Genomic DNA, 135,278 nt, shown 5'->3' with positions numbered 1-135,278 from the left:
ATATTTCAACTTGGTAAATATTTTTTACTTCTCAGCGTGTACTGCATCTCCTGCAGCTGTCTGTAATGTGACAGCCAAACAGTTTATTTTGTTTCCTTGGTACAGATACATTGTTACACTGAACTTCCAAGAAAAAATAAAAATGGATTTTGTGTTGACCATTCACAATCTCCAGTATATGTAAGCACCTTAAAAACAAAAAATATTCTCTCCAAGTGAAATGTCATTGTGAAGGTGTAAGGTCATGAGGCAAAACAAGGTTCATGTGAGGGCAAGAGGCAAATTTGGTTGACCGTTAACACTAATGGCACAACAGGAAGTAAAATTAACGTTCCCAACACAAGGAAGCAAGGACAATTAAAGCTGACAAAGGACTCTGTAACAACATGGGCAGACACTCATCCAACAACTCTCACCAACACCGAGGTTTCTTTGTATTTAAATTTAAAAAAAAAAGCTGTAGCATGCAAGTACATTTCTGGTAATTCTGGTAAAGCCAAACCCATGCAGGTTAGATGAGGGCGGCAGCAGTGCATGCTGTAGTTTTTAGCCATACAGTGGGTTTGGTTACATATCAGCCCCCTCTGGTTTACTACAGGAATCTGGTGCAGGGGTTTACTGTATCTACTAATGATTGAAAGCTCTGCAAGCCTCTGAAAGCAAGAAAATCAATTAATTGTACCAGAACCAAAACAATCTGAACAATACCAGAACAATAACCCTCAACTAATTCAATTGTTTTTGGTAATAAAAGCCCAAGTTGTGGTTTCTTACAAAGGAAAGTCATACAGAAGGGTGAAAAGGTGGAGCAATCATGTGGGAATAAAGCAGAAAACATGGTTGTAAAGCTGGATAGATTTGAGGCAAACTCTCTAAAACCAACTCGAGAGAAACCGTTTGTCCGCTCTGCTCAGTGATACATGGCTTTGCGATATACATGTTAATTTTATTTTATTCATCCTTTATTTAGCCAGAAATGTTCCATTGAGATACAGAATCTCCTGGTCAACATGACAGCAAGCAGATTCACTGAATACAGAAATAAATTACACATTGATAATAGTAAAACATTTTTAAAGCTCTGACCAGAGGAGACGGGTAAAAGAAAGCGATCAGAGTGCCAAAAAACCCCCCTCAGTGATCAGCAGTAAGCAGAGTGTAATGTGTATCTTTGTACTGTAGTGTTTATGTGTGAGTGATTGTGTTTCGTGTGACACTCAGCTCTGGTCTCAGCTGTAAACAGTATAGACTGACGCAGGTTACAACCCTCGTACCCTCTTCATTTTTCCTCAGTTAAAACCTGCGCTACACTTCATCTGCCAGACAAACATGACAAAGCGCAACTCTAAGATAAGCCATACATGAGCTAACAAATGATCACCGGTGCTGACACGCGTTAAACTACACTACATTTACCTGATATTGACATAAACAGCCTACAATGGGACTAAAACTAAACCCTTTCTTTACAAAACCGTTCGTCTTGGGAACGATGATCCCATCCTTCACACCAGTCTCATTTTCTGCAAAGAGAAAGCTTCTAATCTTAAAACGGGATGGTGGGGACGGAGGTAAATGCAATAAATAAAATACATGAAATATATTATTCATATAAATATATGTATATATAAATAATATAGTACAGACAGTGAGTTCTGTCTTGGCTGTGTTCGGAGAGTAAAATGACAACCTCAACATGGGGTGGAGAGAGCTCACTTCAGCGTGATATCATTCAACTGGCTTCGTATTGGGATTCAGATTTGACCTTGCCTATTAAGTAGAGAGCCAACAGATCAAGCTGGACTAAAACTTGCCAAGTTATTCCTTGTCATATGGTCTGAAACTTTCTTTTGGGTCTGATCTCAGATATTGTTAGGTACATACTTGAGAATAGACGATGACAAGAAGAGCTACTTTAACAACTAGTTGACACAGAGGAGAGATCAGGGGGACGGCGTAGGGTAATTGGGGTCATGACCACTTGGACAGACTCAGTGGGGGACATAGAGCGGGTACTGGAGGCATTGATCTGGTCCTGTGGCTTCTTTAAGAGGCAGGCGTTTATACAAGCAGTGGATGGATGGTGGCGTTTTAGAGCCAGATTTAAACCAGTAGCAGTGACTGTGGGCGCTTTGTATATCTATGCGATTTTTAAGAAAAAAAGTGCCTGACGTAGTGTAGGCGTGGATGTGCAGGTTGATGGGATGTATTTATTGTACAGATGCATGTTTAAAGTTCAGGATACGGTGGCATATGTGTGTTAAATTTTGTATGTTATGTGTGTGTGTTGAATTTACACGAGGGACACTTTAAGAGAATTGAATGCTGTGTTTCCAGATGGCACCCCATTCATTCTAATGAAAGTTGATAGGGCTTTTATATTTTTTTGGATAAATTGTGATGATAAAAACAGTAATCTGGGAGTGTTGGTGACGATCAGAATTTTATTAATTTCTGTTATAATTGTGTACTGCGAAAAGTCTATTTAGGGTGAGCGGGTGTCATGACTTGCAATTCTGACTGTGGCGGGGGGGGGGGGGGGGGGGGGGGGGGGGGCTTAGTTTAAACACGGGTTAGGAATGCCAGGTTGAGTGATGTTGGGATCTGGATGGTTTCCAAGGCGAGGGAGGAAGGGTTGAATGGGAAGGTGACTGGGTAAATCATCTTCGTGTCCATTAACAGTTGTGGAGTTTCACAACGGTCACGCAAGCGAGTCTGAAGGAAAAGAGAGGAGAGAAAAAAGATGGAAATAGTAAGTGTATATATATCACAATTTCATTTACAGGTAAATGAATAAGCCAATTTCCTTTTTAAAACAACTTCAATATCTGAAAAAATGTATGATTTTTTTCAGAGCATGCTGCAGTGTTTAAGGTCTTTAAGTATTTACACCTGCCAGGCAGTTGTTTGCTTTGTACATTTCTATACAATTTTCAAAACATCTTTCAAAGTTTTCAGATGACATGACTTTGTAAAAAAAAGTACAATCTCAGGATGGGTGTAGCAGAGTTAATTGCAGTCCACTATGTTGTTGTTCTTTAAGTGTCCACCAGATGGCACAAAATGAGATTTTCAAATCCTGCACAGAGTGGCTTTAAGGCATGAAAGTCTGTTCTAGTTCAACACACCGGGTGTTCACCAGGTGTGTGGCAGCAGCCCTCTCACCCCTGCAGTTGCAGGGCATGAAGATCCTGCCGTATCTGGACGACTGGCTTGTTTGTGCGCCATCCCGGCAAAGTGGCACCGGCACAGGAAACTCAAGGTGTCACGGTGTTGCCTCCTTGCTCTGGCTCCATGGAGGGAGAGATCATTTCTCCTTCAGGGCATGCCCATGGGCTCCATTGCATCCCACCGGGAGGCTGTTACAACCGATGCCTCCCCTTTCAGGGTGCTGGAGCTACGGGCCGTGCACATGGCACTGCAGTTTTTTCTCCCGTTCCTGAGAGGGAGGCATGTGCTGGTACGGTCGGACAATGTCTCAACGCTTGAATGGCGGACGGGCCCCTGCTACTCTGAGGGTATACGTGGCAGCCATTTCCTCTCGACATGCTCGAGTTGATAACAACACGGTGGGGTGCCACAGACTTGTGTCCCTTTTTCTGAAGGGAGCCTTGAGGTTACGACCCCCACAGGAACTGAGCTCCAGCATGGGATCTGCCCCTGGTGCTGGATGCTTTGTGTCTGCCTCCCTTTGAGACCCTGGCACAGGCTGAGTTGAAGTGGGTGTCTGCTAAGACTGCTTTTCTCCTCGCCATCACTTTGGCGAAGCGTGTTGGGGAGCTACATGCTCTCTCTGTGAGTGACTCATGCCTGAGATGGAACTCAGATGGCTCAGGGGTCACTCTGTGGCCGAATACGGCTTTTCTCCCTAAGGTTCTGTCATCATTGAACCTTAACCGACCTATCCACCTAGCACAGTTTACTCCCCCTGCAGCAAGAGACAGTCAGAACAGCTGTTCCTCTGCTATGGTGGTCCTAAGAAAGGCTGTGCTCTCTCCAAACAGCGACTGTCGCATTGGATTGTGGATGTCATCACCCAGGCATATGAACACAGTGGTCGCCCCCTCCCATCTGGGGTGAGGTGCCACTCTACTAGGGCTGTCTCTACATCATGGGCGGCTCTGCGTGGCGTGCCCCTGGGGGACATCTGTGATGCGGCATAATGGGCATCACCGAGTACCTTCTCCAGATTCTATCGGGTGAATGTGGCCACTCCCCATCCACTGGGTGTGGCCCTGTTGCCCACCTCTACTGCTTCTTCTCAATGAGGTATGTATTGGTAATCCTCGTGACTTTGTTGTCATGGGTCATCCAGTGCTAAAGCACCGCCTCTGGCAGTCAGTAGGGATGAAAGTTACGTATGTAACCACGGTTCTATGAATCCTGGATGACAGCCAGAGCGTTGTGTCACTCAGAATCCTTGTGGTTTCGCGAGAAGATTCTGCAGGAACAGATCCTCTGATGTCACCAGAAGATATAGGTTAGCCGGGGTCATAGGTGACTTTGTCGGTATAAACACTCGACCTGCGCATGCGCGAGATGGAGACATTCATTGCTAAAGCACAGCCTCTGGCGGTCATCCAGGATTCGTAGAACCGTAGTTACATACGTAACTTACGTTTTCATTGACTCAGAACTTGAGTCCAGCTTGTAGTGTTAAAACAAGTTTTGTGATTATTGCGTGATGATACAGTTGTAACCATTTGAAACATGCACTACTTTACCACTCAGCAATAATATAAATTTGACAAAATGATAGCAGACATCTCAATCAAGCTTCAAGTTCCTTATAGTGAAATAGATGAAAATGTGTTTTGTGGGTATAAGCATCAGATGGTGGATGTCTCATTTAATCAACTCATCTTATTAACATCAATCATAACACTTTAGGCTACTCTCACATTTGAATTTCATCATCAGGAGGTTTAACAGAAGCACTTTTATGTTTTATATATTAATTCCATGAAAAAAAAAGTATAGAAACAAGTGTTGCGTTGATATTTTCAGAGTATATTACCTGTATGGTTCGTATGAATGCGACTGACACTCTCTCCTCAAACTCGTTGACTGGAGTGTAGAGGTTCAAGACTTTGACGATCTGGGAGAAGTCACAGAGAAAGTTTATTTCAACAACACAACCCAAAGCATTTTAAGTGTCTAAATTTACTCAAAACAAGACTGGAGACAATTCCAAGCATAATTTCAGGGAGTTTAGAGTTTAGTTGGCATTGAGTACTCCTCTGAGTGAAGGCTGTAACTGAATTCTTTAGTTCTGGTCTGGTTTATGTGAATGTGGTGGAATGAATAACAGGACATTTACCTGAGCAGTGGTGAGGGCCAGGCACATGGAGCAGATGGCTTCGGCGTCCTCGTCGGTCTTTTTCTTCACCTGCAGCAGCTGAGCGGCCTGGATCAGAGGCTCCAGAGTCTCCTTGGCTCCACATGTCATCAGACCTTTGTCTCTGAGCCACTCCTCCAGCTGGCTCACATTGTACCTGCGAACAAACACACATCATCCATAAGGTGGACATGGCAAAAAAACTAAACACAGAAAAAAAAAAAAGTACATCAAGCAGTCCTACCTGATCTGCATGCCTTTGCTCCAGGAGCACATGTCCTTGCGCAGCAGCAGGTTGTTAAGGGTGACGGCTCCAATGATGTAGAACTGCTGCTTTACCACCTGCTTGATGAGCTCGGGGTCGGTGCCGTGCTGGCACATAGTGGAGTGGAAGGCGCTGAGCTGCCGCAGGATGGAGTCAAGGGTATCGGTGCCCTCGTCTGCGATGCTAGACGTTCGCTTACGGAGACCTGTGGGCTTCACCCCCGACACGCCCTGGATGGTCTCGTGCTCCAGCATGCCAGAGACTGCAAGGATCACACTTGTATAGTGAGTAACAGTATCATGCATGACCAAAATCAACAGTTTTTGTTATCAATAGGCTAGCTTGTATGAGCATGTATACATTGCAACATGCACGCACCTATCATGGGATGCAGGATGTTCTCCATGCATTTAATCAGCTGCTGGTAGATCTGGATGGCCAGGTCGCTGATCACCTGTCTGTACTCTGCCAGGTCGAAGTTGGACAGAGAGTGTTCGTTCTGCTTTGAACTGTTGTGCTTCATGAAGGCCTGACACACACACACACACACACACACACACACACACACACACACACACACACACACACACACACACACACACACACACACACACACACACACACACACACACACACACACACACACACACACACACACACACACACACACACACACACACACACGTTAAAACCTTTTGATGTTTATTCCCCAACAGTTCAATTAAAACAACATCCCAAACACATCTATGACTTTTCTCATATAAAGAAATGAACTATGACTGTGTAGATATTGTTTTCCAGCAAGCGTGTCAGTCTCACCGGATCACCGCTGTATTGTTTCAGACAGTGCAAGAAGCGGCAGGTGTTGGACAGCCAGAAGGAGACAGTCTCAAAATCATCTCCTCTTTTCTGACAGGAAGAAAAACACACAATGATCAGGGAACCAACTCCATAATACACATTTTGGAGATCTATCAGACTACAATCTTAAACTCATAACTAAACACAGTCCTCCCTTTAGAATTTCAACAGTGGTCACCTTTCTTTTTCTGTAAGCAACACACACAGACACATACACACGTATACAAACCTTCAGGATCTTCTTAATACTGTTGATGCTGGAGGTGAGCAGAGTGCGGACTTTCTGGTCATCGTTGAGGTAGTCTGCATGTCTCAGACACATGAAAAGGATGTAGGCTGGCAGACCTGGGATCAGATTCACTGCAACGCCACGAGGCTTCAGCTCTGCAGAGATGGAGGAGACATGAATTCAGTGATGGACTGACAGCAACAGTAGACATATTTCAGATTTCCAATGAACCCTTCATTTTGAACAAAGCCCTGGATTATGATCGGTGTTAAATATGAAACTCAGTATATTTTTTCCCCTCCTCAAATCTGCTGTTCACATGTTGCTTGATTTTTTTTTACTAATTCTTACCAAGGATGAGGTTCTTGACTAGTTTGAGCTCATCCTCCTTCTTGTACTCCAGCATTCCTTGGAAGTCTTTCTCTCTACGAGGAATGTTGACTGGGTGGATTGGCTCGTCCACCATCTGTCCCGGAGATGTCTGGCCCTCTGTTTGACCCGCTGTGAGACACACAACACATGACAGTCAGGTGATATCAAGAAACACAGTCCTGGTAAACACAACAAACCCATGAAGCTTTTGATGACTGATATCTTACATACCTCCCATCTCTCCAATCCTCTTAGAGTAAACCTTCAGCTGCTTCTTGAGCTTGCGGATGGTTCGGTCCTGCTTCTCCAGCTGCTCCATGAGATCCTGAAGCAGGACGAGGGATGGAGTGATGTAGAGACAAAAAGAGAAGACAAGAGAGAGAGGGAATGGTGAAGACAAATGGTAAAAGACCAAAGATAAAGTGAAAAGAGTGAAAGATAAAAAGTGAAACATGTTATAAGTTCATTCAGTTCTGGCTTGGAAACAAACAAACAAAGAGGAGGGCAGGGTGGTTTCAAATCAACATGAGAGCTGCTGAGCCGATTGTTTTTTCAGAAGAAGAGGAGTTGCAGGGCTCGCTGTTAAAAAGAGAGAAGAAGGTGCAGAGCTGCTCCACTGAGTTAGAGGACACCGCTGTGAACAGTTAGAGCGACACTCATACCACTCAGAAAACACAACCTGTGTTAGATCTGACGTACATGCAAGACACACATGCACACACGCTGTCTTTACATACAACCATCCGTCGTAAAATGATGACTCGAGCCTCTCGGGATGCTGTGGGGTCGTCAGCCAAGAGTTCCTGTCAGGTGATACCAGCCACACATATGAATGTGTGTGACACAGCGATACTGTATACGGTGGCTGTTTTCTGAAATCAATCTTATTTTTATTCTTACCATATCTGCACAGTTACTGCCCTGACTGACATTTAAAGGTTAATTAAGTAATATAATTGCATTCAAGTCATGTTGGTGGCAACATGCACCGCTATCTTTGCATCTGTGCTGTAATTAGAAATAATTAATATTTGTTAAATTAAAGATTGACCAATTTCACCTTTAAATGAGCTTTCATTGTTGGCAGATCTAATATTTATTTATTTGTATTATTTATTTTACTGTCTGACTATAAAATTCACTTTTAATTGGGGAATAAATGTTACTACTCTCCTTAGCCTGCATGTATCTGTGTGCATGTCACAGCGTACCAGGTTCTCGTTGGTGAGCCGGGTGATTTCGTGTTGCAGACTGGCTTCGATTCGGGCCTCTGGAGGCAGCTGGAGGTTCTGTGCCAGGAGCTGCTGCTGACGGTTGTTCTCCTCCTTGACATTCTGCAACTCACCGCGCAAGGCCTCCACCTCACTGTCGTTAGTTCTCCGCTGAGTCTGCAGCTGATGTTCCAGTAACCTGGTGTGGAGGAGGGTGAGAGGGGAGAAAGAGAGGAGCAGGGAAGTGTGAAGATGTGAAGGAAGACAGAGAGAAGAGGGAAGTAAGTAGAAAGAGGAGGAATTTGAGGAAGAGGAGCATTGTGTTTATGCACAGTGTGGGGATGAAATAAGAAGGAATAAGAGACAGAGGACATAGATGGGAGAAAGGAAAGAAAAAAAATTAGCATCAAAGTGTGATGAAGAGGAACAAAGACAGTAGAAGACTCTCACTGAGGGGTAAATGAGAGAAGTTGAGGTTTCCACCACAGTGTGGAGACGTAGGACAGCAGCATGCTCTGCAGACTACCAGCAGCCCAGAGCTCCGCCTCTCTGAAAGATTTTCTGCTGAGTCAAAAAGCTCCACTCTGCTCTGCATTTTAAAGTGACAAACTAAGTGGATGGTACTTGGTTGAACCTAAAGTTGAACCTTAGCCAACACAGTGTCTTCAAAGGTCAGGGTCAGCAAAAAAGAGGCAGATCTATAATTTAACACTAGTTTGGTCCATTCAGGTCGTATCAATCGATTTTGCAAAGAGTAAACCAACAGTAGCAGCAAGAAAATGTTGCAAAGGAAAGTGTGAACAAATATAATTGTTTAAAGTGAAGCAATGGTATCTGCTGCATCTACAAGCTGTTAGTGAAGAAACACAACGAATGAACTGATAAATCCATCTGGTATCACTTCAAAGGCCAATATTATGACACTTTGTGTCGTCATTTATGTTTTCATATTTAAGCATTAAAAAGTCATGATTAGTCAATATTAAATCACATGCAGTCCTACATGTCATAAACTGTCTTGCTGAAAAAATTTAGATTAAATAGAGATATAAATAGATATAAGAATCAATGTAAATAAAGTAAGAAAGCAGCACACATCCTTTCCTGTAAAAAGGCAATTGATCATGCTGGAAAGTCACACTTCTGTTTCAAACACATTTACACCTGATGGTCTCCTTTAAGCCCTGATTAACCAGCCACAGCTCTCCGTCCTCGTTCAGCTTATGGAAGTCTGGGGCAGCGGATCTGACCAACACACAACACAAAAGGAACATGAAAAGCACAATGGACAAAATAAGAAAAAGAAAATGTGGGATGGTTGGGTGGGAGGAGAGGTGTGCTGGACAATGTGAAAGACTTCAATGTGAAATGTTGGCGTGTGTGTATTGTGAGACTATCCTTTATGGCTGTAAATTTGGAGCTATGTTATCTGGTGCTTGGGATGTACTCATCATCACTGTGGAGGAAAGAGGAATATTAGCAAGTAGAAATTCTCTATGCCATTAAAAGGGAAATCTGCCTGTAATATTAACTACTTCCAAAACTGATTAAATGTGTTTCAGTCCAGCTGGGAACAGCGTTTTTCTGTTTCATTTCACTGTTAGTTGCAACAGTAGAATCTTCTGCTGTGTATGTGTAGACAGCTGTATACTGTATATTTTCTACTGTACACTTGGATTAGGATTTCATACTAATATCACTTAATGACTGATTTTGATTCTGCTTTTAATGAGATCTACTGACTGATCTATAATGTCAGTGTGTGAACAAAGAAAGTGACGAGCAACATGGGAGAAACAGAGGGACAGCAGTGATGCACATTAGAATTTTTTTAGGAAGCTCTGATGACTAACAGTTTCCTTAAACATTGTTGCTTTAATAATTCTGTAAAAATATTTTTGCCAAAAAAGCAAAATAGATGATTTTGCTTGTGCATATTGCCCGCTGTTGCATGTCTGCAGCATTTTGCTACTGAGCAAAGTAGATTTAACATACAGTGGACAACATGGTGGTTACTCTGAGAAAACTGTTTACATGTATCAACATACAATTTCCTCAGAGTGTGCTGTGCATCTCTGCTTTAACAAACAATGCAACAAATGGGCTTTCATGCAGGATTCATGCCGAACTCATTCCATAAAGCTGAGACAGGAGGCCTCCAACAGCATCAAACCAGCTGCATCACTGCTGCAAAGTCAATTTTAATATCTACATGTTAAAAAAGACTGAACAACAGATGAACATTAGATCTATTTCATAGCTCAGATGTCTCCATGCTTTTCATGCCGCACTTTCTATAAATACTGCACTGTACATATGGAGCTCTTCAGCATCTCCAAACACAGACCAGAACTGTTGAAGGCACTCAGAGCATCCTGGTATCTTTTTTTTCTGGAAAGTCAGACATCTATTTTCACTCTTGGACTTCAGCTTAAGAGTCTCTGTTCTTGTTCATGCTGAACTATTTAAATACATGCAAATCTATAACTCACAAAACTCCACTTGAAAGCCAATCTCCTTGACATCAGTGAATACTGCTGAACCTACATCTTCTGTTAGAGCATAAGAAGAAGAAAACTAACTAGAGCTTCAACATGCTGTTAGATCAGAAAACGCCACGCAAAGCTACTTAAGTCTTCATCAGCATTATAACCTAGAATCAGCTTTTTCAGCTACAGTAATATCAGTCATTTTAACCCTTTCAACCCAGTTGAGCGACATTGTGGCCATGCATGCTCTGATCCATGATGCATAGGCCATGTCTCATCAGTTACCTGAGCCTACTCAGGAGATCACCGACCTCCAGCGGCTTACACATGAACCTAGGAGATCTGCACAGGACAAGGCAGCGTTCACAAACATACAATTCTTGCACATAGATCATGGAAATATAAATAATGGAACTAGCACTCTGTATATGAAATTTGGACAAAAGAAAATGGATGGTGATAGATTAGGAAGAAAGTGAATTCAACATTGACAGAAAGGAAGCCCCCGGCTGTGATAAAGTACCTGTTGGTGTCTTTGAGGCCGATGTAAGCTTGCTTGATTTCATCAGCGTCCTTCAGTTTGGACACATCCACAAAGGAAGGCGTGTCGGTCATGGTCTCCTACGAAAGACAAGAGAGAAAGAGGGAGGGAGAATATTGGCATCAATCATAATGAGAAAAATGGAGGAGGAGTAACCTGTTGGCTACAAACGCTTGTAATGCTATAGAGTTTAGATGTTTGAATAAAGAGGATCAAGTTAATAGTCTCACTAATGTGAGTTCACACTGCTGCGGGCAGTCAGTGTGTGTTGTTGACTCCCTGCCAGCGTGTGTTGCTGCTGGTTACGACTGTCCGTTTACTCTGACAGTCATCAGGCAGTAGGTGCTTCGGGCAGAAACAGTGACAAACCGTCAAATGATGCCTGAGTGACAGAAGTCCATCTACTGGGAACATGACTTCACAGCAGTGGCCTCTTCTTCTAGCTTTCAAGAGACAACAGGTGTTGTAGGGCCTGACAGTGCTGAGAGCTGAGCATCAGCTCATAATTAGATGGGTAAATGTGATCAAAATGTTTGAGCAGGGGTACATGTGACGTCTGTGTGACCGCTCCATATGTGTCAGTATATCTATTTACCTTGTGAGGCAGCTGGATTTGCAAGTTCACGCAATCACATGAGAATCCATCTTGTCAGGCTTCAAGTTATGTGCTTGAATCAAGCATCCTATGAGGATTCTTGCGTGATCTTGTGAATCCAGCTGCCTCTCAAGGTGGGACAGTGATAGATGGTTCATCCAGTCACCTGCTGAGTATCTTTTTGGAAAGCTCTCACCTTTTTTGACCTGACAGTCGTCCACAAACTATCTGGTTTGTGAGGTTTTATATCTATACTATATAGTACGAAAGTTGCCCAGCAGTGTGAAGTCAGTCCCTTTTCTGTCTTTTCTGTTTTTAAGAATTTGAGTGCAACTAACTTTAAGTGCTTCTTTGAAATGAATTCGGAAAACAGTTTAAATCTGTTTTAAAATGACAGAAATTCATTATCCACAACGCACAATTTTAAATTCAACTGAAAGCTTTCAGCTTGTGCAACATCCATCACTGAGCACTGAAAATATCACAGACTGTGTTCTAAATGGCTGCCGTAAAACAGCCACTAAGCATTCCTAACATTTACTGAAAACAAATATAAAAGGAATTCACTCAGACAATGAACGAGACAGATGAAATGATCAAACTACAGACTGTAGAGGACAGAGTCTGGATGTGAAACCTCTGAGTGTCAGATCTAGTGGCTGATCTCTGGCATTTTGAGATAATCAATTGGCCAAATGCTTGCGTTCATGAGGCCAATAAACAAGACCGCCAGGGGTCTTTTAATATGAAATGGAAACAGGAGGTGGCGGCATTTGGTTGACCAATAGTGTAACGTCATCCCTCAGTCAGTTTGGTGCTTATAAAGACTGGCTCTGCTATTGTGGTCCAGCCAAAAACAGCCTGCAGACACATGGACAGGCAGCCTCGTTGTGGCTGCTGTGTGAAGATATTAGTGCCCCCTGGTGTCAATTCCAGCACTATGTGTTCTTTTGTTTTTTTATAAAGTTCTGTTTTTTGATTTGATTGATTTTGCTACTTGAAAAAAAAAAAAAAGTGATCATTTAAGTTTAGCAATTTTGTGTCTCATTTGTTATTATTAATTGTTATATTTTAGCAGATGCAAAAAACAAAACCCCTTAATATGATATTGTCATCATATATCTGCTCTCTAAATATCAGCAACAGCCATTGATAAACCCATATTAGTTGACCAGTAGTCAGATCAACAGTTTTCTCTGTGATTTTATGTCATAGCCATGCTGAAGAATGTTTGTTACACTTCATGCCATAATTTAGTCTCCTGTAGTGGTTCAAGTGCAAGTTCATAATAATTAGAATTTTACACTTGAATAATAGCTCTAGTCTTATTTGTGTTTCGAGGGATAAACACAAAAAAGGTAACTGAAGAAAATACTCATACTTTATGGGAAAACCTGCTTTTGGATGCGGTTACATTCTCATTAATTTAATGTTCAAAGTTTCAGTTTTTTTGTTTTGTTTTTAAGGGCTCTTAAAAATCAAAACGTCAAGGGCCAATTTTATGTGGGTCTCTCAGTGTATCTGAGGCTGTAAACCAAATGTATTTCTTATCTAAGGAGGTTTTACTGCATATACAAGACACACCATGAAAAAGTGTCAAATATTCATGCATGATGCAGTTTTTAACTGTACCTTCTCATCCTGTGGGAGAGCGTGGATGGAGGAGAGAAGGTGGAGACAGTAGAGTTAGACTCAGTGAAAACATTACTTACATACGGTGTGAACAATGAGGTGAGTTCATTATGACTTGGACTCAAAAATCAATCAAATGTCAAAAGGTAAAAAGAAAGTGTCTGATTTTAAGGTTGTCTTTGATTACAAAACCTCAAATCCCTTTGTTTCGCCTTGGGATATTTTGCTAACAAACAGACAAACAGAGAAGCTGACAGGTGAAAAAAAAAACACACAAATGTTAAAAGGTGGATGCAAGCAAGTGTGATACTATCCACCAACATCTACCTTCATATTTCTCTAGTTATGATGAACACAATGTGACCACCTTGCCCAAATGTTACTTTAAATGTGGATAAGTACAAGTCGTTTTTTGGTTCCTATATTTCATAATGAAGTCAGGTTGAACAGAGGTGATGAGCATGTTGATGTATTCTCCCTCTCTGAACGCTGATAACACAGAGGAAGTTAAATGTTATCTCTACCTTGTGCTGCATGGCTTCCTTCTGGCTAACCAGCTGGGAGCGCAGGATCAGCACCTCCTCCTTGCGGACGTCCAGCTCCTCACAGGATGAGTTGAGCTGATCCAAGAGCACCTTGTAGGCTGGGGAGCCTGGAGCCCCGGCGCCTGCAGCCGCATTACCGAGCAGGCTTTGCCTCATCTCTGCCAGGTTATGTTTCAGCTTCTTGTTCTCAGACTCCAGCTCCTGACGCTGAGAGGTGAAAGACATGAGCGTTACAGTCAGGACAGCAAATGGCAAATGAGGCTTACTGAAGCTGTGGCAGTAGTCAATAAAACATCTGGTTTAGTTATAAAAAGTTATACGTGTTATCAAGTTAGTGTTTCAAGATTTCTCCTCTGACAGCTTACCTTGAGGGACTCGTACTCCAGCTCTGCCCCCCGAGCCTTTTTAAACTCTACATCATCCTAAAACAAGAAGCAAATCATGTTGATGAAGTGACCTTTCATGATGCACATAATGTAATAATGAAAAGTGTAAGAAAAAGTAATTGTCTTATAATGTGGGCTGCTACACCACTTACATTGTGTTGTGTATACTATGGTATTAAAAAGCTTATTAGGCACTAACCTTGTATGACTGTGTTTACAACCTTTACCATAGGCTTACAACCTGTATAATTTATTAATAAAAATAAAAAAAAATGTATATTTGTGAGTGTCAGTACCCTGGCTCTAGCCCGCTGGAATTGTTCCTCTTTGTTTTCCAGTTCGTTGCGCAGCGACTGCTTTTCTTGCTCTAGTTCTGTGAGACGCTTCTGCAGCTTGAGGGTCAGCGGTGTGTCCATTCCTCGTGTCACATCCTGCATGACACGTAAATATGAGGATAAAGCTATTTTCCTCCGCCACGGAAAGTATTTAAATGGCAGCGTTTGTATGAAAAGCCACAAATGCAGATGCTTTTACTTGCAGCACTACAGGGCTGATCCACAACTTTAACTGCAATTAAAACGATGCTTTACTTTAACTGTCACAGTATGTTTTTATTAAATGACCATGTATTTAATGCAGACTTCCTTACTTCTGCGGCACGGGAACCTTCTTCCAATTCGGCGTACTCGGAATTGTAGGTGTACTCTGATTCGTTGCTGCTGTGGGTGGAATCTGTTCTCCTGTGGCCAGGCTTGGAGACGTTCTACAAATGGAAGGAAAAAATTAGAGATTAGCGTAAAGTTTCTGCTGCTGCGCCTGCAAACTGAGTTTTGACAAGCTGAGTAAAACTGAAATGTTAGTAAATAAAATGTGTCTGATTGTGCATGTGGGTGCGAAAGCCTCTCATGACTAATGAAGAGGTGTTTGTGCATGTGCTCCTTACCGAGGACATCGCCTCTTTCAGGTCGTCGTGTTTCTCCTCGAGGCGAAGGTGTTCGCTCAGGAGATTCTGGTAGCGAGATCGCTCCTCGTTCAGGTCCGTCTCCAGCTGCTGAGTCTCCTCTGCTATCATACGAGCCATTTTCTCTGGAAGAATAAAACATGAAGAAAGGATTTTTTTTCAGCGTGACTAGATGGATGTGTTACAGGACGACTATGATTCTTGTGGTGATGTTTATGTACCTGTCATCTGCTGACTCTGTTCCTGAATCATTCTGTTCAAGTCCTCTTTGTCTTTCTTCAACGAGCCATTCTGATCCTTCAGTTCTGATACCATCTAAACACACACACACAGAAACACAGTCAGAAAAACATGAATTATGTCTTGTGTAAAGCTGGTACTGTCAGTATGTTCAATGTGAAAGCTTACACCTATTGCTTATTTAACACATCACTGTAACTGTTGAGTCTTAAAAGAGACACAAAAGAAGATAAACAGAGCAAAGAAAACATTTCAGTTATTGATTTAAAGCATTATTACCTCACAGAGTTCAATAAGTTATTCAAAATATAAGCCAACCACACAGCTGACATTTTGGAAATTCATCTAATGAACTGGGAAATCACATCAGGAGGTTTCTAATAAGGACTTTAGAAGGCCTTTCTGATCAGGATCAAGAGCAAAGTGTGAAAATAATCTCTCCTTTCAGTTTGGTTGTTCTCTGGTTTTCAAACTCTGAAGAACAGACCATGTAGTCAGACAATGAATAGGAATGCTAACAGAAACAGAAAAGAGAAAGAAAAGCACAGAGCACACACTCACACACAATGGCTAAATCACAGCCACACTACTCTATCTCCTGTGCTCACCTGCCCCAGGGCAACTCTGCCCTCTGAGCCCACCACATGCCCATTTCCCCATCGTTCTCTGTCGCTCCTAAATTGGGGAGAAACCGTTTGCCTCTGTTGCCAATAGCCATATGTGTGCAAAAAATGTTTTATGTAAATTTCAGATATTCTGTGGGGGAGTCTATTCATAAGGAGCAATTTCTATTGACTATAAGCTAATTTAATAGGTCTTTGTAAATAGGTTTGACAGCTACAGTCGAAAGGAAGGGAACTAACTGGAAGAAACACGACAGATGAGGTTTGAGGAGAAAAGATTTCTAATATACAATCGACATCTCAGGTGTGATTTAAGTTCAGTAAACTAAGAGTGAACGTCTCTGATCTCAAACTAAGACAAAAGGAGAGAAAAAGCAGCTGTGAACGTGGATCCTGTCTAACCTTCTCCATTTCGTCCCTGTAGGTTTGCGCCCAGTCCTCGATGGTCTTCTTCTCCTGCTGCGTGACACGGAGCTCCTTTCTCAACTTCTCCAGCTCCTCCAGCAGGGAGTTCACCTGGTTGCCTTTGTTCTTGGCATCCTCCTCCACTCCACGCAGTCGGTTCAGCTCGCCACGCATCCGCTCGCTCTCGGCCGTGTAGGAAGTCTCCAGACCAGCTAGCCTTTCGCTGACCACCTTGTTGTCCTTGACCTGGAGGTGTCGGACAGATGGTCAAACAGAAAAGTCAGACATCCCAAATGACAAAAATAAATCAATAACTGAAGACAATTAAAAAACAAACGAGGGAAAACAGAAAGAGTGAGTCTCACCTGCTCGTCGATCTTCCTCTGCAGCTGCATGATCTTGTTCTCCATGCCTTTGTTGAGCTTCTTGAAATGCTCCACTGAGCGAGCCTCGATCTTCAGCTTCTTCAACGCCCGCCTTGCCTTCATCCTGCGGAAGCAGCACTGCAGGTAGACGAGGGAGACGAGGCAGCGCTTGTACCAGCATCGAGCCAACCAGCCCCGAATGTGCTTCTGTATGATGACGGCCTTGTGCTCCCGCAGCAGCTGCACACAGACACAGAAATAGTTACGGTGAGACAGAGATTACAGCTTTAACAGACTCAAATTATTTTGGATTTAACTATAAACTCCATAATCCATTCTGTGATATTTCCAATTAATCTAAAAGCAGAAAGAGGTATTTTGCTGAAGTGAGCATCAGTAAGATGAAACAAGATGGAAAATGACTGCAACAATATCAAAAACAAATGTTCCTCAAGCTGTTCATTTTTTATTGTAAATGAATGATGCTTTCTGATGGTTTATTGATGTTTTAGGAAAGAGTGGATTTCAGGACTTAAAAATACAGTTAAGATGAGTATTTTTTGCATTTGTGTGTGTGTCTTACCGCCTGGTACTTCTGTCGGGCCATGTAACCTCTGAGGATCGTCTGCATGGCCAGTGCGGCAGCCTGCTTCTGCCTGAAGCGTTTCCTCTCCACGTACATCCTCTGGTACTTTTGGATGATGGTGGCTGCCTGACTGCGACGCAGAAACTTGGCCAAGCTGAGGAGAGACAACTGAGTGTAAGTTTTCATTCATTGATTTCAACATCAAGAATTTTACCATGGAAGCTTCAACATCCTTAACTACAGAAGTACTCAAAATATATTGATAAATAATAAAATTGTAAAAAACGTCAAACGTCTCTTGTGTCAGAGATGAGGATCAGGTGTGCAGCTCACTCACCAGCGAGCCTGGTATCCTCTGGTGAACCTCTGGATGGTGATGGCAGCATTGCGCTTACGCAGATACTTCTTGCGTGCCAGCCAACAGCGAATGGTCTTCTGGATTCGAATGCAGGCAACTCGCAACTTGTCTGCCCTCAACTTCTCCAGGTAAGCAACCTGGCCAGCCCTGAAGAATATCTTGGTTTTACCAAACTGGTATTTATCCTGATCCTGATAGAAGACAAGAGCAAAGAGTGAGACAACAACCAAAAGAACAGAGACAGACTTACCTATTTAAATTCAGATAAAATGCACAAACTTACAATCTACTCATGAATTAAATGCTGTTTAAGTTTAAAGCGGTATTTTTAAGAGGAAAATTAAAAAGCTTGATAGTCCAACCTGCACAAGTTTCTCCAGAACGTTCCTGCAGGTTAACTTCTTGTCATGCAGCACGTCTTTCTGCTTCATCAGCACTCTGTAACGGCTGAAGAACTCCTGGTATGTCCACCTGAGATACACAAATAAAAACAGATGTAAGACTTCAGTTACTCTTTGGTTTGTTCCATCAAATACATTTTTACCCAAGTAAAATTGTTGAGATCCACAGTTTACTCCAGCACATAATTTTATAAATGTTTATATTAGTTAAAGGCAGTCTGATGTATTCCAGTAATCTTGACTAAAGGAGACAACTAACCTAATTCTTGTCCTTTTATCTGTTTATAAAGGAGTTCTCACATTTTCAAATAGGAACCATGATGTGTTTGTGCTGAGAAAATGTATTTTAGTATATAAAGTCTCCACTAAAAATGTGTTTGGCTGATTGTTATTTTATTTCATTTCACTTGAGCTTCTCTGTGCAGAAAGATATTTGTCTGGAGGGGAACTTTAATAATACATTCTGTTCATTATTGGGTTTCCAGCACTGAAATAAAACTCGATGGTAGATAGAATACTGCATGAGCTATCAATGCAAGATAAATTAGCATTTTCCTTCCTGTATGCAACTTTCAAAATTCTTCAATACTAAATGCTTTCTTTAACAACACATAAAACAACATACAAGGTTCTTTGTGAACCAGTAGCAGAGTCACTGGAATGCATGAGTACCTGGATGGGAAACCTGCAGCAGAGATGCGGATCGTTTCCAGGACACCGCAGGCTCTGAGCTGCTGCACGGCGCGTTTAGGATCAAACCTGCCAACAACAAAGAATCACACTCAATATGGCCACCATGAATCGCACCTGAGCTAAGATGATGTAGAGTATGAAAAAAAAAAGAGACAACGTAACAAGTCATGCTGTTGCAGAACAACATTTAATTATATAATGTAGTTTTTCATAAACAGAGAGGGGGCAAACTCACGAGAACGCCAACTTGAAGTCATTGGGTTTGATGCAGCGGACATAGTGTGGAGTGGTGGCGTTCAAAGTGTCCATTAGCATTTGAAGAGAGTTACGGAACTACAAGAAAGGAACATCATCAATAACATCAACATCATCATCAACACAGAACATATGCTTTGGATCATCATTTTTATAATCATATGCAGCCTTTTTAATCAATACTAAAACAAATAGTTAGGATGGAGATCATTCTTATCTGTAGAATACTCTGAAGCCTTCCTGTATTCTCAAAAAAAGTGAGTTGTCCAAATGTGTTTTATGTGACTGATAATACACTCAATCTGTGCAGCAAACTCACTTCTGCCAAAATCTGCAGCATGACCCTAAAAATAAACATTAACTGGAGAAAAATATCAACCTGGCAGCCGACTGTCTTCTTGTGCTCCTTTCTGCTCGTGTCACGGCTCTTGTCTGGTTTGATGCTGAGGCGGGTCCGGCCTCCAGTCCCGGGGACCTGGCCAGCGGGACTGGTAGCTTTCTCCTCATCCTGGAACAGCTCCACCAGCAGGTCAAACTGGGAACAGCAGCCCAATAAGAATCACAAACAGCTGATGGCAGCAAGAGACACTGCAGGCAGTATCGATTTACTGAAGAATTAGGTCAAGACGAAGCATTTCTCATTGGAAAAACTAAAATTAAGCTTATACTGTATAATTAAGCTACTTGTAAGTAAAAATTTAATATAAACACCTATCTTAAACTGCATGCGTTTTCTTGGATTTCTTACTGCATAGTGCACATAGGCTCACAAAGCAGGATGACAGCTACATTTCAAGCATTTGACACGAGTTTGATTTTCTCTAGAAAAAAACATTGCCTTTTATGAATGTATAAATCTTAATATAAATGTCTGTTAAGTGTAGTGACAGTTTGACGTGAGTTAATTAATCTCAACATTTTGACATCAAAGTAAGCTGGAAAAAGAGTAGGTGTTGATTTGTTGATTAGCATTTGTTAAACTCATTCAAAGTCAGAGAGTTATTACAAAAAGGTTATATCTGAGCATATATGAAATTCTGCTGTTGCCATATATGACTTGTTGACATAAATCATGTACAATGTATGCCCTTTAGTAAAGCACAGACATATCAGATATGTTCCATATAACCATGAGGTTATATGAGGAGGATGCTGTTACGTGCGCAGCTTCAGGTCCTCCTGCTGCGCTCAGAGCGGAGCCATGCTGCTTCTTTTGCCAGCGTCATTAAGCAGGACAGCCACAGCCACAAAGGCTTTACGTGCTGCTCTCTCTCAGCATCATTCTGAAGAAATAAAAATACCCTCCTTCCTTTGTCCCTTGTTTTTCATGTCCAATCCCCTTTTCTCCTCCCAGAGTGCCTTTAGTGCTCCCCATGCAGCAAACAAAGGCACACGCACACACAACTTCAATCTCCTCAGTGCTGTTAGAGTGATAATAACTCAGTGCCAGAGAGAGACAAGGAAGGAGGAAAGATAAAGGGGGAAAAAAAGGAGCTAAAGAAAGAGCTACAGGCGGACCAGCGTTGTAAGAACGCCTCAGTTTACCTTCTGCTGGCAGGGAAGGGTTGTCATGATGAGGACAGAACCAAACATACATGGACAACATGGAGACACAGTGACAAACACAGAAACACAATGACATTAAAAAGAAAAGTTAAAGAACTCCCAAACTTAAAAAAAACCCCAATGCTCAAGGTCAAAATCATTTTGGTCCCCATCCGTCATCCATGATACACATCTACAATTCAAACTGAAAAGGAAATAAAACCAGGCAGACTGATGATGAAGATGTAATGAAAATGATGATGATTTTTACTCAGAGCTGTCTCGCAGCACTTTGAGATACATTTCCAATGCATTCATATCAGATATGCAGTATTCCTGTGATTGGAAAATGCTGGCTGGTATTTTATCTGCTATCATGAACACAATCCTGGATCACAGTGCATCATGGGAAATCACTGCATCAGGCAATTCTTGAATGCACTGTATTGATCAAGCAGACCTTGGCACGAATGTGAGACTCCTGTGTGTCTATGTAGGTCCCACAGTGCAGTTTCGAGCAGCGCCTGCATTAGGAATATTTAATTGTTGGAAGCCAGTCAGACGACCAGAGCACAGAGTGTACTAAGGCTTTAGACAGATAGTGCACGTTCTCTGCACTCTGTCCTGCAGTCCCCAGAGACGTGCCTCTACACTGCCAAGACGCTGCCAGTGTGGGTTGGCCTAAAGACATTCTTCATTTTTATATTCTGTTAAATTAGTCACAAAAAAGAAGATAACTGCCTCCATGCCTTATACTGAGTAAATGTACAATTATGCATGTTCTCACTTTAAGTACAGCAGCTATTCTGTCTCCTCATTTTGTGTTGATGTGTTATATATGAGAACGCAATGAAAATAGTTAGCTGGTAAATATTTATAAAACAATTTTGTCAGTTTGTGTTTTCTGTTGTGGCAAGTATTTATATTTGATACACAATATAAAGTGAGTGTGTGCCAGATCAAGAAAAAAGCATGAAAAACAATGCGCTCCCTACCTAGAACACACACACACACACAAAAGTATAATGGGATAAGCTTGACAGGGAACTGAAACAAAACCTAATTAGATGAAATCTCGTTATAAGATCATTACCATTTAATTCCAATTGTTTAAGTCTCACTGATTTCCGTAGCAACAGTCAGACTATAAGTCCATGAGTTTGTGTGTGTGAGTTAAGTAGTTGTATTAGAGGTTAGAGCAAATGATATTTTAACCCTTACCCAGCTCTGCTCTTGTTGAGGTCTATAAAAGAATAGTCGAAGGTCACCGTGAGCATTTTAGACAAACACACTGCATCATTGTGTGTGTGTGTGTGTGTGTGTGTGTGTGTGTGTGTGTGTGTGTGTGTGTGTGTGTGTGTGTGTGTGTGTGTATATATGTGTGGAGCCAAAACAGCAGCGAGGATTTAAAGGCTTAGGCCCCTTTTGACCTATGAGGGTTTTACACACTGATCCTGAACCAAGCTCAACACATGCACGCACACACGCACACAGAAGATGTTAATTTGTGCGTAGTATGTGTGTGTGCTTGCGTGCATATACGTTTTCTAGTTAAACAGCATTTTGCTGTTTGAAACAAATGACATTAATGCTAAACAATCATTGACCTCATAAAATAAAATTGAGGTATCTTTTACTTGTTCCTGTTTGCAAAATGTATTTAAAATCACTGTGAAAGATTTTGTTGTGTGCAACTTGTCACTGTGCATGCACTTGTTTTACTACATTATAAAAACAACAGTGCTTTTATTTAGGCCTGTTTGTGCTTTTTTGCTAATTATTTCCTGTTAAGTGGAAAAAGTGCAAATCACACTCACATCTGCCCTCTCTGTGTCTTGTTTATCTAATGTGCGTTGAGCTTTGTTTTGAGTAAATAAACCTCTCTGAAAATGAATCTCTTATGTGGAGAATTCGTCTTCACTGCTGGAGTTGACATTATCTTCACATGACCAATGGGGGGCGCTGCTTACTTGAGCCTTCAGGTGCAACTTCTGTTCACTGAGCAATATTTTCCCACACAAACCAGGTGACAGCTCTCCATGAGATTACGCTTCACATCACTTTGACTTTATACACTAATGTGTTCAAATGGCTCTCTGCACAAACATCTACAGTATAATGCCTCAGTAGGGTTGATTTTTGACTGATTTATGTAATGTAACATAGGCGCGTGTGTGTTTTTATACACCTCACCTTGCTGGCCTTCAGCACACTGATCTGATCTTCATTCACCGTGTCCTTGTTCTTCTCCAAGAAACCTCCACACTGGTATTCTACCTGCTCGACAACAAGAGAGCACAGTTTGTGTTAAAAAAAACTGTGAGGACATTGCAGTTTCCGGTCATCTAATTAGAGACAACAGTTTACCTGCGTTTATGTTCCAAGTCTTACATTCTTAAATTATTTTAAATCTAAATCAGCAAACGTGATTATTTCCACTTGATTGTTAGTATATTATTATAAGTTAACACACTAACTATGATGTTTCAGTTGTTGGATGGTTGAGGTGTCCAGTGACAGCTCTAACACAAACAATGAAGTCTACAGGTCTGTGTATGTACAGTCCAAACTCCTATTGCAAGATCCTTTTAAAATGCAAACATTAATCACGGCAAGTGTTTGATCAGATATGTTTCCAAGGGATTCGATTTTGATATCAGGGGACTTTATGGGAAAACCTGTTTTAGTCCTTGACCCAATTAACAGTAACCTTATACTGAGGATTGAAAAACAAAACATGTTATGAAAAATAACATGGAGTCAAACAGCACCTCATTAGAGGACATTAATCCTATTCCAATAAAGTGATATTCAGCAGCACACACCTACACTCTTAAACACTTCACTGCAAAAGCGCCTTTTCTGTGTGGAAACAGTGATAACAATAAAAAGTCATCCTTCCTCCAGCTATCCTAAAAATATCTCACACTGCAGCAGCCTCTGCAGCCAATCTGTTCTTAAATGTTATCTACTGAGCTAAAAAGGCACACTGTAACATGAAATACTAATCCTTCAAACCAAAGCCTACCATGATAGCACTTTTTCTATCTGAAAATGGAATAAAATTCAGAGTTGGAGCCACAGAGAAGTGACACGAAACTATACCTTGTCAGCAAAATGTTGGATGATGAAGGCGCGGTTGGACATGCGTGGTTTCTCGAAGAGGGAACATGTCTTTAGGTGAGTGTTGTATAGTTTCTGAGCCCACGAATCGTCCGAACCTTTAGGCATCTGGTATGGAGAGGGATAAAACGTGATGGAGACGATCAGGAAATGACATGTAGAACATCTCCTGCTTGTAAACACACCTGCACATTGTAATAATTTATCTGAATAAAACATGATTTTTTAATAAGACAGTATCTATCTATTCTTTTTTTCTAGTAATGTACAGTAACTCTGCAATAATGTCAGCTATGCAGACCACCTCAAATGTCTCTTAACTGTGTCAACTGATGAGAAAGACGTTTTGTGCAATAATTCAAACTGTGGTCTTTGTTTATTGCTGGGCTTCCTTCCTGCAGGTGAACTTTGATATGAACAGTTGGGTGTGGGTGTTGAAGAATTGGGTCTAATGTGTGGTTGGAGGCTCTGACAGGTCAACCGACAATAATGTGAAACAGGATGTGGGTGTGAACGGACAGAGGATTCTTACTGAGATGTTCCTCCACCACCCACAAGCCTCTGCTAATTTACATATATGAGAACGTTTTTATTCCATTACCAACATTCATAACTCATCAACAATTATGTAATTGTATATTTTAGCTTTAACGACACTGCAGACTCTTATTAAAATATATAAGAGTAAAGAAGTCTTGATATGACTATTTGAAATTCCTTTTTTGTCTTGCCAACAAAGACAGGAAGAAATGTGTGTTTTTTTGTTTTAAAGAACGACACAAAACTTTTAAAAAAGTACCCTGCACTCCTCGTCCAACAGGTCCAGGATGCCCATCTTGGCCTCTATGAGGTTGATGCAGGGCTGATTGTCGTAGAAATCGATCAGAGTCCAGGGGATCTGCTCCTTCATGTACTCCTCCTGCTCCAGCTTGAATACATGCTGTGTACACAAACACAAACAGAGTTGGAAATTTAGCTGCATACTTCTATCAAACAATTTAAAAATACAATGTCACATCTGTGAATGCAATCCAGGACAGGCTGCTCACCATGTTGAATTGTTGCTGGAGTTTCTCGTTGGCATAGTTGATACAGAACTGCTCAAAGCTGTTGATTTCAAATGTCTCAAACCTAACGAGGAAGAACAGAGGAATCAATGAGCTGGAAAACATCTTTTATAAGGGTAACCTGCTCAAGTAAAGGAACGTTAATTATGTTAATACTTTGGAAAATGATTTGTGATGTTATTTTACATTTCCTAACATTATTCTTCATGGGGGACTACAGTAAATTCCTAGGATAGTCTGTGCATTACTTCACTACTGTATTTAGTCATGGCGTGCACTGTAATGTCTGTTAACAAATTCAGACAAGTGTATCTTATCTAAAAACTGAGACAGGTAAGTTGCTTTCACATTAATCCCACACTCCCACAGACCAGCAAATCCATAGACATACCCGTAGATGTCGAGGACCCCGATGAAGGAGTGCTGTTTGATATTGGTCATCAGAGCCTTGTTGACGTGCTCCACAATCCAGTTGAAGAGCTTGGCATAGATATGTTTGGACAACGCGTCACGGGCATTTGTGGCCTGCAGACGGGGGAGGGTCTTGATATATGTCTCCGTGGCGGTCTTCAGCTTCCTATGGCAGAGCCACTGCGCCATGTCCTGGTAGCTCACACCGACCAGCTCGCAAAACGCTGTCAGGTGGCGATTGTTGGGCTGCAGGGAAAAGAGCAGATGAGAATCACGCAAACCCAGCTAGATGTCAGATAAGGTGAATTTCCTTATTGATAAAATTTCTTAAAGTACTTTTTGGATGCATGTGTCCACTGACCCAGTGACCCCCGTTTCTTTTAAGCATTAAAGACATAAACATTATAGACTGGAATTATAAACTCTTTACTAAATATTCCTTTCATTTTATAACATTCACAGTAAATTTAATAGACGATACTCTATTCTGTAATTGCCTTCAGAGAGTCTATAACATTTTAAAGGTCATTAATGCTGACTGGTAATTTTGGTGTTTAACCACAGCGGAGTATGATAACTGTTCAGTGTCAAGCTTTTGAAAACCTTTGCACCTTAAACCATTTTAGTTTGTGACAAAAGACAAAAGGAAAAGCTCAATCTGAAGTGAAGTGAAGTGATCTGTGTGTAGATATTATTTGAAAGAGATATCTCTTGACATAACAAGCCTCTCATAACACAACTCTGGGCCCACAAATGAAGAGAAATGTGATAATAAATAGATGAATACTATGAATAGGAGAAAAATAAAAGATTGTTAATCTGTTTAATGTGTGTCGCACTGACACATCAGCACTATAGTACACATCTTATCCTCACAGGGATGATGCTGCTGTCTGAATCTCTGTCTTTTATCTCCACGTTTCCCAGATGAAGAATAGCAGCCAAAACCTGGAACAATCCCTTCTGATAGGACTCGTTAATACCTGCAGAGCACATACACATAAACCGACAGTCACATGCGTCTTGACAGTTCTTAAAAAACAAGTCAGTATACAGGGATTTAATTTGTGAATATTTGTATGTTAGTAATTTTGGGTTACCGAGCAGTGAGAAGGCATTTCGGGTGCTGCAGAGCTCCTTGGTGTCATCCACACCACAGATAACAGGGCTGCGGCCCTGTCTAGTATACAGGAAGTCATTTGCACTGCCTGAGTAGAGAAATATAGGGTGAATAAATTCTAAAAGAAAACAAAAAAGCAGGATGAGCAGTTTTACTTTAAGCAACTTAAGTGGAAGTATGCCATTAAAAGAATTCTCATTTATTATGCAGACCTATATAAGAAAACATGTGCCTGAAATAATGTAATGATGCAATCACAACTTTTACTTCATGTACTGTTTCATGATACTCCATGACTACAGGGAAAATACTTGGCAACAACGGTTTAATTATCATTCTCAGTCAGTGCTCATGGTAGCCATAGCAACAGCCGTAGCAACAACACTCACAAGAAGAAGTCAGATAGCAGAAACTCAGCTGTATTAAAGTTGCAATAAACAACATTCAGCCACTAGATGTCACACTATAGCACCAACATCTCAGACCAAAAAGTGTGCTTTTTTCCACTGTCAAACTAGGCTGTGTGTTTCTGTTACTGCATTAACGCAGCCGAACCAGCTAAGAAAGATAAGGAAGCTCGGATAGCAACACACACAGAGAGGGAGCGTGACTTCATTCACTGCTCAGGTCGCCATAACTCCACTATATCCTCCATAGAAAGTAGTTATTTGCTGACATCCTGAATGTCATTTATTGCACCTTTGAAATCAAATCCTTAATCTCTGACGTGAATTTTCAAAGCAGCCTATTTTCCCTGTCAACATGACACCACATCAAGGTTTAGCAGATGACTCGATTTTCATAGAAAAACATTAAAATAAACACTTCTGTCTAAAAAAAAATATGTAAACTCAACTTTAATCACAATCAATTCCTTCATACACATTTTACACTGAATTAAGGCATGGCTTGTGGAAACCAGAGGCCCTGACATGACTGTGACAACCGCTCCATTTACTGAGCCAGGAAGTCAGCAGGAGAGGGAAACACAGCAGCTGTGTGTGTGTGTGTGTGTGTGTGTGTGTGTGTGTGTGTGTGTGTGTGTGTGTGAGAGAGAGAGAGCAAGAGAGCCAACTGAGTGGCTGTAAGTGACAGTGCCAGCAGAGTGTGAGTGAGTGTGAGTGTGAGTGTGAGTGTGAGTGTGTGTGTGTGTGTGTGTGTGTGTGTGTGTGTGTGTGTGTGTGTGTGTGTGTGTGTGTGTGTGTGTGTGTGTGTCCCATGACTAGGATGAGCAGGTGCAGGTCCACAGTGGGTGTGCTCTGTTTAAAAGCCTGTTCAACCACAGAGTTCATGAGGCCTGCCTACAGGGACATCATCTGATACGTCTACACTGATATCAAATCTGTCGTGCGGCAGAGCTCTTAAGACATCACTGTGGTTCCTGAAAAGTTTTTAGAAGTGTGTTGGGGGGAAGTAGGGGGTACCGGGGGTATTTTTAAATCAGGACTCCATCTTGAGTCTACTGCAGTATCAGTTCCTGCAGATACTGCAGTTTAAATAAGACTAACTAGGAGACATCAAAAAGGAAATAATGAAACTTTAATTGTTCTGTTGTTTGGAGGGCAAATGAGTCACTGAGATGATGCGTTTTCAGTATTCTGGCAGTTTTCCGGCTGCAGAGCCATTGCAGCTAAGCACAGTGCTTACTTATTCTGTATTCACTGCTGATTGTCTGTAATGCTCTGGTGAAATACTCAAGGTGAGACACTAATAATGTGTGTTTGGGTACTGCAGCCCACTTTATCACTCAGAAAAACATAATAATGATGAGCAGTTCTCTCTGGTGCACGAAAATGAACAAATGTTTTTGTAGGTGATAAAGCATAACTCTGTCACTCTGTGTTTGTAAGCGCATGCGCACACAATCAGTGTGTGGCTACATGCATACGAGCATAATACTTACTCAGTTTCAGATTCTTGAATTCCGGCAGATGAGATGATGCACAGAGCTGATAGAAGATATGATAATTCCTCTCCTCATCCGCCTAGAGGAAAACATGAAGATCACACACTGTGATGTAAATACTAACAACACACAATTATCACTTATTTATACACATAAATATTTAGTCCTATTCATAGAAGTTGTCCTGTCTTATTCCAACATATACTCATGCAGGGAAAACAAACTGCATCTGCTAGTTTCTTTATGATGATACCAGCTTCATAACTGCACAGTGTAACATCTGGAAGCCCCACAGAAGCAGTTGGCAATTTATTGCCTTGCTCAAGGGCATGTGGCCAGATGTTTTTGAGTCAGATGATAATGTTACACTTATTTCCACTCTCATATCTTCAGACATACAGAGAATCAAACACGAGATTGCAACCTGTATTCCACTCATGATGTGGGACCTGATCAGATTATACCGTAAAACTGCCTGGTACAGTTCAAATTATGCAGTCACCTGTATCCTACGTTTGTGCAACTACACCCAAACACAGAATGCAAACACACACACACACCTAGAAACGGGTGTTACTAGAGCCAAGTATGTGAAAAATGTGACGGAGAAAGTAATAACAAATTTTCTGCCAGCATCCTCATTCCGCAACAGCACTGTCTAGCACAACAGTGTGTGTGTGAGTGAAATATACTTGTTCTTTATCTCAACGCTGCCCTGCAGGTCCCAACAATGAGCAAACACACCCACTGAATATACAATAAAACGGTATGTTAGGAAAAGTATGCAAACTTTAAAGAAACTTTAAAACAATTCAAAATGGCTTTACAGAGGAGACGAGAAAGAAAAAAAAAAGGAGAAATAAGGACACAAAGTGGGCCAAACACAAAATATAAAGCTAAAGGTTAAGAAAAAGACAAAAAAAAGCACTGATTTAGCGACTCTTCTCTGACTTTGTGTGAGACTGTTCAAAGAGAGAGAAGAGAATCTAAAGTAAGGCACAAATTAAATCATAGGGAAGAAAATGTTTGAAGAATGTGTTTGTGAATGTGTTTGAAAATACCAGACAGAGAGAGATAGAGAGAGCTGGTGTGACGGTTGGATTGTTAAAGGATGGGTTTACTTTGTTTCCTCCTACTTGTCTTTGTGAAGAAGGAAGTTATTGCCGCATTCTTCTTCTGCTCTTAAGGACACCAGGGATAGACTGACGGTTAATGTGTGCTGGTTCAGCTTATTTTACTGTCCTTCTGGTTACTGCTTAGGTGTGTGTGTCTGGTTGACTGCACTACTTCATTCCTTTGAGGACATCAAGCATAGTGCAAAGTGAGAACATTTTGGAAGTCAGTTTTTTTCTACTGAGCGTCCACTGCTGGGTTAAAATTGTTGGGTAAATACACAAAAAACTGCATATAGAGGCTTGATGTGTAACAAGCACCTTTTGATAGAAAACAACTGCCTTTCAGTAAATCAAAATGTAAAAATAATAAAACTGTACTTGTATTTAAAGTCTAGGGATAACAGAAAATCAAAAATACAATACAAAAGTTAAGTCATTTCATGTTAAACAAAGCTTAACTATATGTGTCAGCTCTCAAATGAGGGAGGGTTCTGATAATCAAGGAAACTAAAAGTTAATTCAATAAGCTTCTCATATAAAAACTGATTATCAAAAGTTTCTGACTGAATGAACACAGATTGTGTTTTTAGATTCAGCAGAAAGACACACCGTTGAATCCACAAAACACCCACACACATAAAACAAATTGAGTTCTGCTGTAATTTAAAGGTATTTTTGTTTAATAAGATGAATAAGATCTCAGTGTTTTGTTGTAATGGTTCAAAATCTGGCAGGAATCTCTCATTTAAAGGTTTTGGCTACAACCATTTTCATGCCAGCCAACAAAGCCCTGAATGTGTTACATTATGGGTGTAGTACACAGTGTTAATACATAACTTCTGACAAGCTTTAGGACTTGTACGCCACCAATAACATCTCCAATGTCAGAGAGCGAATCACATTAGACGGTCGTGACAAACGCAGTAACACATCAAAGATCGACAGACCCTTCAGCTAATTCTGTTTCGCCTGAGACCCTGCAAGAAGCCAGAGTGTAAGGTCAGCTAAAGAACAGCCTGTATTCACGAAGGACATGTTCAGCAACATGCCCAAGGACACTGTAGCTGGAAGGAAATTAGCTATCAGAAAGCCAGGTAATCTGCTTGAAGGATGCAACAATGCCACTGTGATTTTAGACTGTGCTCTGAAAAGGCTGACGAATTCCACAACCTGACAATTGTTTATCTTTTGAACAAAACGACAAGGGACTGCAGATGTAATCAAATTCCAACATTTATGTTTAATACTGTACATGGTCCCTTTACAAATAAATTAAAATAAAATAATAATTTAAAAAAAGCTTAATGTGTTGTTTGTCATTTCCATCCAAGAGTTGAAGTCAAAATAAAATGCATAATTGTTGAGAGGTTAACTCTGTGCATTTATCTGTGAGGCAGACAGGGAAAAGAAAAAAATATTAATATAAGTATCCACAAGTACAACAAACTTGAATGTGGGTTTATTGCGCTCACCTGAAACACCACTCGAGATTTTTCCAGCAAATATGTTCTCATGTTGGCACCGATGATACGAAAGCGGGTGTCAAAGCCGATCTCGATGTATTTCCCAAAGCGACTGCTGTTGTCATTTCGGGTGGTCTTTGCATTTCCAATGGCCTGAGTGACAGGAGAAAACCACAAAGGCAGTGTTAGATTGACCATGAGCGGCTGAATGATGCAGCAAAAGAGCAGTCAAAAGGCGATGGTACGGTGCACCAAATCATGGGTGTTTGTTCACCAAAACCAAAATAACAAATACATACAGTGGTACAGGCATGGCAGCATTAACCGATGAGAGACGTGACCAGCAACAAGGATGGATGGAAACTGGCGCCTTTTATACCCCATCACTGGTCTACTTAATTGGATGCTTCCACTCACAGGTTTCTTTTGACAAAATATATTATCTCACGGCTAATTACTACAGAAAATATCACCAGCCTACCCTTACATAATATTTATCCCTACTGCTGTACTGCTATTTACTCCTCCCCAGAATAAACACAAACCCACTACAATAAATATACATATATACACACCAACTACCAAACCCCCCCTCTTCCCATCCTATCACTTGGTGTCTCCCGGAACCTTTAAATTTGTGTTTGTACGCCCAGGGGCTCTTTTGGCCGAACACTCTAAAGGAGACACCAAAAGGACAGGTAAGACTCCACACAAACAACTCAAACACAGGCAGCAACTCTAACACACTAATAAACACTTTCACATTGCAATATTAAAGCACATTTATGTTTCTGATGAAACAAAGCTCAACATTTTCACTGTTGTCTATCAATTATAAACACTGGAGGTGCACACACAGTATTGTCTAATCTAACTCCCTCTCTCCCTCAGGTGAAGCCGATTATCTACAACCGCACCTGGCAGAAGACAACACACATCAATCACAACTCATTTCCCCAATGGTTTAAACTGTTCACCCACACGCTTCACACATATAATAAAGATCAATGTGCAAATATGCAATGTGCAAACCGCTAATAAAGTGCAACTATCACCATGAAAGTGCCATGTGCCATTATTAAAGTGCCTAATTAAATTGTTTGGTTAAAAGTGACATTAATACACAGACCCAGTTGTGCCATATTTACAAAGCCAAAGCCATCAGTCACTAGTAACGAAGCGCTCTTCATTACAGGCAGAAACAGTTATGTTGTGAAAATTGTGTTAAACTTTTGACAGGACAAGTGGTGAGTTATTATTTACTAACCATTTGCAAACTGGAAAAAAGGAATGAATTCTGTATTTCTGCACAGTTTCTTAATATAATAGTTTTATTGTGGTTATGGGCACTATGGTAAAGCATTAGCAGCATTAACAAAAACAAATTATTACAGTGAAAATGGCCCTTAAGCAACACTTCCCTAGAACAGCAGATACACCAGAATATTTCATACTCTAGTTTACAACCTGAAACAGGCAGCAGATCATTTGTGGTTGGTCCACACTTGACAACAACACTTGTAGGCTTTTTTTTTTGTGTGGCATTTTTTATTTTATTTGATGGATGACCGTAGAGAGGCAGACATGAAACCAGGGGAGCGAGAGGGATTTTCCCGGAATCAAACCGAGGATTTTTCCAGGTGTGTGGTATGCACCTTAACCATTAAACTACAGGGGGCATCAAAAGCACCAGTATGTTTTAAGGGACTTCTGTTCTTCCACACACATGAGCTGGATCGATATGTGTTGATGGACATTTCCTGCTGAGCTATAGTATGTCTGTAAACCAATCATCTGTGGTCAGCAGCCTTAGTTCAATATACAGGATTGATCAATGACCCTGCTGAACTGTAGTAGATGGGTGGGGCTGCATGCATACACGCACACACACACAAACACTTCCCAGATATCCAACCAGCCAGCTTGAGAAGAGTTAAATAGTGTGTGAGCTTGCTGAGTTAAGGCCAAACACAGTCTTTCACTGCAAACAAGGCGTCTTTCAGCAGAGCAGGTATTCCAATCTCTGCCTGCATCAGCCAAATGCATATAAACACCACGCACAAACACTCCCTCTCTCTCTCACACATGCACACGTTCACACACATACAGGTTTTGTAATATGGAAAAGGCTGATGCAACCATCTCTTAGAGGCTAAAGTGACATCACTGCAATGAAATAAAGCTCTCTATTCATTCTGTCAGCCTGACTCTGATTGGCCTGTGGGGTGAAAGTGGCGGCAGGAAGGAGAATGATGTTAGCAGAGCGGTTGGAAAAGGCAGGGCGGGGGATGGCATAGGGTGTGGGTGTGGGGAGTAGTGGCATATGGGCAGAAGAGAGCTCTCCAATCCCTCCTCCTGTCCCTATGATTCTACAGGAAGAAATACACACTTAAGACCTGTGTTATCACAGCAGAGAGCAGCCGGAGGCCAGAAAGGCACAGTGTGGTGGAGAAACTGAAGGGAAGGGAGTAAGTAAATGCCAGAGAGGAGAGGAGAAGAACAATATGACATTCAGCACAGTCTTTCTGGATCTACTAAGTTGTGAAAAAAACAGTCTAAAAATAAATGATGATGAAGCAAACACTGAATAACAGTATGAAATTCAATGCAATCCACAGTCTTTGTCAGCAGACAGCTTCCAGTCCTCACCTCCATGATGGGGTTGGAAGCCAAGACCTTATCCTCTATGTTGGCCTCGCTGGCGGAGCCACTGACCGTAGCGAAGTATCTCATAGCGTATTTGGCTGATACAGTCTTTCCTGCTCCAGACTCCCCGCTCACAATGATCGACTGGTTCCTCTCGTCCCTGTTACATTGAAAAAATAAGTAATAAGACTGTGTACATCAGACAGAAAAGGGTTGAGGCCTTAAGAAAAATAGTCATCAATCAAGTGGAGCTAACTGTTGGCTCTGCACAATGTTTTCTTCATCTTGCTTTAGTCAATAATCTGTTATATAAAGCAAGGGTTACAGGTGACCTCTATGTGTACTATTCCCATACAGTTTAATGGGTGGAGTGTGACTTAAACAATGCCAGGGTAATGCCTTGGGCAGATAGAAAATTATGTTATTATCAACAATCTTTCTCAATGGCTACAGGCAGAGCAGGTGTAAAACACCTTATAACCCTCTTGTTCCTCTGTGCGCTATAATATCTCAGGAGGGCGCTCTCCTCATTAGCTAAAGGACTGAGACAAATTCCTCAGGCACCGTGGCCTTCTCATACTGTGCCACCTTTCCTTCAGAGCTGGGGGTAGGCAGGCGGGTGCTGATGCAGTTTTTTTCAATTAAAATTGGCATTTTTCCACTTAAATCTCAGATTACATCTCCTACCGTCTCAGAAGGCAGGATATTTCCTTCAATGATCCTTTTCATCATGGCTTTTCCTCTTTGCCCTCAGGTTTTTAGGGGATGTTTTCCTTGTCTCTGTACAGAGCATGGTTTGGATCCATGACTTGGATAACTGACTCTAAGTGGTTTATCACAATAGTTTGAGCTGACCTTATATTAGTCGCGTTTATCCAGCATCTATCATCAGTCCGATTGTGATCAATCTCACTTAACATATGTTAAATTGATTCATTTTATAACAAAAAAACAACTAATGCATACATTACATCTTATTTTCTAATATTATGTCTTTGATGTAGAAACTAACTGCTTCATCTTTTTAAGAGACAAATGTCAAAATTCTCTGGTACCACTCTCTCAAATGAATTTTATGATACTATACTATCTCTACTACATAGTTTCTTTTTCTGTTAGCCCCTTTGACACAACCGAATATCTTTGGATTGTTGACTGTTGGCTGGGACAGAAGAAGACATTTGAGGATGTCACCTAGCTTGATGACTCCTCACAGACAGAGTATAACTTTAAGCTAACAGTGCTACATTATCCCAGACATACAGCAGATCACTGCTGCCAGCTTCAAATGCTCTGTGACTAAAGCAGAAATGATATGAGTGCTGATTAAAGTTGGCACACAGGAGTTGGTATAAATGTACTGTATGTTAGTGTGCGGGTGACATAAACTCCCAGGGGGAATCTACAGTTTGGCTCCTGCGGAGAAACTCGGGGTGTGTGTGAGTGATTAATAGAACGAGCGAGTGAGACCACCACATGGATATTTCTGTCTCAGCGTTGACCTACAAACCCAGAAGAGAGAGAGGGAGGGCTGAGCAACATGGAGACTAGAACCAAGACTACTCAGGTAACACAAACCTGGCCATCTGTTTGTAAGCCTCCTCTGCCACAGCAAAGATATGAGGGTCCATGTCTCCCATGTTCTGACCGCTGTAGGCATTGATGATGTCTGTACCGTAAATCGGCAGCGTCTCATATGGGTTGATAGCCACCAAAACGATTCCTACAACACAACGCACAGAAGATATGAGCTCACCTATAGTCCAGATTGGCCACAACCAAGTATCATAAAGAACTGAGACTGAATGAACTGTAATAAAGTATATGACACATACTCATCATTATCACTTTTTTGACATTTTAACATGCTTATTAAAACAAAAAACTTTATTAAAGAGTTTCATTAGGAGGAATGCTTTCTTTATCAGGAACATCCTGATCACACAGCTGAAAACAGTCACACCTGGAAGCTGCCAAGTACGACTACAGTCCAATATATTGGACACTGAGCAGTTGGAGGTTGAGGGTCTTGCTCAAAAAGCACCACAGTAATGTTAATGAGGGAGGAGCAAGTGCTGCTCTTTCACTTTACCCTCATACATGTATCCTGAAGGTTTCGGAGATCAAACCTGTGACATTCCTGTCATGAGTAAAACTTGGCAGGGATTTTCTGTGACACTGTAAGCTGAATTTAATATATTGGAACAGACTGCCTGATGTTTCCCTAATTTTATATTTAGAGCAAATACAAAACCTTTAAATAGAGCAGCAAGTGGTGCTGAGGGGCCTCCAAGCACAATGCAACAATTTGGACTACGGAAAAAGCAGTAACACATTTTGACCGAAGATCAACTGCAAACAATAACATAGTATACAATGGACATGAGTTTATATCAGCTTATAAAGGGTAATTTTTATCAATGAAGGCAGGTGATAAGATAGGCAAACTGCATTTAAACAGTTGAATGAGACGACAAACAATTATTGACTTACAGTATGAATACAATAAAAGTTATTCAATGTCACAGATATCAATGGTTAAACTAATAAACTATAACACATTGTATAACTTATGAACATCGTAACTGATTAGTTAAGGTAAAAAAGGATATATAAAGATGAATGGGGTTTCTATTGTTTTCAGTGACTAGGTTATAAATACTGTGGGACCCTAGAAAAATCCCAACTGATTAATTTAGTGGTTCAATTGAATATTCACCAAAATGTAATCAAATGTTCACTACTGTCACTACCTTCTTAACTTACTGCACATTGGTCAGTTGGAGGTATAAATTGAGCCAAAAAGCACCAACAACATACAGTGAATGTTGTGTTGAGAGTGTCTTCCTACCACAGTAAGTGTAGATGAGCTTCGAGTCGATGAAGCGGACTTTGAGGTTGTGCAGCACGGCCGGCTCGTGGAGGTAGCTGAGCGCTGTGAGGTCATTCTCGCCTACCAGGATGTCAGGGTTTCGCAGGTAAGGCAGGTTATTCGTCTTGGGGTCCAGCTTGTGCTCGAGGTTCTGAGGATGAGCAGTGCAACAGAGCAGCACAGGAGGGAAATAAGAGCCATGGCAACATACGAGTGAACGATAAGATGTCTGAATCAATTTTACCAATTAAGATGTAACCATTCGGATCACAAGTGGACAGCGCTAAATGAAAGTATAAACAACCAACAAGATACATTATGATTGGATCACTCACTGGTTTGAGAGTCGTTACTGTTGGCTAAACAAATAACCTTGTCTCCTTTAAGAAATCCTGGATCTTCAACTGGTGTAAAACAATGCTCTTACGTGGCTCATGGTGTAAATGTCCACACAATTAAACTAAAAATGATTCTCAAGTGTTTGAGACATCAGACATATGATCACATAAATATTTAATTATTAGGACCATTATGGCTGGCAGCACGCATTCATTAACATGAGTGCTTGTTAATAATAGTTGAGAGTAAGAGCTGTGTGCTGGAGGCTGTTTGTAGTCTAAGCTGAGGATTTAGATTTACTGCTATACATTTAAATTGCTCCTTGTGGCATATTTGAAAGCTGGGCTCATTTGTGGAGAGTGCTAATGGTTAAAGCAATATCCACTAATGAAACGCAGCACTTTGAAGTGTCTGTGAATGAGGCAGGGGGGGGAGAGAGAGTAATACAAAGAGCTAGAGGGAGAAAAATATAAAGAAGAAGAAGATGCAAAGACTGAAACTCAAGAAACGTGCTTTCCTACGCATCTAAAAATCCATCCCATTTCATCCTGCTCACCGTTCCATCCTCCAGCAAGAGCTGCAGAGAGGCGTCGCCATTTTTGTAGTCCTTGGTCAGCTCAGCAGACTTCCACACCTCCTCAACATCAGGGATCCACACCCGAGCACACTGTGGGAAGAAGAAAAAGGAAAGTGAGATAAATAGCATTCAAGGAATACTAGTCAATCCCACGAAACAGGGTTGATGACATTTTACATTTCCATCCAAAATTCATCCTTTAAGACTTAAATGCCTTTTGGAGACTTTAAAGTGTGGTTCAGTATATGCTGAGAGCACCAAGGTCAATATGATAAACCATATCTTTCTCAAACACCAAATTGGATTGGCTGAATTCTTGCCTGAAGAGTCCTGGTTCTTCAAGCTGAAGTAAACATTTTTATTATTTGTAAAATGTGATTCTGACTGATTTGAGGCTTGAGCCACTTCAGTTTCAATAAAAACCCTTTAAAAAGAATGATGACGGGACAGTAACTTATTTTCTGGTAACAGTTAAAACCAAATGACCTCAGGGAAAACACAGGGATCTGTGTGTTCAAAGTCATGAGCACATGGAGCATAACGATCAGTAATTTCAAAGTTGTGGGAACAAACGGTCGAACAAATAGCAGCTCAGAACGACTGAAGAATGCGGCTGGATATTGGGTGGTCGTAAATTTGAAATTTGCACACACACAGTTCACTATAAAACAGTTTGAGACCTCATGGACTTGTGACTGGAGGCAATCAGCTGATCATAGACATGTGGAAAAACAGTGATGAACACTGCCGGTCACATGGCTGAGGAATCCAGCTCACATACGTAGATGCATACACATGCACGCACACGCACACACACACACAGACAAAAGGCCTTACTTCTGATGGTACAGGAGCTTAATCTTTGACTTTGCAGTGACTGACAGAACCACTCTGGGACTTTAAAAACCCAGCAGAATGAGGCCTGCAGAGTGTGTGCAGCCTGCTTGAAAGGTGTCAACTCAGCGGTCCGACAACTATCGAGTTGTTTTTCTTACATTGTACATTACATAAGGGAAAAGAAAAACAGAAATAAAGGTTCAAAAGATGTCTTTGTATGCAAGAATTTAGTTTATCGCTTAATCTGACTTTTGTGTGTGTTTGTTTGGTGCATGATTGTTCATTTCATTCTCTTAAACCTACTTTTGGAAAACATACAATAAAAAGAGCAAACATGAAATATTGACTTTGTATGACATTCCCTCGTGTTTCTGTCAGTATTAAAGCATCATTCGGGACATACATACATACTACATCACACACACACACACACACAGGATTTAACCTCAATAAAACCTTTAACAGAAGTAAAGGTATTTTCCTTTTGCCAAGCTTCATTTATTTCAAATACTATAGAATAAAGAAAAATCTAGCAGAAAACTGACATAGAAATATTAAAATGAGACCTTCTTGATGAGGACATGGACAACTGAAGCGCATTATGATAAGCAGTGTCTTTCTGGAAGCCTGACAGCGATTTCATGGCTTCTTTTGGCTGCGTTGCATAAACTGCTGATGATAATTTCACAGAGTCTAGAGAGAAAGAGCTCACTTTAGACGGACACAACGAGAAGAGAAAATCTTTTCATTTGGTCTGCTGCTTCATTGCCGATCATCTGAATCATGACATCATGTTCACACAAACCCTCGCCTCCGCCTCGCTGTCTATCTTATTAAGCAGAGAAGTGGTGTGAAATGGCAGCTCGAACCTCAGAGAGCAGAGTAGAGAATATAGTGTTAAGTCTTTTTTTCACGCAGATACCCAATTGGCTGCTACCAACAATATATATATATTGTAATTACGCATCATTTGTGATTATTGAGTCTTACAGGATGTGTTCAAATATGTTTTTTTTAAAGCTCCAACAAGTCCCCAGCTTGTCCTGATTTTTTCCCCTGCCTCCAATCCTTTTCTCTCCCCACCCCTGCAGGAACGGCAGACAGTGTGATCAGTGTGGTTTGGCAATGTGCTGAGTGGTTTAAGGTTTGCCGCTGAGTGACAATTAAGAAAAAAATAAATACAATTTGCGCATGTCAGAGGACAGAATGAACACCCAAAATCTGACAAATAAAGAAATAAGTGAAATAATAAAGTACTTATAGGAATATAGGAATAAGTAAAGGACATAAAATAATATATAAAGTGGGAAAGGATTTTTTTTTTCAAGCCAACACCAATATCATTATATGAAGTTTTTAAAATCTGATACTTCTATATTGACAGGGAAAGAATTGTGACCAACATATGCACTAAGCAGGACATGTACAAACCATGTAGACTGACATATTGATTCAAAAATATTTTAGATTGGGGCTGCAATAAACAATTATTATCATGATTGATTAATTGTTTCATTGATAAAATGTCAGAAATAATAAAACAGATCTCCAAGAGTCAAAGGAGATATCTTCATATGTCTTTTTTTTTTTTTAATGTCATGACATGAAAAAAGAGATCTAAAACTATTATTTGAGTATCAAAATAGTTGCCAAATAATCAATGTAGCTATACTCTTGATTACCTCAAACATATATTTGGCATTTTTGTGTGTGTGTGTGTGTGTGTGTGTGTGTGTTGAGTTACTGCTAAAAAGGGCAAACAACCAGCATGGTCACAACCTTGCATCTGTTCTACTCAAACCCTCACAGCTGAGACACCTGTAAGGTCAAACAGCTCGTCTCTCTCCCCAGCAGACGTGTTGTTTTTCTAACCATGAGGGTTGACTGAAAAACAAACACATCAAAATTTCTAAGCCGATATAATTTCTGTAATAAGCACTTTCCGTTGCCAGTAAACAACCAGTCGTGCAACAACACAGCAACAGTAACACCAACTCTCTTGTTAACACTGACATGTTATTGGCGCAGTTAGCTTGTTGAATAGTTGCATTACCTGCTGTGATAAACTTCTGTCAAGTTCTCTGTAACACATCTGCCTGCAAACACTGATGGGTACTGTATACTGTAGCTGTTGTCACTATGTTTCAGAGAAGCCAATTACGCAATACGCATACAGTATTCACTTTCTTATGAATGTTTTTTTTGGTACATTCAGAATCCCATCTTGTTGTTTTGAAGGAGTGAGAAAGGTTTTCCTCGATGTAATCATTCCTCCTGTTCATACAGATTAAAAGATTTCATTCAGATGTACTTTCAATGTAAGTGATGGTCATTTTGAACAAAAATGCATTTGAAAGTTTATATGAAGCTTATATGAGGCTTCAGCAGTCTGAGTTAGTCATATCAAGTGGATATCTGCCACATTTACAGTGTTTTTAGTAGTCTCTTTGTGTTTCCTTGTTGAGCTGTGGTGGAAGTATAGTAACAAAAGGAGAGACTCTGGCACTAAAAAGACTAATGTTGAAAGAAATCTACTTGATTTGACTCATTTGAAGATTCATATTAGCTAAAGATAAACTTTTAAATACATTTTTGCACATAAGGAGGACTGTGGATTTTGCCCCCAATCACTTACATTGTACGTGCATTATGAAGGGATCTTCTAATGGTCAGTATGAAAAGAAGGAATGATTATGGAAAAAAAGCAAACAAAACAAAATCCAAAAGACTATCTACATTGTTTTGGCACCTGACTATTCTTTTAAGAAAGACTAGAAAAGCTGTCCAATAATCTTTTTTTCCAGCATTTAGCAGTGAATAGCTACTCAAGTGCGGAATAAATGTTCAAAGGAAACACAAGGTGAAAATCAAATGTTAAGAGGTTAAATTGACAGTTATAGGCAGTCTATATGCCTTTCTCTATGTCTTCCTACTTCACCATTCTGTTAGTCGTTTCACCTTTTTTGGTCCCCAGAGGAGACCATCCCAGCAGCCAGCCTCCTAGCAACAGAGAGAGGGAGGAGAGGAGGAGGACTGATGCTAAAAATAGCAACAGCAGGTTTTGAGCAGCATCACACCTCACAGAGGCCTCGCTGCACTTCCAGGCACACTTCCTGATTCTCATTCTCTCTCTCTCTCACTCACTCACTCACTCACTCACTCACACACTCACACACACACACACACACACGTTTCACACTTTAGTAGGTGTCAACCACATTATCTTGAATTAGTTAACGCTGAAATATGCTACCAATCAGCACATTACTCACACACCTTGAGTACAAGACAAACAGCAACACATGCCGCTGCAGAGGAAATTAATTATATTTTTATACCAGTAGATTCCCCTGGGTCTGTAAATAGAGGAGATATGAAGGTTGAAACTCAACCACACACACTGGTGTGCTGATAGATTTTTACATGTTTCAAGGACATAAAAATCCACAATGAAAGACAAGCTGGAGAAGCAAAGAGACTGTGATGAGTCAGAGCACACTCTGTCTGCCTTGCAAAGAAATGGATTGGTCAGGCTGGTGTATTTTGGCTGGCAGATAAAGAAGAGGAGGGTGAGGAAAGAACAGCAGAGACGTCAGAGGGATGACATCTGTGATGTCAGAAATCACATGATTAAAGTGACTGCACTGAGCTCACCCTACATATGCTGAATGCAGGATTGAACACACACAGTCTCACAAATAGAAGATGTACCCTTTTCGTACTATGATCCAAGGGGCTACATTTTATTTGTAAGTCTGTAATTTCCTGTTTCTCCCCGTTTACCTCAGGGCGCTGGGTTTGGTCACACACACAAACAATGCAACACTATCTTCAACTTCAAATCATCTTCCATTTGGTAATGAAAGTTCCTATTTGAAAAGAACGGCAACATATTCAATGTATTCAGAGAGATCCCACCCCAAGCATGTGTGTAACTGCTTTCCTGTCATTCCAAGAAAAGGCAGCAAAGGACCAGTCGAGTGACTTCTAACACAAGATTAATTCAGAAAGATTGCAGGGCCAGTAGAGATTTATGTAAAAGCCTTTACTGCATGCTTTTTATTTTAAAAGGCAAGATATTATGAAATAAAACAAAGCATGGTAGCATATCTTGGTCATTTTCATCAGACCAAAATAGTATGTGGGGTAGCTGGTAGGAACATAAAAACGCTTTTTCCTTCATACAAAAACAGACTCAGATTTCCAAGATATTTTTACTATGGTAGAAAAACGTTTTTTTTGCATCAGTATCTCCTAGTGTAATAAATAAAGGATAAGCATGTTTTCAGTTTGTTTGCTGGAACAGAGAGCATTTGAGATGGGAACTGTGTCTCTGGTAAGGTCCTGGATATTGAAAATGAGTGAAATATTTAGAGAAAACCTCTGGTATAAAGGAGGAATAAGAGATCTCAAGCTCCAGTTTTCCCATTTAAGGTTGGATATGTTTAAACATGTACTTTTACAGTGTGTATGTAAGCTTTATGACCTGATGGTGAAGAATGTAGCATGAATTAATGACCTGTTGTAAAATGACGCCCCAGAAAACATTTATTTCTTTAATCTAATCAAAATTCAGCAGCTGGGGCACATAAGTACAGATCGTAAGGGAAGGGTTAGGGTTATGATTTATTCCTGCAGTTGAAACAATGCCTTTAAATGAGTGTATTCATCTATGAAGGGAACATGGAAGAACACTGGCACTTTGTACACTTCATGACCATACATGAAGCCAAACATGGTCTCCTAGAGAAAAACATTGGACTTGAAAATCTGGGACACTGGTGCAACCACTTTCCTAGATTCTGTCTGATTTGACTCGGAGTGACCCTTTTGCTTCCAGGTAAATCCCTCCGATGATTTGGGTTACAACAGTAAAATGCAGTAAACGTGTCCAGTTTAATGGCACAAAAATGCCTAACATGACAGTTAGTCTGGAACAGGTCCAGCAATAAATTTCAGAAACCCTTTCTGTAACAACAGAGCAAACTACTATCAACATGGAAAACCTGTCCAGACCAACAGCCTGTGGTCTGGTCAGTAACAGTCAGTAAATGACTGCACTGGTTCTGCAGATGTAGCCGATACCATCTATCAATTATCTAATAAATATGCATCACAATGAAAATTTGACACAATAAGTAATTAACTGTGATTCATAGATTAACACTGTCAGGGTTTAGTATTGTTTGAATTTTATTGATTCTGATTCTGCTTATGCTTTCTGAGTCTGGCTCTTATCAACTCTGAGTTTCAATATGGTAAAAAAAAAAGAGGACAAATGTGTTGCTGCGAACAGCTGTTGACTCACATGCGACTCCATTCATACTTTTTTCTTTTTTCTGTTTTCAGTCTGAATGTAGCTGAATGTGTGTATGATGCTGAACAACTCGAAAAAGTCGGAAAAAGAAAAGTGACAACTTATTGCCAACGGGAACAGAGTACATGCACACACAATGTGTCACAGCTCGGTGTCCCTGGCTCTGCTGGAGGTGTTAACGCTGACTAACTCGGGCTCAGAGACCTTAAGACATCAAACACTGGACGTTCATTGCTGACTTACATGTTTGTCAAATCTGATATGCAACCTGTCTTACAGTTAATAAGCTTCTCACATGTATCACACTTTGCCTTGTTGTTTTTTTTAATAAAGTGAAGGCACACATTTGAGTGTTCACCGTGGTCTATCTTTCACTACTGTTGTGACGTTGGACATGTTTGGTTATATCTAAACAAATGCATACACTGTTGCATTGAAGCATGACTTAGACAGGCCCTAGTAGATAGACACATCATTCTTGCAGATACCTAGCCTTTATTTGCAATAATAAAGGAATGTCATGTTTAGGAACTGATCAGAAGAACCAAAATTCATTTTTTAATGGATACCCGGTTCTTAGCATTTTGGTTTCGGTTCTAATGGGGAACCCTAAACACCATGACACAGTGGGTGAGATTGCACTATTTGTCCCTGTTACACTTTTTAAAAATTTTTTCATGTTTGTCAATTATTTGTTTTGGCCAGTTTAATATGTATATCTGTAGCATTGCTTTTGCACATGATATCAGGTTTGTTTGTATTTAGCGATGTTTGGTACAGCTAGATTAACATTTTGTAGTTAAAGTATAACACACAAGTTTTATCTAAGTCCAGAGATTTTCAAGTCATAAATTAGCTTGTTATATTACCTTAGTCATCATGATCTCCAGGAGACAATGGGGGAGTCGCCCAATGACTTCCTGCTTTTAAACTCTCACTGACATCATCAGTGATGTCATGGGTTAAACCAAGTATTTGGGGGATTTATGTTACTTCGTTAAATATTTGGTTTAGTATCTATATGATTTGTACTTATTTTGGCTCATGGTGAGGAGTAATGCTGTGGATGACATGTTTGTGTAAGAAATGTTGATCTGAATGATCTGAGTAGCACTGCTGTGGACCTGTTAAAGGTGGGAGAATGAAAGACCCCTGAAAAAAAATATGGTTCTGCCTCAATAGATTGGATGGCCTATTTAACAGGAGAGCTGTTGATTTGAGAGAGAAGAAAGGAAAGAGGATGTTTGTGTAGCTGTGATCAAGCCTACATTTGAGTTTTCCTGTTTTAAGCCATAAAAGATAAGTTTGTTTTAATTTCTTTTTTTTTTAGACACCTGTTTTTGGTTACACTGGTCGGAATATACTTTTTTTAGTCATTCAACAAGTCTCTGAGTCTGCCTCCTGTCACCTTTCTTGACATTCTGGCTAAGCTTCTCCACACAAACACCTTAAATAAAAAATACCAACAGATAGCAGCTAATGACTGGCTCAGATAAAAAAAAAAGAAAGCCCACACCTTTCCTCAGCAGCTCAGTACACAACAGGGAAAGGCTGCTCTTAAAGGTACAAGGCCTGGTTGATGCTAATCCGGGTTTAATTTAGACAAGGGATCAGGAGCTGATTAGGCTATCTCAGGATTTAACACCAGCTAATCTTATTCCAGTCATCTACACCACAATTTCATTACAATCACACACTGTGTGGCTACAAGTTAACACAACTGCAAAAATACAGATTCAGAACAATGTTAGCATATAAATGAAGACATTTAAGAAAATAAACAATAGGTCTGAATATGTTAAGATTAACAAAGATACAAGACTAGACCAAATCTATCCAAAATTGCGCTTCACTATCACAACAGCTCAAAGATGTCCGTTATCTCAAAAAATTAAGAAGTTAAATTAGCACATTTTTTGTAGATGTCCTGGGAATCAGTGTCAGCTGTAAATCTGATTCTCCTGCAGGATACACTGGTGTCAGCTCATTCCTCCTGAAGGACTGAGGTCTGGAGATCACACAGTTCAGGGAGGACACGAGGAGGTCTCTCTGTGTGTGTCTGTGTGTCTGTGTGTCTGTGTGTGTGTGTGTGTGTGTGTGTGTGTGTGTGTGTGTGTGTGTGTGTGTGTGTGTGTGCGTGCGCGTGTGTGTGTGCAGGGCTGGTAATCCAACAGAAGAAGTGTGTTTACAAATCTGCACAAAGTCAACAGCAGATTAGAGAGACTTGACCTGCTAATACTGAGCTCTGGGCTTTCACTCTTGGACAGGAGTCCCACTGGCCTGCTGTGACTGTGCCTTATGATCTGTATATGATGTAGGTAAAATGACTGGCCCCCTCATTGCACCTCAAAGACATGTGAGGAAGTGATGAGTCTACAGAGTCAAATAAGCTTGTTCTTTTACCTGTTTTGAAGAATGACAGGAATTTAGAGAATTAAGAATGTCTCATTAAAATTGATACAAATGCAAACAGATTTAATATTTTATATTCTACGACACAGACCAGGAGAAAAACATTATCTCTACAGCTGCAGAAGTATGTGAATGGTGTTTTGCTCAGTAAAGTCGTCAATGGAGTCCCAGACTGCAGAAGCCTCGTCACATGATACCACTCATGTGAGAATCTGCTGTTTTTCTGCTCAGCTGGGCAGACGCAGCATGACACCAAGATCTGGAGACCTCAGCGCTGGTGGAGGAGTTTGGTAGGAAGGATCTTTGCTATTCTCACTACACCCAAACTATGGTGCTCTCAAACTAGATTGTTGGCAGAACTAGCGTGCAAAATGCCAATACGCAGTGATTGCCAAACATCAGTCTCTTACTAGGAAGCTGTAACTCTGCCCAGCATCTAATCACATTAGTTCAGTCAGTGCTACTCTGAAGGAGTAATTTTGTACGTTATAGCGGGGTAAGAGAGCAACAGAACAGGAAAATGGGATTTCAGCACACCAGTCCTCTTGTGTTTTGTATACCAGGCAGTGTCTACTTCTATCAGTAAAGAAAAATATCTCAGTGTAAAACTGCAAACATGAAAACATACAATAAACATTAATCTAACCTCTCACTCTTCAGGGACACCATTGTCTTACTTTTTAATTTGTTTTCTTTCCATCACTGCTACTCAAGCATAGAAACAACATGTGACAACAAACAGATCCAAACAAAAAAAAGATTTATATGGCCAATTAGTCTATCACTCAGTAGGAAAACATATTGCTTCTCCCTTCCAGCTAACTGAGACGTAATCCTCTGCGAATGAGACAAGCGGCTGCGTATCTTCAAAAGCTCGGACATGGATGCGTCTGAAACTACTTTAGGCTTCCTGTGATTACATTTTGACAACATGAAACAAAGATTTTGTTGTTATTCAGATAACCCTCTTCAGGCTAAAACCAGATTAGATTTGTTGACCAGCAGTTATTACTGGCCTGCTGATTTCAGTGACATAATTTATTTTTCAAACAGAGACAAATCCAAGAGAAGGGTGTGTCTGGACCGGCGCTCCATCTTCCCCGTTTAAAAGGCAACAAATGAAAATTGAAAACCAGAACTTAAAAGATCACTTATCAAAGAACCCCATATAAGCTCAAAAGAGAGAATCAATTCTTCTTGAACATATCAGACTGTTTTATTTGATTCAAAGTCCATATTATGCATCATTTCAAGGATTTTTTAGGTTACATATATACTTGATTAATGAATGGAGGATTGAAGTGAGAGTCAAAAGCGAAAACTTACTTCGACAAACATATACTCCAACTCCCGGTTCATCTTGTCTCTTGAGCGAGTCTCTAGCTCATGCTGTGGGTTAGACGGTTTTCTGGATGCCTCCAGCCGTGCACACACACGCCACAAGACCAGACACTAACTGATCAAGCTCTGAGCTCGAGAACTTGCTGGTGGATGAAACCTTCCCATTGTGTCTGCAGACACAAGCAGCGTTCACCAATGCTCCCCAAAGTTCCTCGCCCGGTGACACATAACTGGTTGTCCCTGCCGTCTGTCAAAAATCCTGTCCTCCTTCCTCGATCACATGAGCACTGAGGCAGACAGACTCTCAGAGCCAGAAAACAGGACTTTCCCACAAACCATAGACTCCAAGTAACAGTTGTCTGACAGCAGCATTGAACCCAAATCTTGTTCCTGCACGCTGAAATAAAAGTGTCTTCTTGTTTTAGTGGAGCGTAATTTATTCATGTGCAAACATGATCTTAATTCAATTTTAGTTTTTAAAACCAATGTAAAATTCTGCATTGTGAAACGATGACATTTCATTTACTTTATGAAATTCATGTGAAAATGCAACAAGTTTCAAAGGATGATACACACTTACTCCTCAAATAGCACACCATAAATAACTGCTTTTACAACACTAAAGATCAGCCATAAACATGCAGCCCTCCTCCGTGCATCTGTCCTTCTGTGTTGACAACATGCCGGAGCATATACAACATGTCTGCACAATTACCTTAACCAGGTTATCTCAGTAATCTAATGCACATGCTCTCAATTAGAGCTGGGAAGAAAAAAATAAACCACCGGTGTTAAATAAGGTAAAATCCGCCACCTGATGCAGCTGAGACGACACCTACAGCACACAAAGCACGACTGTTGTGTTCTGTGACATAATCGAAACATCTTTCATTCCTGCACTATAACACGCAAAGTACACGGATATTAAATTAAATTATGCCTACTGAGAATGCTGCTTTTTGTTCTGCATCCAATGTAAACTACTGTCATAAAATGATATCTATTACATGCTGTGAAAACCTAAAACTGTCCATTTAACTTTGTTTATAAGTATCATTGTAATACTGGTATACTTAAATACTATACTATAAAAACTATAACAATGTATTCAGATTTGAAACTAGTGTTCCCTAGACTGGCAAAAAGCTCAGCTGGTAGTGTTTTCATTGGATTGGCAAAAATAAATGAAATAAATCACACACATGACTATTGTGTGATACAAATGACAACCCAGTTTTGGTAGAAACCGTTGCTGCGCAGCTCTGAAACTGTCAAACATGCTTTTGGCTGCATCCCCACCAGTGACGTCACAGCAAGTGTTTTCCTCTCCATCAGCTGTTCATGACAACACTCACCTTGCAGAAGCAGAATTTGGATTTCTGGCACAACTTCACCTTCTTCCAGAGCAGGTTGAGAGGGGAAATAGTCTGAACAGGTCAAAGCTCCAGCCACATTTGTAGCTGATGAAGGCCAGGAGCAATACTACAAGTGTTACTGGAGTTTTGACCTTTTAACACCCACTATGTGACATCACTGATTGGCATGAATGCAGCATGCTTGAACATTTCCACCTGCAGTGATATTCTCATCACTGTGCATGAGGGAATCCTGCTGTATTTTTCCTCATCATGTGCAGTAACACCGATATACTGATGTAGTAAAGATGACTGTCTTGCAGTGTAATCACATAATTTTAAAATGAATGTACTCAGATTGCCATCATTACAGTGGGCAATAAATAATGACTATAATGTATCATCACTTAACCTATGTAATATCTGTTTTATTATCTCTTCAATTTAATCTTCCTCTCTCTGCTCTTACTGGTACAATAGAAATACTTATATAATAATAATAATACCAGCTCCTCAGGCCTCCAGTAGTCTGTATCTTCCTGTGTTTTCTTATCCTGAGACTTTCTTACTACACCAGATCAGAGGCCAATTACAGATCTCCTGAGCACGGTGAGCATAGTTCATTAGTGTGTCACAACCAGCTCCTGCTGAGGACTGACCTGCTGAGGACTGCAGACAAATCGAGACTGTCTGAACAGTAATGAGAGGCGAGCTCTAAATGATTCTGTATCTCCTGAAATAAGAAAAGCAACAGTTTTGGTCTTTCTTTAGGTTTCTGAAATAAGTCTATTTCTTCTTTTTTTTTTTTTTTTAAATAATATGCACTTGTTGTGCTGCAAACACCTCTTCAAATGCAATATGTATTTTTTGAAAATCCAGGTTGTGTATAGATAGACGCTCTGAGCCACCTAATGGAGCCTCACTTCCATTTCCATGAGAATAGCCTCTCTTCCATGTCTGCTTCTTATTATACAGCCCTGCTTCACTCACTCTCACCACCAGTTCGGATCCTGATTTATTAATTTTGCAGGTACAATGCACAATGGTAGATATTCATGATTTATTTGGTCCCCGAGAATGTAAAAGACAGTAAAGTCTAGTGAAAACATGCAGGTTTTCATGGCGATTGATATTTTAACTGTAGCATTGTTCCAACCTTTAAAATCTACCATCACCTCTGGCTCACCTCTCCGTCTACTGCCAGTCAGGTCAGACAGAGCCAAACTTAGTTTGGAGCAGAATCTGATGTTGTGTGCATGTGTGTGGGCTTTGTTTGTGTGTGTGTGTGTGTGTGTGTGTGTGTGTGTGTGTGTGTGTGTGTGTGTGTGTGTGTGTGTGTGTGTGTGTGTGTGTGTGTGTGTGTGTGTGTGTGTGTGTGTGCATGTTAACCAAGCAGCTCCGACCCGTTAAATAAGCTTCTATACGGCTGACTCATACACACAAAGGGCAGAGTGTTTTCCACCCCTGTGATGGAGAAGTAAATCACAGAGAGAGGCTGACTCCTCAAACAGACTGTACCATTCAAAGCCAGAAACAAACTTTGTGTTTTCCAGCCACACTGACACGTAACTCCTAAACTTCACCTCAGATTAAGATCACTTAACAGCCAACAAGATTCTCATGGAGAATCCAAACTGATGGCTAAAGGTCAAGAAACACATATAAAAATAAATCACAGATTTCCTAAATGAGATTTAAAGCAAGCAGCGACCCGTATGTGTCTTGAATCAGGCTGCAACTTCAGATTATTTACATTCTCTATTAATTGTTTTGTCGACAACGTGTCAGAAAATAGTCAAAATTGACCAGTCGTTTTATCTCATGAACAGTCCAAAATCGAAATGTACTGACTTTACCATCCTGTATGACACAGAAAAGGTTGGAATCCTCACATTCATGAAGCTGCAACCAGCAAATGTCTTTCTTAAAATGTGATGAAAGCAATTATTTGATTATCAAAACAGTTTACGATTCCTTTTCTGCCAACTGACTAATCGATTAATCAACTAATCATAAATTGTTGCAGCTCTAGTCTTGAATTAATAATGCATCTAAGCCTGCAACTACAAATCATTTTCTCTATTAATTGATCATTTTTTTTGGTGTGTACAAAAGTCAACAATACACAAAACCCAGAGCTCAAGGTGACACCTTGGAATCACTTCTTTTTTAATTTTATTTACTGTTGCAGAAGAAACCCAGCAAATCTTCACATCTGAATCAGTCAAACTCTGCATTTTTTGGGGGGTAATTCACGATTTAAAAATATGACTTAAACCATTATATGATACATAGCTTCAAAATAAATTCAACACTCAGTAGGTGCCTTTTTGTTTCCTTCTCCCCACAGAGGTCATAGGTCAGGGTCGACTACAGATCAGCACCCTAGAAGACGGCAGGAAATTAGGACATTTCAGCAGAGAAATCATTTGCTGAGATGGGGCTTGAACATGTGTCACCTGCTTTAAAGGTGCTGTATTTAAGCACTTGTCTAAGCTTGTCTTCGGATCAACACGCGACAGCGAGTGGCAGCACAGCTGAAAATGCTTCATGACATGCAACTGAATGTGGAAGTGGTTTAACTCTGGAAATACACTGCAGGAAAGTGAAAGCTTTAAAATAAGTTTTAAAAGCGATCGTCTTCGTCACACATAAACAAATACGTCATATATCTCCATCACAAACGCTACTGAAGCTGAACACACCAGCTGTTCAAGTGGGGGGATGGGTGACTCATCTCCTTACACACACACACACACGCACACACACACACACACACACACACACACACACACACACACACTCACACACACACACACACACACACACACACACACACACACACTTTCTTTATCTGTTTCACATCCACAGACATACAAATGCAGCGGAAGCAGCAACACGTATGACCTTGTGAGTGTAACAGGCCTCCTCAGCTGCAGTGTCATTTTCCCTTCATTGAGTATTTAGAGCTTGCACAGCTTCACTAAGGCTTCAGGGCCTCCGCTGCTCTAAACACCCTGGATGCTAAAAGGGAAGGATGCTGCACTTCATCATCACAGCATCTCAGCGGTACCCAAAACTGCAAGAGGAGGACTCACATCCCAAACAACCGGTCACACAGCTGAGACACGCACAAAAAAGAAATCTGACTAAACACCAACACATGATCACAGAGAGGCTGAGGTTGGGCTGAAGCCAAATATCTTGCTTTAAAAGCGTAAAACCGGAGCCTCCATGATGGCTGGCACCGCCTTTGCATCATCCCAGCCCCTCTAGCCTCCAGAGGGGGATGCTGTCGAAAAAAACATGAAGGCCCCGGTAACGTCAGAAGGTGATATTTTGTTTAGGCGAAACAAACGAGGTGACAAATGAGAAATATGTATCAATTCATCTGATGTAGGGCTGACGTTTCGGTGCTGTAAAGGACGAGTGTGAGGAGAAAAACGAGGCGTCTCTCTGTCGCATCTGTTAACGCTGTCTTTCTATATCAGCTGCACCCATTTCAGCATCTATATTTAAACACACCTCACAGTTGTCAAAACCAGCGCGTTTTTAGGAGATTTAGGAGACATTTTCATTCATTTAAAAGCAGCAGTACCACCTCTGCTTAGCAACACACCTTTTATCCCGAAGCGAAAATCAGTGTCAAGCCTGTTTGTGTTTTAAATGTGAGCTTATTTAGCTGAAGACTAAAAGCTGCGACGTGGATACTTATTACCGAGCACACAGAGACAAGCACACACATATACTGTTGTTTTTTTTTACCTTTGTGTACAGCTCCGACGCTGCCATGACGGTCACTCGCTGTTCGTTCTTTCTTTCTCCGGGTTGTGGGTTAAATGTGGGGCAGGTCTCCGCACTGCATGGGACTCATGCAGGGGGTGTTTTAAAGTAAGAAGGGGGGAAAGCTCCTTTGTTTTCTGCTGCAGGGGACTCACGGGGAAGATGTGTCTCTTATCGCCATGATAACCTGCAAACTTGCATTCTGGGTATGATGGATGAAATGATTCAGCCAAAAGAAGAGGTGCTGCTGTTGCCGTGTGGGAAACTGCGACCCCCGGTGGTGAAAGGTGATTATTACACCACCAACAAAACAACAACAAAACATGAGGATAGGTGTTTTTTTTTATTCTTAAAGTCCTCTTTCACTCAAAAATATGTTTTTCTTCTTGTTCTTTCTGTTGGATGTTTGAGCTTCACTGTGCAGGATGATGCATGTGCAGTTTGACACTTGAAGGATGTTTTTACTTTATCTGCTTAAAGTTTTTCTGTTTTCATTAAAAATCAGATTTTAAGGGTTGGGCCTAGAGCATGATTAGTGACATCACAACCAGTTTGGAGCCAATCCTGGTCCAATATGTGGAAACATGAAGCCTCTAGTGCTCAGACACTCAGAATGGATGTACAGTGAAGGAGACATCTTGTGTCCAGCACACTTGGAAATGAAACATATTTGCATATTCATCAATTCTGAATTTGTTTGTAATATTAAGTATTATAGCAATTTTACTTTATTGTGGAAAAACCATATAGGACACAAATAATGATTCAAAATAGAGCTGTTCATATGCATCTTAAAACATGTCTGGGTGGATATTTAAAGGATTAAATCAGAATCAATTACACACAACAAACACTGAAATATGTTTTGTTCATTTTAAAATGTATCTGAAGCTAATATGAAGCTTTAAATTCAAAGTCAAATCAAGTAGATTTCTTTCAACGTTACAGTCTGCTTAGTGCCAAAGTCTCTCTTTTTGTTACTTTAATTCAACCGCAGCCGAACAGGGAAACACAAAGAGGGAATTTGATGCTAAAATTAATGTGGCAGATATCCACTTGATATGACTAACTCAGACTGCTGAAGCCTCATATAAGCTTCATACAAACTTTTATGCATTTTTGCATAAAATGACTATGTGGACACAACGTGGATTTTGCCCCCGATCATTTACATTGAAAGAACATCTGAAGCCAGGATGAATAGGAGGAATGATTACAACAAGGAAAACCTCTTTCACTGTTCATATGGACACAGATTTGAAAATCTCTGAATGTGTCCTTTAGCCCAAACAATATAGCCCTTGAAAAAAAACGTCATGAATGGAAATTACATTAACTATATGATGTCTTTCCCTTTTCTTTTAGCAATATGGCTTCAATATGAATCTCATGATCTAAATATGTAAATATGCTGTTCGTTGTGGCTGGCTCTATTATGAATATTTCTGAAAAAATGATCTAATTATTAAAATACAGCTATTCTAGGTGTGGACCCCCAGAATCCTCAATTTTATTTCATTAAGGGGAAGTAAGGGGAAAAAGTAAATAAGCTCCATTAGATGATGACTGTGTAACAATGTATTTATTTATTTAGTATGATACATCCCGATAGTATATAAAAGTGTGTTCTTTTGTATTTGATTATTTTTATGTTTCTTCCCTGACATTGTTTTTTTTCTTCAAATAGGAAAAAAACAACAACAAAATGTAGAAAAAAAACTTAAACAAGAGGCAACAATGTGTGAATCTTTCACAAAAGTTGCAAAGATATTTGATGTGTTGAAGTAAAAACTGGCTCACAGTTAGTGGTGTTGATCAGAGGTCAATTTTGAGATTTTAATATGTTGAAGAGTTGATACACCACTCTAAAAGTAAAATTGTGGTACTAGTTTAGAGTTTGTTTCACAGGAGTTCAGAGTCCAGGATACTACTTTGTTTACAACTACGTTACTGATGACTATGAGCTGGTTCAGCTGATAAGAGAATCAACAGTTTAACATCTTTGCAACATGGTTTAAGATTCATGTTTACACTGTTTTTGTGGAAGAATATCCTGTTGGTATCAGTAACAACTGTTTAGTAAATATGTGGAATATGAGGAAATGTAATCACATTTTATAATATAATGCTTTAAAGCAGTGGACCCCAACCATTTTACTTTGTGACCCCCACAATGCCATCACTGTCTGAATACATCTAATGGTTGTGATAATTTCAGCCAGTGATTTCTTTGTTGCATTTGTGAATCCTAAAGAAGTAAATCCATAGGAGAAAAAAGGCAAAGATGAAAATTTAGGACAAAATAGAGTTTTGTGTTTTCTCTTGGACCTGATAATCCAGGATTTATCTTCTCGCCACCTTGAGGATTGGAACCACTGGTCTAAAATATACTTGGATGACGACAAACAGGCAATGCTGACACCCTTTAGTGGTCAGATGCATGCACTGATTTGCCATTTGAAAGCACCTTAAACATTAGACCCTGACAACAAAGTCAATGTCACACAGCAATTAAACATTTGTGCAAAACTATTTTATTTACAAAACAAAATGGCACAAATTGACAGCAGGGCAGCCATATACATGCACAGCTCAGATGGATGTAGTGCTAGCATAGATTTAAAACATTGCAGGTAAGCTTCATCCAGTCAGTAAGGACCCTGGAAAAGCACTTTACAGGGCCCAGGGCATTTTTTAACAAAGTGAGCATAGATTTTTCTTAAGTCCGAACACAATTCATAACACTCTTTGTTCCCAGTGCCGAGAGCCGCTCCCAGTACATTTCTGCCCATAGATTTATACTTGTGCAGCGTATGGAGCACAAAGACTGGTCCCTACTGACAGGAATTTAGCTTTAAGGTCCCGTATACTCATCTACCCCTGTTATAGTAAGATGCTTCATTCATGAAAACTTGGAATTAGAGACTTTGATCTGAGGGGAGGACTGTGTCAACATTACAGCTCAAGACTTAAGCAACAGCAGCATCTCCTCCTCTTTCACTCGTCTGCTTTGGAGATTAAACATTTTCTACTTCCAAGCAGACATAAATGAACCACTTATCTGCCAACCGGTGCTTTTTATGCTGCACCTGAGCTTTTCAGTATCTGTCTAAATGTCTGTTCAGTGCACCTTAAAGAGTTAAAAGGAGCTCAGTGAGGATTGCCTTTTGGAGCCCTGGGTCACACATGCAGTACTATATGACACTCTGGCCTTCACTGTGGTCCTTTTGTACGGCTTTCCCCCCATGTTTCACAATCCAAGTGTTAACAGAACTGAGCTTGGCGTCTGGATTACTATATTCAGTCAATCACTCAAGCATATTGACAGCATTATTTAGAATAAGGACATACAGTGAATGATACAAATCTGATGTAAAATGTTCTAAAAAGGCTGATGTCTGCCCCTGTGCCGAACAAAAGGAAATATATACACTTCCAAACTGAGGGATCTCGATCACCATACTAAAGCCCTCCAACCAATACAAGACGCAGCTTTGTTGCTCGCCCCCCGTCTTCAGCCAGTAAACACTGTGGTGTCAGTCGTCCTTCAGTTGAACAAAGGCGTCACAGGCTGCTCCATCGTGCTCACATTTGGATGTCCTGTCTTTCAGTGTATCTTACATGGGAGTAAAAAGGAAACAAAAGGAACATGGAAATGTAAGAGGACAATAACAGAAGGGTGGTCAGTTTGGACGAAATGGGGAGAGACAAACATTACAACAGGAGGCAGTAGAAACATGGCCAGATGAGGTGGAAACAAACAAACAAAAAAACAAACAAACAAACAAAAAAAGGATTTCACGTATCAGCAAGCCAGTTCGCTGGGTGCTAGGTGTGGGTTCCTGTTGGGGGGGGTCCAGGCTAGTAGGGAGGAGGCATAGGCAGGGGACAGGTGGTACTGTGAGGGGTAGGAGAGGTAATGTTACAGCTCTGAGACTTGAGTGGTGAGGGTTAGGGCTGGGAGGTGCTGCAGGGGGGCTGTTAAGACCGAGCGTACATCAGCCTGCCAGTTTACTGGCCACCAGAGAAGGTTTCCTCTGGGGCAGGTCCTGGGGGGTGGGGATGTGGTCCCCTGTGATCTCGGTCTTCTCCGGCGCAGCTGTCGGCAACTGCTTGTTCTTTATCTTCGCTTTGGCCATGTTGTAGTCACCAGAGTCAAAGTATTTTTGCTGCAAGAAAACATCAATCACAAAATGCACATTTATAAACTGGTCATTATGAAGCGTGAACAATAACAGCCTTCTAACCTTCGATATTGTATCGAACGTTTTTTTAATAAGTCTCACAATTGCTTACTTAAAGTGTATAAATTAATGATTAAATGAAATGATATGACAGAAGCAAACAGCTCTTTGTGTTCCTGTAACCACCAAGTGTTTGGTGTGTTTATTTTACCTGACAAATTATGTAGTAATTAATCTTTTCTGAATCAAGAAATCAATTCATCAAGTGATCATTTCAGCACTCTTGACTACAGAGAAAAAATAACTGATTTCAGTTTAGCTCATTTTGAACTAGTTTAACTTCTGATCATTGTTTTAATTTTTGCTCTGACAAAATACCAAAGAATAGTGAAAGTACCTGTCACAAGTAATTAATATAACCTATAGTTATCATTTGGCTGTCGGCAAGCATTTGACGATATTTTTACTTAAGAAATTAGTCAGTTGTCGCAACTTCCCATTTATAAATCTGTATAATGTTTTGTTTCAGCATCACAGTATTCCTTCATGTTAAACTATGTGGTCATTTTGACAGCTGGGGTTTGTGGTGTTGTTGAATTACATAGTGTTATATTGAGAAGTGTTTCTAAAACCCAGTCTGTCCTCATCAATATAAATGGTATGAATGCACGTAAACATCTTAGTTTAAGGTAAATGGACCTTGAGTTAAGATTATTTTGTCAGTTTAGATGTACCCACTATAGTGTGAGAGCAATGTTACAATTTAAAAATGACAGAGGGGGTGCACCGATCTGACGTTTTCAGTCCCAATAAGGATACCTGGGCTTTCGGTATTGGCCAATACTATGTACCGATCAGATACCAGTCTTTAATTGATAAGCTGTATGTCTCATTGTGTGACGGAGACTGGGATTATTCTTTTATGTTAAGGCAAAATCAGGCTTGACTTAAACATTGCTTTCCTAACATTGTAAAACAAAATGTAACAACTAAACATATCAATTTACTGTATTCTTATTTATTAAAATAATGGTTCCCAATACCAGATCGGCAATTGTCACTGATCTGTATCGGTGTATCTCTGTGACAGAGGGTTTGGAGACTGCCCATTAGTGAATCCTGACTTATTTGTAGACCAACACAGGAGATAACTCACCCCTTTCTGGAGGCGTTTGCGAAGCAGATCAGACCCTCCAGGTTTATTTCCTAAATTTGGGTATCTGGCCTTCAGTTTCGCCTCCTCTGCCTTTTCGGGACTGACCATCTTGTCCTGAGCCTCCTGAAAATACCACAACCATAAGTCAGTGAGAAAGATGCACAGTGTATAATAATAACAGTGTTTCTATTACATACTGTACATCATATTCAGTATATACTATGTACATCATCATCGCACAATGGATAAATATATATTATTTCCCCATCTATTTCACTACTTTCATTATAATATATACGGATAACCTTTTCTATCTAACCATTTTACGCTGTTGTTTTGTGTGATGTGTACTGGACATTGTTGTTGTGACACTTATATCCCCCGGGATTAAAACGGTATGTCTTATTCTTAATAAAGACAGAGCTTTCTTGCTGTATTGCACATTGATAACAGACCACATTCACCAGGTGCCTCCAAGCTCCCACTGAAAAAAGCCATGTGTTAGCTTGTGACACTGTGGTATTTGGCGATGTATTTTATAAACTAAAATATGCTTACTAAGATCTACAAATAACTCACTGTTAGCTGATTTCTGACACTTCTGAACCTAAATCAGCCAGCATAGCAAGAGCATATACTGAAGTGATGTTAGCTGGCGTTTTATATATTCTCCTCACTATCATAAATGAGTGTGTAAGTAAAATTAAAGGTTCAAATTCTCCCACTGTGTTTTGTTAGTCATAAACCGTGGAGCTAACCAACACTGGGTTGGTGTGGGTTGGACTACCGGTTGTGTAAACGCAGAATTAGCCGCTAAACATGCTGACAGAAAAACCTCTTACTTGTTGTGTATTAAAACTAAAGAGTGTTAGATAGGTAGCAGTCGTTTAGCACTGAAACGTCCACTGAAGGTGCAGTGAAGAGAATGTTGGTGTGGGCTTGAAGCCAGGACACAGCGATCTTTTCGATTAAGCTAACGTTAGCAGCTGAGCTAATGACAGTTGGGTTAGCTTGAGCTGCTAACATTAGCTAGCTGACATTCACACTAACCACCCGAAACAGTCCCTATATCTATAAGCAGCTCAAATGGCAAGCCAGCCCAGCAGTAACTCGGCGTTGTTGTATAGTTGGACAACACAGTTTAACTAAACCAGCTGTTGGTACATAGTTGACAGCGGTTGATATGTCAACAATAAAGAGCGCGGGGGGCGAAGAGGCTAGCATTAAGCTACGTAGCTAAACACAAAGTCAACCCGCGCTCCCGCTAATTCTTCACCGCTACACCTGTTACCTTATCGTCCACTGGCGTCCCCTCGGCCGTCTGCGTTTCTTCGTTATCCCCAGACATTTTTTTAAATTGTCGTGATCTCTAATCGAGAGCTTGGCTCACTAGTTGGGCAAGTGATCCACAAATCCTGTCACTCGTGTGCTCCGACTCTGCGAACATACGCGAGTCTTGCCGAGGCAGCCGAGAGCGAGCTCTCAAGAAGAACTACTACGTCACATGCGGAGACACCATGCGCGTTCACGATCGGGCACTTCTGTCAGGAACGCCCACGCGGTGCTGGGATAGGTTCCTTTTTTTATGTAGGCCTACATTGCGTAACATGATGATCAGCTGTGAGACCCATGTGCTGTAACGCAAATCCAGATTTCACTTAAATAATCCTCAGAGTTGAAGGATAATGAATGCTACAATGATTAACACCAACGAGGGTCAGTTCATTTTATATGGATTTACACACGGATCATTTTTATTCATGTGGTGTTATATGGTAGAACCGGGTTGCTATACTCCAGTGTTAAATTACTGGAAAACCACGCAGCACAACATACACATGTTTAGAGACACCAATTAAAACCTGCAACCAGACTTTGTCACCGTAAAAAAACTAAATTAATGCTGCATACAAACGGGGCGAGGCTGTGCAGAAGAGGCATTTAAGAACCCAGCGGTAGCCACGGTTAATGACCACCCACCACCCACCAGCCACTTCAAGCTTTGCGTGCCAAGCAGCACCCACCCACTATGATCAATTTTTGTATATTGTTGTGTGGCTGGCTGTTCCAAGTCCTACAACCTGTGGTCTTATGAGTGTGAAGTGGTAAACAACTGCTGACTGCAAGCATTAGGAGCCAGGGAATATGTCAGTGCTGTTGACATATCTTCTATTACTATCTAAAGCTCTGAACAGTACAATGTTACAGTATAATATTCTCTAGTGCAGTGGTCTCCAACCCTGCTCCTGGAGAGCTACTGCCCTGCATGTTTTAGGTATCTCCTCGTCAAAGGGCTTGATAACGAGTTGATTATTAGAATCAGGTGTGTTAGAGTGAGGAGATACCTAAAACATGCAGGGCAGTAGCTCTCCAGGAGCAGGGTTGGAGACCACTGCTCTAGTGCCAATCTGTTTTCTCCTCTTGATCCTAAAATTGAACATTTTGTGAACTGGGTTTATCTTGACAAAATTAACACCCATTTTCCTTGACAAATATGTTCAGGAGCTACCAGCCCACATGTTTGCAGTGTCTTTTGTCCAAGTATTGTGCTGGAAAATTTCACTGTAAATGTGCCTGATTTATCATTTGATAAATCATCCCCCTCTACAGTCAACCTAGCCTGTTACCAATCCTAGCATTGACCGGTTTTTCATCCCTTATCACAGGCTTATCTTTATCTGTTTTAGTAGAGTTTATTTAGTTGTGACACTGGTAACAGAACTGTGAAAACAGCTGTTTGAATAGGATTCATTTTTGCACATTGTTATTGCTGAAATGTAGCAGGTTTTGTGACTAGCATTTTTTTTTCTTTTTGTGTATTTCAGGACAATTAAAAAATCATTTAAAATGATTTGAAGAAACATTTCTCATAATCTTGTTTTTGTTGACAGTTACATAAAGGAAAGATTTAGAAAGGCATCATCTATTTTTGTACACTGACACTTTGGAAAGTACTGCAAGATGACATCAAGAACGCTTCATTCACCTTCAACTATACATTTTTGTGATTAGTTGTCTCCTAATACATGTGTACATGGCCTAATACATGATTTATTTCAAACATAATGCACATGTAATGCTTTGTGATTTACTGGAGGAGCACATTGTGCTACATTTGTATGACAAACAACACTCTTAAAAAAAAAAAGCCTGACTGTCAGTGACAAAATAATGGATGTATTTATGACTATGTTTTTAGTGCCAGTATATACTCACTCACTATTGGTCAATGTATGAATTGAGAACATCTGCAGAAAATCAGCGGTCTTTCTCTTTATTTGCAGCAAGTATACATTTTGGATGTTTCATTTCAGAATGAAACTCTGAATATCAGCAGAGATCACTTATGTTTTATTCAAAATTTTAACTCCAGTGTGAGTGTATGAAGATGAAATGCCAGACCAGAGAACACAGTGGAGAAAATAATAACACAAAGAGACTGAGCAGATTTCAAGATTGATTTAGAAGATATATAGATATATTTTTTTTCAGATTTGAATATTAATGTCAAAAATACATACTATGATATACAGTTTGCACTACATCATCTTAGCATGACAGACGTCACAAGTAGTTACTGAAATATTAATTTAAATATTAAATAAACTGATGGTAAGTAAACTGAAAGTGAATGTGTAAACACTAAAACTAAGGTTACTCTTTCTATTGCAACACTTCCTATAAAGTGGTTCTGTAACAGTACAAAAGTATTAGAATATTACTATTTTCTGTTTCATTTCCAGTTATAATGAGAAAAAAAATCCACAGTGCACTTCTGATGTTCTTCTGTGATGTGTTCAGTTGAATCCAGCTTGATTGCGTGTTCGACTTCATTAGTGGTCCATGGTATGTGGTTTGTTTGGTTTATTTTGGACGAGGGGATGGCGTTGCACCACAGTCTGCCACCCAGTTCCTCTTCTGTATGTGCTCCCTCGGCTCCGAGCTTAGGAATCACAGGGTCAAAGTTGAGTTCACTTTAAATTCAATCAATCTGATATCAAAACTTTTTTTTTTAAATCATTAAAAGGGCCTTGTATTGCATTTATAAAGAAATGAATTGAGATTGAACACGTATGCTTCATGTCACATAGAGGTCCAATTGAACATTTTTAAAGTAGTACAAACTCTGCTGAAATAATTGTAAGTGTCTAACTGCATCTGTAGACAATCAGTGGTCTCTACTCTCCTGCCAGACGCTGGAGGGGATACACACAACAGCATGAAAAAGAACTTTCTATTGAATCTGGTAAGGCCTTCTTGACCAGCAGTTCAGGATCTCAAACCAAACCCTATAAAACTAAACTGTGACCCAGCCTCTCTGATCCAGGGTCGTGCACTCAACAGAGAACAAGGTTTCATTTCTGACAAGTCTCCCAGGCTCTTAGCCCCCCTTTGTCAGTTCATGGTGACTAAAGGGATGAAACTTAAAGAGTTTGGGCCCAGGCCAGGTGAGTCTTGTTGACTGCTCTCCTTAAATCTCTTTTCAAATACTCGCCATGGGCTAACAGGCTGAGTCTGTCGCTGGCATCGAGGTGTGGGTGAAGCGTCAGTAGTGGCCTGCCAGGTGGAGGAGGGAGGGAGGGAGTGAGGCCTTAGCAGCGGGGAGAGAATGGCGGGTCAATGGGGGACTCTGTGAAGGATTGGAGTTCATAGGCAGCACCACTGTCCACCTCCATGGACTTCCTAGAAAACAGCAGACGAATGTCCCTATGGAGGTAGATCTTCCCAGACTTAGAGCTCTGGAACCTGGTTGGGGATAGAGGGGAAGACAAAAAAGAGGGCGGATGAGTGAGGGAGGAGATATGCCTCTGTATTTAAGAAATATTTCAGTTATTGTGTTTACGAGACACGGCTCAATAAAAGAAAGACTGGGACCAACATAATAGACATCTCACCTCAGATGAACAAGGTAGCGCAAGGTGCGAACCTGGCCCAGGCTGTGGGGCTTCCTGCTGGTCTGATAATATGCGTCACGGCGGGCGGGAACAGAAAAGGTCCTCTGGCGTAGGAAGGTCTGGTGTCCAGCTGGCATGGCTCGGAGGTCGTACATCACAACAAACATCTTAACCACCGTCTTGTTAGGGTTGAATAAGGTCTGGGGCAGGGCAGGATTAAGACAGACAGCGACATACAATGAACATTACACTGTACCTACCATCCTGATCATGTTATTAATGCAAATAAAGGAAAATGCCTTTTACATTCTGAGGATGGAGCTTACGTGTAGCAGAACAAAATAATAAAAACTTGTCCATGACTCTGTATGTAACATGGTGAATTAACCTCTTTAACCACTAGGTGTCTCCATCCTCTTTTTGTTACTTGGTAAGATCAGCTCTTTGTTCTCAGCCATTTGTAAACCATCATGCAGATATTTCATATTAACAAATACTTTAAAAACACACACACACACACACACACACTTAAATGAAAGATTCCTCACCACTTGAATGGTTCCTGATGGAGGTACACGGTAGCCCCTTTTCCCCAGGGACTCCAGGTTTATCACACCCTGTGGAAAAACACAACCACCATCGTGTCACAGACAGACATACAAAGGTCACACACACACACACACACACACAGGAGCTCAAACACATCGAACGCCAGTTGCAGACACAGCTTTTAGTTCAAGCTTCAATCCTGCAAGCTGGAATCAAAGATTGACTGAATTATTGATTGACCAACTGGGCTGAATAAAACAAATAACCAATCTCACCATATATGGTGAGGGAGCGTTGTCATCGGAGACACTGTAGAATGACACATCCACAGGTAAGGTCAGGTGACTGGGGCAGAAAGACCCACTGGCTCCAACCTCAGCTGTGAAACCCTCCACAGTCCCTAAAGGCTCCAGACGGTAGTTCAGCACACACTCCTGAAGAAAAAGAGATAGAAACAAGATTTTTCTTACAAGTCCAACACACGTTTGATTGTCTTTTTTTACTTTCTTATTGAGCACAGATGCTCACTTTTTCATCCTGTGAGCTAAGTTTCTTAAGATCCTCTTTAAAAAAAAAAAAGAAAACACAAACTTCTGGATGACTAGTCCAGTATTTAATTGAATTTGACTACTTTAATGTCTGAAAAATAGCGTGTGTGAAAGCAGACTGTTCTCAAAAATGATGAATGAAAAAGACCGAGTATATGTGTGTTATACCTCAAAGTTTCCCAGCAGGCTGAGACTGGCAGGTGGAGCGCTGGCACTGAACAGCTGTTGTGACTCCTCTGTGTACCCCTCTGTCTTTGGACACACCCTGAGTGATTAAAACACACGCGCACACACATACGCATACACACACTTGATCAACTTGTTCTGTATGAATTAAAGAGCATCTTAAATGTGACCAATATTCCTGGTATGTCTGAACAAAAGCAGGTTTCAGGGTGAGATAAAATTGTTTCAGGCTGAATTTTATTTGTGTGTTAACAAACATGACGTCAGCCATCGCCAAATGTTTCTTACACGTGACATATTATCACATATATTTATTATTTAAATCAACCATCTTTTCTTTTTTTTTTGCACAGTAAAGAAACTCAACATATTGTGTTGTTTAAAGCCATTTTAAAATGGCTTTAAACAACCGCAGTGAACACTGACCTGAATTTAGCTGAACTTTCCACCATGATGGCTAAACTTTTTGAAACATATGCTTCATCAAAAGCAGCACTGAGCTACCACCCACACCTGCAGTGTGTAGGCAGTGCCATGACGCTCTGTGCGAATAAAGCCAGTTCAGTTCTGTCTGCCATTTTGAGCTGAATGTGCGTGTTTCTAGATGTATTCAGAGTACAGAAGAGCTTCAGCAGGTGGCAGCGTCAGCAGGACAGGAGTGACCTAACCTTACCACCCAGAACAACAGTCTTACTGTTTGATTTCTCAAGACACAGACAATACTCCTGTATCCTTTGGTTAGAAAAGGCTCCGTTAGTCTCTCCTCGCTTTTAAACATTATATAGCTTGGTTAATACTGTTGTTACACTAATAGAACTATAGTAATACAACTTTAAATACATTAAAAAGCTAAAAACATATCAACTGTCAGAAGTTTTACACAGTGGCAGCTGAAATGTTGCAAAATGAGAAAAGAAGTAGGTTTTAAAACTGCTTTGCAGACTCCAAGTTACTTGATCCAGATGGCACTATAATCCACAGAGGATGTGGGAGCTAATTGTAATTTGTCTTTTGGTTTACAATGGTGAAACTACCCTGACCTTCACCACGAGGACAAATGGACTCGTAACTACAGTGACAGAGATCCCAGGTGACAAAATGTGTACCTTTTCCCAGAGGCCCAAGGCAAACCCTTACAGCCAGCCAGAGAGGTGTCCAGGTCAAAGTAGCCTGTTTGATTTCTCCTCTGAGGAACCTGCCGCAGACATAGGACATGATTAACAATACACACAGAAACTGTCACAGTGTGCCAGGTTAGAGGAAGACAACATATCTGTTTAAAAACGAATAAATAAATAAATGTATTTACTGATCTTTAAATTAAAAATTATGAGTTGTGTAAAAAGCTGAGATTGTCATTAGGTCCGAAACACTCACAATCCAACAGAAACCGCAAGTTTCCATGACATAATACGATAATAATAAGGTTTGACTCTATTTTGTGTGTCGGGGTGTGTATGTGAACTTCTTGTGTTGGTAAGACTGTGAAATTGAGGATTCCCAAGATTGTGTGTGTTCATTTTAGTGTTCTTGTGTATGAGTGAGACTGATCAGACGACAGGAAACTGTGATGATCTGCGAGTGTGGTAATCTCACGATATTCTTTGCTGTGGCTGATGAGGCACCGATGAGTCACGTGCCCTACTCGCCTTTGTGTGTGTGTGTTTCTGTGTGTACATTAACCTTGGATAACTACTCAGCTGCTGGTTCTGTCACAGAGTCTCTTTATGATGAACATTCACATGCTCGCTCCTCACCCTGGTGTAAAGTGCTGTGAGTAATACATTCAGATGGCTAGAAATAAAGACTGGTGAGTGTGCTGTTATGACAAACTTAACTGCACAGACACTGACAAAGACTACTAATCATACACACACATCAAAAGTAAGCGTGTGTATGTTTTGAGTGCGTCTGCGAACCTGCATGTGAACAAATGCACTAGTTAGAAAGTGTGAGAGTGTGTGTCTCGTACAGGGCTGGAGAGCAGAGGCAGGCCAGTGCAGGGGTGGAAGGCCTTTGTCGCGGTGGCGTCTAATGAGTGGCGATTCTGTTTCTTCCAGCTGTTGCAGGGACGCAGAGGGGAGGGGCTGTGAGCTCGCTGGTGCACAGAGAGGAAAAGAGATTAAGACAGTTTGTAGTGAGCCAATATCATCTGTATTCATCAAACCATGTTCTCAGATATCATATGCCATTCTTATTAGCACTCCAGTCCCACCTGTTCTGAACAAACACTCAAACAAGGAGTTTTTTTATGGATTGCATCATTTGTTTCGTCAAATGTTTTTTAAAAATAATATTTGCCAATGTATACTTATATAAATGAATTTAGATTATAATTAAAAGTAATGCAGTTAAATCAAGCCTCTGTTGAGCACAGATAGAATCTAAGGATTTGCAGTTTCACACAAACTACTCAAAAATGTATGAACAAACAATGTCTGTTGAAATGAGGTGTCACTTACGAGAACCGTAGCAGGGGGGGTCATGTCTGGACTGGGGGTGCTGGAGCATCCAGACTCCGAGGGCGCCTGGTTCTCATCCCGGAAGGCGGAGGCCTGGGGAGGAGTGCAGGTCTGCGTCTGCATCTGGGAGTGAGGCTGAGGCTGAGGCTTGCTGTGGTTGTGGTTTATGTTACAGTTCATGGCTGAGCTGGCGTCATTGCAAGTCCAACTAAAGATCTGCGCACTCCTCGGGCCGTTCTCAAGGACAGGGGAGGCAGAGCGGGTTTCATGGCTGCTGGGTGTCTGGACTCTGAGCTTTTCCTGCATGGGAGTTTGTAAACGCTGGCCAGCCTGGGTGTGGAACTGGCCTTTAAACGAGGGTTCTTCAAGTGTAAAGTGGGCACCATTTTGGGCCCTGGGAGAATGGCGTTCGGACCCCGGGTTGAATCGGGGCTTGTCTGTGCAAACGGGCGCGTTTGTGGCAGCGGTGTGCGTGCCACGTTGAGGTTCGTGGCTGGGTATGTGGCCGTTGGTGTAACCGTTGGTGGCAGTGTGTGAGGCTTGTGGGATGTGTGCCGTGTGTGAGTATGTACGGACTGTGTGTGTGACTGTGGTTGTGTGCGTGTGGTGCAGAGGGCTGCTGCTTCTGCTGTGCCTGGGCGACAGAGAGGGGACAGACAGTCTCTCCTGGATGAGTCTGGTAATGTCTTGTACTGCCTGGGCAATGAGGGAGCTGTCTCTCTCTGTCTCCCTCTCCTTGTTTTTGTCTTTATCTCTGTCTCTCTCCCTCTCTCCATTCCTTTCCTCCTCTCTGTCTCTTGTCTCAGTCATTTTCAGCTTCCTGCAGGCTGCAGGTTTAGGGGAGGAGCTCTCCCGTTTGCTGAAAGAAGGGTCAGTCACGGGCGTGTTGAAGGGGGTGGGCCACACACGGCCCACAGACTCATAGGGCGGTACCTCTGGCTCTTTGGTCTTACTGGCAGTTATGTCCTCGTGGTTACTGCCCCACATGGCTTTGGGAGGGTTGTCAGAAGCAAAAAGGCCGGGGGGAAGTGGCGGTGCTGTGGGGTCGCAGAAGTTGAGCCTCTGTGCGATGCGGGCAATAACTTCCTGTCTCTCCTGCAGCAGTGAGCCAATCAGGGGGTTTGTTTCGCTTGCAGTGGGCCTAGGTGAGGGGCACCTGGGTGGCTCAGCCAAGGAGAAGTTCTTAAAAGCTCTCAGTGGTTGGGGGATAGGCCCCTTAGACCTGTCACTGCTGTTGGTGCCAGACCCATACTCGTCTACTTGTGTGGGGTCAGAGGAACCATTGAGGGCCGAGTACAGCCACTTCCCTGCTTTACTTGTGGGCAGTGGGGAGGGAGAGTGTGAGCGGGGGGGCGTGGGGGAGTGGGAGTGGGAAGGTCTGTGAAACAGTGGGGAGCCCTGACGTTGTGGGACATTAACCTGTGGAAGCTCTCCGTTCTGATACGTGTGGTTCTCACCGGGCTCCTGGCTCTTCTTGCTGTAGGGAGGTGGCACAGCAGTGTGGGGAAGGCTATTAATGGGGATGTTGTTGATGGGAAGATTAGGGATGGGTAATCCATTGAGGAGAAGGCCAGACATGGAGTTGGAGCTCTTGCTGTACATGTTAGAATTGTGAAGGAGGCTGTTTTTGCTGGGGTCCTGGCTCTTTTTGTGGGTGGTCAGGCCACCATGGCTGTTGAGGTTTGGATTGAGGCTGGGGGTCTTGCTGTAAAGCAGAGGCAGGCCAGTATGGATGCTGCAGGCCAGGGTGGGGTAGGTGGGTTGGCGGGGCAGCGACTGGACGCGAACCTGCAGTGCAACACTCTGGGAAACATTGGGGATGGGGAAAATGTGCTCTGAAGGCGGCTGGGAGAACTGCCACACCAACTCTTCATCAGCAGCACTGATCCTGTTTGAAAGAGAGAGAGTGAGACTCAATAAACAGGCCACTCTTACATCTAGGAATTGTGAGAGCCTCCAAACAGTCAGATTTACTTCCTTTATTTCAATTCAAATCTTGGTAATTAATATAAATTCAAAAATAACCTTCAAATCAAGTTTTGTATAGCTGTTATAAACTCTCCCCACAGCCTGAGTGAAAAGCCTTCAGCCCACCAGTGTCAAAGTCTCGAGCGAGTGGTATGTCTGACCTGTACAGGATGTTTCTGGGGACGATGCCATGGGAGGCGCTGAGCCAGGCGCTGAGCTGGGAGAAGAAGACGTAAGATCGAACAGCCAACAGCAGGGTCTTCTCTTCGATGAAACGATCACCGCTTCTATTAAAAACACAGTTAAAAGTGGTGGAAATGTGCCAGTGTGTCAGGTTAATGGAAAAACAGTTCAGGGATGTGTGTTACCAGCTTCTACACGTTAGTAGAGAAGTGGGACAATTTCTCAGGCTAATTAACCCTCTGATTGCTGAGCCATTTATCTGGGTTTTTATTTTGTGTTTTAAAAAGCATGATTATTTCATTTAATATAGTTATTTTATGTTCAGCAACCTTCACACCTTAACTCCAAATGAAGCAGAGTCTTACCCCAGTAAACACAGTAAACAAAGACAAAGAAAACAAACTGGTGCCGTAGCTTACAGGTCATGGGGCAGACAGTGTTTTGTCAGCAGTGGTATTGAAGGATAAGAGGACCACACCAGCCTCTAAACAAACTGACATTTGCAAGTATGTTTACATGCTGTTTAATGTGCTGCAGCTAATTAGCCTTTCCTGGCAAATGTTTGTTTGTCGGCTCGTTCTACAAGCAGGACAAGAGGTGCGTTAGTGTTTGTTAGATAAGAAGGAGACTTTAGCAGGAAAAGCTAAAGTAGGCTGTTGTTCAGAGTCTGTAGCAGGATGCTGTCTAGCTCAGCTTAATCTAATATGGATAGTCTCCTTTGTATTTATATAGCTGTACTTATGAAAACTGACTAATGTGCAGCACTCAAAATAATAAGATCATGCGTCTGAGCCGGCGGGTCGGCCTTACTGTCTTGGGACTGGCTGCAGGGTCCATCTCTCTAGCAGCAGAGCATCTTGTTTGATGACCGGGTCACTGATGGGGTCGCTCGGCGGGCACTCATCACCATAGCAACAGTCTGGCAGGAGCATGACCTCGATCATGATGGGGATACTGTTCCTCCAAAGCAGGATCACCTCCGAACGGGTTCGCCGCGCCTGTCGACACTGGACACACACACAAAGACAAAGGTGGAGGGTTAGTGTTTAATAGTGAATGTTAACATCAGGACCTTGAAATTCAGGGGCAAAGCAGATGGGACCCAAAAGAGCCTCACTTAAAGGCCGAATTCTATAGTGAATTTATTGAGGTTGCATATACTGACTTTACAATATTAGAAACCTTTCCACCTTTGAAGTTTACACACTATTTTGTATAACTGTTACAGTGACACAGGAATATCCAGAGCTGCCAGTTCGTTAAGGTACACTTTTGTAAAACGACAGTATCACTAACACACAATATACAAAATATGAATCCCATTCAACAAGCGGGCCTAACTTAATGCTCATGATTTGAATGACACATGTAGCAAAAAGCAAGCTTGAGTACATTAAGAGAAGCAGTAACAATGACAATGAATGCTTTGTGGTTACAAAAACATGCTAAGCTGTGTACATAGACATGTTGGCAAGGGTGCTACCTGGGGCAGTTTGTCGCTGCATTCATGCTTGTGAAGAGGTGGCATGGCCGACTGGGCTGGTGGACAATGCATCCCCTCGGTCCTGCCCTTCACAGAATATTCTGGTGTCCGTCCCTCTGTGATGAGCAAGGTCAGGAACACCAGGAACTCCTCTGCATCATACTCGAAAAACTCCTCTGTTGCATCTAGAAAAAGTCGGAGGAACAGAGGATCAGCATTTTAAACCACTTCACATCTTCACAGAAAACAAGGAACCAATTGGAGGCAAACTTATATTAACCTATGAGCCCATTCTATGACAAATGCTTGGGGCAATAAAAGTACAATTAGAGAGCAGCCTGATAAGCATGTGAATGTAGGCCTATGTATGTCTTTGCATGAATATTGCCCAGTCACTCCACCTCGCCGTTTTGTATAAAATGTATGAACACAGGACATTGTTGTTCCACGAAATTGACGTCTGTGTAAAAGGGAGAGCTGGTATTACGGGACAGTCAACACTAAGCGCCCACGCTGTTGTGTTACACGTCACGCCTCTGACTCAGGAACACCGGCATGCTATCTAAAATTAAAACACGGATTTATGCTGGCTTTGTTTGCTTCAGTGCCGGCATAATGAAGGGGACAGGATTTTACTACTGTGGAGAGTTTTCACAGTGGCAACTGCAATGATCACGATGTAAACAGCCGAATACGTTACAGTGTTACAAAGTAATCCACAAGGAATATGAGTAAGCCCATATGTGATTGGCCACTGCAGTGTGACCCTGGGTTGTGTTTTGGTAAAATTTTAGTCCAGTTCACCTTCACACCAGCTGGAAGCTGCATTTTTTCGCTGAGTGCTCTGCAGCCCCCACTCTTTCAGCATAAACAAATAAATGGGTGGACAAACTGTTTATCACACATTGCCAGATTTGATGTGAATGCAGCCTCATACACTACACACAGCTCAACCTGATAAATGAGGAGTACAAGATATAAATAATAGTTGTGCTGCACCAACCGGTGCTCCACCAGCGCTGCCAAGGTAGGGTTGGGTGGGGCTGAGTAGCTCTGAAACCTTTCACCTTTTAGGAATATGCTACTCCCCTCTGACTCTGCTCAAAATAACACCTATGTAAAATAACAAAGTATAGACCAGGAATACTCAGATGGCTGTCACATTCAAATCACTGCTCATGCTGAGCCATTTTGTTGTACCTCATTTTATTGTAATTTTTTACTAGGCGTAAGATGCTGAAGATGTTGTATATGTGGCGGTAAATCACCACAAGCTGCAGGTTCGTCCCCTGCCACAACAAAATTAACAAAGTCCTGCTCTGTTTGTGTTGTAATTGAAGCTCAGATCTAAAGCTGGGTATTTTTAGATGAGGGTTGAAGAGCCCGTCTTAGCTCTCTATCTCCTGAACTCCTCCAGAGAAAACTCCCAGAATCCCGCAGGAGGTCAGCTGATACACAGCAGCTCTGAGAATTGCAGTTTTCTTCTACCTATAACATTAAAACGCCTAAAAACCTCTGTTGCTACAACAGATAAATATGAATGAGGTCAAAATAAGGGGGATATTTTTCATGTTTTTCACATTCTGAGAACATCAGGTCCTCATAAGGATAGAAGTAAAAGTAACACACACACACCCTGTCCTCCTCCCATCAGGGCCAATCTGGCTGGAACAGAGTCCCTCTCAGCTGGCTCTGCAGACGTGTGAGCTACAAGCTGCTGCTAGATGTATTGGTGTGTGTGTGTGTGTTTGTGTGTGTGCGTATCGCAGTCTGCCAGCCAGTCATGCACATTCCTCCCAGGGAACTCCTCCTACATGCCTTTGAGCTGCTGCTGCACGTGGAGAGAGGCGCAATCCAACACAAAACATGAGGGAGGGAGGGGTCTGTTAGCCAGCTGTAGGCTGAATAAAGTGCAGGGTGAAAGAGATGGAGAGGGAGAAGGAGAAGGAGGCTATATTCAGGGACAATCTCCTTTTCTTTATAAGCTGGAATTGGAAAAGGCTTGAACAAAGGCAGCAAGAGATCAACAGTAAGAGAGTAAAAGAAAGCAAGAGAAAGTTGAGAGGCAGAAATATATTACAAAAGGTCAAGACTGAATGTCGCAGCGTCCATCACCTACACCTTTAGGAGGTTGCTTTAAATTACGAAATGTACTGGTGGTCGTGGAAAAAGTCAGGGGATCTGGGCTAAAGGTGACACTCCGCAAAGGAGGCGAGGAGCAAAAGAGAAAGGAAGCGTAGAACGGATGAAGGGAGGTGAAAGAGTGATGAAGACGAGAGGAGAAAAAAAAAACACACTCTTAGAGGTGGTGTGCTACATGTACCCCCACCTCAAACACTCACACACAGATACACACAAAGTCTCAGTCATGAGTGCACAGTGGGTGTCAGATTGCTGTTTTCTAGGAAAGGCAAACCCAGGAACACACACACACACACACACCCCTAAAGTACACATAAGAAAAACTTGCAAGACCACTAACACACCAACCAACTGAAAACATACAAACACACACACACACAAACACACATGCACGTGTAGAGAGGGACAAAGGACTAGTGATGCAGGCTTTGGTTAAGGGGCCCAGCCTGCATACGCATAGATGAGAGCTGTCATTCTTTAGGGCGTCGTGCCTGAATAGAAAAGACCCACACATACACACACAAAGAAATGTAGCTTAAATGGATGCTGGGAGGTGATCAGGATGCAGGACGACACAAACAAAAGCAGAAAAGCAGGAAAACTCCCGCAGGCATAAAAGGAGAGGAGAACATACAGCAGTAACATGTGATGACATTTTAAATGTTTAACAGCTGTTAAAAACTCTAAGACCTGAATTTTGTCCTTTTTCAGCAACTTCACACATTACAAAAACAACAGAATTGTGACGGTAGTATGTAGAAAAACCAGAGGAGTCACATCACCTCTTTTCATAAAGGTTTTTAATCCTGCTTTTGGTACGAACAGTCAATATCATCTGGGAATTTATGTAACAATCCACATTGTTTACCAATCATTAAGGCTTACAAGTAGGGCTCAATGTTCAATCCTGCCTCTTCCTCCCCCTCCTCCACCTCTCTCTCCCACTGGACAGTGACCAAAACCATTACTGTTTCTTTAAAATGTGGAGCCTGCCTTTAACGTGCACTTTTTTAATTAATGAGTGCCTGTGAGACATCTTTCCGTCGTCTCGTCTTGTTTTTGAGTTTCCTTCGCCTTCAGTCTACTCGCACTGCTGAAGAAACGCAAACAGAAAACATTTCAATCGTGAAACTTAATCATTTAAAAGATCCGCTGTTTAAATAAGAAGCTTTGCTGATGCACTTTTACGGACCTGAAGCAAAATACGTAAACGCACAACGTAACACTGATCCATCTCTCCTCAATGTGTGTGTGTGTGACCTCTCTACCACCGGTCTTGTGTGATGTGAATTACGTAAGAGGTCGGATTTAGATCCAGGCTTCTTATTAGTAGACCTGTAACCGCCTGCCACCAGGCGCAGCTGGAGTCCCGCCTACAGTTTGGCTGGTTTGGCCTGTACACTCACGCACACACGCACACCTCTCGGCTGTCTCCATGTCCTCGGGCCAGCAGATCAGTACATAGTCATGTGGGATGGAAAAAGGCCTCCAGGACAAGAGCAGAGGGGTCAACCTTGATAGCCAACATGATATTCAGAGCAAACAGACGGCGGTACACACTGACACACACATTTGGTGTGATTCATCATTACCTAACACCTGTCAGAGAGGCGAATGAACGAGGCAAACATGTCAGTGCCTGGGCGAAACTGTCTTGTATGACTTGTCTGTGTGTTTCCTCTGGCTGTTGTGTATATGTAAAAAAAAATCAGGCAGATAAGACTCGATCCAGATTTTTACATTCTGACTGCAGCAGTGTTTCTAGTTGAACAGATGGGAAGATAAACAGGAAAGTGACACACACACACACACACACACACACACACACACACACACACACACACACACACACACACACACACACACACACACACACACACACACACACACACACACACACACACACACACACACACACACTATCATTGCGTGGTTGGCCCTGCTCACTAAACACACAAACACACAAATATGGACACACTCACCCACAGCTAATTTGAATGCTGTGTAAGTACCCATATGGCAAAAACAACAACAAAAAACCCTCCTGTGCACCTCTGCTTGAATGGAAGAGCCGCCACAACGCTCTACTCTATATATGTCATTCGTTTATGATCACATTTCATTCAAATAAGTGTTGTGAGAGGGACGCTGGTGTTTCCTCATCGTGTGTGTGTGTGTGTGTGTGTGTGTGTGTGTGGGACTGGAGACAAAGGCCAGTGGCAGATGAGAAAAGAGAGTCACAGATCAAAGTCTGAAAAGGAACACAGTGCTGATGAGCTCACCTATAACTGGGCTCCTGGTTGTCAAAGGCTGAGTGTTAAACATACGCGCACACACACACACACACACACACACACACACACACACACACACACACACACACACACAATATGAGATAATATACTGCAGGGCAACAAGCAGAGAGAGAGGAATACATCAGAGGCAGAGAGACAGAAGGTCTACACTGATATTGGAGGAGACAGAGGAGTAGTCTAAAGGGCAAATATGAAACACGCGCAGTTACTTCAAAAGGCAGACAGGAAGTCATATTAATGTACGTTCATTTAACGGTCTGTCAAGTGCAATCATTACAAGAAAAGTGAATAAGCTGAGCTTGAAGTAAACACCTCAGTTTTATGAATGCCAAAATACACCCATGTGAAAAATAGTTGGTTAAGAAATGACAAGTTGTTATGATTCTTTTGTGACAGCGCTAAAGATGAAAATAAAGTGGCAATACCAAAACCACACATGAACCATCTGGCAAACTGTGGCGGACAAATATTTTTCTGATAATATTTTAGACTGTCAATCGCCACTTTTGACCTGTTGTACCATGAGACTGAACAAATCGTGACTTGGCTGTGCTTCAAGTGAGCGTGACATATCTTTTGCAATACTGAGAAGAAGTTATTAATCACAGCTCTTTACGTGACATTAAATAACAGCTAAAGTAGTGGAGTAGTGACAGATTTTTTTCCAGTACACACACACACACACACACACACACACACACACACACACACACACACACACACACACACACACACACACACACACACACACACACACACACACACACACACACACACACACACACACACACACACACACACACACACACACACACACACACGCTGTGAATGTGAATCAGTAACATTCAAGTCTTAACTGCTCGTTACGGCTCAGTCAATTTTCTGATGATGAATTAATAATAAAAAGCAAAAGAATAAAGCTCTGCATAACTGGTCCATTTCCTCAATAAAAAAACAAGGACACCAGAGGACTTTTAAGATTGCTGAAACCTAAAACATGCATTTGGTTTCCGTACTCAAAGTCTTTTGAGGTCGTCTGCTGATGTGTTTCAAGACATCTGAGGGATGTTAAAGACCCGCAGACTCTAGATAAGCAGTCAGCTGGGAGGCTGCGTGTTGAGGGCATTTCCAGGCAACTTCAGTGCAGCAGTTGCAGCAGTCTGCTGAGCTCGCTGAGGTTTAACACACTCTGAATGTGAAGGTTCAACAAAAATACTTCATTCCCATCAGGTACGGGACCAGATGTCCTTGGCATACAAACCAAAGTAAAAGCTTTTTCTGCATTTGCACCTTTAGTCACTCTGTGTTAAAGTGCTAAACGCATGAAATATAAATGCAGAGAAAAATGTGATGCAGTGATGACATGAGATGACCTTGAATCATGCAGATGTGGATGGGCTTGCATAAATATACTGTACATATACACACTTAGGCTGAGTGATATGATAATTTCAATTTTTGAAATCATATATGAGCACAATTATATTCAAATATTCTGCTATATTTGCATTAGCAGGTAAATCAGATGCATCAAATGAAGCATTCCTAATTTCTCCCTAAAATGACCGGCAGAAACTCAGCTGGGCTCAGAAGAGTTATAGAGGCAAAACTTCTATGATCCAACTAAGAAAAGTGAGACACAATCACACTGACACTTGTTGGAAACTTGTGGTTCTGATGATCAGGAATATGGCTGAACAATTGAAAAAAAAAAAAAAAATCTCATTACGATTATTTTTGACTGATATTGCGATATGATTCGCAATATTAGAGGGCAGGATAATTTTGACATCATTAATCTCATTTGAATTCATATTAAAATGAATATGATGTGATTTTTTTTGGGAATCTGTACCAAACAAGTCTGTAGAATATGACATGTAGGCGAGGACATCTCTGTAGCATGACAATATTTAATTTTCTCTTTAACAAATATTGCGCCTCCTGCGGTTTGAAAATTGCAGAAGGCAAAATTGCAATTTTGATAAAATTTCGATTAGTTTCTCAACCCTAATCAGGATTCATGCAGCCCTAACACACGTACATACACACAGCTGCACTTCTATAATGAATATACACAGGCAGAATGGGAGATTACACTGACAGTTCCTCCATGCTCAATCTCCTTACTGCAGCCCCCGGTGAGATAAATATAGACACAACTTGGAAGCTCACATTTTCTGTCTCTCTCTCTCTCTTTTTGATTTCAAAGTATAGGCTCCTACATTGAACTATTTGATGACTTTGTGATGTGTGTCTGCCTGCAGCACCCGTGTTAAAAAGGGCTAATGCACTGAAAGCCTGAAGTCTGCTGCAATGACAAATCACACTTGTAAGACAGAGAGTAAAGTTTCACAGTCATAAGTTACTTGCTTGAATGCTGCCACAGCAGCCATTCTGGTGCATGTAGAACAATTATTTTAAATGCCTGCCGGACTTGGTGATTGATACTTGAAAGACGGACTCCCTTCAAATCCCCACTGATATGCACTATGAGGCAATCCCAAGACTACGAAAGCACACTGGCAGTTTCAAAAGATCACATGCACTGGAGGCAAAGCAGGTGGAAGATCTGAAGTGTCAGCAGCTCTGGCGTATTGCATTCTCTCCACCATTGGAATTATTTGCAATGCCGTCTTTTCTGTTTCATGGTCAGTTCTGCAGCTTGACCGTTTATATTTGGAGACCAGCTGGTCTGGCTGCAAGACAGACTGAACTGTATTTCTGCTTTAAGAATGCTTTTCTTAACAACTCTCTATTCCTGTGACACTAAACAAGAATGTGGCTCCAAACATGCTGTGTGCCTTGAAATATGCAAAACAGTAAAAACATAGAAGCCTAAAGAGTAGCTCTTTGTCCCTCATTATGTATGCATATTCTCTGTGTATGTAAAAAATATAGTATTCTGTAACATAAGCTGGTAAATACAGAGCAGCCAAAAGCGCAGCACTCTGTGTATTCACTGCCATAATGTCATCAGCTATTCAGAACCTCTTTATGCTTATGTAACATTACATTGAGAGGCAGCCGGATTCACGAGATCACCCGAGAATCCATCTCGTCAGGCTCCAAGTTATGAGCTTGTGACCGAACCACCAGTGGTTCAGACAAATCAGCATCCTAAGCAGCTACTGGCGTGGTTTAGGTGTGACGACAGCAAGAAGTGATAGACAGTGATAGATGGTTCATCCAAACGCCTGCCAAGTATTATTCAAGTGGCAGATCTTTTCTAAACAGTTTCTAAGGACTGCAGATGATTCTGTGTAACAAAGCATGTGGCATCGGATTATACGTAACATTGTTTGAAGGAGTTCTGACTAATGTTTAGCTCGTTAGAAACAAAACACAGCCAGTGAACAATAGTGTTAGCAGTGTTTGTGCATTTCACATTTCCTGTTGATAAGAAGAGCCTTACCAGCTAATATTCCATTTTTAACATCATGTTTACAGCTTCATACATTCATTTCTGATTAATTTTATTTCTTAACAACTTTTTCTAGTCTTGTTGTGTTAATCATGATGGTGTTGAAAGGCACAAACCAAATCAGCCTTCATTTTTGACCAGAGGCCAAGGAGAAGTCTTGTGGTGTCTATTTTTGTGGTCAGTTGTCCAGCAGTGTTGTTATGACTTCAAGCGTGTTGAAAACATTTAGACAGGCAAAGGTTTGGACAACTGAATTAACCTTTATTAGGTGCAGCTGATACTTGTTTGGCTGGTGGATGGTCACCAGCTAAAATTGGAAGCCTCAATTAGATTTGACCCCAGCAATCGAATTTTTTTTGCATTCTACATTCATTGAAAATGAAAATATGAGCATTACTAGAAAGGTCTGATAGGCCATTAAGATTTCCAGGAAACAACTGTAAAAGCATCAGGGACTCCGACATATTAAATCATTTATGTTTACCAACCTTGTTTCAGTGAATTCAAACAAACCATCCACTCATAAAGTGCACCCGTGGGGACGTTTTTGATATTGCTGAACACATTTCCTCTAAAAACAGAAACTTGTTTTCAGACACAATCAACTGAGCAGCCCTGTGGCAACGCACAGCAGCTTTTCCTTTTAAAGTCCTGACATAAAAAGGAAGTGCTTCTGCAGAAGAGAAGGGGATGCACGGCCTCGGTCGTTTCTCTATGGGCTGACTGACCTGGGACGAGTGGAGAACAGTGATTAACCATCACAACAGTTGACCAGGGGAAAAAGGAGGGGGGGGGGGGGGGGGGTAAGTGTTACCAAGGCAACAGAGACATTTTGTTAAACATTCCCGTCACGGTGATTGAAGAATGTGTGTGGGAATGAGCTGCACCAATATGCGTCTTTGTATGTGACAGTAAGCGCCTTTTGACAAAAAAATGTTTGAAGATAATTAATGTGCCTGTTGTTGTGTCCTCTGTGTGTGTGTGTGTGTGTGTGTGTGTGTGTGTGTGTGTGTGTGTGTGTGTGTGTGTGTGTGTGTGTGTGTGTGTGTGCGCGTGTGCGTGTTGAGCGCTCGGTATAAACAGTGTGTCTGCTGTGTTCTGACTGTGCACTGAGATTGTGTGTTAAACTGTTTATGTGATCATGTTCTCTCTGTGTGGAGGTGCTCATGTTATCCTGACTCTGTGTGAGTGTTTATGTCACAGTATCTCACATGTGTCCTCGTCCCGCAGAGCTTTTGTTCTCCCTCTTTGTGGTGAAACAGCAGAAGATGGCTGCTAAACTTCAATTGTAATAACAGGCTTATAAACATGAATGAAACGTTGAAAAACTGTGGAAATGGTGGTGAAAATCTGCCAAGAAACTGGCATGAAGAATCATTAGTGAGGAAGAACCCAGTTCGATTTGATGTGCTGAATTTCATCACATTACATTTGGTTTAAATTATAGCTAACAGACTGGGCGACTGATATTTTAAATTCCACTGTTAAGTTGACAACCAGTAAGACCTCACCAGTACACTCTGGGCTTTGTTTGCAAACCACTACTTAGTACCGGAAAGTTTTTATACAGTCTGGATTTCCAATAAGATGTTTTAGCCTCAAGAGTCCGTCTTTGTCAAAACTTTTCCAGCTTCTTCCCACTTGATACAGTGAGATGGTTCTTCAAAACTATGAACTCGGGATCTGTGACATGTGTGTGTGTGTCCCTCTTTCTCTCCCACTCTGCAACACAAAGGGGCAGATTCACAGCACACATAGCAACAAGCCCTGATTGGCTGAGGAGCGTTAGTACAGTTCCAGCTGAGGAGAACCCTTCTTCTGTTTTGTGAACTCAGCTGCAGTTATTCTCCCGATGCCAACAAACAAACACATGCACACACTCGACCCAGACTGTCACACCACCTTGCCCTCGCTCTCACACCCGTTATTGTCAGCCATAAACAGAGCTGTTGTTTAGCAGCTGAGCGACTCACATACTACAGAAGTCACATGGTAAACAAGCTCGGAGCCGCTGGAAAAAACTTTTCATCGAGGAGGTGTGAACACGTAACAGTCACAACTCCTCTCAGCTGATGTGGAAAAAGTCATTCGTAAGGCTTTCTCTGACCGACGACCTTATTTAATTTAATTATTTAGCAGCTATGGACCACGTCTATTAATGAATACTTCCTTCTTTTCTATAGACCTTGTTAGAAGATGAAGTCCTGCCAGAAAAAGAAGATACTTTAATCTATTTTCTTTGGACTTGTAGCTCATGGCTAAACAGATGAAACTCAAAATAGACAGAAAATCATTGACTGACCTAAATTGGGAAGCCAGAGTGGATAATTTTGTAGCTGAATTTAAAAGTGACTTGCTCTCCATGATAATCTGTCAGTAGGCTACTGAGAAAAACACAATTTATTTTCTAATGTATGTACTATTAAATAGGTCATCCAGTTTAAACCTGCAGTAAATCTTATTTCGAGTACATTCACATAAATCCCCTTGAAATCATTTGCTTGCGTTGCTAATCTTCATTGCAGTGTTAGGTCAGGGCTGTATGATGAAAGCACCGGCAACAATGGTCCCCTATCCGAGTTAGGTAACCACGGGCTGAAGGAGTGCCAACAGTCTGCAGGATTTCACTGCAACCACACACCATGCCAGCTGATTTCAAGTATTATCCCACCTTTAACCAAACAGGATGAACTGAAAAAAAGAAGGGAAAAGGCAGCTAGTGTGATATTTAAATGTCACAAAAACCTGCATACCCTACCAGCAAGATACTGACCACTAAAATATTCATTCAAATCTCAGACTGGCTGGGACATGCCGCGTTAGGAATGAGATACAGTGCGCTCTCTTCATCTTCGACAACCATAGCAACTGAAGTCCTCGAGCAAGGTACTTAAAACCCTGATTATTCAGATGAGTTGCTCAGAGGCTCAACTGGGCAGCTTCCAGGTGTGAATGCCAACGGATGAGTAAATATCGAACGGAGTGTGGCTGAAAAAAAGTGATACGTGGTGTAACCATCCCCGTGGATTACAACACTTATCCCTAAAAACAGGCAAGGTGGGCATATTTGTGGCTGAGAGGCGTCTCATTTTCTCCCTCATCTGCATCTTCAGAGCAGTGACCTATGGTTTGTTGTGACCTAGGCCTTCCTGCTCGTACATACTGTAGCTGGGCCCCCTAAGCTCCTTTTATTCAGGCAAGAGTGGCCCTTTGCAAATTCATTGTCTAACTAATACAGGTTATGTAACGTGGAGCGGAGCGACTACAGCAGTGCTGGACAAGGTGTGCAAAGGGCAAATTATTGAGCCCTAGTTGAGCCAACAACCATGTGGACCTGCCTGATCTAGAAAAAAAGGGCAAATGACTGAAAAAGACAAATTTTATCCTCCACAATGTTTTGGTAATTATTCTTCATTTCTTCCATGTAGGTCGCTTGAGTCAGCTGTGTCTATAGATGTTGTTTCTCTGACCAACCCTTATCTAATGTGACGGCAACATCTGACACTAAATCTTTACTATAGCAGTTTAAATTTCAGCATGCGGACTGCTGGTGGGTACAGGACACTAGGGCAGTAGGACACATCAGCCTCTCTCTGAAACCAGAGACACCCTGTCCAACATGATTGCACAGGCCTTCGACCTCGCCTGTGCTACTGATGCTAATTTGGAGAAAAGGGGAGTCCGCGTTGAGCAACCTTAGCGGCGTAGTTCCGAAGGCCACGTGAAAGTGTGTCAGCGGTTGCACAGGAATATTGAGGTGGTCGATGACTGGAACGAACCGCTTCGGACAAAGAGGTACAAGGCCGAGGTCTGGACACGGCTGGAAAAACCTGCCTCACCTTGTTGGCTTTACTGAATGATTCATCTGCCAACAAATAGCTGCTGCTTCTCTCCTCTTGGTTGCTTCTCACTTTTCTTTGTTTTACTACTTATAATTTAAAGTAGGGCTGCAACTGAGGATGATTTTCAATTAGTCTGGTGGTTATTTTCCAGATTAACTGATTTGTCCTTATGTCAGAAAATAGTGAAACTGTCCATTATAATTTCTAAGATCCGACAGTGACTTCTTCATGTGCCTTGTTTTGTCCAATCAAAAGTCCATAAACCAAAAAAATTAGTTTACTATCATTCATGAAAAAAAAACTTGAAATCCTCACATTTGAGAATCTACAAAAAGCAAATATTTGTCATTTTGCTTTACAAAATGACAAATATTCATTTTCTGTCGATTGACTCTAATTTAAAGCTTTATTTTGTGAAGCTCCAAGTTACCGCTCCTCATCCTCTGATTTAACAACAGCATTCATTAACAGTTCGACCACATAATGAGTAAAAATCCAACTAATAAAAACACAGCTGAGAAGGGGGGAATAAAAGAACATTAACCCTGTTAAACAGGACAGAGTGTCAGCTGGTTTGGTGCGAGGATGAGGCAATACTGGGAGCTGATAGTGGAAACATCCCACTCAATATTTGAGTCCAGCTGCTGGCCTGAAAGAGACGATACAATGGAGAAAAAGAAAGGGGATAGTCGTGATGAGTCTCAAATTAACTTCACCTCACACTGTTGTTAATAAGCAATGTGCTTAACGCCTCCACAATGAGCCCTCAAGGTGCTCTCCGTTATCACAGACTGTGAGCGTGTTCGACAGTGCGTGTCTAACCACGTTTCTATTACCCTGAAAGAACAGTTCACTTTAGGGAAAGATCAATTATGGCGTCAAAGATATTTAACAGCCTTTATTAGATTTCTCCTGATTAATTAATATGAGTAATAACCGCCTGTGTGAGTGCACAAATTCATAAGCCATACAAATATATACGTCTTATTCTTACACTGGTATCATTTAAATCTCAAACAAATCTATGATGGTCTTTTTTGTACGAGCACACAGCGGCGTATTGTCAGCATGAAAACAGAGAAACAGTTGTGTGAAAAGTGAACCTGATTTAAGTGCTGGTTTACGTAACACTCTCTGCAACCAAAGATGTGTGGTGTCTGGTAACAGACTTTAAAACCTGAAGGGTCAATCTGCTCTGTAAATCAATATGAGCGGGGTAACAGTACTGGATGTTTAATATGCAAAGACTCACTGACTCAAAAATAATCTGTTTGATATTAACTTTAATGTTATTCCCTAATTATTTATTATTTATTGTGCTTTAGTGAAGTTTTTTGCCTGGTTTTAGTCTAGTTTTTAAATATTCAACCTCCCTGACCACCTATTTGAGTTAAAGTATTTTTACTTTGATCAAAGGAACAGCAGGAGTCATGACTAGTGCTGCTCCTCAGCAACTAAAACTGAGTCACCATGTTATCTGGTAAACACAGAATTTGTTACGTCTAAAATGTCACTCTGCAAAATATAAATCATGTATATTTTACAACAGAAACTGTAAATTAAAGTCAAACAATGCTAAACTGTTGACTCATCACTCAACATTACACATCGCACAAAGGAGCGTGTCGTGCATTTCTCAGACAGATGACAACGAACACTCCAGCAATGACCCAAAAACTGGAACGCTTCAATGATCAACAGAAAAATTAGTCACCAGTTACCTTTTGATTTGGTTAATTGGTTTGGCTAAATTTTTTAAGAAATCATGCCAGCTATTCATGTGTGAATATTTGCTGGTTTTCTTTGACATCTGTGAGAGTTAACTTAGTATTTTGGGGGTTCTGGACTGTTGGTCAGACAAAACAAAGACATTTTTTGCAGACTCCATCTTGGGCTCTGAGAAACTGTTATTTTATTAGTTGCAGTCCTGGAAACTAGACTTATACTACAGACTCACTTTTTATCGATTCAAAGCATTGTGTGAGAAATGACTGCCAACACCAATATATGTGCAATGTGTTTTTATCGAGTACGTATACTGAAAAAGCTGCCAGCCTCTATTATCACCTATTTATTCTTGTGTTTTACGTAGCAGGTCAGCCTCGCTCTGTTTCCGTCAATATGCTTTTTGGCTTGACGTCAACAGGGGGGCTGAGCCGGTCAAAGCGAAAGTCTATGACTGAATATCGTCCGGTTGTCTCCACTTCCTGTATCTGTTGTTTATGATGACAAACCCTCTAGCACTTCATACCAGCTTTTGGCCTGGTCTTGTTGTCTATATATTATGAGCAGAGGTGGGGTTGTTAAGTGTAAAGGTGTTCTAGTGCCATAAGTCAAAATGTAGTGACTCACTGATGAGAAAAGAAGAAGACAGTATGGGAAGAAAGAATATGAAAAAGAAGAAAAGGGGAGCAAAGAGAGGGAAAGTTGACTGTATTCACGTCAAGGTCAGAGAGACTCGCAACTGCCTTTACAAGGCTCTCCAGACCTCGCAGAATAACAATAATCCCCCAATGCCCCAACATACTCCTATGTAAACACTACTGAGGTTAACAAGAAGCTGTCATTTTGGTTTCTCAGTTTAAAAAAAAGAAAGAAAGAAAGGCACGTTGGAAGCGTGACAAACAAACACTCAAAACATCCTTGCAAGGCGTGAGTGCTTGTGCTTTTCTTTACTCTGTGGTTTTTTGGGCAGGACGCACGAGTCCTACCCAACTCGCAGCTTAACACAGATCTAGTTATGTCACATCAGGGATTAATACTTGAGTGGAAGGAGGGATGCACTATAAAAAGACATCAGGAATTAGTTAATTAAGGATTAATAAGGAATTTCTCAATCGTGAGGGCGACCCTACAGTATTGATCGTGAGAAGTGGCCACTTGGGATTTAAAAAAAAAAAAAATATATATATATATATATATATATGGTTTGCATATTATATTAATCTTCAGTCTGCTCTGTATTAAAGGTAGAGTCAGTCATTCTGGTGGAATATGGTTGAACAAATGCACCCCTTCAATCGTGCTACTTCTGAAGCTCTGTCCCCCAAATTCATGGATGCGGATCACCAGGGCAACAACCAAAAGAGAAATAAGGTGAAATGTGAGCACAGCAGTCCATCCACACCCTCCATCGATCTCCCCACTTCTTACTCGACCTGAGAGGACAGTGGCCAGAATGGACAACTAGCGAGTGAAGAGATATTTGAATCACTGACTCTGCCTTTAACGTAAAAGCTTAATTTTATTTATTTTGAACTTGTTTAGATTTTTTGTGAGATATCTTGAAGTAAAAAGGATAAATTGAATATGTCAAACAGGGGCAGATAAAAATAAAAGACCCAAAACTGCAACACAGAGACACACATCCTCTGTAACCACACCACCCACGCCAGGAGTAAACCACCAGGTCCAGATGGCTCTTCCTGTTCCTGCAGAGCTGGCTGCTGGTTGGCTACGAGGAGCCACAGGGGCGGGAGGATGTGACGAGCACACAAGCGATGACATCACTGGCTCAGTGGCACCCTGGCAGCAGAAATGTGACCCATGCTGCTACTTCTAGTTTCAGCCAGTCCAGCACTAAGTCTGGATGGTGTATTTCTGTATGTCCGTATAGCTCATTAACACTGAGCCTTAACATGGAGTCGCTGCACTAAATATGTACGCCTGCTTTTATTATCTGTGGATATGTGTGGATGCTATGACTTCAGCGACCTCCAGCATTAAGTCTATTGGTATCCGTATAGGGTAACAGAGTGCCCGTGTATGTCTCCTGATAAAGAATTGGTGTGCTAAATTAAACGTGCCAGCATTATGTAAGCTTATTACTGGACTGGCAGGACTGAGGACCCAATCCCATGCAGCGGCTAGGCTCGGCTAGGCTCGGCTAGGCTCCTTACAGTCAAACTTGTCACAACAGCATTGATTTAGGCTGATTACTCTGGAGGCTAGGACAGTAACTCACGGCTGAATGCCTACCCAGTATTGGTATTCATTGCAAAAGGCAGCTCTGAATGTTCCTGTACAATGGGGGGAGTCAAATATCTGTGCTCAGCGCAGCTGGGTCAGCAAATGACAATAGTGATGTATTGAAAAGGCAATACGACGAAACACTTAAGTTGACTTTAACTAGATGATCAAATGAATACCAACTGTAAAACTGCATACAGGAACATCTTAAGATGGACGGCTTAAATAAAAGTCAATTCACTGGACTTTAAAGTCCAACTGAAATCACATTTCAACATACCTTTGCAGGCAAAAATAATGATGACACATTTTTTAAAATGCATTGTAAATAGTTTTGTATTATTAGAATGAAGAAAAAGTGGATGGCTGAACAGTATTTAATCATAAATCACATATAAATAAATCGAAGGGATGAGAGTAAATTTTAACTAGGGATATAATCATTAAATCAAAGAATTTAAAACAGAGATTTCTCCCTTTTGGTTCTTAACTCAGAATAAGTGATTTACAGAGCAGATATGCATGTTATAGTAAACCAAAAGTAAGGTAATTTAATTAAAGTTTCATTTAGAAATAAAAAAGTATGGTTTTCAATGTTAATGTTTCTATTGTTCCTATTTTCCAATTGTGATACATGTAATAATCATTGACAGTATATAAGTATCAATGTCATGACAGCTCCCTAAAATTAAAGCCAAAACATCTTAACCGCCTATATAAGAAGTCCCGCCCCCTCTGTATTAGCAGATGACCCGAACCAAAAAAGATAAAATTACACAGCAAATGAATTTGTCTTAAAGATGTTGTTTCGGTCATTTTATGTCATTCTTATGACGATAATTATTGTCAAAGTGCTACTTTTACTTGATAAGTTAATTTTTAATTAGTTATTTGACAATATTAAAAAATGGGTTGTGACGTTTCAAACCTCTGTGAGACATCCCGCCGCCCGACTCTACTGCACAGACTCAGGTTCTGAATGACGTTACACAAACAAGATGGCAGCTAGTGGAAAGGAGATATTTTGGCTTCACTTTATTTGGCGGTAGGTTGTGGAGATACGTCGTCCATATTTATATACAGTCAATGATAATGACAAACGACAGCGCGAGTGCTGAAAAATAAAGAAGAATACTAACAAAGTATTACCAAAAAGCACGACAGGTGGTGTTGCTATTGGCTAAAAAATCTTAAGAACAGTCAGTCAAGAAAAAAACTATTGACCTATGTTAGACGAGTGTAACAGAGAGGAGCACCTGTTGTTGTTTGCCTCCTACTGTGGGGTAAATCGCTGCCGAGGAGGAGGCAAAGACAACACAGGACTAGACAGGTGCTGTGCGAGACAACAGTGTATGTCGCTCTGTATTATCTGAGAGTCTCGTCAGTGAGAGTGGAGACTCTGATCCACTGGCATGTGTCCGGGACATCTCAGGGCAGCTGTAATCTGGCTGAGCCCACGGCAGAAGGCAGGCAGTGGTGTGAGTTGGGTGGAGGGTGGGTAGGTGGAACTTGTGCTCAACTCTTCCTTCAAGGACTAATGGCTCCAAACAGGAAGCGACAACACACAAACACACCAAATAACATTAGAGAGAGAGCCGGAGTGCAGCGCTGAGGCTTGCCAACTGACTGAGTCTCTCCAACATGACTAGCTCTGATGTCATCTCTGTGTTGTTTCATGCAAGTCTGAAAGAGCATTGCGGTTGAGGGTGTGAAGGGGGAAGCGCTCAGTCACCATTGTTAGCTCTTTGCTCAGAGATTTCATCACTTATGACTATACATCACCCTGTAATGCTAAGTCTAGTATTTGTGATATATATCTTCACTGATCGGGTGAAGAGGAGGGAAGCTGAAGAAAGAAAAAAAAGAGCCTATTTTATGGTGTAAATATTTCGTATGTGGCCTTTTTTAGCTGAGCTTTGCCATTCTACATGTGGAGACACTAAACACTAAAACACAATAATGTATTTAAGGATACAAATAAAATCCAGCTTAACCACAGCGGTTTGAAGGTTTGAAACACGATACGACAAGCCAGGGTTTCCCCCCTCCGACTGGTGTAAACAGGTCTGGAGTTTTCAATGGGACCAGTAAAAGCTGTCAGTTGAGCCATGTGGTTCAACGGTACAGCGCTTAACAGGGCCAACAGCAATCTGTTGCAAACTCTCTGCTACACTCACTCTCTCCTCACACCAGCATGCACTCCTTCACACGCACACACGCCATCCTGACTCATGGTTCAACTCATAGGAAAACAAGGGGATCAGATGACTCTGGTTAGACCCCTGAGCAAAACAGTGTTGTTTTTCACAAGCATCTTAGATTTAGTCTTAGTCTTAGTCTTTTGGACTAAAATGCTTATTAGTTTTAGTCACATTTTAGTCACTTCTATATGTGATAGTTTTAGTCCAGTTTTAGTCGACGAAAACTCAAAAGGGTTTTAGTCTAGTTTTAGTAAAAAAAAAAAAGAAAAAATAAGTATAGTCTTTTAACAAATTAATTTAGGTCAATAAGTATTGGAGATTGCTGTTGGGCAGTGTCACACATAAGTTGTGAAAATAGCAGGAGATCTATAAGTTCAACACATTGTAAGCTTGCAGATCTGCTATTTTCACAAATAATAACAATAATAAAGGAATGGTTTTAGACATATAAGGTTTCCACCCAACGGCAAATTTCTGATCTAAGGATTGTGTTTTAAAAATATATTAAAAAATATCCTTGTGGCGAGCCTTAAGGTGCCGCTTAAGGTTGGTCGTATTTTTTCCGCCTACTTTGTGGCCACATTTGTCACCGTCTTCCTTCACAATACACTCTGTTTTATTATCTGCTGGGTTATATTTAAAATACACTCATATGTCGTCTCTACGTTTGCGACCACCGAGCCCCTGTGTTGAAACTGCCGCCGCCATTATGGTCCATTGTCTGATGAGTAACAACAGTGTGACGTGTTGAGCACGTTGTGCGCTGCACGCCAGGTGGTGGGCGTGACCAAACAAGGATAGACTGTAGGCAGCAGCAGATACTTTTTAGGTTTTAATTGACACACACAATAAGGAGAAATGTCATGCATTTTAAACGTCTGGCAGATCACCCACTAACATTTTCGTCCATTCTTGTCTCGTCAACGAAAACTCACACACGTCTCGTCATGTTTTCGTCATCAGAGAGCTATGTTTATCTCGTCACCGTCTCGTTATCGTCATGAAAAAAAGTGGCGTCAACGAAATGATTTCGTCATCGTCATCGTTGACGAAAACAACACTGGAGCAAAACATAAGTGCGTGTCTTCTCCCTTTATAACAAAAGCATGGTTCACAAAAAGCAACAGGAATGCTGCTTAAACTTGGAAATAAAAAAGTCTTAATTCATTTTATCAGGGCTTGTGACAATGAAACAGTATTTTAATTTTGAGGTAGGGATCCATTAAATAAGCTCAGTTTGGGCACAGCTCCGATACCGTTTACTGGATTTGTGCATCACTAGTTGCCCTCTACGTGATAAAAGGTGGAGACAGAGAGAGTTGAGGTATGGCGGGGCACAGCCTGACTCTATCACCTCATCACATACCCTACGCCTTGACTTTAGTTTTCACACCAACCTGATCAGTAGGTCAAAGCCTGTGAAGTTGGTCACACCAGTGTAAGCAAGAAGCACATGTCTGGACTTGTCCAACTCTCCCACTCAAACCTAATTTAGCTGGGCTCTCCCAGGAACCCTCGATCCAGCATCACAGCGGTGGATCTGCCTGCTCTCTACTCAAACTCGACCTTGCTTATGTGGTTCCAGGCTTTGGCGTAAACAACTCCTCTCAACACTGCAGTCCCTTTCTCTTTCTCTGAGCGGGCAGAGAACAGAGGAAAGACAAAGAAGGCGGTTGGGCCATAAGCAATCTGGTATCTCCACCACAGGAACGGTACAGTATGTTCCAAATAACAATAGCACCACAGCGCCTGCCAGTCAAACAGGGAGCTACTGCTGTGGAGCAGCTTCTACTGGCACAGGCTTTCATAATTAGAACATGACAGTGAGCGAGCCAACCTGACATGGTGATAATCCATGAAGGGTGAAGAACAGACTCGCTGTAGCACTGCGCCTCAGGCCAACACTTCTCAATCTTTTTGGCTCATATAAGGCAGACAAATATACACTGAGTCTCTGCTAGTAAATCATCTCACTGTCACTCAATTTAAGAGACACTGTTCAAGCCAATACCATAACACGAAACAGCAGTGTTGCTGCTCACAGTTGATCCAGCATGTTGTGCTGCATTATGAGGTTATAATTACACTGTACAGTGTCAGTCAGCATGCCCATTATTCTGGTCAGTCACATCACATACACATGTCTGGGTCACTGCTTCTATATAAAGGCTTAGGACCCTGCAAGCAAGGAAAGGAAGGGCTAGGGTTAAAAGTCCCATATAGGGCACATTACCCTGTGTGTTGTGGAGTCTCATTACCAGCATATTGTGCTTCAAGGAAGATCCCTCTCAGGCCAGTCAGCAGCCCGACTGCAGTTTCATAACCTATTCAAAACACACAGACTAGCACTGATTGACTGCAGTTAATCTTGTCATGACTGTGAACAGTGCTTCTGATGCTATTGTGTTGTTGTTGACAATGAATCAAGCCACCAGCTGGATCGCCATGTACAATCAATCACTAGGTGAATCATTTAGCCTAAAGGGGCTCATACAGCATTTAATGTGAATTGTGTCAGGGCAGAGATTAAGGTAATGAGGTACCCCTTTACAAATGCAATAATAACATTAACATAATCACATTGAAACAAACAAGGATGTCCCCTCTGTCCCTGTTTTGCCCCTCTTGCTGCAGATACAGCGACATGTAAACAGGTTGCAGAGCATACGGCAGGAGCCTTATTTCCACAACAGGGTGGGTGTGAGGAACATTTTGCAGCAGCTCTGTGCAAGAGACTGTCAAAACAAGAGCTACTGGAAAAGGGAACAGTGTTTGGCATGATAAGATCCAGCAGGTTATACGCTGATCCACAGACAGGGGGAGAAGAAACAGCTGACATTTGTGTTGTTGACATGCAAAACTGGAGCAGCAAATGTTTCTTATATGTGCATGTCCTCATTTGCTTGGGCCAGCCTTTCCTTAATTCACATTATCAGTGACCAGGCTGACCAGCTGTTACATAATTCCCTGGCCTGATTCCTCTCTCAGGGTAATGGAAATACTGTCAGTCCACTTAAAGCTGGAAATGTAAAGCTTGCCCACCCACTGACCTTCAGGGCCACCTGAAGATGTGTGTGTGTGTATGTTGGTGTGCATGTGTGTTTCTGTTGCTCCACATACCTCGCTCGGGCTTCATATTGTCCAGTGTCATCAGGTTGCCTTCAGGGTATCTTGCGGGGTCCTCCGTCTTCTCTTTCTCTGTCACACGCTGCCTTGACAGCAATGCAACGGAGTCTGGACCCCCACACCCTCTGTGCCTGAGACCTGCCGTCTTAGCTAAGCAATAATATCAGCTGTGAAGCCTGTGTGTTGGTGCCAACTGCCCCCTATCCAACAACAAAGCATTGCTTTGTTAGCATGCTACTGTACGCTTCCATCGAATCGCACTGTATTTTTCAACTGACTGATACAAAGACAGCTGATAGCCACTAACAGACAGCGTTTGGTAATGCAGTTGTCAACCCGCACACTAGCCAGCAAACCAACCTGAGCAAATAAACTAGTGAAGCTGGCTTGTCTCACAGCTCGTCTGAAATTCCTGCACCTGAACCACAGTTACGTCGCGATGCATGTCTGTGTCCGCTCCTGTAACGCTGGCTGCTCACTAGTACGACACTACTCCAGAGCAGAGGGGGTCGCACACTCAACACACAACTAACTAACCTTATCTATACAGTGAGGGTTTAAGCGTCTACTGGTGACGACGACGACGACCTCCCAAACACCCCAACCCCCAACGTAGCGCAGGTAGGAGGACGCTCTCAGTATTCAATGTTTTTTTTTGCTAGGACGAGAACATATTCAGCTTATCAGTCATCTCACAAAGTGATAAACAACAGAGATATGGTCCACTTTCTGTCCGTGCACAGCGCTAGAACCGTCGCCATCCACTCAACGCTAGAAACAACACCTGTGCTGACTTCCTTTGTGACCGTCACTAAAACTTTTCACCCCGACAACAAACAGTCTCCGGTCCCAGCGCGTCGCTCACGACGGTAGCCGTCCCCCTGAGCCGTTACTAGCTAACAGCAGCTGATGTGTCGCCCACTGCTGAAACTAGAGCTCGATATTGGTGTTAGTTGGCCGAAATGCAGATGAAAGGAGGAACAGTGAGTCCCTTCTAGTCGTGATGCTTACAGTCTGCCTCCCCTCCTCACTTCCCTCCTCACTGCTGCTTGTCAAAACAGATCAGTGCAGCTCCCCCAGTCACGTGTCCCAACAACAGCCCCACTCGTCACTTCCCTCACGGCCAGCCTTGCATGAACTCGCAGCCATAGCAACCGCCAGGTTAGCAGACTGGTACCAACACTCACAGTAATGTCTGCTCAAAATTACCACATGTAGTTGTAGTTTTCTTTTACAGCTCTTTAAACATGAGCGACAATGAGTGATGAAACTAGATAAACAAGAAACTGGCTACTATTTGCGCGTTCGCGTGCGCACGTGAGGGTTGGTTTTTTTTCCCGTCGTGAACATTTTGTCCTCGCGTGCATGAAACCAAAGATCGTCTGTTTAAGGTAATGGTGTTATGTGTAGTACCACAGTCCACTGACCAACTAGTAGTCATTCAGTAAAATGATTACTTTAAAAACATTTACATGATCATTTAAAAAAAGACGAGCACTACAGGCCCAGTGTTTCGGTTCTTTGGCAAATGTAAACAAAAACGTTTTATTATTAGTGCTTTGTGCTTATGTAGGCTACTTTTTCCAGACAGCTAACCTACTTTTAGTAGTCTACTTTATAGTTGTACTTTTTAACAATGACAGAAGAGCAGAACATATAGCTTTTCACGTCTAAAATGAATTAAAATATAGCTATAATGATTAGCCCATATTAATTATTCATTCAAACATTAATTTTAATTAAATTAAGAAAATAATTCAAATGAGAATATTAACCCTGGCCTGAACATCCACTGACATGATTCAACTTTGGTGGCCTAAGCATTGTTATCAAGAGAGCCAGATACAACAAACTGCTACAGATTTATTTTTGTTAAACACAAAAGTAAATCTAAATTAAAAGTAAACTTTCATATGTGAAGTTAAAGTGGGAAAACAGACCTAGAACCAGTGGTTTTAATCACTACACTTTCAAGTGCTGGATGGGGCGATTGTTTCGGTACAGATTAAAAAGAACAGAGGGAGAGCTCTTTGTTTAGTCTCGTCTCTGCTGAAACCCTTTGGAACAAAGGCAAAGGCCGAAATGAGGACACTAGAATCTGCTTCTGAAATCTGTTTGACAGCTGCAGTTGCACTATGTGTGTTATTGTTTTTTGTCACACACAGCGTGGATTTGGATTTGGTTAAGAATCACTAGTATTATTATAATTAAAGGATTGTCAGCAAATATTTTGGATAGAATACTGAAAAAGTCACATGTGGAAAAAAAGTCTTTATTTTTTGTCACTGGGTCCACATTTTTGATTAAATGTGTTCCTGCCAGTTTTGCTGTTAGCCCATTTAATTTAAAATTGATTGACTTGTCCTTTGTTTCTGAGACCAGAGACAAGTGACCCAGAAGGGTCATCAAGTTCACAAGAACAATGTGAATATCTACCAGATGATTATGGGCCTTTATCTGGCAGGGTAACAACATTTACAAAGTTTGTCTGCTGTCACTGATTTACACCAGAATGAAGTGTAAAGTGGTTTAGCATACGGCTTCCTACACTTTGTGATGAGTCAAATGAAGTTTAATCAGCAGTCTGTAATCCTGCATATGACAAAAACAACTCACATAAGACAACATTTGGTGTCCCATAAAACGTTTTTCATTCAGAAACAGCTGTGGAAGAGACTTTGTTGGACGTAAGGGGTGTAAATGATTAACAGTTCCCTGGACAGGCCACAGTAAAGATCTTTGAAGACATTTTTATGGTATCAGAGCTGTTGATAAGTTATTGACATAGAGCTCAAAATGTCTCACTGTAGTCCTGAGTGCAGCAATACTGGCAGTAAACCAACATGATACCTATAGGCTACATAAATACATAGATGGTTGTTTAATTGGTTCTGTATTGCTAATCACAATCAAAGTTGTCTTGTCTAAAGTTGTCTGTGTTTGTAGATATCTGTTTTCCAAAACCATCCAATGTATTTATTTTCTGTTACGTTTCCCTTTAAGAACGTTGACAACAATACAATACAAACAAACCATCACGTTTGTAAAAACCCATGCCAGAGCGCCATCTAGTGGCAGAATACAAACAATACAGGTAGTAATATGTTTTATCATTATGCATAACTATTGTTTATACTATATACTATATATTATTCTATATGTATTAATTCTATCTGTCTATCTATATATATATATATATATATATATATCCATCCATCTATCAATGCAAGCAAAAGAAGAGGGGATACAATGGAGAACAGCAGGGAAAGAAATATAGTTCCAGAGATTGAAAGACAAATGTTGTACATTAAGAGTGTACTCAGGCTGGAGAAGTACTGACATGTTTCCAGGTATTGGGACTTACTTGGATCACTGTCCTGGTCATTCAAGGCAAGTACATGTATAAATATTGTAGACAAGGAGTCACTCTTCATCTGTCTGGCACGCTTTATTCAGTTCACTCTGACCCAAAGGCTGGAAAGTGTATACACACATACAGTAGGTGACACAAGCTCATGAGCATTTTAATAAGCTTTACAGCTGCAGTTTGTCCTATGTCTTAAGTATTCTTTCTACATGCACTATTCCCCCATAACATATTATTGATCAGTTTATCTGAGATATCTGACATGGTGTCTCTAGTTTAATTGCATCCCAAAGGAAAAAGTCTTTCCACACATGAATCCTGGTTTGGCTTCTTTGACAAATTTGACAAACCTTCAGGCAGTGGTGAGATTTGTTGCCTGGGTTGGTGGCATAGTTTGATTATGAGAAAAAATGTAACTTATACACAATTATCAATTTGACAATTCATCGCATCTAGGCCATGAATCAGTGTGAATCCAGCATCATCTCTGGCTGATGGATTATTAACAGATTTATAAGTAGGGTTTAGCATCACAAAGAGAGGAAACCAATGGAAAAAGCTATTTACTTTCTACCTTTATTGATGTATTGAGTTCAATCAGTAAAATTGTAGATGGGTTGAAGGGTAGATGTCTCAGCATGATTTAGTTTATTAGTGATTCTGTATTCTACGTTTAAGGTAAAATGTCAATCCAGGTGACTTTAATCATTTAAAAGTTACGATTGTGTTTAAAAGAAACATTTAAAGGGTTACATTAACTCAATGTTCTGCACTTTGGACTCTTAATATGACTGATTGAGAGAAATTTGACCAAATTCATCTTTGGCATTATAACTCATCATAACAATGTTCAATTCCACAGTTATCAAATGTTGATAACAGTTTGCTGCATGAATTTATGAATACTGAAGGCCTTTTCCATTTTACAATTACTACATACAGCATGCATAACAAAAGACATTGGAATAGACTGATTCAATGTTTTTTCATGGTAACTTGAACGCATGTATTTTTCAGTGTTGGAGCCCCCAGTGCAGATACACCCTGACAGCATTTATGATATGATCCACTGATGCTCTGAAGCTGCTTGTCATGCAAGTTTTCATCCAAGACAGTGGATGTCTTGGATGTCTGCTTGTCTTGTCCTCTACTTTTTTAAATCTGATTTGATGTTGTATTGATTCAATTTGCCCGTCTGAGCAAGAGAAAACACACACACACACACACACACAGACACACACACAGACACACACACGCACACACACACACACACACACACACACACACACACATACACACACACTCACACAAAAATAACAAGAGACAGGATTCAGAAGCTGGAAATACCAACAGTTTATTTTCTACTTTTTGTGACTACAGAAATGTTGAAACATTTGAACACTGAAAAAAGCTGGATGACATCATCACTTGCTTCTCAATTTTCTTTCTTTTTTTTTCATTTGCTTAGCAATCGCAACAGATGATATTGCACGGCACTGAGAAAGCAGTAGCAAAGCCTGGGAAACAGCAATGACAAATTAAGTCATGAGACATGGAGTTATACATCTGAGAGTAACACCGACAGTATTGCCTCTCTGGCACGCACGCGCACACACACACACACACACACCCTCACACACGCACGCATACAGAAAAACTGAAGAAGCATTGTGAGCTGAGAAGGCAGTCAAAAGAAAGAGATCAAGGTTGACAAGAGCACAAGGTCGACGAGAGCAATGAGATTTCATTTTGAAATGCAAGTGCAAGATGAACTACTACTGTAAATCTACTCCTAAATGTCTATGACAACAAATATGCTTGTTTATCAAAACCCTTCAAGCATCTTTGTATATGAATAGCTGGAGGACACCCCTCTGTGGGTGAGAAACTAAGTTCCCCAGCATTAGAGATCCAGATGATTGTCTTAGGCGCCGCAGTATTGTTATGAGACTTGTAGCCAAGCTACCCATCATATGGGAACTCCTTATGAACAAAATAAATAACACTAAATGTGAGAATGGGGAAGAAATAGGTCCACGCTGCATCCATACCTTCATTAATACAGGCCTTTAGAAGTATGATGTAAGCACGTGCACTTTGCTGAAAAACATTCACACTCTCCATCCTGTGATGTAATGACTGTGTGACACACTGGTGTAATCTGCCATGGACTTCTTTGACATGGTGATTACAGTCAGTCCTCGGAGACACTGTGCTGTCTGAGAGGAAGCAGCACTAACAGTAAGGCCTCTTAAAGACTGGATGGAGTTAAACTTACTGTTGTGATATGCACCAACCAGCCACACACATGCATGCACACCAGCCAACAGCCTGACAATATGCAGTACTTACATGGACGCACAGTAAAAGAAAGACATGCACAAAAACACACACACCTGCATACCTCGATGCTATTTGACATCTGAGTTGCGCACACACACTCGCTCACTTGCACTCACCCGTACTCAGGAAAATAAATGTGTCCCTTATACACACTCACACACTGATTCCTTGGTAAGGTTCTTTGCAGTTTTATTAGACTTTGCTCATATTCATTACATGAGTACGTACCAAAAGAACAGATACTAGATGGAGCGAGGCGGCAGTGCCGCGGCAATTTAAAAACAGACCCAGCTCCGCGGCACAGCCCCTGGCAGACCGGCTGCCCAGCCTACGCTCCACCTCACTCTGTGTATGAGACAGCAAAGTGAGCGGGACTTGCAGCCCTCGTTTCAAATGCTTCAGATTGTACATTGAACAGGAGATTCCCCACATGGTAGAGTAAGCTTGTCTACATAGCCCTACGCCTTCTACATTCTATACCCGTGCGAATGGCAAATCAAAACTCAACAAGTCTACCTCACAAATGCCAGTGCTTTTCAACATTATACATATTTTTTTCCAATTTTTGGTTTGTTTTAAAAATCTTTGGATGTGCAGTAATACCCATAAAATAACTGTTTTTTAAAAAGTCAAAAGAATAGAAAAAACACACACGTACACACTGCTTTTTGCCAGCTGTTCAACAAAGTAGCTCCTGTATAACTTTGTCTGCAATGGCAAATCAACTGTCTGGGTTTCTGGCAGTGTTTAAAACACACATTGAAATGCCGGCTAGGATTTAGCTGAAGAAGAATACAAACTACTCCTTTGTTATATCTAAGCATGGGAAATAAGGCTGTAACATAAAACTGTCTTTTTTGTTTGTTTGTTTTTTTCCAAAATCCTACTATATACAAATCTAGAGTTTCTACAAATGCATAAATTAAAGCAGTGGTTAACCAATACAAAAATGCAATTAAATTAAAATCACAACACATAAGTAGAGAAAAGGGAAAATATGAACACAATATCACAGCAGTTGGTTTTACCCTGTAAAAGCAATAGTCTACCATCATAATATTGGCATAACCCAATGTCTGATAAAAAATACGCTTCTCCCTCCATCCCGTAAGTTTCATACATCAACCCTGAAACTTGTCCTCCGTGACTTGAAACAGAGCACTTTTGCCAAAAAACAAAAAACTTCAAAATAGATAATCATACAGCTTTTTTTGAAGTAACAATAACAATTACCACACGAGTGGAGTTCTGCTTAACTCACAGATAGACGTCTCAATGCAGAACTCAAAGGAATTATTACTATGAGGTATTCAGAGACATTGGTAAAGACATGCACGGCCAGAGTGCTGGACCTTCCTACACACAGCAGAGAGACAAGGAAGGTTGGGGAAGGAGGGATGGAGGGTAAAGGGGCAGGGGGAGAGGAGAAACAAAGACCTTTGGTTTAATCTGTAGAAGTGGACAACAGAAATTCCTTTGGTATGTTTTTCATTGCATGGTTGCACTGGCGAAAGCACCACGGTGTGATAAAAAGAAAAAACCTTTTCCTTGTTTCTTCAGTAGTGGCCCTTCTACAGGCTGAGGTATTCACAGAGTCAAAGGTGAGAGGTCAACAGCGGTTTAACACTTTGGTTCAAGCAAGGCACTCGTCCTGGGAGTTTTAGAAAGATTGCAACATGTCTGCTTCTACTTTCAGGAACATGTCTGCCTATAGTTGAGTCAATAATTCTGCCCATGGCTATGTCAGCTTGTAGGCCTATTGTCATGTAAAGATGTCTGACTTGTTTGTTGGATCAATATTATCAACCTATAGATACACACGAAGAGGCAGGGCCGAGTGGACATAAAGCTGCAAAGAAAAGACACTCTAGCAGGATGCTCCATCAAATCCAGATAGATTACTTTGAAATGAATCCTGAACCAAACTTAAACTTAATTTAACACAACTGTTTGCCACAATGTCAGCTTGTAGATTTTTATGTCTTCTGCCAACAAAGTGGTACAAATGTATGCTTTTGTGTCGCTAACGAGCACAAAGAAAGACTGATCACGCTGCTAGCGAGAGCTGTACCCCGCAGGCACCTGCATTGCCGGTTGTGTGTATCTATGGCTAGATCAGCATATCTGCCTATAGCTATATCAGCATGACTATGGAGCTGTAATCAGAGCACAGATGAATCAAGAGCACGCATAGCAGGGGGTGCATGGGTTGAGTGCAGGTGGGAGGGGGTGAGAGGGTAGAAGAAAGGAGAATGGGGAAAAGAGGATTTGGGGGGGGGGGGGACATACAACATCTTTTAACACCACTCATAGAGGCCGTGCAATGCGAAAAAATCTTTGGTTATCTTTGGTATCATCAAAGTGATAGAAATCACGTATGGAACTTGAGTGAGGTAGCATCTTTGGTTCACACTATAAAACATCAGCAGGTCTTGACACATTTTTTTTGTTTGTTTTGTTTCTTGTCATCTTTTTGGTTTTTCATTCAGAGATGAAGAAGCAGCTCTCTTTTCCTGGCTTCTCCTTCAGCGCTTGTTCTGATGAATGTAGAGCTGCTAACCCTGGCCTTCAGGACGATGACGGCAAGGGGTCAGCTAATATATCTAATATGCTACGCTGCCCTGGGCCAGCCCTGTGTAGTGCTTTCCTCCTAGTGCTGAAATGCATAGCTTACCAGGAGAGCGGAGGCAGGATGGGGGCTGGGGGTGGGGGTGTGGGGTGATCGGCAAACAGGGTGCGGGGGTGCTTTCGTATTCAGGTGACGAGCTGACATTGCTGTGTAAGCGCCGGAAAGTGATTTGATCATTGATATCATCCCCTACACCCAACATCTTTGATTAGGAGATAAAATCAAGTACGTACGAAGAGCACAGGGACGCTGGATGCTTATTATTAAGGGGGTGACTTAAAAAACACACAAACACACACACACATCTGAGGCCCTCTTGTCTCCCTCACAGTGTCAAGACCAAACATGAAACATGGGAGCCAGCATCTTGTGTTTTCACCTTTGCGGAGAAAACACACAACTGTGAATGGATTATTTTTGTTTGCCAGCTAAACCTGCGTTATCCATGAGCTAAACAGACTTACAGTAAATGATGGATGGATATGTTATGATTCATCTTCACAATGAGCAATTACAGTAACATTCACAAGGCTTATTGTGAAGATATAACTGGAATATTCAGTTTGATTCAAGAAGGCATCCATAAGGCAAATGTAAATACTTAATTTTCAGGGTTGTGTCATATAGTATTTTCTTTTGCAGGGAATGTAAATAAAAAATATGACTCAAAATGCTGTAAGTTCGATGAGCAGTAACATTCTCTTCTTTGTGGCTCCTAACTAACAGTCTGTCTTGGGAGGTAAGGGAGGAGATGAGGTAAAAATACTCTTTAGATTATCAACTACAAAATATACTCTTTGGTCAAATTACTCCTTAGCAGGTTATTTAGCATTTTTATTTCTAAGTTGCATGAGAGGCTTCAGGGTGCAGAAGGCTTTGGTTTCTCTTTTTTCTAAATTATTCAACGCTTCAGCACGTTGGAAGAAAGCACTACCATGTGGGTTGAGGATTTGGGGGTGGGGACGGGGGGTTTGGTTTGGGTTCAGGGTTGGGATTCGGTTTTGGGTTAGCAGTCTACGTTGGGCATTTCCTCGTCTGTCTGGGATGCTTGATGGAAAGACAGACAGCTGGACTGACAGACAGATAGACAGACAGTCCACCAATCCAAAAAGTTTGCACAACAATCCGGTCGCTCCTGTAGGATTTTTTTTTTTCCCGTTAAAAGTTGATTGGCCAATCCCACCGGAGCTCCACATTCTGGCTGTTTTTTCAAGGTTTGTGGACAGCTGCAGATCAGACTGCCAACAGGCTGATTAAACCTCCATTTAAGGACCCATCATTAAAACCAACCAATCAGATTAAAGATAAGGATGGCGAATGATAGATTGATACTTGGTGGGGAGGTGTGAGGGGAGGGGGGGTTGTAGTAAAGCTAGAGACCAGTGACAGTGAGTGTGTTTGTGAAGGGGGGGGGGGGGGGGGGGGGGGGGTAAAACTATAGTCTTTTTGCAGTATGTTACACATAAATGTGTTGCTGAAACAAACATTTCAAAGCAGGTCAAACGAGAAGTCTTTGGTTTGTTTTTTCATCTTTGGATACTATAAATATCAATATAGTACAGGTTTAAGGGCAAAATGTTGCTTCAAGGTCTTTTTTAAGTTTCTCTTTGTTTCTCTTAAGTTTTAAAGCTTTTCCACCGAGGTTGAGTCAGTCCATGAGTTGGTCATATCAGTCCATCTTCAGGCTTTGGTGCAGGAGTTGGGGCCAGAGTTGACTGAGTGACCGGAGCCATCGTCCACCCACTTATCTAGGCTCCGGCGGCGTGCGTTCATAAAGAAGTTGCTGACTGTGGCCAGCTCGAGGCCCAGCTGCTGAGCGATAGTGACCTGCAGCTCTTTGGATGGACGCTTGTTCTCCTTGAAGATGGCATGGAGCGTCCGCCGCTGCACATCTGTGAACACCAGCCGGGGCTTCTTGCTCACGTTCCCCCTCTCGCTTCTGCCGTGGTCCTGTTCCTTACGCTTACATGCTGCAGAGACAGACAGGCGACAGAGAGAGAGTGCGTTTGTGAAAAATGTCAGAGGATACTTGTGTAAAAACAAGAATTACAAAAGAAAACTGGTATAAGAGTCTTTTCTATTCTGTCTGGGTTGATTGACAAAATTCTGAATAAATCCACTACATGAACTGACCCATGAATGATGTAAGTGGTTCTTCCCAGTAGCAGTTTAGTCTACAAGTCTGCAGGTTTTCATTCTTACTGGGACACTGATATTATTATAAAACCCCAATAACAATATCTGACATTTTCCAACCCCATTTTGACCAAAACCAATCCTGATATGCATTTTGTTCTGGACTGTATTTTTTCTGCTGGAGTACAAATACAGGTGCAAAACATGTCCAATATTGCATAGATGCATATATCAAGATACTTCCGTTGATTTCACACTACTTTCTATTGCTAATTTGACATGTGGAATTATCTTAGAGACAAAGTTAAAAAAGGAAACTTCACAATCCTTCAAATCAGCAGTTATATGAATATTTGGCTGATACCAGTATTGCATTCAAACTATCAGGCTGTGACTGGTGTATAACACCAAGGAGCCAGTGGGAAAACAAATTACTTTACTTCACTGTAACGTGTTATCCTGCAGGAAAGACGTTGTTCATAGTTTGTTTGATCTCTCACTTCTTTCCTCTTAACAAAAGTTAGTATCAGTTGACAACAACAATATTCTGTCTAAAGCAAACTAAATAAAAGTAACACAAGCATATTTTAATGCCTTGGTTTAACTTCTGTTAATTAACAAAACAAGCTGATGCAGTGAGTTACATTAAAATAATGAAATATCAGATTCAGCAGTATATACAGTCATGCATCACTCTACAGGCGGGTAAAAACTGTTCCACACAGATACTCTTTCAAACCGCAAGGGAGCATGGGAAATGGCAGCCGAATTACTCTCTTCTTCAGTTTGACCCCATGCTGCCCCATACACCCCTTGTGGCCCCCCTTTGGACCAGAGGTCGGGTGGAGACCAGACAGGCAGGAAACAATGAGCGCTGTCCGCGGTGCTGAAAGCGAACGGGACGCTTCAGTAAACCACATCTGTGGAAAAAATGAACTACAGATGCTCTAATATTTGAAAGACGTCCTTAGGAATGTGTTAGAAGGAGAATCAAATCTGTCTTCAGCTTATTTTATTTATTTATTTAACTTCACAAACCCTGATTCACCCCCTTTTCAGAACGAGGCTCCTGGTGAGCCGGGACCAGGAGGGGGCAGGCGTGGGCTGCTGGAAGGAGGCCTGATGGACTCACAGGGGAAATTCATGGACGGCTTATTCTACTCACAAAGCAATTCTCAAACCACTGCTGATTAATTTTGCAAAAAGCACCGGGAGAATAAAAACTTTAATTAGAAAACCTTAAAACTGAACTACGCACGAGGGAAACCAATTAAACAAACAAACGGAAAATAAAGCCAAAATAACACATTCTGTGTATCATTGCACTATAAAAATGACTAACAATTCTGTATCACATAAGGATTTTTATGAAGTCAATAGTAAGTTTAAATTGGCTTATTACTTCTTTATTATGGCATTCGTGTAAGTCCAGTCGCTAGTTTTCATATCCTTTCCTAATCCAATTAAGTAGTAAACATTAAGCTTCATGTGGGACAGATTTAAATAAACATAATCATTAAATCAATCAAATTAAAGCTGATTGTGCCGATCCCACGTTGTAACCTCATTTTAACACACACTCTCTCTGATGTGTGCTAAAGTACAGTCCAGCGCCCTGTTTGCGTGACCATAAACTGGAGTAACTGTGAGTATGAGAAGCTCGGTGTCTCCAGTACTGGTAAATATTAACAGAGAGCCGGAGCTCCTCGTGTACGAGCTGCTATAAATCAGGAGGAGTGAAGGCCACGCAGACAGCAGGAGCCACCACACCGCGGCCCGGCCCGGGCCCCGGCAAAGGAGGCCCGGACAGAGAGGCTGCTTTCCCAGGAGCAAAGGGGGGACATAACAACGGCCTCGTTATCAGGCTAATCACACACACACACACACACACACACACACACACACACACACACACACACACACACACACACACACACACACACACACACACACACACACACACACACATAGACACACACGCTGCTGCTGCTGCTCCCGGCTAATCATTAAAAACACAGAAGAGATAACTCCACACATTCAAACACACACAGTCCTCCGTTTCATAATCTTACAGAACACAAGAGAACAACAAACAGACCTCAGTGCTAGAAAATGCTGCAAATATTCAACTGGAAAAACCAACTCTCTGCCTATCCTCCATGCACCTTAATCTACTGCGGACACATACATGTTCCCCACTAGTTCTAAAAACACCAGAAGAACAGCAAACACCTGCTTAATTTAATTTAAATAGGCCTCACCTGTCTGAACTCGTTTATTCTGTCTTGTGCCAAATAGCCTGACTACTTTTATTCTGCTCTGTTCAAGTACGTTCATATGCGTAATTGAATATGTGGGGGGAAAAAGGAGAAAAGGCCCGAGATTAATTTCAGAAGACTGAAATCAATAAGTATATCACGTCTACTTCAGAACACGATCACATATCTGGTTCACCTCGGAACGAGCGGATCAATAAAATGGCGCTCAGCCTATTCTCTCCAAATGAATTTAGTTTTTTATTGTATATTTTCTGCTCTCAAGATGTTTTTGGTGCTTTGGATTTTTATAATTAATAATGTAAACGTTTGCTTTGTCATTGCTTTTTATGAGTAGTTGTCTGATAAAAAGTTCAGACTTAAGGTGTTCAAGAAAAGCTAAATAGGAAAAATCTAACTAAACTACTATGTCCAGCCAGTATTAATACCTCTTACTTTAATAAATAAATAAATAATGTTTTAAAAGAAAAGCAACATCAATACTCACCAATAGGATATTTGTCAATTTTTGTACAAATTACAGGATTCCCACATGGAAGGTAATTTCACATAAATAATCAAATGATGATCAGATCCAAAAGCAGCATTCAAAAGGTCATTTGAAAAAGTCAGTAGTAATAAAAACTTAATCTTCATCAACCAACAACCCCCCCTACACACACACACACACAGCCCCCAACACAGCAGCAGATGGGAAAACTGAACAATAATCAATTGCGATTACACTCACGTGCGCACAATCTGGCACGCACGCACCCACCCACGCACTCACACACATATACACGCACGCACTTTCCACTATGTAGCCACAGCCTCACTTTTCAAAAAGCCAAAAAGCCCATTTGTAGGTCATTGATTATTATTAAAATCCATTGGATGTCTGTTTACGCGCACGTCCGACGATATGGGCCTCATCGCGCGCCCTAATTGACTCGTGTGTACCTCAGGGACAAATTAATACAGAGGTCTATGAGTTAATTAGAGAAACCTCAGTGAGGGTTAGCTTACGACCAAAACATAAACACACTAAAACACATGCTCTATTCTTTTCGTTTCTATTATTAATCTGAGAATAAGAATTAAGGACTATAATTTAAACAAAAGGAGCGATAAAGAGCGACACACACACACACACACACACACACACACACACACACACACACACACACACACACACACACACACACACACACACACACACACACACACACAGCTTTTTTCTCTCTTTCTGTTTACACCAAGGGCAACACCAAAAAGGCTGATCAGTTGCATCTACACCAAAATAAACACATTCCTAACGATTTCTGGGCAATGGATCAACTTACGCACACAATCCAGCGGTCGATACTTTGAGGTAAAACGACATGAGCACTTGTTTCACACAACCCCAAAATCAGTGTAGAGACAGAAAGGGGATGCGTATTGATTGTTCATCAGCTCTGTGAAGCGCCCCTCAAACTTAGATATTGTTAAACATATATGTAATGTGTTTGATTTTGACCATCCAGCAGATCCTCCTCTCCCAGACATCCATCTCTTTTTTGGAGGCCATAAACAAACCAGGGTCATCAGTTGATCAGACCCTGAAGCATGGCCTAGTTCCTGTCAGCATCTAATATCATTTTCTATCAAGACTTACAGGATATTTCAGAGAGTAGAAGTGGAGAGATTACAAGATATTTTGATGAATTATTAGATTTTCAGCCCAGCGGGAACATTTTTCCTGAATGCTACTCTGCTGTGGTTTTAAATTCCACTTAAACTGCTGGAATATGTTGAGTGTTTTTCCTCCATTATGATCAAACTACAAGAGCAGTTTTGTTTCCCAACCCACTTAACCTGTCCATTAAAGTAAGGTAGCGTTCAGGGCCAGTGTTCCCCTGAGCTGAATCAAAGCTCCTGTTCAAGCGTCACATTCAGAAGATGAAAACAAAAAGGGGGGGCTTTACCGAGGCTTCGCTCACCTGCGAGCCTGAGTGCACTCATGCGTTGGAACTCAGGCTCCTGCAGCCATTTCCACATGCGACGGAAGGTCTCTCTGCCGGACTTGAGCTTGGACCAGGGTTTGGGGTTTCTCAGCAGGTCGGACAGAGTCCCCTGGGACCTGCACAGGACCCGTTGGGCAAAGATGGCCTGAGGGATGCTGTAGCGCTTCAGCTCCGTGGTGATCCTCTGCGCCACTTCTTTGGTATTCACCTCCTCCATCTGTCCCCCAGAAACACCACCAGCTCCACCGCCGCCCCCTTGCTGCCGGAGCCCGGAGGCCTGCTCCCGGCTGTTCCCCGGCCCCTGGACGTGCCCCTGCGCGCCAAGGTGGGCGTGAGGGTGGTGGTGGAGGCCGTTGATTTGTACCATGCCCGCTGAGGAGCTCATGTGCTGCTCCGTGTGTCTACCGAGCATGGCCGGATGGTGAGCCTCAAACCCGCTGGGGGTGAGCATCTTCTCACCAGGCATGGCGGCACCGGGATGAGCGTAGGGCGGAATACCGGCCTGGGTCCGTATGTATGCTGGCCAGACCGGAACCGGACAGCGGGGAGAGACTCTGGCCCATGCACGGATCCTTGTGATGATATGCGGGATACAGACTGTTCATAGGAGCCAGACTCCGTCCTCTCGCATCAACGTGAAGCTGCCGCTGACATTCCCGGGGATCCTCTGGTGGGGATGAGGGTGAGGATGGTGGGGATGGTGGTGGTGGTGATGATGGGTAGGAAACTTGTCGGACACGGTGGAGATGGGGGGTAAGGGCTGCAGGGGGGTTAGGGTGGTGTAAGTGCTGCTCGCACTCATGCCAGGGGGGCTTCACACATGCTGATGGCTGGATGCAAGTGTCCATGGTGGCCGGGGGTGATAGTCTCCACTGTCCAGCAGGGTCGCCATGCCCATAGCGCGGTGGCTCAGACCCCGGGGGCTCGGACGGGAATGCGGACTGTGGCCACTCAGCAGCTCTCCGTGACCGGACACGGACTCATGGCTCACTCCGTGCAGGTCGCCAATATTCTCCATCGACAGCTGTGCGTTCATGATCCGGGCAGCGCTGTGGACAAACCATCTATCTGACCTACCGCAGTTAGCTGATGTCCAGAAGTCTTCACGTCCAGTAAAGTTCAATTTTCTTTTGTTGCTTTTTTTCTTTTTCTTCTTCTTCTTCTTGCAGCAGCCTCCTTTCCTTTTGCCGTTTCTCTGCCCTTATATTCACCTATTCGATTATTCTCCTACCTCTGACGCTATTTTGCAGAATGGAAACTCCTTTTCCCGAATCCCGTTTTTTCGTTATATTTTTGTGTTTTTTGTGTTTTTTGTTTTTTTAAATTTCCTGATTCTCTTTATAATTCAAGCCCCCCACCGCCAAGCAGCTGTCCTTGCGCTCCGGTCTGGTGCAGCGCCATCTCTCTAGTTGTGTGTCTCCAACCCCTATTCCACCGCAGCACAGATCACCGTCTACACATGCGCACTATGGACACCCATCTCCTCCCATAAACACACACACACTCTCTCTCTCTCTCTCTCTCTCTCTCTCTCTCTCTCTCTCTCTCTCTCTCTCTCTCTCTCTCTCTCTCATCTCTCTCTCTCTCTCTCTCTCTCTCTCTCTCTCTCTCTCTCTCTCTCTCTCTCCCTCTCTCTCTCTCTCTCTCTCTCTCTCTCCCTCCCTCTAACACACACACCGCCACATTACTCTGACGTCAGCTACCTTATTAAGGAAGGGAGGTAACAAACCACCTGCTAAAAGCTTCTCTCCCTGATAACCCATATTCAGCAGCCTATGGCCTTTACTGAAATGTTAAAAAATGCAAATAGACGGATCTCTAATAAAAATTCTAACAGAATCGAACCAAGCAGGAGAGCTGGATGCATCGCTTAATGTTTAATTGTCAACTGCTGCTTAGAAAACGTTAAATTGATTAGGTCTATAATGAGGCTTTACCTTCAGTCCTCCTTAAATGATTAAGTGCAAATGAAGTAGCCTAAACTTCCGGGTTCATTTGGAGTTGATTTTTAACTTGTGAGGTCTGGGATTCAAAACATCCAATGAAAACACACATTATTCTTAAGCAGGAAGAAGAAGAAGAAAGAAAGAAGAGGCACCACAAATTGCAACAAAGCATTATAATTTAATTAGTAGCTACAGGGCTGCCAGTGAAGTTATATTCATCCACATCACATAGATCCATTATTTCATTATTGGGCTCCTTCAGCTGAACCTCCCCGCCCCCACAACCCTGCCAAGTGTGTGGCGGTTTAACCAAACGAGGAAGACTGTAGTACCTTCTCTTTTGATAGAAAAAGATGAACAGATGTGTCTATTGTTCAACCATTAGGCTTAACGAACCAAGCCCAGCACTATGTGTGTGAGGGCACGCGCATGCACTTGTGGGTAGGTGGGGACGCGCACACGCTTGTCCTATTTGGACGTAGGGTAAATTTGAATCTGAAGTTTGAGTATTTTCTTAAATATGATATATATACATATATATATAAAAACACCAACACATTTTTTTTTACACAAAAGATACTTTTATTTATGTTGACAGAAAAACGTCCAAATGAGACGTATACACACATTCACTGCCTCTCTGTAAAGTCCATGGAGGAAATGACATGCTGACACATAACAGGACTGATTGTCTCTATATTATTGTTGAGCATTATGCTACGTGAGTGTCAAACTCCCCCAAAAAACCCCGCAGGCCTGATAAAAGCCGGCCCCTGCTCACATGTCAGGGGCCGTTTAGCCTAATAGAGCGGTAGCGTAGAGCGTCCTCAGCCGGCCGAGGTGACAGCTTGCAGCGGTCAGTGTCCTGCTGGACCCCATGCTGAATGAGGGACATGTCAAAGGTGACGCTTCAAGACTCCCAAAGCCAACATCTGCGGGGGGACAGATTAACCTTTCAGACTTTTCCCTGTCCTGGACCTGCTAGGGGCCCTGCATCTGTCAGGGTCCCCACAATAGACCCACCGCTCGGTTGAACGAGTTAAATAAAAGAAAAGAAGAAAAAAAAGAGAGAAGAAGTTAAACTGTCTCTGATGTGAAGTCAATGTCAACGGCGTGTGTGTGACGTGTGTCGAGACAAAAGGACACTAATTCCTCCAAGTGTGGCTGTCCAACCGTGTAGTCCAGTGGACATAATAGACGTTATAGAGGCAGGCAAATACATAACAGGGAAACAAAAACACTGACAGCATAAAAACATATCATTGATAAAACAGTTGAGGAAGACCACCGCGTTAATAGGAACTCTACTCTTTAAATTGAATCCAGTTTTTAAAATGTTGCTGATTTTAGAGCACACACACTTTAACCTCATTACGCACAATTAAATGAGCCTATATACCATATTTCTCCAAGGGAAGCTCCAGTTAGTATGTTTTCATTTGGGCAGACACACAGAGACAAACGAGATGTAGAAGGAGAATATGAAAGGCCAAGGTTTGGCCTTACATGGCAGCAAACCTCATCTACACATTCTCAAACGGATCGATAGGCTCCTGCCATGTCTGCACGGCCTGAGATGTGTGTTTATGTGTGTTGGCTCTCTATGGCCATTGTGCCGAGATAGGCCTGGCCCTACGAGCCGGTGACATTTGCTTTTTTTTTCTTTTTTTTTTGCAGAGAATATAAGGGACACTGTTTTCTGAGCATTCCTGAAAGAGGATGCATTGCAAGCGAAATGCAATTCAATTAGTACAAAGGAAACACAAGGCAGAGACAAACGAGCAGTGCACAGCCTCATAGATCCGTGCTATGCTCGGATATGCAGAGCAGAGTGTGTCAGCCGAAATTAAAAAAAAAAAAAAGTCTGTGCCAAACAAAATGAGGCCAGGCCGTGCGCTTTGTTGACAGGACCGGGCACCTAAAGGCACCGTGTCAATTACTTACAGGTTTCACGCTGATTATTAATCAGGGGGCATCATTCCTGTGAAGCCCGCAGCAGCATATCCGAGCTGAAACAATATAATGCCTCGCAGAGAGGACAGTGGATCAATATTTCGGCAGCTCTTGCAAAGTGACACAGCGTTGCGAGCGTTATAGATGTTGAAAACGACAATTACAGCTTGTTTAAAGGGAAAAAAAGGGCATTTGCTAAATGGCATCTGGTGAAACTAAACTTTTATAAATGAGACTGCTTAGCTCGGCCTATATGGACATTTATGGCGGATGAACTCATATTATACAGGGGCGCGTGCATGTGGAAACTGAATTAGCCTTTGAAAATAAATCAGACTGCTCTCGCTTTATCCTTTTGAACCCATGAACTAATTTATTGGTTCACCTTTAAAGTCTTCCATTAATATGGTGCCTCTCTAAATCTATGATATGATTTATTCTTCAATACCTCAGAAAAACAAGATTTTTGTGTGTGTGAGATATACAGATATGATTTAAAATACCTGCAACTACATGAAATGATTCCTCTCTGCGCTGTTTTATGAAAAAAAACAGAAAAATGTGCATTGCAGTGTTGGTGGCTGGCCTTTACAGCATATTTGAAGTATAGGCCTTGAAAACCCACCACACCGCACCAATCAATACTGAATACAATTATAATTCCTGGAGGAACTCAGGCCAAGCCTTTGATTTGTTAGAATAAACACACCTAAAAATATAGCGACGTTTTTCCACCTGTATTTCACAGCATTATACAAATACAAATTATTTTCTACTTACATTATACGATTATTTAAATGAGCTAGCCTTCTTCCTAAAGAAAAGCACACCAGCGTATTTGTATTTATCAAAACAAATAAAATAAAGGATGTTTTAATTTATTTTGCTTTATTCTAATGGTCAAAACAAGACACGTTAATTAGAGAAATGTGATTTCGACGTGACTGACAAGCATTAAATCAGACAAGCCAAGATAATATTAAGATCTACTGAGAGCTCATCTCCATTTTAAACTCCTACAGTTGTAAATCCCGCATAACAGCATTTAAAACAAACTGCCTGAAGTTCAAGAAATCATGAGCGACTAACATGAACAAACAGGAAAAATAATCCTCTATAATATTTATTAAATGACAAATGGAAGTTTCTTCTTTTTGATTAAGGAATTTACTTTTTTCCTCCTCTAATTAATAAAATGCCATCATGGCCGAGCAGCAGATGCCGTACCTGCTGCCTTGCTCACGGGTAAATCAACTGCCTCTTCCCTTGTGTTATTCCGCGTCACTTGCTCTGATTCGTGCACTCATGTGAAATTAATAAGGCATCACTTTACATTAAGGTGTCCATATGCCGCCCAATTACTCCCTGTAACTTTGGCGAGACTCCAATTATGACAACAAAACCGTGTTAACGATAGCCAAACCAGTCCCAGCAGTGATGCACCTCCAATTCAAATGACTTCTTCCTCACCCAGACTGCGGGCTTTAAGGAAATTAAAAAGCTTTTCAAATGTTTGGCGAGTTTTATAACTTCAGTTCAGTTCTATATATTTTTTGGTACTGAAATGGGTGTGTTTTATTTTTAGGTGTCCTGATTTCTGTATCTTTTAAGCGTGTGAGTAAAATAATCTGCCCTGCTGTTGGATCAATTCTCACTGCTTATTGGAAATATTTGACACAATGGGAATCTATTAGGACAATTGGACTGGCTGTAATTATTGCCATGGTTACTGACAGAAAAACGATTTCCAATATTTTCACTTTGCAGCTTTCCTCCATATATATATATATCCCAAATAAGACAAGACTATTATCTAGAATTTTGGGCCCAATAATTAGAGATTTTCTTGAAACTATAAGACTTTTCTCTTTGCGTTAAATTAGCCTACATCAAAATGTTTCCTTCTGCTACCTACGTGAGGGTGGGGCTGATTTCCTATAAGAGATTTGACAACATGTTTTCCGGTGCATCGTTGTCCCTGCGCCTCAAATAAACATTTACACACTCGTCTCTCAGAGGAAACCCATTTCTGCTTCAGATAAATACATTTAGGCTAAATTCATTTTCATTTAGCTGAATAGCTTTCTATGAATCCTGATCTGTGTGTGTGTGTGTGTGTGTGTGTGTGTGTGTGTACAGCTACATCTAATCACACTGCGTTAATTTGCTATCATCAGCGATAGTTATGTCCTAATTTAAAGGCAACTTTCAGTAAATGAACCTGCGTTACAGATAATACCACAACCTGACTCTACAGCTACACAGGCAGGGCTGCAGTATATAGGCAATCAATGAGTATCCGTTATAATGTTGCCCACAGTGGATTTGACACTGCAGTAGAATAACTGTATTTAATGAAGCTGACTTTTTAATGAAGAAAAACAACCTGTATTATGCCGATATTACAGGTTGAAATGTGTCGCAGCAGCTGTGAGTTTGTGGCCGCAGAGAAACAATCTGATGCTTGATTTGGACAGCACTCTTTTTTTTTTGTCCACGTCTATTCTCAACAGGAGGCCATGGGTGCAAAACGTCTGCGTTTAAACTCATCTTCTGCTGCGACACACACACACACACACACACACACACACACACACACACACACACACACACACACACACACACACACACACACACACACACACACACACACACACACACACACACACACACACAAAGAACGCACGCACACACAAACACACACACACGTTCACACTGTAGTCCCCGACTTTACCGCAGGATCCTATTCTATGTCATGCATCTTTAACAGCCTGCCAGCTCTCTCCCGTATAGAGCAGCGCACAAAACGACATCAACTCTTTAACTCCAACATACGAGTGACATAAAAAAAAACAACAAAACAACAACAGAGGACGTCTTCTCCGTGTTTGTTTCCCTCGTCCCACCCTCTCCCTCGTCCTCCTCCTCCGGCTTCCAGCAATCTCCAGAGCTGCCAGAGTCCCAAATCCTGGGGCGAGGTATACATCCTTTAGCCGCTGCATGCGTCTCCGTTTTCCCAATCTCAAAATTATCCGTTCCGCAAAAAAAGCCTCTCTTTTTCCTGCTCCGGTGCCGGTGTCTTCTCTCCGTGCTTTTCTCGATGCAGCCGCATTTGAATAGCTGGCCGGTGTTGTTATGGATCCGTGCGCACTGAAAGAGAATCAGTATGCAAATTGTTTCAGTATCAATCGAAAGGTTCGATCCGCCTGAGCGTCAGCCCCTTTGGCACGAGAGGCTGTTTTGCTGCATAAATGTGTATAATGATCCCATATATTAACACACACACACACACATACACACACACACACACACACACACACACAGAGAGAGACCAGAGAAAATACTTCACTATTATTAAGATATAGCTAAAATTCTGTTTAGCAGGAAAAAATAAAATGTAAATTTAGGGATGCAGGGGGATGTAGATTTATACCTCCATGACCATGACTCAGACTTAAATACCTTGTTATTAGTGAAATAAACTCACACACAACCACAGGATATCACATACTAAACTATTTATATGCTACAATTAATATTTCATCTTTAATTGATTAGATTTTTCTTTCATCATCATTGTGCAAATTGCATTTACACCTCTGATTTTTCTTCTGTATCACAGTGAAAACTGGAAATCATCTTGTTTATTTTGTACAAATTCTGTTTTTTGCAGAATCATAATGTAATGACTAATGTAATGAATCATTAAATGCTTAATAATGAGATTGAATCCCTGTTTTCTGACTTATAGCAATCATATGTTTGAATAAAGAGGTTTACAGTAATAGGTTGTCATATTTTCAAACATATTCTGTCATATTTTGATCATCTTACAGCTGCACACAATCTAGTCTAGAAAAGAAGCACCTAGGTAAGGATGGATTAGAGAGAGGAAATTAAAAAAAAGGTAAAGGTAAAAAGAAAAGGCAATGAGGTGAAAAATATGAGAGCAGTAGGAGAGGGCAGGAGGAAGAGGAGTAATGGTGAAACGCACAGAAAGTGGACAGAGGATTTGAGAGTTTAAGCAATCAAGAGCAGGACAGGCAAGATGAAGGAAAAGAGAGGAAGGGCAGCGAGAGGTGAAAGGAGAGGCTATGGAGAGGGCAGGGAGAAGGAGAGTGTGGTCAGGAGGAGATAAAGCATAGAGTCCGTTATCCATCTGTCCCAGGGTTAGAGTTTGACCAGCTGAGGGGGTCAGGGGTGAAGGGTCGACGACCCCCTTGGCCCGAGGGCTCCGTGGTCAGTGCGCTGGCAGATACACACTGGGGACAGGATTATAAGGTAAATATATAAAAAAGGAGGATGATTTCCTGAGATTGTTGTTTTGCAGATAGATCACCCAGCTCACACAAAGAAAGATTTTATTCTCTGACAAAATGAATGAGGATTAATTGTGGAGAATTAGACGGTTTACTGCACAGCCTTTTAAATGTTCTTAATGCATCATGTCATTTATATATGTACTGAATACTCTCAATTCTCTATAACTCACTAAGTCTAATATTGTTAAACATAGTCATCATTTCATGGCTGTTCTGGAGCTTTCAATCATATCATCTGACCTTCAGCAGACAGAGTTTGCCCACAGTTACCATGTAATTGTAGAGGCTTCAATTTCTAAATATTTCTGAGCTCTTTATGGACTTCTTGTCCATTTTTGCAACATAGTTTTGCCACTATTTACAGGGCATTTTAATTTAATATGATAGATCAGATGTAATATCCTCAATAATATGAGGAGATTGTATATTATTACAAACACAAACAGGCATTTAAGCTTTTTATGAGTTTTATGAGCTCGTATTTTAGTGATTTGAAATGTAATTTATTGTTTTTTTCTGGTTGTGAAAGTTAAATTTGGTGTGTATTGACCTGTATATTCATATAAATCTTTATGATGTGTAAAATGAATAAAGGAAGTTGTCTCATTTTACACCAGTACAGTATTAGTGTTTGAAAGCTCAGAGGTGGATATCCCTGTTTAAACTTTAATAATGCTTTGAACAGGAGTGTCCCTCTTGATCAGTTAAGATCCTCTCAGACACTTATAGGAAGTGCCATATTTAATAACTCGGTTCCACCAGTTAAAAGTGATGCACACACAGTGCACAGTGTGTGCAGATTTAACAAGGCGCTCAGTGGTTAGGTCAAGGATTGCTGTCCTTTACTTGTGCCTGAAAATCTATATCTCGCAAAGGGGAAGGATTATATATTTTATGTCAACAAGAGACTGTCTTCTTCTTTGTGTGTGTGTCTATGTGTGGATGTCTGTGAGCAGCTTACAGTTGTACACAATAGGTCTCAGCATGTGTGTGTGTGTGTGTGTGTCTGTGGGTGAGAGGGAAACAGACATCACTGATGAGGGTGTGTGCAGGAGGGAAGAGGGAAGGTGTTGGATGTCCATGTTTCTTAACCTTTATTTACACAGATCAACTTCTTCATGAACTTTCAAATACAACTTAAAATATAGATTCACACTTTTTAAAGAAACAATTTGCCATATTTGCAGGCAAATAGAAATATGTTATTAATAAAATCAATTGAAATCCTGCCAAAATTAGTCAGAAAATCAATGAAGTCAAAAATGTATATCAGCCAAAGACCCAATAGTTAATAATAGTTAATTTGTTAGTATAATGTATGTAAAATAAAACAAAACCAACTGCTAGATGTGTGATGTTTTTCCTAAAATCACAATGAGTTTCTGCCGATAACTTCAATAAAATTGTTGCCGAATGCTGAAATTAGAGGCTGAGATGACATTGATACCAGCAGTATCTCATATTTTATCAGTTTCCTCCAACTGTATTCATCATTCAGCATTACCTGTGGGTATCTTTGCTTGTTCTCCAGCAATGGCCATAAATTATAATCATCATCTTAATTTGCAGTTTCAGAGATATTGTATAATTCAAGTCTTATCATTACATTTTTTTATTCAGAGAAATGAATTGATTGTGTTGAACATGTGCAGCAGAGTCATTGCAGGTGAATGTCTGAGTCATGTGTTTGACAAAATGTGTGTGTGTGTGTGAGAGAGTGTGTGTGTGTGTTTAGGGGTTATGTGGGGTGGGCAGGAGGGATTAGTAGGGAAAGTGGCCGGGGTAAGGACAATGATAGCTGCATCTAAAAGAGGATTACATGAGTTCCCCTGTCATCATGTACCTGCCATTATGGGATTACGAATGGCGCTTCCACCTTTTCCATTCAACGTTGTGGCACAGGGGCAAAGCCTTCAAAATACCGCTGCACTCACACGAGCTCAAAGCCTCCCCTAGACAGGGAATGAGGGGGGTGGTCCAGTTGAAGTCAACAGGTAAAGTACAGCACTAAAACTGCCTGGTGGAGTTTGTGGGTTGTTACAGGTCTGGATCATGCTGTGTTAATCCCAGCTAACACTGTATGCACTTATGATAGTGTTTGGATAAAAAATGCTCTGTAAGCAACATGTTTGGTGATTCTGACAGCGAGTATCTCATAGACACAGAAAGATGCAACCAATAAACAGCTTTTATTCCAAAGCCATCACCACATTGAACACAAGCTTACAAACCCGAACACATACCTAACAACACATATACCTCACAAACACCAAAGTGCAATAAATCAACTATTACTGTGAATGTGGAATGTATCCATGTTGGCACTTTTGTATGACTGAGTATATACAGTATGTGTATGGTCGCGTGTGTAGTATATATGTATTTTATCTCGCCCTATTATTTTAACATTTATTACTTTATTACTTTTTAAATTGAGCTCCATTCTCTGCCTTGGGTTTTGAATTTCGTTGTATTCTATACAATGACAATAAAGGAATCTATCTATCTATCCATCTATATCTAAAAGAAAGCACCATTAAAACTTCCAGTGCAAACTCCTAGTAGATGTGGACACTTTTTTGAATTATCACACACACACACACACACACACACACACACACACACACACACACACACACACACACACACACACACACACACACACACACACACACACACACACACACACACACACACACACACACACACACACACACACACACACACACACAGGTGTCTTATAAAACCCCATCACTCAGCAATACACACAATGAAGAATGAGAATGCAAAATATGCTTTAAGTTCAATTATAGATAGACAACTAAAACCATGGGGCACAAAGTGGGGATACAAACAGACACACATTTTATTTGAAAAAAGAAATGAATGGAGTTATGATTGCCCCCCCCCCCCACACACACAACCCTCTCTACAAGAGTGAATACTGATTTGGCACAGTCTCTCATGATATCTATTGTTCATTAGTCATTGTTATCCCGCTTTGATGTAGCTGTAATGGGCTTTAGATGTGTGGACTGGCTCCATAAAGACCCCTGTTTAGTAACGGCCACAGTTTAAATGCTCTTAATGTGCTGCCGAGGTGTGGGGAGGGGCCAGGAGCTGTAAATCACACAGAAATGGGGGTGGAGGTGAAGAAAGGAGCGATTGGAGAAGAGAGCCGAGGAGAGGAGAGGAAAGGGAGGGGAGGAGGTTCAGGGACGAGGGGAATGGAATCTGTGTGTGTGCATTCTGACGAGGCGGAGAGCCTCCCAACGAAACTGCAGATGTGTTTACACAGCACAGGTTCACACAGTCGCTTGTACAAGTGCGCGCACACACACACACACACACACACACACACACACACACACACACACACACACACACACACACACACACACACACACACACACACACACACACACACACACACACACACACACACAGGTCAGCTGCCAACCATTGACTGTTGGCAGCGACAGGGGATTAAACTAACGTAACCGTGTGTGTGTGCGTGCGTGTGTGTGTGAGATCTGTCCTGTTCCCAGTAGGGCCCAAGTAAACAGACAGAGGCAGCTATCAGCCTCTCCATTGTATTCATCTGATCACTAATCTTCAATGGTTAAATCATTATTCATCTACCACCTCAGCAAAGGGCCGAGCAAACACTACTGGGCTGTCACCAAGCAGCACTGGACCTTAATATGTTACTGACACACACACACACACACACACACACACACTCCCATACGCACACACACACACACATACAAACACACAAAGAAAGAGCGTTGTTGCCATCTCCGGGTCTGAGGGGCCTCCATCACTCCCAGCAGGATACTGGGGCAAATCTAATTGCAGGTAAATGTACAGTGCTGCTCTCTGCGGCTCCTGTGTGGGGAAGATGGGAGGAGAAGCCCAGCGACATGGTTAGTATTGGTCGGGATGACTGATCGGCCCTGCTCTAACTACATTAGACTGTGGAGAAGTGGCTGCCTCTCCCCCCACTTTCCCCCCCTGCCGTTGCTCTGCTCCCCTTCACTCCTTCAGAGATGGCAGAGGTAGTCGTCGGGGCTTTGGTGGGGCTATGTGGGGGGCATTGGGCGTGACCCGTCCCTGCCGTGGATCATTGCATATCAACCTCCAATGGAGAAGCCCACGGTTGATTGGACCATATTAGCAGGCTGTGGGCTGGAGGTAGTCCAGGCCCAGTGGAGAGCTCTGCCATCTAAGATCTGATCAGAGGTTATTAGCAGTAAAGAGCCACTGTGGATGAGGGGAGGAGAGACATTATTTACAGGGTCAGAGCCTGGCCGCACAGAGCCGGCTGGGCAGCCCGTGTGCACTGAAAAAACACACTCAGGGCTGCACACACACACACTGGACAGTAAAGGGCGGCTCATTACTCAGTAAGAGCTCAGGTTTCCAGCGTAGACCTCTCCATTAGACCCCCAGTTAGGGAGAAATGAATGGCTGTAGCTTCTCCGCACTCATAAACCATCCAACCTTCCACAGCAGGAGAAAATGAGATACAAGTAAAAGGAGGGAGGGGATCTTAGAGGTAGTGTGTCTGTGTGTGTGTGTGTGTGTGTGTGTGTGTGTGTGTGTGTGTGTGTGTGTGTGTGTGTGTGTGTGTGTGTGTGCGTGTGCGTATCCACGCAAGAGGGCTGAGGGGTCCTCGGGGTCTTTGAGATGGAAATGTCCAGCTGGCTGGCCGTCTGCTGCCTGACCCCTGAGCTCAAGGTCAGAAGCCAGGGCCCCCAACCGGCAACTGACCAACACTCACACATACAGTATACTGATACACACACAAACACACAGACACACACACACTATCCACGTGTTTGCATGTGTGTATTTAAGTGTGTGTTTTTGTTCGGAAAGGGAGAGGAAAAGGAGAGGGAGCATGCACTCGGCCGTGTGCGTGTAATTGATCATTTAATCTGGCTGACATCATAATCCCCGACGCGTGTTTAACTAACTGGCTGACCATCAGAGGAGCAGAAGGGCTGAGTAATTATCTCATCTGTATACATTAATAACGAAGCATCACTCACCGTTACCTCGGCTTCATCGGACCTGAATCAATCACAGCGAATCAGTGGAGTGTGTTTGCATGTGCTGAAGAGCGAAAAAAAGGGAGAAACTAGAGCGTGAGCGTACGTGTGTATTCGTTCTTGTGCGTTAGTATGCATGTTTGGGGAAGCTGCTTCGATATGTTGCACCTCTATGCAGACTGTCGGCCATCACACAGCCCAACCTGCGAGCTGGAGGGAGCTAAAATGGAGGCCGGTGCATGTGTGTGTCAGCTCCTGTGCCTCTGCAGTATCGTATCGGTGTATGGATTTGTTGGAAAGCCGAAACGCTCAAAAAATGAACCACAAATCAACAATATTGGAGGGGGAAACAATCAATTAATTTAATTGAGAGATGAGAATATGAGAAGGATATGCGGTGCGCATTAAGCAACGGGCGTATCATTTTGTTTCCTACTGAAGTGCGCATTCAAAGCCAATTGCTCAAAGGACAGAGATCCACACAAATGGCAATCAAATTAATTGGCAGCTGAAACAAAGAGAAGCGGACCTAAGCATGTGTCCTTGTGTTTGTGTGTGCATGTTTGTGAGAGTGTGTGTGCGCGCGCATGAGGGTCTTAGGAAAATTATTGCTATTGATTTAAGGTGGAGAAATGTGGAAATGTTACCAGATGGGACATTTAGCTGTGAGTGGCTTCGGATGAGACGAGTCATCCTCGAAAGGCCAGGGCAGAGAGATGCAGATCAAAACGCAAAACGCTGTCCAGACCTCCTGTCACGACGAATCCGCCATCAAAACCGCAGGTATATTCATTCATGCTCGTGGAGATTTAGTATTTGTGCGGGATACAAGATGTCTGGGATTTGCTGAAAGACACAACAAAAAAAGTCCTGTTTAAATGAATCGTTTTCACACATTTTAGAGATGCAAGTTGTGTGACGTGAATTACATCTCAAATACACACACAGAGTTGCTGCCACATGTAATCGGTGCATCGAATGCTCAGACAGTGAGTGCGAATCAATAAACAAAAGTGTGCGGCGTGCTTACACAAGGCACCACAATGCAATCAGAAATCGACTTAAACAAATTCATTTTTGTGCGGTCTAAAAAAAACCAAAAAACTCTAACAAAAGTGACAATTCCCTAAATAAAAAAATGTTTGCTGTTCTTGGACTCTTCTGATCATAGTCTTGATCGTGGTCTCTTCTGAAAGGTAACTCTTAATCTAAGTGATACTGAACCCAATTTACAAAGGCATTTAACGTAATGGAGATGTCAGGTTCTGTTTTTTTTTTTTTTACTTTTCTGTTTTGTATGTGCTCCATTTACAGATTTAGCACTTGTCTCAGTGATATTGGGATCTTAAAATGATTTACACTGATAGAATTGTGTTCTCGAATCATGTTATCCCAAATAAGCTAACAAAACCTTATATTTAGCTCAATGCTTGTGAATGTAATAAAGTTCTATTTGTATTTGTCTAGTTATAGTCAGTAACTCTAAGCAAAGTACATCATTATAAGACAAAATGTGAGGGCTTTACAGCTGATTTGAATAAAAAAAAAAAGACAATTTAGGATTAAGTTTGAACTCTTACATTCAAACAAACAAATGTCAGTGTTTATGAATGCATACAAATGAATGTTCACAAATTACCTGTAAAGCCAAGTTTTAGTTTTACTGTCTTAAATGATTTTGTTTTAGAGTGTTTATTCACTCATAGGAAGTTTTTCAGTCACACTCTCCTATTCAAACATGCAGTGCAGTTGTATCAGTTCATCCCTTGCAGCAGCTCCCAGCAGCTAGTGTGATCATGGCTGAGCAGTGACTGGAGTAACGGAGAGCTCAACAGCCTGCAGGCTTCTCTTGAGAGGCAGCCTGATGGTAGAGGCACCCTCTAATCAACCAGCTTCCAGTCCCGCCTCTGTAACCTCGGCAGGGTGAGTTGTGTTTTAGAGCAGATTGTCCCTTTAAACTGTCCGTTCTCAGTGACCACTGACCGTCGTCCGTCTGTTCTGGTTCACATTAGGAGCCTCTCAGTAGAGCTGTTCAGATTACACCAACAGCTCAATAGAGACAAACTCAGCATGCTGCAGTTGACACGCACACACGCACACACACACACACACACACACACACACACACACATACAGGCACACACACTATCACAGTAAACCATATCTGAACACACACATGCCTTCACATAGACATTAATTTCATTTAAGTGCACCTAAACGCATCTGGAAACATACACACACACATTCACGGACACAGACAGACAGACAGACAGACAGACACACACACACACACACACACACACACACACACACACACACACACACACACACACACACACACACACACACACACACACACACACACACACACACACACACACACACAAAGAAAGCCTGGCAGTCTGGTGTTCTTCAAGTTAATTTGACACAGAATCGATTTGATCCCTCGTCATCTCAATAATGATAGAAAAGATGCTAAATGCAATAGAATCTCTGAAATCTAATATTTTGGGGTCAAATCGTTTAATGAAGAGCAATCTGACTCTGGACTTTCACCATTCGTATTGCATGCTATCTGTTAGGATGTTGTTTTATCTGATGCTTTTGTTGGAGGACTGCAAGCTTAAAACAATACTGCAAAAATTGTCTTAAAGACCTGTGAGCAGACTGTTCTCAATAAACAATTACATTTTACATTTCAGACATTTAAAGCTTGAGCTCATACCTGGAATGAGTTATGGGCAAAATTTGTAATCTAAATAAAACAAATAGTGTCTGAAACTGAAACCAGCTATAACACACGTTGATTGACAGGTATTTGACAGAAATACATCGACAGACACCAGATAACGAAATATTGAAACTGCCTTCTGTCACTGTCAAAGGCTCATTTACATTGGTTGTTGCGATTAGATGGTCAAAATGTGACACTTTTGGGGTTTAAAGTGTCCGTTTGCAGGACAAACATATATTAGATTAAAAAGATTGCATTAAATAATAATAATAAGAGTGTATGACACTTTCTGAAAAGTCATACTCAGTACTTTATGTACAGTTATATAGATTGAATGAAATACTGCATAACAACAGCCTTAAAATGTACTAAATAAAGCCAAATAAGCATTCAAGCAAGTATTTTCTGATAAATTGGATCATTGGATAAAACAGACCACAGGGTATATGCATCTGCACTATTTTTGACACATGGTAAGAAAAAAACCTTGATGCTGAAATGTATTCCTATAGAGGCTGATAATAACTGTGATTGTGTGTCTGAGCTGCAGCTTATTGAAAAGGGACCTTTGAGTTGTTTATTTTTGCCAATCATGTGCAACAATCATAGCTTAATGTTATATGTGAGTGCTTTGTGGTATGTGTGTGTGTGTGTGTGATTACCCATGCTGTTATCAGCAGCAAGCCACCATTCACTCCAGCTGAAATGAAAGGTTTTCCTCTGTCACAAAGCAGTTTCTTTGTTTCCATGGTGCTATGATTCTGTCAAAATCCAAGAGAAAACAGAGGGGGGAGAGAAAAAATCAATGTCCCCTATCACCGACAGCAGTCTTAGCCTAGCAGGCTGCCACCATGCAAGTACACACGCCAACACATGCATACACAGACAGTGGGAGACAACAAAAATGACCCTTTTGAATTAAAGGGGACTTATTCTGCCTTTTCCTTATTTTCTGTCATATCATTTTACAATGTCGGATGTTCATATTAAATGTGGTGTAAGTGTCAAATAATGAGGTAAACATATGTAGAAGTGATCCCTGTGAACAAAAAGCAGCAGCGTCAGACTGCACTGAGTATTCGGTTTCCATCACTTTTTTTAACTTTCTGCCTGAGCTGACATCAGCTTGTGACAGATTTCTTTATATGGTCATCTGCATGGGTAAATTCAGATGCTTAATTTGAAGCAGTAAAGTAGGACATGTAGGGTTTACATTGGCTGTAACCTAACACATCTCTGATACGTGCTGCCCCTCTGCAAGCTGGCCAATCAGAGCAAAGTGGCCTCATCAAGGGGGGGTGGGGCCCTTAAAGAGACAGGGGCTAAGACTGCCTATTAAGAGACATATACTGAACTGAGGGGCTGTATAAAGGGTCAGTACAAGTTAAGGAGTTCTTTTAAACTATAGCCCAAATAATTAAAAAATGCTACTCTATCGGAGTATATAGAGCTGGAAATTAGCATAATAAGTCCTATTTAACAACTGTTTATTTGTGTGTTTTTCACTGAGGGAAGTGGACAAGCAGGAGAATACTTGAACCTGCAACGATCCTGAGAAGTTAAAATGGAGAAGTTTTCTTTTTTGTAATTTTCAGGTAACCAGTGGATTCACAGCATATTGACAGTAGCTGCCTGCAGTGAGTGAGAAGAGCAGGGAGTGTAATTTACTCTCACTTACTCTCATAATTCCCAGCAGGTCTTTGCCATTAAAGGTGGTGTCTGGTAGACAAAAACAGGTCAACAAAACACGGTGAGGCATCTTGTATGCCTGTTTTAGGCTGAGATGAAAGGCAGCGACAAAGCATGCATGAGCCTTCGTATTGAAAAGAAATGAATGAATTAAAAATCTTTCAGTGATACATGATAACTGTGGAGAAAGACAGATAGCCTTTTGAGTGTGAAGCACTACAGAGAAAAACAATAAATTTCAATGAGTGGAGGTTATTGAATGGTTTTACTATTGAAACAATCAATATTGTTATATTTACGAAGAGTCAGATGATTACTTGTATGTAAAATGGGTAGCTGGAAGTAATGAACCTACAGATAATTATCATCACCTTTTTCTCATCAGTGCTGTTTCCATCAATGAAAGAAACACTAAAAACTAAAAACTCAGCTATCCGCCCAAAAGAGAACAGTAAGACAGTTAGTAACTCCAGCCGGGGAACACAGTGGAGCATTTACCAGCTGAGGAGTCAGATATTCCTCTCCTCTCTTCAACCGTCTCTCATGAATTGGTGCAGACCAAAACAGAGCTAAAAGCACAGTGAACATTGAACAATATATGCATATATAAGTACATCTAAAGAGGTTTTTTCTGAACCAAAAGCCAAGAAATAGTGATTGAATGTGTCTACATATTACATTTCCTTGACCGTGTCCCTCTTTTCTTTTTAAAGAATACATTGTACTGTATTTGTTGCTCACCAAAAGTAAATAATTGAAGGAACTTGTCATATAAGGTACCGTATTACAGTGTGGAAAGCTGGTGGATTTATATATTTAACATTTGATTTGTTTTCAGTGTCTATGCGTTCATAAAGATCCACTGACACACACAGAAAGTTATGCTGATGATCACAAACAGAAGTGTAAAAAACTTACAGGCACAATTTGAGATCCTGCCTCTTACTTACAAAAACAAGTAAAATTGATGATTCTCTATATGGAGGCCCAAAAACTGTTCTTCCCTCTTGAAGACCGCGCGGAAGAAAGGACGCTGTGAAGTGTGTGTGTGTCTGTCTCCTCAGCCGCTGACGGCTAATGTGAGGCCATTAGTGTGTGTGTTTGTTTGTGTGTGTCCCTTTTAGAAAACCCTTCATGCTTTTAAGACACTCCTCAAAATTCGTCAAGGCTGTAGATACACACAATGGAGAGTCTGGAGCATAGGCTGTGTGTGTGTGTGTGTGTGTGTGTGTATGTGGCTGTTTACAGTATTTGTGTGTATTTATGAAAGGCCACTTGTTGGTCTTCAAGGAAGCTCTCCGAAGTTGGAGACAGGCAGCCAGGACATCAAACCCTGTCATTAAAGAGGCTTTCACAGAAATAAGAGGCAGGTGATGAAGATGAAGATGATGATGAGTAATTAGGAAGAGATGAGAGGAAATGGATTCAATGCTTTTATCTCTTTAGCCCTCAAAGGCTAAAGTGAAGTCGTAAGAGTTTAGAGCAAGGAAATATGAGAAAAAGGGAAAGAGTAAAAATAGATAGAGATAATAGATAGATAGATAGAGATAATAGATAGATGGATAGATATAATAGATAGATAGATAGATAGACAGATAGAGATAATAGATAGATAGATAGATAGATAGATAGATGAATAGAGATAATAGATAGATAGATATAATAGATAGATAGATAGATAGATAGATAGATAGATAGATAGATAGATAGATAGATAGATAGATAGATAGATAGATATAATAGATAGATAGATAGATAGATAGATAGATAGATAGATAGATCGATAGATAGATAGATATAATAGATAGATAGATAAGAGTACTTACAGACACTCAACACTGTCCATATACAGGATGTAATACATGTCTGAGGCAGTCAGATGTTGCTGTTCCTCCTACATTACATCACAGCTATAAATCTTGATTTCTCTCATTGATCACAAACAGGTTCCGCAAATACAATTTCAAATTTAAAGGCTAATGCACAAAAAGCTTAAAAAAATCAATTTTTATTCCACTAAAGCGAGCCCATATTGCGAGAAAGTAGACAAAAATCAAAGCCGATATATACATTTTCTCCTGAAATCATTCCTTTCTGACCCAGCGTAACGAAGTTCAAGAGAACATAAAGCGCATAGTTTTTTGGGGGAGAAACAGTGATGAGATGTAGTAGAAGTTTAGACCATTAGATTTATTACCCAGGGGCCACGAGGAAAAACGCATGATGGGAAAGAGAGGCATCCCATCTAAAAGAGATTAGAGACGCGTGAGTACTCCTCGGTGGGTGAGGTCATGCCCAAAAAACCATCACAGACACCAAACTACACATAATAGCCCCAAAAAACCCACAACTACACACACACACACACGCTCTGTACTCTCTCTTTTAGATCTGACACTGACTTAACAGTGACTTTGTTTTAGTGCAGGTTGAAAATAAATCACTAACATAGCTGAACCCTCAGAAAAAAGCCTATTTTATTCATTACAGTGGTAATACTACAACTAAAAATCATAATTCAAAATGAAGTTACAAAGGTGCTTGACAATCCAACATAAAACAAACACACCACATTCATGTTAACTTTCAATTCACCCTGAGCACTGTATGAGCCATTTTTCACCAATGAAACTCAGAAAATGTGTTAAAAGCTGCCTGATCTGACCCTCCACACTCTGCAAACTCTCATATTCCTTTTATATATTTTTCTAACCCTCCCTTTCATCTTTCACAGCAATACTGGGGAAGATGTTTTTCACCTCAATGCGACTACCCACTTAAATAAAGACAGAAAAGACACGTTACAGAAACTTACATTCAAGAAAAAAAACATACAGTACGAGACGGTCCTGAAGCTTTGTGGTGTGTTGCAGCATATCAAAACACTTTCATCAATATGTGGGCTGCTATTTGTTTTGAGTACTTGAGAGAAGCGGTGCTGTATAGAAAGCTTTCATAAGTTGTTTTTTATTTGTGCGGGCTTTATGTGAGAGTGCTGAGCAGAACCATTTAAGTTTATTATAGTTAGTTTATTTTCCAAGCTCTGCTGATGGAGTTTACAGTCAATAATATCACCTCTAATCAATTTGCATTGTGCAAGGTGCTTTGGCTCAGGTGGCAGGAGGCCTTGAGTGTGTTAAATACACTCTCGCTCTCTCTCTCCCAAACTTCCCTCCCTCCCTCCATCCCTCGCTTTTGCATTTGTGCGTGCATGAAGGAGAATGAAGCCATTAAGCAGTTGAGAAAGTGAGTGATGAATGGATAATGAAAGGTAAGGGATGAGAGGGGCCCGTTTTGGGTTGGGTCAGAGGGATCGGTGGGGTGAATTGAGGGGTCAGAATATAGGGTGGGGTTCAGTGGTCAGCAGGCAGTGATTAGAAAAAGAGAGAGAAATAATCAGAAAGAGGGAAGGCAAATGAAAAGATGAAGGAGAGAAAGGCAGAAAAATGTGAAGTGGAACAGTCAAAGATGGGAGATGGGAGGAAAATGATGACAGGAAAGGATGATTGGAAAGAAAGTAAAAAAAGGGATAAAGACTGAGGGGGTGAGAGGAAAGAAAAAGAGATGGAGAAAGAGAGAAAGTGAGAGAGAGAGAGAGAGCGAGAGATAGAGAGGGAGAGAGAGGGAGCATATTGATCGATCAGACCTGTCGGCAGCCAGACAGCCAGGGAGACGTCTGTCCTTGTGCTGCCACTCTCTGGCCTGCAGACACCTAACCCCTCCTGCTCCAACCGGGGCGGTGGCGTCAGACCAGGGGACTTTGCGTGTGTGTAGGTGTGTGTGTGTATGCACTGGTGTCATGTGCGCGTGAGGCATGATGCATGTTTACGTGTGCAAGTACACCCATGAGTTTCTATTTGGCATTTAGCGTGTGTCCACAGTGTGTGCGTGTGAATGCGTGTGTGTTGCTGCCCCTGTAGTCTGCCTGTCGGTGCCCCGTGTCTTCCAGGGGCCTCAGGTGTGGGGTGTCTTCTCCTCTGTGGAATTAACTAGGTTCCAGTCAGGAAACTAATCTCACGCTCCCTGTCGCACACAGACGCATCTCAGGAGTATGGATTTTATCAATACAAAGAACACAGCGCACTCAGGCAACACCAGAGCTGTAGTGTTTTCTTGAAGAACTGCTGTCAACCGCCAACATCCCCCCGCTCAACACTCTCGTCCCCATCTGGGATTTTGTCCTTATATAGAATTCCTTTCCTGGATAAGAAACAGCGTCTCCTGTGAGTCTTCTTTGGCAGCAGCAGTGTGAAGTGGTGGAAAAATGTATTCTTTACTTAAGTATGAGTAGCAATAAAAAAATATGAATGGCGCATGTCCTACATTCAGAGTTTTACTTAAGTGAAAATGGGCAAGTATTATATGGAAAATGTACCTTAATAATCAGAATTATAACAGTTTCATTCAGTGTGTCATGGTATTGATTCATCAATGTGTGACCGGTGATTTTATCTTGTAGTTGGTTCACTTAAAGCTAATTGACCCACTTATGACCTCTTTATATTTTATGAATCTTGTTGTGCATAAAATAAGCACAATATTTAGTAGAGTAGAAGAATACATTTGAAGAAAATGAAAATACTTGAGTAATTTAAAAGTATCTGAAGAATTTTACATAAAAGATCAGTTTACCCAAATCCTAAAACATGCTTTAAGGCAGATTGATTTGGTTTTATTTGTCCAGTATTTACAATATTAACAGTTTTCTTAGGGGCTACGTCTTCATCAAAAATGCTGGGAGCATCACAAATAAAACTCCTCAAATCTCAATGGTAGAGACAAACATCTGAAAACCTGGGCAAACAAAACCAAAATTGTGAAAGTGAAGTGGGAAAAAAAGTATTTTTAGGGGGTGAACTGAAGATAAGTGTGTATGTATGAATATATATATATGTATGAATATATATATATATATATATATATATATATATATATACATATATATATATATATTTCTTCAGTTCAGGTATATATATATATATTCATACATACATATATATATATATTCATACATACACACTTATCTTCAGTTCAGGTATATATATATATATATATATATATATATATATATATATATATATATAGTGTGTGTGTGTGTTTCCAAACAAGGTTGAGGCATTACAGGCTAAATTAGACAGATCAAGGATCCTCTCATCCTCTTTCTTTTCTCTCTGTCATTCTGTCTGTCCATCCATTACAGCTGATCCTATTGTTCCAAACCCAGAGAGCTGCGAGTTGACCTGAGAGGTCAGATAATCAGATGCTCTCCTCTCTGACCTGTGATGGCCTGCAGTTCAAGGGACAGTGCGCTATAAGACCTGGCCTCTCTTCTCTCCAGCCTGAGAGAAAAAAGCTCATTTAATACTGAGACGCTGCTGTGTTCTAAGACTGGTAATTAAAGTTCACAGCATTCCAGGATGCGACACGACATGCTGGTGGAAACTGCAGCAGTGGACATTAAACAAAGATACAGTGAGACAACACGTGTGTGTGTAAGAAAATAAACATGTGGAGCAAACTAAATCTGACTCTTGGAATGAGAGTAATACAAAAACTGAATCTGGCTGAGTCAATATCACTTGGGATGATGCCACTGTCTTTAATCAAATAGAAAATGGGACGTTTAGCATTTTATTAGCGCTCTACCTGATCTCCTTCACTGAATACCTGCAGCAATCCATAAAGTGGATATTTAGCAACGCTTGTGTGTTACATAATATAGATTTTTTTCTAATGCAGCAAGTTGAAACAACTGAATCAAACTGAATAGATTCCTCATTACAGCTAACACAATGCATTTTTAGAACGCCTGTTGTCCTGACATTAACGCTGGTTTTGCAACGGCATCGGAGCAAAAATGCAACACGGACAAGATGAGAAGACAAAAGAAAACTAAAAAATATATATACAGAAGAAACCCCAGAAAATGGTGGAGAAAGACAGGTGTATAAGTGAAAGAGAGCATGGGAGAAAGAAACGAGCGTAGGAGAAGGTGAATCCGATTTCTCCCGGTAAATTGGACTCCCCTGCTTTCTCTAATTCATGTTTCAGAGATGCTGCATCGATGGGGAGATGGAGAGGGTGAAGAGAGAGGGAGAAGAAAGGAGGGGAAAGGGAAGACAAATCCATGCAGGGGGAGAGCAGAGGGAGACTGCGGCCGCTCTCCCACAGGCAGACAGCAATCAATAAATCAATAGGAAACTGTGGTTGGCTGGAGAACGGCTGGGGCTGGGAGGATGGAGGATGGAAAAGAGAGAGACCTGAATCAAAGTAGCTCCAAGATGGATGGAGCGAGGAGAGGAAGGGAGAAGAGGGAGGGAGGGAGGGGAGTGAGGGTTCAATAGAGGTGGAGGCGTTGAGGTTGAGAGGGATGCAGGAAGAGGGGAGGAAAAAGGTGTTTTTTATAGCAGGAGCTGTGAAGGGAAAATGGGTGGAGGTCCAGGCCTTTTCGGGGTCCCCTCCCCATCCTGCCTGCAGCACATCCTGCATCAGTGGTGCAGTGATTGGGCTTGGCACTGTGCGATGCCCCGCTGCGGTCTGCCCAATGAGCCCAGTGAAGCGCGGCTGTATCTGGGGCCGGGGGAAAGCCGTAAGGCCCCTCTGCCCGCTGGGTGCAGCCTGGTTGACTGGCTGCTTGCCTGGCTGCCTGCCTGCTGGCTGCCTGGCTGGCTGGACATCGATCTCAGTGGGTTGGAGAGTACAGCTGGACGCACACTGAGAGCTGGAGCTAAATCTGGCTCAGGCTCAATCAACGTTTGCACCTGTCTTTTCCAAAGGGAATTAAACGTAGTAGATAGAGAGAAAGAAAGAGTAATGGTGTGTGTGAGCATGTGTGTGTGTGTTTATGCCTGAGTGTGTGTATGTGTGTGTGTGTTAAGGTAGACTTTTGAAGGTCCAGTAGTAGTTTATGGTTTGCAAGGGAACATGCTGGTTTTGTCATTAGTCAACATGGTTTTGCTGCAGCAGGTGAGGTTGTAGTTTGACGGGTGTTTGTGTGTGTTTGTTTGTGTGTGTGTGTGTGTGCATGGCTTATCTACAGCACACATGGCTTTCATGTGCAAACGGGCGAGTGAATGAGAGGCAGATAGTTGCTGAGCGTCACTTAGATCAGACAATTTGTTCAAGTTAAACAAAATAGATAACGCTATTTCTCACCCAGATATCTGAGAGTTACATAAAAGATAGAAAATATAATTCCTTGATGAACATCAATGATATAAATTCACACTACAGACCTACACTGTGAATATCCCAGGTGTTACAGCTGCAGTAATATAATGTTCTAATGATGAAATTTGATTCTCTTTAAGGTTCAGAAAATAAGCCTCTGGACCGTTTGTGGTTTTATGAATATTTCCTTTTAACCTGTAACACTTTTTATCAGACTCTTGTATCTATGATTTCACTCTGATGTCTGGATCTGTCCAAAGGTAACAAAATCTGCCTACCAGCAACACTTTCTTGATTTTAGGCTGCCAAATCACACCTGGCCAGGGACAACAGATGAAAACTAGCCTTTGGGCTGATTCTGGCATATTTATAGATATGTTTATTAATATGCACTGTCCCTGACAAATAAACTAATAAAATAAATAAACCTCACCAACACCTTACACCTTATGAGTTGAATCAGTCATGTTGTGAATTTACTGTAAATAAACTCCTGTAAACCCACAACATTGTTATATTACTGAGCTTACAGGTCTTTGTAGGCATATCTTGTTACTTTTGGGGAGAGACTGAGAGAGGTATTCATTTTCTCGTCAAAAAAGTGAATAAGCGCCACCTGCCTGAGAAATGATGGCCTCAAACCAAACTCTGTAAACTTTTAGGATTGTAAGAATATGTAAATGTCACATTTGATTTATTAATTTAAATGTTCAATTAACAAAACAATGACATTTATATTAGTCTGAAATAATATCACAATGAGCCTCAAAATACCCAACATGTCATTTAACTCTAACCTGTGCTGTGTGAAACATTTGTTTCATCACCTGTTCTTCACTCTGTTTTTTAATCCCACAGTCGGTGTGTGTGAGACTTATTTTTTGCCAATATCTCCTGTCAGGTTGCTTTTTGATGTAGTCTTTGATGTTTCTGAAGTAATTACAGGGAGTTACAGCTAATAGTAATGGCAGTACCAATGGAGAATTATAATATTGGAAAAAACAACATCTGTGTGTGACAAACATGACAGCTGCACAGACCCACAGCACCTCCATTTGCACTCGCAAATCTATTTAGTACAGAGGGAAGGCAATTTAAGGATTAAAGTGGCAACTTAGACAATCCAATCTCTATTAGTTTGCCCTGGCAAACTCTAGCATGTTTAAAGCTGTTGTCAATAGTTATTGTGCAATTAAGCTGTTTGCATTGATAGCCCATTAGATGGCTTTCTACAGAGTCTTTATAAACTACAGTGGGGCTGTGTGGACTGTCAGAGAATCACTGCACATGTATAATTAAAAATCACTGTCCACCAACTTGTTACCCATCTGTATTAACAGTCCTCTCCTCTCTTTACTTTTCTCTCTTCTTTCATTTTTCTTGTGTCCTCCTCTCTACAATATTTTTCATCTTTCCACTCCCTTCATCTGCTTGATTTTCTTCTCCTTTTGACCTTTCCTCCTTTATTCTATCTCTTCCTCTACCTTTTTCTCTTCTCTCGCTACCACTTTCCTCCTCTCCTCTCCTCTTTCCTCCTCTCCTCCTCTCTTTTCCTCTCTGGGGTCCCATCCTAGAGAGGCTGCTCCTACCCAGACACAGATGGCCCCCAGATCAGATTTATCAAGGCCAGTAGAGCCCTCTGCAAAAGGTCACACTCTTAAAAGCTGACCGATCAATGGTCCAACTCATAATACTAACAGCCATGCTTTTTTGTCCCTTCTCTTTTTTTCACGTTTGACCATGAGTGTGTGCATCTGCATGTGTGTCTCTGCCGGTGTGTATGCTCTCGTCCATACGTGTACCTGCCTGCGTGAGAGTGTGCGCAGCGCTTAGGACTGACAGAGACGAGGGCCCTGGGTGTTACTAATCGAAGGGCCGTTCCTCAGACAGTCTGCTAATGACCTCTCCCACCTCTAATAGTGCAACCTTATTGAGGCTCCACTAAATATTTCAGCAAGTCATTAGCTCATTACACGTCATTATCTACAGCGTGTTTGGCCCGCCAGGATTAGCTGCGAGACTTTTAGCAACTTCTCTGTGGGAAATCAATAATCGGCAGACACTTTCAATCATCAGGATCATGCGTGTGCGGCTATCAGTAATTCACACAATCGTACATTCGGTGCATGCATGCGCACGCCTGCAAGAGCACAGACGTAGGCAGAAGCTGTGTTGATTTCACTGCATATAGTATGTGGGTCAGGTTTGCAAATACAGCGTTTCCTTTGTATTCTTTTTTCACAAATTTGCTGAATGAGTTGTTCCCAGCACAGGGAAACAGAAAAAATATTTGCTCCACAAAAATTCCAGATGTTTCTCATCCTCATCAAATTGTTCAAATAATATTATATCAGCTGTTATCGTCCCAATAAGACAAGACTCAGCTCACACACTTGGCTGTGACACCTGTAAAGTGGTTGTGACATTATTTAATGAGCTGGAAATTGATTTCTGTATGTTCATGTGCGTTTTTGTTACTTCTTCTTTACGTGAAGCATTCCAAATGGATAACGGAGCCTAAACATTTGCGCCATTATCCACTGTTTTCTGTGTGCAGGGTTTACCAGGAGCCATCCCTTTGTTTTTAAGGGTCATGGGCCAAGGTTGAGTACCACAGCTTCAGTGTCTAGAAAGGCTTGTGTGTTGAACCTGAGCTCGCCTGCTGCCTGGGAGGCGAGAGCTGTTTAAGGCAACCATGAAACCTCTTTGACACACTTTAGGAGTCACTTAACAATGGGCAGGGTGTGCGTGGTTAAGTGTGTGACTAATTCCCTTTAACACAGTGTGAGATTGAGAGACTCGGGGCCAGAGGGGGGCGGAGCTGCTACTTGTTAAGAAGGTCAGGGGTCAGCTCTTCTTGAATAGACCCAGAAATCCCCAATTAATTACGCAAACACACACACACACACACACACACACACACACACACACACACACACACACACACACACACACACACACACACACACACACACACACACACACACACACACACACACACACACATACAAACAGAAACGCACGCCTGCGCAAATGCACACACACACTTCGACACGGACCATTCAGAGGAGTCTATTATAAGCTAATACATTTTTTGTTAGGAGCCATGGTGCTGCATACCAAGGAGAAATGGATATAATTCTGCGCAGGCAGTGAATCGACAATCAGTCAACGACAAATGGGAAGCACGGCGTCTGTAAACAGCCTTAACAGTTACGACCTAAACAGCAGCTTTCTCTGTGCTGGCTTTTGCCTTAAACGATGTATCTGTGGGTCCATCTATCACTCTCTCCTCACCCCTCTCCACCCCCCCGCGCTCCTCCTCCTGCAACGAGACACAAGAGGGGAATGTTTGAATCAGCTAAAAGTTTAAAAGCTTTATTATAAAGAGGAAATACAATTGCGCTCCTTCATTGCTCATCTGTCTTCCCGCCGCTGTTGCTCGTTGTCCATTTGGACAGCAGCGGCATTATTCAGCAAAAAAACCCACCAAATCTCCTCATCTGAGAAATTAATAAGCGACATTTGATCTAATCTAAGTTAAGGCGGAGTACCAATCGAGGGGGGCGCGCAATGAGTTTACAATATGTAATCATATTTTGTTGACCTCACCATTAAAATGTTTGTGCTTTTGGAGGAAAATGCCTCTACACTGTATCAAAGTGTACTTAAGAAAATCACATTATGCTCTCTTGCTCAGACCGATACTTGATTGATTTATCTGGTTTGATTGATATAATTTATGATTCCATGTATTAGTCACTTAGAGGTAATAACCACTGATCACAATGTTCCAACAATCTATTCAAATAAGGCTTTAAAAAACAGGTGAGGTGACAGTTTTACATTATTATGTCAAGAAATCATCAGTATGAGCTGTAATTAGTAATAAATATGTTGTGTGAATCATATATTTTGCCTTAACTTGCTAAAATCACACCTTTAATGATGAAAATGCCCTTTCATACTTTCATATAATATGTTGTTTTTTCCTGCTAGTTTCCCTTCTTTAATGTTTTGACACTACAAATCTTTCTCTCCCCTCCTCTCATCTCTTTGCTCTCATCCCTTGTGTTTGTTTCAGTCGCAGGCCCATCCCGGCATCCAACCCAACAATATTTCACATCCTGATTTATTTTGGTCCTGGAGTCATGTGACCCTAAATATTGTAACTGACCCTGGGCGTATTGATCCTCCTGTGTCGGCCAGCCCTGCGACTTCCTGCCTTATAACGACCCTATGAAACCCTCCTCAATCTATCACTATCAACATCGTCATCATCATTTAGCCATGCTCCATATATTTATCTCTTCGTATGTGTGTGTTTATTTACATACAGTATGTGGCTACCTTTATGTTCGTACTGTGTTGGTATTTTTCTCCAAATCGTGCATTCTCATTTGTATACCAGCGTCTAAATCAGCCGTTTTATTTGTCTTTGTGTGTATGTTTGTC

The 135,278-nt window shown here is 41.5% G+C and overlaps 4 protein-coding genes across 7 annotated transcripts; all 4 read right to left on the bottom strand.

Moving 5' to 3' along the window:
- Positions 1-2,562: 2,562 nt before the first annotated feature.
- On the bottom strand, positions 2,563-35,402 carry myo5aa (myosin VAa). Of its 4 annotated transcripts, XM_062442416.1 has the most exons (39): positions 35,326-35,402; positions 33,751-33,907; positions 31,111-31,254; positions 28,517-28,602; positions 26,598-26,701; positions 26,374-26,480; positions 25,478-25,743; positions 25,069-25,150; positions 24,819-24,959; positions 24,002-24,127; positions 23,090-23,173; positions 19,731-19,886; positions 19,332-19,429; positions 19,076-19,162; positions 18,365-18,473; positions 17,982-18,193; positions 17,642-17,798; positions 17,059-17,298; positions 16,691-16,939; positions 15,647-15,740; positions 15,408-15,550; positions 15,114-15,227; positions 14,761-14,895; positions 14,444-14,500; positions 14,058-14,285; positions 13,534-13,542; positions 11,289-11,386; positions 9,441-9,521; positions 8,277-8,475; positions 7,803-7,868; positions 7,297-7,390; positions 7,045-7,194; positions 6,694-6,848; positions 6,423-6,512; positions 5,982-6,132; positions 5,583-5,865; positions 5,321-5,495; positions 5,018-5,098; positions 2,563-2,715 (listed from the first exon to the last, which is right to left on the bottom strand). In XM_062442416.1, the coding sequence occupies exons 1-39, from the start codon at positions 35,385-35,387 to the stop codon at positions 2,563-2,565; spliced, it is 5,223 nt and encodes a 1,740-aa protein (XP_062298400.1). In that variant the 5' UTR covers positions 35,388-35,402. The 4 variants fall into 4 exon arrangements, with proteins under 4 accessions (XP_062298400.1, XP_062298559.1, XP_062298638.1 ...); XM_062442575.1 differs by lacking the exon at positions 7,803-7,868; XM_062442654.1 differs by lacking the exons at positions 7,803-7,868; positions 9,441-9,521.
- A 19,689-nt stretch (positions 35,403-55,091) lies between these two features.
- On the bottom strand, positions 55,092-59,410 carry arpp19a (cAMP-regulated phosphoprotein 19a). Its single transcript, XM_062420898.1, has 3 exons — positions 59,212-59,410; positions 57,921-58,043; positions 55,092-56,749 (listed from the first exon to the last, which is right to left on the bottom strand). Exons 1-3 carry the CDS (start codon positions 59,266-59,268, stop codon positions 56,579-56,581), a joined length of 351 nt encoding a protein of 116 aa, XP_062276882.1. The 5' UTR covers positions 59,269-59,410; the 3' UTR covers positions 55,092-56,578.
- Positions 59,411-61,364: 1,954 nt separating this feature from the next.
- atosa (atos homolog A) lies at positions 61,365-92,353 on the bottom strand. The gene is made up of 12 exons (XM_062420863.1): positions 91,208-92,353; positions 70,195-70,379; positions 69,522-69,718; positions 68,690-68,815; positions 66,561-68,448; positions 66,071-66,196; positions 65,205-65,293; positions 64,081-64,177; positions 63,640-63,798; positions 63,364-63,432; positions 62,816-63,015; positions 61,365-62,666 (listed from the first exon to the last, which is right to left on the bottom strand). Exons 1-12 carry the CDS (start codon positions 91,236-91,238, stop codon positions 62,513-62,515), a joined length of 3,321 nt encoding a protein of 1,106 aa, XP_062276847.1. The 5' UTR covers positions 91,239-92,353; the 3' UTR covers positions 61,365-62,512.
- A 3,570-nt stretch (positions 92,354-95,923) lies between these two features.
- Positions 95,924-107,341, bottom strand: onecut1 (one cut homeobox 1). The gene is given in 4 exon segments (XM_062420686.1): positions 95,924-101,522; positions 105,929-106,463; positions 106,465-106,574; positions 106,577-107,341. Coding segments are annotated over 4 exon segments (1,347 nt in total). The 5' UTR covers positions 106,989-107,341; the 3' UTR covers positions 95,924-101,232.
- Between the last annotated feature and the right edge of the window lie 27,937 nt (positions 107,342-135,278).

Source organism: Scomber scombrus, chromosome 1 (genome assembly GCF_963691925.1).
Source record: "Scomber scombrus chromosome 1, fScoSco1.1, whole genome shotgun sequence".
Taxonomy (NCBI): domain Eukaryota; kingdom Metazoa; phylum Chordata; class Actinopteri; order Scombriformes; family Scombridae; genus Scomber; species Scomber scombrus.
The sequence above is the reverse complement of the archived record's forward strand: the minus strand, read 5'-3'. Positions and strand labels throughout refer to the sequence as shown.

What these genes read in the sequence shown, in the direction of transcription:
- myo5aa (XM_062442416.1), bottom strand. Translation starts at nt 35,387, where the DNA reads ATGGGAGACATGGACCCTCATATCTTTGCTGTGGCAGAGGAGGCTTAC. An exon ending in AAATGCCTTCTCACTGCTCG is followed by an intron (nt 26,481 to 26,597) that starts GTAACCCAAAAT and finishes TGTGCTCTGCAG; the next exon opens with GTATTAACGAGTCCTATCAG. An exon ending in CATTCATACGAACCATACAG is followed by an intron (nt 2,716 to 5,017) that starts GTAATATACTCT and finishes CTTTTCCTTCAG; the next exon opens with ACTCGCTTGCGTGACCGTTG.
- arpp19a (XM_062420898.1), bottom strand. Translation starts at nt 59,268, where the DNA reads ATGTCTGGGGATAACGAAGAAACGCAGACGGCCGAGGGGACGCCAGTG. An exon ending in GGACGCCAGTGGACGATAAG is followed by an intron (nt 58,044 to 59,211) that starts GTAACAGGTGTA and finishes TGGTATTTTCAG; the next exon opens with GAGGCTCAGGACAAGATGGT. An exon ending in GCAAACGCCTCCAGAAAGGG is followed by an intron (nt 56,750 to 57,920) that starts GTGAGTTATCTC and finishes GTTTTCTTGCAG; the next exon opens with CAAAAATACTTTGACTCTGG.
- atosa (XM_062420863.1), bottom strand. Translation starts at nt 91,238, where the DNA reads ATGACACTGGACAATATGAAGCCCGAGCGAG. An exon ending in GCAGCGACAAACTGCCCCAG is followed by an intron (nt 69,719 to 70,194) that starts GTAGCACCCTTG and finishes GTGTGTGTCCAG; the next exon opens with TGTCGACAGGCGCGGCGAAC. An exon ending in GCCTGCTGGGAAACTTTGAG is followed by an intron (nt 63,799 to 64,080) that starts GTATAACACACA and finishes CTTTTTCTTCAG; the next exon opens with GAGTGTGTGCTGAACTACCG.